The sequence below is a fragment of the Anopheles ziemanni genome, chromosome X (assembly GCF_943734765.1).
Source record: "Anopheles ziemanni chromosome X, idAnoZiCoDA_A2_x.2, whole genome shotgun sequence".
Lineage (NCBI taxonomy): Eukaryota > Metazoa > Arthropoda > Insecta > Diptera > Culicidae > Anopheles > Anopheles ziemanni.
In genome coordinates this window covers 15,554,279-15,689,535 of record NC_080707.1, presented here as the reverse complement: position 1 = coordinate 15,689,535, position 135,257 = coordinate 15,554,279, and the positions used below count along the sequence as shown (strand labels likewise).

The window sequence follows — 135,257 nt, the reverse complement described above, 5'->3', positions numbered from 1 at the left end:
TCTCTCAACTTCCTTCCACCCATTTCCTTGGAGCAGCTACAATTTGTACGGTGGTGCGCGTGTTTGGTGTTCCTACATTATTTATCAATGCCAATTCAATAATTGTCGACTAGAGCACCATGCACACACAAACACAACGTCACAAAGGGAAACTGTTTATATCTAATGGTTTGTTGTAATTGCTCCTCTTTTTATACCCCCCCCTCCCCCTCTTTTCCTTTCCCGCTTACATCTCTTTTTCTTCGTCCATCATTTCCTTTCACCGATCCCCCTTCATCTACAGTCCAGAGGAACAAATACACCCGCCGATATTCAATCGCCGTTTTGCTCTTCAGCTGCTCTAGCTCGCCTTCGCTGCGCCGCGCCATCCTCCACCCTAAAACCACACACAAATGCATGGGTGCGCAAAACAACAACAGAATGCACTGGAGGTTTTTTTTTAATTATCGATAGCAGCGTCTATATTTATTCCGTCTGAGTTAATTCACAAATTATTTTTTCTTCAGCAATTGAGTCCTATGGTTGGTTTTGGATAATGAAAAATCGCCGTTTTATGCTATTCGGTCGTGCGGTTGATAGATCGATTTTTTATGCGCTGTACCGCCAACACCCGGCAAACACAGCGATTGAATGCAAGTATATGGAGAATCCAGTGGAACTAAACAGCGGTAGCGAGGAAGGGAAAGTCAGGCAAGGAAAATCGCAGCGCGAGTTAGAGTGATGGGAGCAGAGGTGGTAGGCATAGGTAGGCAGTAGGAGATCGGCACGCATCCGAACAGTGCAGGACGCAGGAGACGCGCAGACGAATGGATCGCTGGAATTTAGGGAAACGTATTAGGGAAAGGTAATATAGCTGAATATTAGAGAACTAAAGATGATCCTCATGATCCGCATCAATAATTTAGTATATTTGGTCGTCCGAGAGCGAGCAAGAAAACGCATACAGTTTGCGATAAATTTAACTCACATGCGCGAGAAAGATGTGCTTAAAGCATCTTGCAACAAACAGAGAGATCCGCATGCGAAGGGAAAGGCAAAGATATGTTGTGTGTAAAAAAACTTAAACAATAGAAAACAAAAAAAAAAGATACACCACAGATAGATCTAGAAAAATTACTTTTGTTCAAATAGGTAAAACCAGAAAGTGGCAACAAAACAAAAACAGAAAGGTTTTTTTCCGAAGAGTAAAACACACAGAGCGACCGGTTCAACAACAACAGGCATTACTAATAACAATACTTATGAGCAAAAGGGCAAGTCAGAATAAATATCAAACTTACATATATGACATACATAAAACCTAAAAAAAACCAACGATATAGCTATATTATCTTTACTCATGTTCTTCCCGTGTTGGCCACCGTCTCCGCTTCTGTCTCCGCAACTGTTCCTGGCCGGTGTGGTTAGTTTTTCTCATTGCCCTCCTCATTTCCTTTCACAACATTTGTTTTAAAATTGTCCCCACATCAATTCTCGTAAACGAGCATATGTTGCTTTACAGTAGGTCCGTTTAGTCCGCTAACTTTAAACAGAACTGGATCGATGAAAGCGATATCGCTTCGTGTAATGCTGTAGTTCGAGATGCCACAACCGCTTCAGCCAGTAGGAACCTAATCCTCCGGGAAAAGACGTGGGCGTAACTTCTTCGTTTAATTGCGTCCAACCACTTTTTTTACCTACGATCGGATCGCTATACTTTTTCGCGTTCCCACCCAAATGATTCTTTGCACTTCGTTCGTTAGTTTCTCGAGGGGGATGCTTTTCTTTCGTTTCTACATCCAGTGCCTCTCTGTCTCCGGTTTGGGTTCGAGGTTAGCAATGAGGAGTAGCTATCACTATCATTAAAAGCATAGCAAAACGTGTCCAATTCTGGCAAACAAATAGACAAACAAATTACAATGAAAAACGAAGCAGTAAACTCAACTAAAAAAAACAGGCAGAAGCTAAAGAAGGGGCTAGAGCGCCACTACCGAGGATAAGATGATTAAAAGCAGAGAAAAGGAAAATAAAAATAAAAATAAATAAAATGCTGAAAACAACACAACCAAACCAAATTATACTAAACGTTTCTCTACTAGCTCTAAACATTATAGCGCTCACTCTGGTGCACGATTGTCGTTGATTGATGAAACAGGGATGATGCTTCTCTCGGGGCGCGTTTAAGGAGGACAATTGATCAATGAGCGGTAGCGATGAACATTACATGCTCTGCTTTAAACAAATGAAAAACGCAAAATGCAAGCAACCATAAGCAGCCCACTGGAAGGCTGCATCCAAGGGGTGTAAAGTAAGGAAGCATGGAACATTATACCTACTACACATCTCCACACAAAGCCCGTTAAATGAAGGAGAAGCAAGAGCTAAGAAAGCACAGTCTGCACGCGACCTACACCATTCGATGGAAAAGCGACATACCACCCCATTGCTGTATCTACTTGGAATGAAGAATCGTGGCTGGTTTGCAGCAGAGTTTATGTTGTTCTAGGCTGATAGGTTGGCACCAAAAAAACCGAAACCTGTCCGGCCAGCAAGCTTAATCAGGCGGTCGACAGGAGCAGCATCACCTTAGGGATCCTCTAGGATGCCTCCAGCAAAAAACAAAAAAGAAATGATAAGTTATAGGTTGCCGCAGCGCATTGCGTTTTGGAAATGCTAACCACTAGCACACAATAGCAAGGGGGATGTTTCTGTCCGACTCGCGGCGCTGTTGAGCTGTGCCGTAGTTGATGCTAGAGAAAACTACAGATAAAAACGAAAGCAGTGCGTCGTTGTGCGCGTTCAGGAACGGTAAAGGAAGGTGATTGCGCCACCAGGAAAAAGGGCTCGCAGAACAAATTCTGAAAATGGAAATGGATCGTGTTTTTTTTTCTATAAGTCAAATTGAATTTAAATTAAAATAAACAGAAGGAAACCCAAGTAAAATGGCTGCGTGTTCATGTGTTCAGTTTCCGTTTCTTTTTAGTTTCCTGGTAGCTTTTTGCATAAAATCATTCGTTTGATGGACAAATCTACTTGTAGGCGCTACGATTCACCCAAGAATTGATTTTGCTTAAATGATGTACAGAAATATTCTTCTACATTCGACGCACAAAATTAAAGATGCATTACCTTCAAGCAGTAAATGGAGTGCCTAAACTCTTCTGCCATAAAATTTGAATGGTACCGCGTATGGTACCAACTAACGATGTATTAACAGATTTCTATAAATATCACCGTTGCTTTGCTTTTTGAAGTAAGTCATTTTGCTCGAGCGAACATCCTCGAGGAAGGGTAGTGAAGTAGAAAAAGGATGAGTGGGTGGAAATGTGCTTCATAGTGTTGTCAGTCGTATCGAGGTCAATGTGACCATTGGCTGGTTATGAGGAGCATTACAACTGCCATGTGTGGTTTGCTGACAATAATTAGATAAATCGAAATAACAGAGTAACTATATTTGCAGAGCCAAACTCAAATGTGTTTACGGTTCTGCGCACCGCTTGGAAGAAGCTACACGGTTATTTCATGGCATTGTTTAGTTCGTTACGCTAAAGTTGGTTGCTAAAGATGGGACAATCTTGATTTTAAGAATCATATCGTTACGACTGTGGCGGTCTTTTCTTAATTTTCGACTTTTTTCGTAGGAAGTTGCTTTGCTCCTACTCTTTCTGTAAATGAAAAACATTTTCATGGTGATCGAAAGTAAACAAATCTATTGCGATTTACACGGTTTATTTATCAACCAGAATTGCTTAAACTCATCTCTGAAATTATTCACCTTTTTTTCTTCTGCTTTTAAATTAGCGTAGTACTACTTGTAAACTTAAATAGACTAAAATAGGTATATGTATAGAGTAGAAACGTATGTAGATGTTAAATGGTCTTACGACGGTCATCCATTATAAAACATCTTTTGCCTTCATATATTTCAGGGTTCTCCGGGATGCCGTTGTTGCCTTGTGTTCCCCTACCAAGGTATAGGCACTATACAGCGCAGTGCACTTAATATAGTACTTGTGCGTGGTGGAGTGGAGTCGATTGCTCGAGCTTGGCGTTTGGGAAGCAGGGGTTCGAAACGTTAATTTGTTTTGGAGTGAGTCTGATGGAAGCAAAGGCAGATCAGCGTACGTCTGCAGACCAGAAATCCGGTGCAAAATCTTTTGAAAGTGCCCTACCTTCTTATCTCTGTAGGGTCTGTTCATTTGAATTAGTTAAACCGATTGTGATGAATTTCAGAAGTTAAAATTTATGTATCGATTGTTTGGCAAGCTAAACAATTCTCCAGATTACTAAACTAATTCCATTTGGCATTGTGGATCCTAAATCCATTATATGTTTTTATTCTACACATGCATAGGAAAAAACACATCAATTTGTTATTTTCGAAATCTCCTCGTGATATACGTAAAAGTGGAAGTGTGCAACAAAGCAAATATTTTGTGGGTGGGTAAAACCAATTTGAATAATTTTAATGGAACAATCAGCCGTGTTTTGTAACCGTAGATAACAAAATCATATAAAATGTGAAGCTTGTCAAAGACATATCAAGAAGGGTGTGTTGCGCCGCGGTCTTTCTCATTTTGGTTCACAGTTTTGTTCACGTGGCAAGAGGCAAACTGTAAAAATGATTGTTGAATGGACCGACTACTTTGTTCCCTCAAGGAGGGGGCTTACATTAGATTGGAATGTAAAGTTTTGTTTAAGAAGGCAGGTTTTTTGACTACAAAAAAGTAGTTTGAGCTTGGGAACTTTGCCGACCCCTGCGCTGGAGCATTGACTGAGAAGGATCGGCGTGTGTGTGTGTGAACGAGCTTGTTTTCAGCAAGCACGTCGCTCTACGCCGCGCTCTCGAAGTTGGCGCAACGTTCGCTGGAGCGGCACGTCGGTTGGCTCATTTCCCGTTCCAGCGCCAACGCGAGCGGTACAGCGGTTGGCCAGCCCTCAGATCACAGGTGTGTGTACCACGATCGAATACGACGATCCGCGCGAAAAACCGCGAGTCTCGCTGTGTGTCTGCGTCCGTCGGTGTGTACTGCTCCGGTGTGGTTCACAGGTGTGCCGAAAAACGCGTACAATTTCGCGGTTTCTTTTTAACCTTTCTTGTCGGCACGGTAGGGCCGAGCCGCGAGTTGTGCGTCCAAATTCCGGTTCAACTTTCTCTCCCCCACCCCTCCCCTCCATCACCACCGTGCGTAGTTGCGTTTTGTGCGTGTGCTATCCTTACCAGAACAACCTAATAGGATGTCTACTGGAATTCGTTCATCCTAGTGAACTACCTTAATGAATTGAAATCATTCAATTGTTTCAAATCGGACACGTTTAAAGCCTGAAATTTGTGAAGTATTTTGTTTGAAATGATGAATCAGAACAAAACACCGGGTTCGGTGCAATGCGGATAAACAACGGTGCGTGCTTCGAGCAAGAGAGGCGGAGAGAAAGAGAGAAAGTACACGGACCTAAAACGTATAAAGGACGAAAGGACACCCCGGTTTCGCTGAGCGTTCTCAGTATCCATCTGTGACCGAATGTACTCCGGAGATAGTAGAGCTCGCGTGACCATGCGGAAAAGGAAACACACACACACGCACGTGCTAGGGGCAGACAGACGGAAACTTGCGCTCCGGTACTGCAGGGACTCTCGGCTGGCCGTGTGTCCTTGCGTCATTAGATTCGCAATACTATTCGGTGCATTGCGGCTACACTAGCACTATGGGCAAGGTTCCGGTGCCCCGGACGCACGAGACGTTGGGCCGTGCTAGTAGTGGACTTCTTGCAAGCACACGTGCACTCGTGGAACAGCCTCGGCAGAAGGACAAAGAAAGAAGAAAAGGAAGATCTTTGGCGCACGGTTCGCGATGACAGCTGATAATCGGATCGAAGTGGTCCGCCCTTATCGTGCCAACCACTGCGATAAGCAGACTTTCGGGTTCGTCGGCAAGGGATCAAGGGTGGTCAGCGGTAGTTTGGAAGGCTTGATGGTAGTTGTTTTTCGCAAGTTGAACAGCGAAACAAACATTTTTTAATTTGTTCATCGGTTCGGAACCACGAAGGAGGAAAATTAAACAAACAACTGAATGCAGAAGGGGAAATACTGTATCGCCACAATCGGCACCTCAATGAATAGCAGCCTAATGGTAGTCTCCCCGCCCCCTTACTCACTCATTTTCCGCTCACCTCCAAACCAAGTGTCGGCAGCATCCGGGATTGATCGGTTTTGACGTGCCTCGTGGTAAAAGCTTTCCACTCCATAACGCCATTAATGCATTGCTGAAGCACAAACACACCGAGATGGTTTGCCATTTTCCCTTCGTGCATGCACACGGGTCTGTTTGGCAGAGAGAGGGGCAGACAAAACACTGCAGCACGCCGTCCGGTGCAACGAGATTTCGCTTTCTTTTCAGCATTGCAAACACTTTACGCTTCCGGCCTTCGGACCACGGAGAAGACAAAGGGGCCAAACCAAACCCGGAAGGACATAGCTCAAACGCCCGTCAGTCCTTTCAATGTCGCCGAAGGGGTGCAGCTTTCACCAAACAATATTGGATACCTTACGCTTCGACCTACGGTACCACGCAGAAACTCTTCTGGGAAGCTGCAAACCTTTCTTGAAACCTCCCGAAAGTGAACCTTCGGGTGATTGTTCGTCCAGACCTCGGTGTGTTAAGTGGCTCTGAAGGATTTACAAGCGAATGAAGCGATAATGCTGCCGTGAACAAAACAAAAACTAAACTGACGAGCACAGTTAATTACACACGTTTTTCCCTTTTTAATGTTAATACACCTTGCGAAGAAAAGGAAAAAAAACAGCATACATAGCCATTATAACTCGCCATCAGGTTAAACATTCTTGCAGTTATGGGAGCCTCATAAACCTCTCGGTGTTCATCGACAGCAAAAGCACAGCGCGAGTGTGGATAAAACTCTACTCGAAGTTAATTTGGCAAACTAGGGGGGAATGGTAGTAAATGCGGAAGGTTTCTAATGGCTAGTGACCATCGTGACAAATTCAATTACTAGTAAAAAAAAGACGGCGTACACACGCTAGACAACAAGCGGTTCGCAGCAGAATTTCCTCCCGATTGAGTTTTTAAAGACGTCCTATCTTTCTTAGTAATAACGCCGTTTCTCTCTGTTTTCCCATAGCTCGCATGCGCTTCCTGTGAGACCCGCTGCTGGAACCGACCAGGGCTCCAATCAAATAGCCACCGCCTCCCTCACCCCCCGATCCCACACGCCCGCCCGTCCATCAACCTCGGCGCCATTGCAAAGGCAATGAACGAGTGGAACGAGCTGCTGAAGGCGGAACTGCTGCCGGAAGCGTCGGCCGGCTGCGGGACCAAGTGTATCTTGCGGGCCACCGTCTCCACCGGGTACTCCGCGCCGGGCACCATGGCGACGGCCGCGCAGACCGCCGGGTGCTTCCAGCGACATAAGGTAAGCGTGCGGCGCAGACCGACCGACCGACCGATTTGATTGAATCAGAACCCCGCGTGGAGGAATTAAATTCACCACATTAAGCTCGGGGTCACGTTTTCAAACACCACCCCGGGTCGTCCATCCAATCGCGCCTGCGCCATTCGGTTCGGTCACGCGGGTTTTGCGAGCGAGTTGGCGAAACCTACACGAGAGGCCTTCCGTGCTAGATAGACGTAGGTTGCATTCACCCAAGGTTCCCCGTGCGCAGATAAGGGCACGAACAAACCAAAAATGCCAATCTCTAAAGTATGTATCTTTACTTTTATTACACATCAACATGCAAAACCCATCTCTGATTCATCGGTCAGTTGAATTCGCGGTAGTTTCTCGTTCAGAATTTAATGAGTTCAACGTTTCGAGTGATTATCAATAGAAAGGTAGCTCGAGGTTGCAACAATCTGCGTTCTATCATGCTCTATGGTGTGTCCTTTTGTGTTTCCATTGACGCCGCTCGAATGTCCGGCTGCTGCTGCTGATTGCCTTCAATTGACCGGAGACCGAGGACGTCAAGCCACGGGTTGAGTTGGAGACACCATAGAGATGCCAGATTCATCTGACCTACGGAAGACACATCGACGTCCCTCACTGAAGCGTTTTGGTTAAACTTACATGCACAACATTTTCAAACCCTTCAAACTGTGCATTTACTAGGCACAATTTATTTCTCAGAATACAGTGACTCAGAAAAGAATCCGTGCAGCCATGATGTGAGAATTTCTTGAGTACATACGTTGGAACATTTGGTTAATTTCAATCTACTTGAACTTTGTTTAACGTACGCTTTGCCATATGGATTGTTATGCATTTATTGATCAGTAAGGCAGTCTTTTCCTGGTGTTTTAAATTTACCATCGTTTGAAGCCAACCTGCCATTTGTTTACTGCTTAACAATTAGAAAAAATATTCAATTAAATTAGTGCATTAGGTGAAAAGAGAAAAGTGTATTGCACAATGTTGTGAGTTCGCAATTCTCTAATACACCACCATCAAAAATGAGCTAACGTTCTTTGTTTAGCGATATAGCCAGATATTCTAAAAGTTCGTTTGTTTTTGACAGCTGTTGTATCTGCTGAGATATCGATCGATTCTTCACGTATCATGTTTTGGTGTCAGGATGATCACTCCTTTTTCTCGCTCGAGTCGAAAAGGCAGTCAAAGTTCCTAAGTTGTCCCAAAGACTTTTCACAAGAAAAGACAATAGAATAGTAAATTGTATTCATGCGTGTGGAAGGTTGTCCTTCATGCTGTTTATTAAACTGTGGTCTACTTGTCAAACAACAACAATGAGAAAATGGGGTTAAAAATCGAAACCCGTACCTGTACGGTCACTTCACCGAGTAACTGTACACAGCAAGCCGCATGGAACGCTGGATTTCAAGCCCAAGAAGATGCGCAAATGCGTGCGGGCAGGGATGTAAAAAAAAGAGTGTGGTTGCCAGTTCAGAGGAGTGCGCCGGTTTGTTTGTTTCGATTTCGCTGCCGCAATCACCCGCTGCCGTTCCCCCCCGTCGCGTAGATCTGTGTCGCCGGCTTTCAACCCTTCGAAGATGTACGCCCCAAACCGATGCAATGCGATGTTTGCATGCTCGAAGGGATACGGAACAAACCGTAACACCGTTGGCAAAGTTTATCTACGCCAATTAGGGAAGATCTTCCACTCTTTTTCTCGCGAGCTTTCTCCCCCCCCTCTTCTTCTTTGCCCGCTCAAGCCGGCTGCAGCGGAGCGCACGTGGCGCAAAAAAACAAACGCCGGCCACCAATTTGTAGCTTATTATTAGCTCTTTTCGCAAACGTGCACATGCACGTGCGTACATCCGATTTCCGGATGATTGTTTTTGGCCCGCGGAGAGGTACCATTTTCCTCGCCTCTCCTGCCCAACTCACTGTCGATCTCCTACAAACGCGGGGTGCCCTCCCCTTTCTGCTGGAAAAGAAAAGATTTTCAAAAGAAATTATGGTGGAGAAATCTGGCCCACGTGGTTGCGGTAGCGGTTGGCGGTAAAAAAACGCGCTGATTGTCTTTGCCATCAGCTTCGCGACAAAACATCGGCCCATTGATCAACGGTTCCAAACGACTGTTTTCCTTCGTAAATTGTGCCTCCTTCGTGTCAGGCCAAACACCTCTTAAAGGGCAATGGTAAAATGCGACAAAGCGAAAGGGAGGATACATTAACGGATACAAATGAGAACTGAACGATGGAAGGGTGCACGACTCGGAAACTCCAAGCAAAAACAAACGACAATTCCCCCCGGGGGGCGATTTTTGCGATTTCGATGAGTCGCATGAAAACATATATTAATGCAGTTGTCAGAATTTTCGAACCAGGCCACCGTCAACCTCGGAGGTTCGCTAAACTGCATCGGTCAGTTCGTTGCAGTTGTTTGATGTTTTACTGTGGGTTGGCTGTTGGCAAAACGGTTAGCAATGGGTTAAAAAGTAAACCGGTGGCATCGGAACATCAACATGTTTACGCTCGGAACCGGTCGATCCGCGTGCTGTGGTCAAGTGGCCAAGCTCAAAATGAGGAGGACGGGAATTGAAAATAGTATAAAAATCAGGTCAGCGGCCACTGGCCGGTGTAGGCATGCCTCGGTTGAAGGTACTTCGCTGGAGGACTTCACGGTGCCACAAGTTTCGCCCGGCAAGCATTCTCAATCTGTGCCCGGAAATTTTTGATTTCAAATCCTTAACACTAGAATCGAAACGTTGGTCCATTTTACCATTTTTGTGTTTTTCTTTCAAATATCGCGAAAACAGTTCAATGATGTTTCAAACAAAACCCTTCTAGGAATCCAAAACTGTATTCAAAAATATTTGTCTCACATTTTGACCACTCTTTTAAAAAAGACATTTTTCAAGATATTTTATCTTTTTGGATTGGTTAATGCACCAGTTTATAAGTACAGTTTAAAAAAAGAAAAGATCGAGTAAAACACTTCAGCATGGAAAAAAGGTTTGCACAGAATTGTGTAAGATAGGTTCGATTACATTACGTTAGACATTGGATACATTAGAAAAATAACTCGTAGTTTTACGATGTCACAAATGGATCCCACTTTTTGGCACACGACAAATATGTTTGTGTATCCTCTTCCAACCGCAATCTTTTACTTCGGGGTAACGGATTTTCATCTGAAAATATTAAAGTAAAACCCAAAATTGATAAAAATTCGGCCCCGTCAGAGTACTTCACAGCAGAAGATCAGAAACATATCGAAAAAAGGCGAAATTTGATGCGTGTCGGAAACGCCTGGTCAAAGACACAATCTCGAAGTAATGTCACCCTAGTGTTCGGCCCTACAGCAAATGTTGGCAGGTAGCGGGCTGTATCCGTGGTTGGCATGGTGTGAAAAACGTTTTCTTGCATTCACCTTCACTTACCTGGTGCCACTTTAAGCTTCTATCGTTCGCATCGAAAGCCATAAGTAGCGGAAAAAGTGCTGAGTAAAGTAGCTCCGTTTTTTGTTGCTGTTGTTGTTGTTGTTGTTAAAACGTTGCGGCAATCAGGGCAATCGGAGGTTTGGGTGTTCGGGCAGTTTGTCTGTTTATTATTACCTCTTTTTATTTCGTTTTACTCTAGCACACTTTTCACAAGCCCCAATTGCGGAAGCGCGCAACCTCTGATCGGCGATCCGCAACGTAATGAACGCCAGGCCACAGTCGGCGCTGGCGTTGGCTGACGTTCGCTTATTGTTGTCCCGATTCAGGTCAGGTCCCCATCCTGTCTATCGGGGCCTTCCATCTCGAGCACGTTGCGGTGTGTGAAGTGAGCATCTCGTTCCGGTACGAGCTCGGAATGGTTCACGCCTCGGAAGATGGCGCCTCAATTCACCAAAAAAACATTCTTGTACGCAGATTAACTCTGCGTGAATGTACACGTCACGACAGGATGATCCCCGCTAGTTGTTGTCAGATAGTTCTCAGCCGCGTTGGTATATCTGCAAGGCTTATAAACCTAGCATAAAAATGGTCATAGGATGTATGTGAGTTACAACTCTATTTACATCCAGCAACAGCTAGTCCTTGAGGTGTACAAGTCGTGCGGAATCGGCGTCCTTCGCCGCCTAGGGCAAGTTGTAGGAGAGGTGGTGTGGCAATAGAGGCAACACACGCCGTGCCGTGCGAAGTTCGTACCTATATGCCGAATCGGTTTTTTTGTTTATCGGCTCGGTCTGTTTCCACCAAGCACAGGTGTTGCCATCGGATGCGTTTTGCGACAGCCGGAGCCGGAGACCACCATCGCCGCCTCGCGCTGACACCGGGCAGGTAGAAACATTTCCACCCGGCGCTCGGAAGGCGGCATGGCTTCGTTGTATAACGATCGAGCCGTGGCCGGGGGTAATTGCAAATCTCTGCGTCATTCATGCCGATGTCGAAATGGTTCAGCACCTCGTTGCCTCAGCATCGCTTCCTACCCTTGCGATGGGGGCTGTTGTGGTCTGCCCTGTGTGTCGGGTGGGGGATGATGATTGGACTACCAGTTTCTGCTCGTTTCCTTTCCCCTCCTCTCTATAGGTCTCTCGCTCCGGCTTTGCTGGCCTGGCGTTGCCGTCCCACAACCCGCTCATATGTGCGAGATGAGATTGAGCAAAGAGACGAAGAAAAAAAAACCCATCGGGCAAAACAACGCCACCGTGTCGTCACCATTTTTGCGCAGAACTGTAATGCTTTTGCCCCACAATACACACCAACCCCCTTCTCCACACACCCCCCCCACTCGGCGCTCGGAGGATGAAGCAAGCCTTGTTGATCGCTACCGATAGTCGCTATATTTCGCGTCTCACTTTCAATCCTTCCCAAAAACGCCGGTGAGAATGAGAGTCGCGAGAGCGCGATCTTCGTAGCTCAGCCGCGGGTGAGATAAAAGACTCACCGCTACAGACCTCCCCATCCATCCCTCCAACAACCCCCCGCCGCACACGCCTGCGTTACATAACGCATCGTAAGATGCGCGACCTTAGCACCACTTCCAGACCATGCGCGCCTCTTGTGGTTGCCAACTGCTGAGGGACTGGGACTCGTTTCACGTTCCAACATCGGCGGTTTTTCCCGTCGCCCCGTCCCGACCACGGATCTCCCTCGCAGTCCCTCGGGCCTCAGGCGTCTACTGTTTTGGCTTTTTGGGGACAGTTTAACCTAATTTTGTCTTGTCGGCACAGATACATATCAACAAAACCAAATCACTATGGCATCGTACATTCCCTCGGATGTGACATTTGGCTAAGTCGTGAGTTGTGAAACGCCTCTGTAATTAAGGTTACACCAAACTCACTTTTACTTTATCGATATGCATGATCATACAACCTCGCCCGACTATGGACTGTACGCTCTTTATCCAAACAACTTAGGGCTCCCCCGACTAAGGTTAGGATAGCCATTAGAAGTCAGAGTTTAACTGTCAATTGCAATTCATTGATACTCAGGGTATTCTGCGGAAAAGCAATGACAAACTTTGTTATGATACCAGTTTTGAGGTCTCGTAAAATTATTTAATGTTCCAGAATTCCTCAAAATCCTCGACAATCTCAAGCTTGAAAGATGTGATATAGAATTCACAGGATAGTCATAAGAAGTCGCGGATTTGAGGTCTCTTATTATTTAATGTTCCAGAAATCCTCAAAATCCTCGACAATCGCAAGCTTAAAAGATGTGATATAGAATTCACAGGATAGTCATAAGAAGTCGCGAATTTGAGGTTTCGTAAAATTATTTAATGTGCCAAAATCCTCCAAATCCTCAACAATCACAAGCTTAAAAGATGTGACATACAACTCTGACAGTCCCTAGTATTATTTTGGAGAAATTTGGCAGGAATCTGTCGCTAAATCTGTTTATCCAACTCGAACCACCTTGGAGCAAGGAAGCCAGCCGCCCTAATGTGGCACGTTGTTTTGGAATCAGCTGATTCGGACTCGTTCGCTCGCACGATCGCACCCCCGCGCCTTCACATTCGTCCACTCCTCCCCCCAACATTTCCCTCGGCACCCCATCCCCTCCAGTGGTACTGGAAAAGGCGCACGGCCGGCTTTCGGATGGCGGTTGGGCCGGGCAAGTCGAGCAAGAGAAAAACAGTCACCGATCGGTGGTTGAACCGTGCCGACCTATCTGTGCCAGATATCATCGTGATTGCCCTCGCATCCGTGCCGTGTCGGTCCGCAATTCAATCGGCCGATCCTTGCAACAGGATTGTCGTGCGTGTGTGAAGTTTGGAGTCGAGACTCCAGCCAGCTTACTGATTTTGGTCCCGGCGAAAGAAAGTCACCCTATCAAATCCTTCCTTCTACAACCAAACGAAGCTACCGTTTGCGGTTTCCTAGTGTAAAAGAGGAGCAAGCGGACTTCCGTGTATATTCGTGTGTTTGTGTATATATGTGTGTGCATATGTTTGTGGCAGCCCCAGAGATAGGATATTTTGCAGTCAAACTCCACTAGCTTACTGTCCCTCCCGTTGGGGACAGCAAGCCAGTTGGCTTATTTCACTAGAGTCTAGGTTCATCAAGTTGCTACTAGAACATAGGACAGGCGTGCAAAACAGGACCGTCCCAATGACGACTTACTGCAAGGTAGGCTTAGCGCGTGCGGAATAAACACAGTGTATTACCCTCCAGAGCCTTACGCACGCGGATGTTACCATCTGCAAAGGGTGTCTTGGTTAAGAGCATGAAATTATGACGGGATGAAGAACCATTGCTTTATGATCAAGCTAATAATTTGACTGCCCTCATAGTCAAACTTACTGTACTGCTTCGATTAGTGGTTATATACGTATCACGTATAGCTTACATCGTAGCTATACATCGGGCTGATTGTGGAAAAAGTGCCGTCTCAATATGTTTCACCTCCCGATTCCATGCCTGGTACAAATTGTGGTATAAAAGAATGTAGGGGCATGTGGGGCAATATGCGCCCCTTAAACTAAAAACCTTTATTTCCCGAGGTCTATTCGAGAATTGTTTCCAAAATGTTCACATTTCGATTTTTTAATACTTTTTCTACCACAAAAAAATATCCAATCTTTTTCAGTATTCCTTAAATACAATATTTGACTACATGTTGTATACGTTCAAGAACTTCTATGCTTTTCATAGAATTCGCTTTGCTTTATCTTGTTTTATTTGTTTTAAATTTGGATGAAGAGTCATGAAATTCTTATAGGATCTATGAAAAATGATAACAAACATATTCCATTACTTCATATATTTGTAGATTGCATAATGCACCTTGCCCCACTTTCCCCTACGGTTGGTTTCACCAGGAATGTTCTCAATAGCTGGATGATTTACCGCCTGTTTAACGGTGGAAAATCTCGCGACTTCTAAGAGATTCTGAGGTGACAACAACGTTGTTGTCTCCGGTGCAGGATTCCTTACGTTGTGTAACAACGCCACTAGAATGTGCGACCTCGTGAATTACTTAACACAGGCTTGGGGATAAACGCTTAAACCCGCAGATAGTTTCTTTCCTCCGGCGGGATGTATCGGCATACGTAAGCTAGATGTTTGACCGAAGGTGAAAGATGGTGTATTTGTTGACAACAAATAGTGAGAGGGGGGGTGAGTGGAGGGAGAAACCGGTTTCAACATTTCGAGGGCAACAAACTCCGTCGTTCGCATCGCAACACGGAAGTGGGTCATAGGGAAATTTCTGTTTTGTGCAAACTGGAATGTTTTTCGATGTCGGACTGTCACATTAGAGTAAGACAGTGAAAGGACAGATACGAATGGTTCGCGGGAGTCCACTGATCTGCTCATCACAGCACAACCTGAGGTAGAGGCGCTCGGGGAAAACGGGGTCAGGTTTAGTGGAGTGACCGGATCGGTGATGTAAAACTGGCCTCGATTGTTTTGGTAGGCGGGGTTTTGTGTTTCACCTTGGCCCGCATTCGCGCCATGGCGAGGTATCGCAAGACTTACACCTCGATTACGTCGATGGTTGGATGAGGCAGCCCCACAGGCAGACAGTCGAGGTGTGGAAAGTAAAAGTACGTTCGGTGTTGCGCTTCGTTGCAGAACATCACCGGTGCCACCACGCTCGATGGTCTGAGCCGGAAGGATGGGCTGGAGAAGGCGAACGGCGAGGCGGTGCTAGGTTCGGGCGAGTTCGACAGCACCTCCTCCACGCTGGAGCTAGCGGGCGCAGGAGCGGGCCAGGATGTACAGCGGAAGCGGCGCGGCCGACGCAACAAGGTCGTCTGCTACGAGGAGGCACCCGAGCACCTGCAGTTCAACCCGTTCATACGCACCGGCTACCGGACGTACCTGTCGGTGCGGCTCTGCCTGGAGAGCATGTTCTGGTGGACGAACGAGACGGTCAACATCTGGAGCCACGTATTCGGGCTGTTCGTGTTCCTGCTGCTGGCGTACTACGACACCGCGATGCTGCAGATCCAGGCCACCACCGTCGACAAGGTGATCGTCGGCATGCTGCTGTGCGCCTTCCAGCTCTGCATGATCTTCTCCTCCATCTACCACACGTTCTCGTGCCACTCGGCCAGCAGCTACGACCGGCTGCTGGCGTTCGACCTGTTCGGCATCGCCCTGTCCCTGCTGGCCATCTTCATGAGCGGCATCTACTACGCGTTCTGGTGCAATCAGGTGAGTGAGCTACACCGAACTCTTTCGCAGTCGTGTGTTCACCTTCCAACTCCTTTTTGTTTTTGGCAGCCTCTTCGGTACTTCTACATGATCACCATCGGTGTCATCTTCACCGCAGCCATGATCCTGCAGGTGCCCCGACTAAAGGTTCCGTCGCACGTCAAGATGGTGGCGTTCGTTGCCTGGGCGGCGTACGGCATCGTGCCCACCCTGCACTGGTACTATGTGATGGGCGGCTCCGAGAGCACCATGGTGAAGGTAAGCTAACCTCCGGACAGAAGCACGGACCGTGTGTGCGAACGCTCCCCTACCCTTGAACTAGTCCGCGCCCTAATTTCCAACACCTGACCTAGACAACGTCAGGCGTGTGGTGAAGCAATATTCCGGCCCTGGCCATCACCAAATCAACATCGTCGCAAGCATAACGTTCCGCGCATTATCGGTGATGGCTTCATACATCGAATCATCCTACACATCCTCCTCACTCACACACACACACGCACAATAATTGTCATGTCAATGGCAGATGGCCAAGGTAACGGTAAACATTTTGAGACTTGAATTTCAATTGAAGCGATAGAGTGGCCTCTAGTTTTTGCACCACACGAAGAATCACGTTCGTACAGCCTGGATGTATGTTACCGGCCTGCATGCGCAACGATCAATATCTATATTGAGTGTAGACCTGTTCGCCATCGAAAGCTTCTAAGCAGAAACACTGCCATTACTACTCTGATAGCTTTAGAAACAAAGAATTCTGATTTTAACTACAAATGAGGTGTACAGTACCTCATGGTCAGATAGTCCTCATTTGTATTCCATGATAGAACTGTGCACGGTGTTTTCTATCCTAATCATTTCCTTTTTCCTCCACATGTCAGCTGTTTATCCCGCGCGTCCTAATGATGTACTTGCTCTCTGGTCTGGCATTCTTGATCTACGTCACCAAGATTCCGGAACGATGGTATGCTGGTCGGTTCGACTGCATCGGTCACTCGCACAACCTCTGGCACCTGATCGTGCTGGCGGCACTCTGCTATTGGCACAACAGCGGTAAGTGTACACCCGCCCTTTTACCTGCCCTCCTCTGCCACTCTATTTCGCTCTGCACGATCCCTTCCCTCGCTTCGAGAACTGCTGATATTGCCGACGGTTGTGGATGGATGGCGCAGGGTACCAGGCTCAGGCTAAACGGCTCAAGGCTGCAATGAAGCGTACCCAAAACCATTCAACACTCTTGCCGACCAGCCTCCTGCTGCTATGCTATTTATATTTTTATCTAGTAGCCTGCCACATTTAGACCATCAACACAGCACATGTAAACATTTATTCATGAGTATGGGAAGAAATTTAAATAGGTGGTAAAGGATTTGCACCTTGGTAGATATAGAAACTGTTTCACATGATAGTCAACTGTTGATGACGCTTGATACCTTGAAGTAGCGACCCGGACTGGATACTACAATTTCTCTTTCTATAACCACCTGTCAACATCGTGGTTCCTCCCCGTGCTCCTCAATCCACTCTCCAAAGAAATCCTAGGAAGGCAAAACCGACATACCCTAGTAACACCAAGCACCACACTGTCCATCTCTCTACCAAACCTTCGCTCTTCACAGGTGTTGCCTTTGCCGATTTCCTTGTCGACAATGGATGCGTTGACGATAGGGCTAAATGCTACGCCATGTTGGTATCCGATCCACCTGCCGACACGAACTAGAACAGCTTCTAGCTTCACACTCCTCCGGTCGGCAACCGACGGCAGCAGTTCTCGGTAGATTGATCGTTTGTTTCGTCCGTGGACCTCCCGCTCCCTTCGCCCGAACTCCTCCATTCCCCGTCACAAAGTACTTATTCCCCAGTAAAGCATCGCCCGTTGTTTTGTTACCACACACCTCCGAATACTCGCTGGAGGTGTGAAATACATTTGTCCATGTCGTGAAGTTACTGTCTAATCATTCGCTGTTCTCTAGAGATTTTGTAATCAGAATTAATTTTCATCCTTACCGGTTTGTTTACTACTATCAAGTATTATTCTCCGATGACATGTTCTTGCTACAACGTTCAGTGCTGCGATTGAACATTATTTCTGTTGCTTATCGTGCGAGGTTCTTTCTTGGTTTTCGTTAGGACTGCTTCAAATACTCATCTTAATATGCACTAAACAGTTATCATTCGTCCTGGCAAGAGAAGAATTTCAACTCGTTCATACTCCTTTGCCTAACGTTTCCGTGCGGCTCCATAAACCATAGTTCTCAATGGAGTTCCAAGATGTATCCTTTCGCTAAAAGATGGTGCACACTTGAACTCGACCGAACAAAAAAGCGTGAAGATTCTAATGCTTAACCTCACTGTGTCACCCGTACTGTTTGTGTGTGTGTGTGTCCACGACGTTAACGTTCCCGGTCCTTCAATTTCCTATCTTTTCCATCGGCACACTTCCATCACCATCACCAACCACCTGCTTCCTGCTGCCACACCCTCCCGTCCCTTTCTGTGAGGCGCATCGACCGATCAACATCGACAACCAACCGGCGGCTACTGCACACACCCACGCGCACAAACACACACACCGCCTATCCACCCGCCACACTGCGAGCAGGTATGAAGTACGTCGAGTTCCGGATGACGCACGGATGTTCGGCCGGCGTGCCACAGTACGCGTAGTCGCTGTCGACCTGAGATGGCCAACACGGGATGCGCTTGCGAGGAGTCAAAGACAGCCTACACCGTAGATAGATTTATTTTAGATACATGCCTGCCTGCCTGCCTGCCTGCCGACGATGCGAGAGTGTGATGGCCGAGACGTATGGCGCCGCACCTAGGGTGCTCTAGACGGTCCGCTCTAGGGTGATCACTCCTAGGTGCTACACGAGTGAAGGTGACGTCTCGTTGTAATGTCTTCCAATTTGTGCAGTACGAGAGACTCGGACCAAAAACTCGGTGTGCCACGTTAACCTGCAGCTTTCCTCCGGTCTTCCTCGGTGCTTTGTCGTGCTCGGGCTCTCCAATGGACCGATTGCACCAGATAAAACTCCGGCTGGATAGACACATAGGAAGGATTCTACTGCGCGGAATGGAAATTGGATGCTGGAATTTCGCGGCGAAGTGCAAGATAAGTTTGACGTTGGCGTCGCTCAGGCCATTTGTTAGGGGTTTGGGCTCCTCCGGAAGATCCAGATCCAACAGGCATTATTTTACGGAAGTGACGGTACCGCTGAGGATCGTAGTAAGGGCGGCAGTCGAACGTAGTACTTTAGGTTGGTAAGACGTGCTAGAATGCCGATGGAGGGCAGGATAGTTTGTTTTTTTTCTGGGAAAAAAGTCCTTTCCTCAGTTGCCAAGCACAGTGGAGGGAGGCGGGTGGAAGGAGAAAGACGGGTTAAGAAGGCTAAGAAGCTGAAATGAGACTTTGCTATCGAATAAGTTCCATTAGCAGGGATAGAGAGATCTGATGAATAGAAAATGACATAACAAAGTCCGAACGGGAAGCTACAAGGGCGAAGGAGTTTCGAATAGATTAAAACCAGACGGCAGACGGAGGAAGAGGAGAGCCAAATGTTGCTCAAACATATATTATATAGTGTAGGGTTAGAGGTTGCATAAATTACACGTTCGCACAAACGGAATGATGAAACATCTAAGGCGAAAGCAGTGATACTTGAAAATACAGCGGGAGAGAGAACAAACAGATGAAAAGAGAGCGACAATAACGAATAATCAATTGTGATGTGATGTGAGCAGATGATGGATTACAAAGTTGCGAATATAACGAAATGAACGAACAAAGGATGCAGCTCTCATTGGGAGTAGTAGTTTTTCTTATACGGTGTATTCTACATTGTTAATTTAATAGATATGCAAGAAACTAACTAGGCTATGCGCTGTTCATGTTGTTCACTGTTGGAAGAAGTAAGTATCGTGATTGTCGATTTGTTTTTCATTTGTTTTGCACTGGATTGCCTTTGTTGGGGGAAAGCATACTTGTCTTGCGAGGGAGACGAGGTCCAATGCATTGTATCGGGCGGAAGTGAAGCGTTAGGTTAATCCACTTCGATCGCCTTGCAGCAAATCACCATTTCAACGCACACAACGCCTCACCTGTGCCGTCCCTTTTCACGCCGATTACCTAACCGGGCCATCGAGCAGCTGCACAGTGGTGGATAAATGTGGACAAAATTCATTCCTATCGTTTCAGATCAGACCAGCTTCCAAAAGATAATCCCGAACAAAACACAAAAGATGGTGCCATTTTAAGTTTTTCAAACGAAGATGTTTATAAAATTTCAAGAGATCATGCACAACAGCGCAAAAGTATGAGATAACGAATAAAAATAGTGCTCGGTAATGAAACGTGTTTGCGTTTTGCTCGCCTTGAAATGAAATCCACCATGCGCCTCCATCGGCGAACTTCATCTCGATCTATTTTACAATACGCGGTGCTAGCGCCGTGAAATGATGATGGAGAGGGTGGAAAAACCAATACGTCATCGGTAGAATTTCGAGTAAATCCGGTTAAAAATAGATGCATGAAAAAATCGTATCATAATGGCCGCTGATTCGCATCCCACAAGTCCCACTGTGCGACGCATAATGAAAGCACAAGAATCCATAGGAAGGACACTTAAACCATGGCGTGGGAGTCGAATCGGATGTCGGTGTTTGCACCCTCCCCATTGTAGCGCGACGTGCAGGTTCAGCCCGCGCCAGTTAACCTGTGACAAATTTGTTCGACATTGCGACGCCCACCGAAAACCGATACTTTTTCCCGGATCGAAGGATCGAGAGTCAGCCACCGGAAAATGCCGTACACGCATTTTCCCGACCCGTGGGTGAGAGGAGCAACGTGACCGGTGTTTGCGGATCTCCGGCGTTCATGTTCTACTGTTGCGAAATTCATGTAGTGACGTATTTATAGTATTCAGTTGGTTTTGGCTTTTTTTACCAAACGTAAACATTTTTCTATTTTTCTTGTTGGTTTTTTTAATCCTTATTTGTTTCCATCGGCATAGAACTGTAGGAGCATTGAAAATGAATGTAATAATAACATTTCCATACCAGTTTTCAGTATGTTTATTTACATTTCCTCGAATAAATGGTTAAACAATGTCGATTTAGGTTTTCGTCAAAAAAGTAAACAAAACGTTCAGGTCAAAGGAAGGAACACATACCATAGAGCTGGTGGAGTAATCGAACACCGGTTCCCAGTTCGACCGTGGAGCCCTTTGGCCTGACCGAGATTGTGTTACCTAAGCGGCTTTTCCCGGGAAAGCGGCCCGTCCTTGGCCGATTCTGGCAAACTTTTCCGGGATTAGCGAGCTGGAACTGCTGCCATCCGCGATGTTTGCTAACCTTTCATTCCGTGGCCTAAAGTGGCCAAAGTTTTATTGTTTTTAAAACATGCAAAATGTCCTAGGACTGGCACACCAACACTAGTTTTGTTAAAGTAATTTATATTTACTTTACATTTGGAGCAGTGTAGCATATTGTGAAGTTTAGGTTCTCACGTTCTCACTAATATTTTTGAGTAAGTGAGCATGTTATTTTCAAGAATATAAAAAAAGAACAAAAAACTAATAAAAATACTGCTAACAAACTCATTACTTGTTGGGAGGTTCAGCTTCAACCTCGTCTAGTTTGCCATCCGTCAAATCCGTCCAATATACTGCTTTTCATGGGTGGGACAAAGGATTAGGATCCCCGTTGTCTGCACACCCGCACTGATGAGGTGCATCCAAGTAATACAATTTATACAGGGGGAAAGCAAATAAACCGAAATTGTGTGGCATCCACCGCCTTACCGATTTGTTCAGCACGGAAAGCGGATAATGGAACATTAAACGCAATTTTTACGTTCTGCTTACCGCCCGGGCCAGGGTAACTCGGCTGGCAACGGGGGGATGGGGGAGGGAAAGCGTGGAGGTGCTTAAAGTGGCACCCGCTGGTGGCGGCTTAGACCAGCCGGATTGATTAGCAGGCGTCACGGGCGTCGTACGTAAACCATCTCACTCCTTGCACTCCATCGGCCAAGTCGGTCGATTCCGGTAGCGGTAATTAGTTTGCTGTAAGTGCGATCAATTGCCTACTGCTCGAGGGTTGTGACACATACCAACGCGGGTGGGAAAGATGGAATGTGGGGGCAGGAAAAGCGACAACAATAGCAACAAATCCATCGGTACCTTCCGTTCGCCCTTTGGGCTGCGGAAGAATCCCTTGAAATGCACCACTCGTAAATGCGCACACCACCTCCAAGTCACCAAGTATGGTATGTAAATGCTTGTATGTAGTCCGTCGCCAATGGTCGTTTCCCCGTGGTGAGGTGGAGGCTGGTGGAAAATCGGTTCTCCTGCTAGGGTTCCCTCAATCACCGTAATTAATCCTAGCTCGGAACCTTACGAAGAACTGCAAACGCCGCCATGTTGGTTGTTCCAAGAAGGCAGGACTCGACCACGACATTTCACCCACTTTCTCGCACGTATGCGCGTATACGTACGCACACCGATAATTGTGCAGCGATTGTGCACGAGGGAGAAGGGGAAGGAGGAAAAATAAGGGCCCCAAACCGTAACGGGACTGCGAAGGCGAGGGTAAAGTACGCCGGCAGCAGGAGAGGCCAAGGGTGCGGGGTGACAAAGTGCTCAGAAGTGCCGCGTGTGCGCGAATAACGTGAACCTGCAAAAATACAAAACGAACAAGTAGTACATGAAATACAGCAACATAAACAGACACAGGGCGCTGCGCTGCGAAGCGAATGCTGAAGAGTCGCGGAACCAGTTCACGACCGGCCGACGCCGCATACGGTTCGGTGTTTCGAAGTCCGTCCCGGCCGTCGTGTGGACAGCATCCAGCGGTATTGGTTTCGGTTGTTATCGCGCACCACGATCGATGTGCGCGCGTTTGGATGTGACCGACAACAATAGAACCCGCGCGACAAAGCGGGTAGTAGAACCTTCGACATTGTGTTGGTCGGTCAATTGGATTGAATCGCGGAGCAGTGAACCTAAGCCGCAGCACGCCAGAGTCAGTGAAGCTGAGTGTAAGTGGAATTAACGTACAAGAGATAGGAGGGAGAGACAGAAAAAAGGGGAACAGAAGGGACGGAGTGAGTGCGTCAACGGAACGTGCAACCGATAGTATGTCGAGTGCTCCCAAGGGGTTGGTTTAGAGATAATACTGATCCTCGGTGGCCTACCATCGCCGCACTATCGGTCAGCTGCCAATGATGTACAACGCGCGAGCTCAACATTGTTGCGCACCAACAAGTACACCGAACCATACGGATTTAACAGCAGCTTTCCGGAAACCTTTGGTACAATAAGTTGGCGGCAGGAGGCACACGCCAGGAAGGAATACGCCATTTATTGGTATCGATCGTGGATCGAGGTCCTCCTCGAACAACCAGGTCATACCAAGTGGAGTGTTTAGCGTACCAACAATCAACATTTTTCATCCAGCAGATATTAAGGATAGGCGTTGGAGTGCGGCTAGACAGAAGGTCCTGGCATCGGTGCCGGAAGTCACACGGCGCCCATCCATCGAGCCTGCAGAAAGAAAGTAGTTATTCCGGTTTTCGGCCGCCGAGTGGTCGGGGCCAGCCTCATCAACATGCTCGACGCGCTCAAGTTCTTTCTCTTCGTCATCCTGCTGCTGGTGACGATCATGCTTAACCAGCATGTGACGTCCAAGCGATCCGCCGAGCTCGATCTCGACCTGCTCTGGCAAATACAGGACAGCAAGCCGGGTAAGTTCGATTTAGCCTCCATCCAACTTGAGGTGAATTATGCCAAACGTATGATGGTGAAGGCTTAGAATTGAGGCTGGATATCTTACTCATCCCCGGAACAATGTTCTACTGCGTTACAGATTACGTCATACCGAACCAAACGCTCCCATCGGGAGTCTACACGGCGCTGGAGCAGAGCATGGTCATCGGTTCCCTGCTGGAGGACTACAACGACGTCAATACGAGCTGGGTCGGCCGGACCGACTGGATATACCGGACGAATCTTTCGTGTGCGTATACAACTAGCCAATGGTGGGCTTATTCCGGCAGCTATTCCCTTTACGTTTGTTATTTTCCTTTCTTTTTACACAACTTGCGTTGCGGCTTAGGCCTAGCAAAAGATTACAACTACGTTCTGCTCACGTTCCACGGTGTGGACACGTTCGCCACCATACATCTGGGAGACCGGAAGCTCGGTACGACCGATAACATGTTCGTTCGGTATCGGTACGATATCAGGGACTTGGTAAGTTGAAGACTGGTATCTCCGGGGGAAAAGGTTCCGCTAAATCTGCGTCTCCTTCTGCTTGCTCCAGTGCGATGGCAGTACGCATGAGCTGAGGGTTGAGTTTAGGTCGCCGGTGGTTGAGGCAAGTGAGCGGGCAAAGTCGCGCGACGCAGCACTGCCACCGATCGTGCCGGAATGTCCACCGGGTGTGTACAACGGCCACTGTCATATGAATCTGATCCGCAAGATGCAAGCTAGCTTCGCGTGGGACTGGGGCCTAGCCGCACCGTCCATGGGTATCTGGAAACAGGTGCGCCTCGAGTATTACAGCTCCGCGCTGATCCGCGACCTAACGGTGGTGATTAGCGAGGCGGAAGACAACCTGTGGGCGATCGTGGTTGGCGTGTACCTCGAGACCGGCCTCGCCAGCCAGAAGATCGACGGGGTGCTCACGTTCAAAATCATGTACGTCTACGGCCACAAGCTCTCGAACGTTGCAGCGGCATCGGTGTAACACATTCGTATCCTCTTGTTTGCCGCTTTCTAGTGGAGTGCCGCTGGCGAACGACAACGAGCAGTCGCTGAGCGTCATGAAGACGACGGATGCGCAGGGCGAGCTGTACATCGAGCAGCGGCTGACGGTGCGCCGAAACGCGGTCGAACGCTGGTGGCCCAATGGGTACGGCAAACAGGTCCTCTACAGTCTGTACGTCAAATGGGCGGACGCGGCGGTCAACAGCGTCAAACTGCCTCATCCGGACACGTACATCTCGGAGAAGGTGATCCGCATCGGCTTCCGGACGGTACAGGTGAACCAGGAGCGTGCGACCGACGGCGGGCTGATGTTCTACTTTAAGGTCAACGATGTCCCGATCTTCGCTAAGGGTTCAAACTGGATTCCCTCGTCGGTGCTGCCTGAGCGCTCCTACGATGCGAACTACGGTAAGCTACGTCTTAGCACAAAGCAGCATCCACACCTTCTTGGTAGGATCAGGCTATCCGAGGCGATGTTCAAGATATCTATCCGATCATGGCACAAATCCGCTTAGTTAAAGTTCAGTTCATACTCATGCCCAAGAGCATTGGAATTGTTCAAGAATGGAAGCAAAGACTTTATGGAAGGCAAAGTACAGCCAACTAAAGTCATGGCCGAGTTAAAACTTTGAGAATAACTTCAAAGCAGCCGGCATAGAATGCTACAAGTGTACTTAGTTGAAGTTCAGTTCGTACGCAACTCTGGAATGTTTGGTATCATACTTATTCTAGAATGTGTGCTTCCATTCCGGACTTTGTGTAAGGCATGTGGTAAGCCAACTAGAGTCGTGACAGAGCTTTGAGAACTACTTTTAGGATGCCATAATTTGAATGATACAAGCGGAACTACTAGAGTAGTTCTACCATTTGTTGATATCTGATCCTATCCATTCCGGAACTCTATTCTCATATTTTCGACGCGACCAACTGTCTCACGGATAAGGTTTGCTAAATTTGCCAATCCTTGAAAGTGGTAACCCCCTTCCATACATTGGACAAGGGAGATACCGGCTAAATGAATAGGAGAGAGCCTTTTTTGGCTGTGCACTCCGGACAGTGGTTCCACGATTTCTGTCCTATGAAAGTTGTGCTAACCGCTGTATGCAAGAAAAAGAGACCTGACTGGTGTTTGATCCCACCACTTCGTGATTTGCTTAGAAATTTGTAACAAATATCTCAAGATAACTCCGCTATGCTCAAACCTATGTTGTGCTAAGCGGTGGGACTCATCATCATTATCGTGGTATTAAAAATGTTTTGCATTCACAGTGAAGTTCCTGCTGTATGCCGCCCGCGATGCACACATGAACATGCTGCGCGTGTGGGGCGGCGGACTGTACGAGAGCGACCACTTCTACCGGCTGGCGGACGAGCTGGGCCTGCTACTATGGCACGACCTGATGTTCGCCTGCTCGATGTATCCGACCGAGCCGGACTTTCTGCGCACGGTGCGCACCGAGGTGCGACAGAACGTGCGCCGCATCCAGTACCACCCGAGCGTGGCGGTGTGGGCTACGAACAACGAGAACGAGGTGGCCCTGCGCCAGAACTGGTACAAGACGCAGGCCAACTACAGCGTCTACTACGAGCAGTACGTCGAGCTGTACGTGCGCACGGTGCTGCCGGAGGTGGAGGCGATCGACAGGTGGCGTACGGTGCTCGTCTCCTCACCCTCCAACGGTGACCAATCGCTAAAGGAGGACTACATTGCGCAGAACCCGCAGGATCCGCTGTACGGCGATGGTAAAGGCCCCAACCGAAAGGTGAAGCCGATGAGAGGCTTTGTTTTCGATATGTTTGTCTTCGTTTCAGTGCATTACTACAACTACTTCCTGGACGGATGGGATGCGGCGCTATATCGTGGCGGGCGGTTCGTGTCGGAGTACGGGTACCAGTCGTTCCCGGCGTTCACCAGCTGGCCGGAGGCGCGCAGCTACAGCGCGACGGAGCTGGGCGAGTTGATCCGGCACCGGCAGCACAGCCCGCTCGGCAACGAGCCGATTCTGAAGATGATCGAGTACAACCTACCGGTGCCGTCCGACCCGGCCGCGACCAGTTACTGGCCGACACTGATTTACCTGAGCCAGCTGTCCCAGGCGATGATCGTGAAGGCGGAGACGGAGGTGTACCGGGCGCACCGCAACGACTACCACACCATGGGCGCCCTGTACTGGCAGCTGAACGACGTCTGGATCGCACCGTCCTGGTCGTCGATCGAGTATGGCGGCACGTTCAAGCTGCTGCACGTTTGGCTGCGTGCCATCTTCGCCCCGGAGCATCTGGTAGCGTTCGTAAACGCCAGGCGGGAGCTGGAGGTGTGGGCGATACGCGACACCCTCGATCCGTCCGCCGACGAGCTGTGGGACGTCGAGCTACGCCTGCACCGCTACGGTAGCTTCCAGCCGGTCGACAAGATCAAACACCAGGCCATCCGCGTGCCACCGAACTCGGTCGCAATCGTCGTCAAATGGGACGTCTATGGGTACCTCGCAAAGAAGGGGCTGCGGCCGGCCGACCATCTCCTGCTGCTCGTTGCCAGCCGCTCCGCCACTCCCGACGGCCAACCCCAGCAGCTGGCGGAAAACTTCGTCCTGCTCGACAAGCTGAAGAACGTCCGAAGCGCTATGACCGCGCCGACCCTCGTCACCGTGAGCGTCGTGTCGGCGGTCTGCAGCGATCGCAACAACCTCACCAGCGTCAGCCTGGAAGTGTCCGTCCGTGCACCGGCCCTCTTCGTCTACCTGCAGCTAACACCGGAAAACAGCACCCTCAAGCAGTGCCAGTTCTCCGCCAACGGCTTCCTGCAGTTTCAACCGCTGCGCACCGTCCAGCTGACCTGCGTCGATCCGGGGTGCCGCAGTAAGATCCTGGCACGCGACATTACCGTGCAGACGGTCAATGAGCTGCTCGCCCATTAGAGTGGCTTCGTCCGCCATACCATCAGCTTTTGATAAAAGGCCGAAGGGTTATATATAGGAGTGATGAAAACAAATTCCTGACACTAAAACGAAACCCTTTCGCCGCCAAACTGTAATATATCAACTACTAACCTCCCCCCCCGAAGAACTAGGACACATACATTTACGTACATAAAAAAGTAGGAAACGGATAATTTGTTAAATATATTAGCTACAGCTAAATCAACAATATTTACGTGTAATTCTGCGCGATCTTTCTGTTTTACTGTGTGTGTTTGTTTTTTTGTATAGTTTTAATTTTCTTATTGGTTCCACCCGTCCTTTTGACACTGACTGGATTCCTCTACGACTAATTATCATCTGTCTTGCGTTTCAATTCGACTTTCATTCACTCGTTTGCTTCTCGGGTCGCGACATCCTTCGGGATTGGTTCGTTTCGTACGCTCTCGCCATTTTCCGGTCATTGGTTTCTTTGCCTTGCTACTGCAATGGTTTTGTCTTTTCCCGTGCAATGCTCCTCCCGCGTCAGTATAGTTAGTCACTACCCAAGCACCGTTCGATTGTACCATAACGCTAGAAACTGCTGCCACTTGGTGGTGCTGGTGCCACGGTCCTCTATTACAAACAGGTTGGTTTGAACTTGGTTGTGTGGGGGGTTGGTGCGCTAATATGTATATAAATATTTATATATATAATCAAAAGTAATAAACAGAAACTACAACTAGGTACATACAGCTCGTATCAACATGTGTGCGAACACCAACCCCGTGGCGCACCGGCAGCCTGCGTGCAGCACCGCACACTAGAGTACACCTATATTTGAACCAAAAAAAAAAAACCACCAACACAATACACAGCCGGTACCGTACGCAAACAACTGAAGGAACATATAAAATATCTAATTTAATACGCGGGGATGAGTAAAAGTAACACTAGCATGGATAAGGACTAGCAAACATGTTTGTTTATATCTGTGTACGCGTGTGTGTGAGTGTGTTTGTTTTTTTGTTTAATAATCGATATTACGATGGCTATTTCTAGAACACAAATTTTGGTGCGCCTTGTAATGGTGAACAGCATTGCACATTGGAAGCATTGGCGTCTCGGAAGCTTGTACTATAAAACCAAAACCCACGCAAACAGAGAGCAATGGAGAAGCAGATGGGATAGGAGTGCCTCCCTACGTTTAACTCGTGCCCTAAACGCTCACCGGCACCGGGTCGTTTTCCGTTCCGGCGGTAGCCAATTCCTTTCTTTTTTCCCCCAGATCCCAATTATGCCTACAGCTGCTACGCAACAAACACATATTGGTGTTATCCTAGTTCTAGAGCCTGTAATTACAGTGTGACCGTTTTCCGAGTGTTACCCAACCCGGGTTGCTGCTGGTGGTGCCGTGGATTGGCAAGACTACAGCTACATTCACAGTGTAATATGTTAATAACTTAAATGTTCTCTTCCCATTCTCATGCTGGGCGATGAAGCGCGCGCCTAACTCCACTCTTTGGCGACCATCGTGTTGCCGTGTAATGAATCGCAGATAAATCCCAACGTCCCCATTAGCCCATTGATATACCGGAAGCAGCACCAGTTAGTCCGCTATCGCCGTGTACGGCAGGCTGCTGTGTTTCGGCTTCGTCTTGTTGATAAACACCTTGATGCAGCCATTGAAGTCAGCGCTTACCATCACGTACCCTCGGCATGCTTTTTTGCTCTGCTCGGCGAACGATTGATTTACCGAAATCTGCAAAGTTATGCATCCATTTAGTAACGTGATTTCTTTAGGGATAACACTTACACTCACATTGTCTGCACTCGTCGACTCGTCCGGATCCGGTTTGATGATGGCTTCCGGGTGTGGAGCGAATATTGCACAAGTGACCGTCGCGTTGTGCGCCTTGATACCTTCCCAGAAGTCACTCCGGTCGCGCCGCACCTGCACGTCGAGCAAAAAAGAGTCACAAAAAGGGGCCAAACATTAGCGTACCGAGCCGCCTCGCCAACGGGAACCTACCCCTACCGAGCTGAGTTTGGTGTACTCGTGGTGCGTCTTCCAAATGTAGATGCACTGATTCTCCGAGCCGGATATGATGTACTTGCCGTCGTGGCTGAACGATGCCTTGATCTGTGACGACGAGTTGAAGTAGCCCTTGTATTTGCAGCTCAAGTTAAGATCACGCAGGTCGTACAGTCGGATGCGACTGTCGTTGGATGTAACCAGGATTTTGTCCTCACCTAAAATAGGATAGGTAGCGCAGAGAGGTTAGCGGGTTGTATCAACCTTAATTTCTTTATAAAATTAATTAAAGTGTGTTTCAAACCGTTTAAGCAAGAAAATTTCTAGCAAAAATTAGATTTCAATTTGTCAAACTTCACAAAAGGTAATTCCTAACCTAAAAGTTCTTCCTAAAAGTACGTCAGTCACTGCACACGGTATGTAATTTATCTATAATTTATCATGAAATTATAATTCACAATAGTTGAATATTCAATTTTTAGTTATTTTTAGTAAGGTAGTAGGTATGTTAATTTTAGATTATTTTTCATTTCTTTATCGAGAGTAAAACAAAACATTCAATGTCGAACCCAGTAATATTTAAAAAACTAATATCTGCAATTGTAAGTGAAAAATGTATCGGAAATTAAATTACTGCTACCACTAAAATCTGTTTTCACTCTTCACAAAATTAATTTTGACGTTTTAAAGGGAAGAGACGGAAAGCGTAAGCTAAATACCTACCAGGCATCGGCTCGATACCACTAATCTTGCGCCCGATCGCGTTGCGGCCCCGAGTCGAGCGCACGTGTATCTGCGTATGGTACTTCAGCTGGTCGGTGTTGTAGAAAATGCAGCGACCGTCGTACGAGCCGACGACGGCAAACTTCCCGTTGGCGCAGAAGTTCGCCGCCGTGATGAGCTTCGTCTGGCCGTCCACCTCGTTCCACAGCGCCACCTTCTTCTCCGGTATGTTCCACAGGCGCAGCTTGCCGTCGAGGCTGCCGCTGAGGAAGTAGCGGTCGTCGCGCGGATGAAACGCGATCGCCGTCACGAAGTCGATGTGCTGGAAGCAGCAGAGGCACTCCCGGCGCGAGATATGCCACAGCCGCACCGTCTTGTCCATCGAGCTCGAGAGGATGAAGTAGTTCTTCGACCAGGACACGTCGAGCAGGTCGGACGTGTGGCCGGAGTACGTGCAGAACGAGTGCGGCATGAAGGGGCCGGGCGAGACGTCGTCCGGTGGTTCCGGCAGGGCCGCACCGTCCTCGGCGGCGTGCGCCGCGTTCAGCGTCGAGTTGAGCGACTCTTCCGACGGCGTCGGCGACGACTTTTGGTCCGCGGCATTGTATTTGGTTCGCAGCGCCTGAAAGAATGGGTACGCGTCCTTCAGCACCCAGATGCAGAGCACCCGGTCCTGGCCGGCGGTCGCTAGCAGGCGCCCGCAGCTGCTAAACTTCATGCACCACACGGCGACGGTGTGCACGCCGGTCAGATCCTGCACGTGCTGCAGCTTGGCAAAGTCGTACGGGCCCTTGTTTGTGCTGGACGCTTTGATCTTGATGTTCTGCTCCGGGTTGCTCACGTCCTGGATGTCGGCGACGTCCTCCTTGTGCCGGGCGTGCGACACCTCCGACGCGATGGACTTGGCCTTGCTGACCGTTTTCTTCGCCGTCGTGCGGAAGAAGCGCTTCAGCTTGGCGGCCGTGCGCCGCTTCAACCGCCCGCCCTCGAGTCCCTCGGCCTCCAGCTCCTCCTCGTAGCCGGGCTGCACCGAGTCCGAGTCGCCGGGCTGGCCCGGGCCCACCGACTCCTCGTCCGTCTCGGGGATGTGACTGGTCAGGCGCATGATGTGCAGCGAGAGCGGGTTAATGCACTGCGGCAGCTTCTCTTCCACCGCCGACAGCGGGAAGTTCTCGCCCGTGTCGAGGTTTTTCACCGGCACCTGCTCGAGGATCTCCATGTCCGTCAGCTGCTTGCCGGAGCTGGTGCGTGTGCGCACGTACATGTTCAACTGCTTCAGCATATCCTCGTCGCCGGCCGACTTTCGGCGTTCCTTCACGTGCAGCTGCTTCGCCATCAGGCTTGTGCGCATGCCACCCTCCAGGCTGTTCGTGCCCGTGATGGAGTAGTTCTTGCGATGGCTACCGAGGCTGCCCCTACCGGGACCAGCACCACCACCACCACCAGCTGCACCGGTTCCACCGATGCTACCACTGTTGCTGATGTTGCTCAGAAACTCCTTGTGGATTCGGTCGATCCGCGCAATCTCATCGCCCGACGGGCCCTCCGCCTTGTTGAACACCCCGTCCGTTGGCTTTACCACGTACTGGCCCTTGGTGACACGCGAGATGAGCCCCTGTGAGTTGTCGGTCCAGCTGGCGCGAGCCATCGCCGAGACGCTCTTCATGCTCCCGGTGGGGCTGAGCTGCGTTGTGGTGCACCGGGACAAGCCACCGGCCCCGCTACCACCGACGGACGTCACGGCTGTGGGCGTGCTGGCAAGGCGCGTCAACGACCCGGTACCGCCGTTTATTAGCATCGCACCCGAGCCACCGACGCTACCGGCCACCGCACTCGCCGCTTCCTCGAACGAGTTTTCGATTTCGCGCGTTATCGACTCGAGCGTAGCGGGGGACGGTAACGTTTTGCCACTGTAGCTGTCCGCACCGCCCGTCGTTGTGGTACCATCGGAGCCGCTACTGACGATACTGCCCCCGTTCGTGCCGCTGGCCGGGGCTTCACCCCTGGACGCCAGGTCGTCCGTCGACAGCTTTGCGATCATGGGTTGCGATTGAGCCGACTTCACCATCAGTACCTCGCTCGAGGAGCTATCCGTCGGCTGTTGGTCGCTGGTGCCCGCACCTCCACCCCCGCCGGGCTCGTTGGCCGTGCACTGGTCGGAGGAGCTGCTGGACAGTTTGCGCATTTTTTTCTTCCTACGCGGTGGAGCGACCGGGCGTGACTCCGCAAGCGGTATGGTGACGGTGGAGATGACCGCACTTAGCATCTCATTTGTCTTCGTCGACACCGTGGGTTCCTTTGTGCTCGAATCTGTACGACACGACACAACATAAAGTTAAGTTAGTTTAGTATGAGACTAATAGTTCAAATAATGCACACACGATGCTAAACTTATCTTTCTCCCAAGTATCTCCTCAAGGTATACACTTTCTTTGTTTTACATTCAATATCTTTTCCCATGGAGAAAAATGTTTTGTTTAATATTTCTTCCTTACGGGATTTGTTTAAGAAAAACAAAAACTTTAATAATTGTTCCAGTGCATCATAGTCTGTTTTGTAAAGTTTGGGTAATTTGGAATGAGATAACAATTCTCAAATAAAATACTGTATGTTATTTGAAACCACACGCGCACTATACTTCTCTGTCATTTTCTTTTGAGCTTTAAGTTAAAACTCTGTTCATGAAGTCAGATCGAACTAAAGTCTACCAAAAGTTATACGATGCACGTTAATCATATCTGTCTGTTAAGAATCTTCTCAAGCTATGGAATTTCTTTAGTTCACATCCAATCCAAAATTGGATACAAAATTCAATACAATTCCCACAAAGAAAAATCTTATGTTTCAAACTTTTCCTTTATGCGATTTGTTTCAAAAACACAATCACGTTAATAATTCTTACAATTCAACGTAGTCTGTTTTGTAAGGTATAGATAATTTCAGATGATATATATATATAGAATTATTTAGAAGGCATCGTCAAACTATACTATTTTTCGAATATAAACTTCGAGTCTATTTTATAGACTGAAATTGCGTACTGCCATTCTTAAAATACGGATCGTTTACTGGTTACCTATGGGAAAATATCAACGAAAAGTTTCAATTTATAGTACGCAGTCTTTGAAGCAGTAAATTAGATATTCGACTATAACCGTCATGGTAAGCTGAAAAAAAATTGAATTAAAAAAAGAAATGCGAAAAACAAACGCATCGTCCAGAAAATAGGTACGCCGCGTTTCAATATGATCGCACAGATATTGGAAAATATATAAACCAGTCCAATAACACTTACTACCGCTTTGAAATAAAAACTTCAATAAAACTAGCTGCCATTTTTTAACAGGGAAGCGCCTTTTGGGGCGCTTCCTTATTCCATTCGATTTCTTCGATCCCTTCGATTTCTTCGATTCCTTCGATTTTTTCGATTCCTTCGATTTGTTCGATTTACCTAATTTTACCCGGCTTGTGCCCGCGACAACTTCACCGCCTTGTGCTCCTTTTTTACTCGCTGGTTGCTGCTGCTGAAGAAGCGATTGTTGCTGCTTGCTAATCGCCTGTGGTTGCACCTGCTTTACCGCTGTAGAGTCCTTTCCGACGCTATGCCCTAGAACGAAAAGGAAGCGCATAGAAAAAGAAAGCCAGTCGTTATTCGGATCGATCAAATATAAAAGTAGTTTAGAATAACGTGCATACCACTGGCATCGATGCTGCCTCCAGCCATGATGCGTCCAACGATTCCAAGTGAGCAGATACTGTGAATGCTGGTGACATCACTCTCGATCACCCGGAAAGGATAGTTAGACCGGGGTGCCACATAGACACCTTCAACGGAGCTGTTCTGGAATGCAGCAACCAAGTGGAAGAGTTATTCGGAATAGCTTAAAACGCTTTGCATCAATTTGATTTCTTTTAGTTTAACTATTTGATAGCCACCCTATCTGCATATTTGTATATACCATGCAAAAGATTTGTCACTGAGGAAAGTAATAGGAACGAAAAAGAAACTAGTGAAATAAACTAAACATTCACAAGAACCTCATGTATACTATCGTTTAGACTACCTTACGAACAACGGTTAACAGGCTAAACATAATAAAAAAAATATTAAAAGCGTATTGAGCAAAAGGCAGATCGTCCCACCGATTTTAGTGATGATCAAGTTCATTCGCTAACGAAGATGCTATTTTGTAGTATGTTGTTGTTTAATCATTTCAGCGATACAAATAGGCTGAGATTTTCTCTTTTGATATGTTCCAAAGGTGGCTTGAGTATTATACCTGTGAATCGGGTGTCAGTATATTGCCCGGATTCTCGTCATCATCGTTTTGCATTGCTTGGCGAAACTCGTGAAATCGTTGACTACGAAGCTACAGTAAAGAAATAAAAAAATAAACGTATTGAACAATGACGAACAACTCTAGCGGCCAGAGAAAGTAGAAATGATTAGGTTGACCCTTTGCCATTGTCCCAATAGATGTGTATAGTGCCACAAAAAAAAGTGTGTGTAACGATTTCCGCTATTCATCCCGGTGTGCATTGATTGTTGTTAGGCCGATTGGAAGAGGTTGATGGTGCCGCAGGTTGATGGTGCTGTCATGGTGTTTCAGGCGCACCTTCTATTGGTAGTCGGCAAAAGGGCTAACGGAACGGAGCTTGCGGAACGGTTATAAAAACAAATATACATCTTTGTTGAACACTGCCTACAATAATTAGATGCGATAAATTCGCGACGCGCGGCTTTTGCGAGCGAATTCAAGACGAACTTATAAAAAAAAAATACAATAAATACATATTCAAGTAAGGAAACACATCCCAATAAGATACAAATTAACGCATGCAAATCTATACAGTGTCTTCCAATGCACTACTCACTGATTTTGGTTCCTTGAAGACGTGTTCTGCTACGGACGCTGCGAAACCCGCAGCAGCACCCAATTTGGGACTCTTTGAAGGTTCTTTTGAAGACACATGAGCGCCACTTTCGTCGGCCGGTTGTCCATGGTGGGAACGGTTTGGTTGCTCCAGGCTTAATGTGCTGAAAGCTGCATTTAGTTCAGTATCGTGCGATCTTCCGGGACGTCTCCTGTGCGATTGGAAATCAAAAACGCATTAGTGATTCAGTAAAAAAGTAGGCTGTTCGAGTGGTAGACAAATTCCTCCATGAGCGAACACGGACAATGATGGATAAAAGAACATTTAAAATATTCATATACTGAAGTACAGGATTCCTTACTTGCTACTGCTGCTGCTAATGGTCGTTTCGTCTAGCGTTTTAGCCACTAGACTGTCGTCCATAGCATCGTAAAACTCGTCCGAGCTCTCGCTACCGCTGGCCATGGTATGATCGGCGTTTTCACGGATTCGGTATTGCGCTTTACTGGATGACCTCGGTTCTGGTGCGCAAAGGTATGAGCAGTGAAATATTTTGTTGTTTTTTAAACGCAATTTTTATGAACTGGTGGATTTCCATCGGAACACCGTCAGAAATTTTCGTACTGAACCAATGACAACTTACTGACTCACCATTGACAGCAGCTGATGATGATCGATAGATGATGTTTCCACACAGCTGAACGCTTTTCTTAACTTTCGTAGCAGTGTTGCCAGCAAGGGTAGTTTTTCGCACAGTCTATGTGCGCCCGAAATCGAGCTGTTTGCTCGAATGCTTTTATTCGGACCTCGTGTGATTTTACTATTTCCAGATGTTGAGATCAATCAGTTTATTTCAAGAAAGGATCGTCATCTACTGCAATCTTATAAAAGAAGGAAGCTGCCAGAGGCCAAGAGTGCCGGCATTCGAGCCGACACTGTACTGATTTGAATGACCACCCGTGGGCCCCTCTCATACCGTACTCGTAGGTTGATTGCGTAGCCGAATTTTTAAAAACTCATGCAGGTAATCCATGAGGAGGTTCATGTTGTACATCCTGTTTAGTATATCCATAATCTTTAATTTAACGAGTCATTCAATACAAACGGTTCACACAACAGCATTTGTTTCACCCATTGCATACCTTTTAGATACATCCGCTCACAAATGGTGTAGCCACGACGGCACTTTCGGATGGGAGAAATTTGATGTGGGATTTTACCGATAAAAGGTACGGATGTATTATACCGTACGATGTCACCAGACTCAAAGTGACACAAAATTACGAGCTTTAAAAAGCAATTCTGCTTGAAAAGCTGCTCGAGTGCTCGAAAATCCTTCCAATTTTGTGTCAGTCGGCCTCGGCCCTTACAAAAATAAGCAGTTTTTTATTTGTGTTGAGGAGCTTTTGGGCGAAACCCGTTTGAAATGTCTAGTGAGGACTTGCGGTTACTCGCGCTTAAACACCTTCGTTAAAAGCCTCGGTGGAAACAAAGCTGCTCGATTTTAAGTACCTGACATCTGGGCTGCTCGAATCGCATTCGTCGTGTAATGTCTGTAACAACATTCTAGCGCTTTGGCAACACTGGCCGAGCCAAATGCCAAAAGCCAGAGGCATTCAGCAAGAAGCAGTCATCGTCGATGGTCGTCGTGAATTAGCAGTCACCGTTTTGCTGGAACAAAAGTCTTCATTTGCTTCGAATCAGGTAAGCAAGGCACGACACATTCACCAATTGTCGGATTGCAATCGTTTACGTTGGAAGGTAGCAATATTACAGTTTCTAGGGTTAGGTTTGCTAGCGTATGCCATTTTGTGATTTTTTCGACCGATCGATTCTGGTTTGTGGGTTGTGCATCTGCTCACAATTAAATGATACCAGCAGCAACACGGGAGTGAGTGAGAACCTTCCGCTTGATTAATTCGAGTGAGAGGGACAAACAGCAGTGCAAGGCCTTGTTCCGTTGCTGGTGGCAGATTGCTGGGGCTTTCATTTTGAACAACCATGGAGTTATTGTAAAATGCTGGGAAAAAAAATGAAATGTCTGAAGCAAAACTCTGAGGGAGTTGTTTTACTTCAGACATTTCATTTTAGCGTTTGTCAAATGTGTTACCTCCACCGAATTGCATAGTTGTTCACATCGGTGGGCGTTACTGTGTGCGTGAAGTCGGATCCTTTCACAGACAGAGACAGAAAGGGCCAGTGTCTCCGCAGCCTACTAGATGAGTATTGATTGACTCCGGAAACCGATGGAAGCGAAATTAGTTGAAATATTCGGATTTCATGCAATGTTTGCGGGCAGTGTATGCTTTACTGTGCTATTTTCTTCATGTTTTTTTGTCAATCGTTTTAATTGTGAATTCCATCTTTCGTTTAAAAAGCTACAAAAGCTACAGAATAAAACTAGCTACAGAATGAACACAGAAACAGAGTGCCCGGTTTGTACTCTTTTCTTGAGGACCGGGATAACTTTGGAGGAGCATTTAAACACTCACGAAAAGGAGCAACTCGTAAGACTGGTGGCAGCAACGGCAAATCGTCGACCGCCGCAACCAGCGTTGAACGCACCAGTACCGTTGAATGTAGCCGCTAACCAACCAGCATTGATCGCTCCCCTGTCAGCCGCCGCTGCAGCGCCAGCAATACCAGCAGCAGCAATCGAAGTATCTCCAAATGACGGGCCATTGATAATCTCGCAACCCACAAACCCAGCCAACTTATCATCAGGTGCTGCACGACCAGTCCCATACCAGCCTCGATATACCAACGAACTATACTCTGGACCGCCTCCTCCGTATAGTCGGGCCACCCAGATTAATTCCAATAATCTTATCACTCAAACGGTCAGTAGCGGACAGCTGCCGATACCGGCTAGTTGCGGACAGCTGCCAATACCGGCTAGTAGCGGACAGCTGCCATCTAGTAAAGAGACCGTTGAGACCGGACCTACAGCAGGGTCCAGCGAAGGCACCGTTGAGGCCGGACCGTCTGGGCTATCGCTGGCGGATTCCTACCTGGTTCATGAGGATGAAGTACTGGCCAGACTACTGGGCAGGGAATATGGTACGCCTTTTAAGCAGACATCCTATGGCTTCGAGATTAGTAACCACCATCGGGCGGTACAATACAAAACAATAGAACGAAGTCATATCCGTGGAACAACACAAACAACCACCACGGAGGAGGTATTGATGCGGTTGTCGCCGCCAAAAGCGGAGTCGATCATAACGGTGAGCAGCGGCAGCAGTAGCAGTGTGGAGTGTATTAGTTCACCACGCAAGCCCAGTGTGACCGTCCTTAGCAACGTGAAGGTAATTAAATTTGATTCATAAACTTCTTAACCCTAATGGAAAATACATAAATTTACAGCTGCGCAGCGCGACAGACGACCCCGAACCTACGACGCAGTTGGTACGACCGGTGCGACCCTCGGGTTTGCATCGCTACGATGGGAAGCGGGCACGCATCAACACCCCCGGGGAAGGCCACCCAGCGGTCAATTCGTTGGGGGTGGGGTTGGAGACGAGCGTTATTCGTAAAACTCCACACCCACCTGCATCCCCGGTGCGTCCGTCCTCCTCCAGGGAGCACACCACCAGCACCGCTACCGAGTCGCAGCACCGTAGACATCGACGTATCACCTTAACGGCACGCATGTCAACGGGAGGAAAGGTAGAATCGCATAAGAGGCACCAGGCGGTTGTCGCTACCAAGCAGCGCTGCAGTCCTGAAGTGGCCGAGGAGGAAATCGAACTCGAGCCGATCCTAGCACGTGAAGAGGACTTGCCAGATGAGGGGGACGAGGAGGAAGAAGACGACGACGATGAGGACGATGACGAGGAGGAGGTAGCAGAGGAAAGCGACTGGGAGGACGATCCGGGGCAGAATGGTGGGTCTGGCTCTGGTGGCGGTCAGCAGTCGGGGCATAGTAGTAGTGACAATAAGGAAAACGACCGGAAGTACCAAAATACACGCCAAGGAGGACGCCAAGGCGGCAACCGGAAAAGGAAGGAGGGCCATTCGTCCAACCGCTTTTCCGGTAATGAGATGAGCCGGTGCCGTCGCGGGAGGCGTGACATACCCCAGCAGCTGGTAAAGCTGGAGCCAAATCCGGAGAGTGAACCACCGGCAGTTTACCATGCGATCGTCGACCAGGAGCCGCCGCTGCTGCCGCGTGCATCCTTGGAGTGTTTCGAAATGGTCGACGCGACGGCGATGGTCGAGGTCGAGGTGGAAACGGAGGATCTCGTCGACCGGAAGCCAACGGAAAGTATGCTCTCGCAGGACGCGGTCCTGTACTCCGAAGATCGCACGATGTCTTCGTCCATTTCGTCGTTTGCCGAGCTTTGTGAGATGAACGCGATGCAAGCTGCGGCGACACCGGTAAAAATCGAAGGCATGTTGTTCCAAGCCCAGCAACAGCCAGCCACGATGGATGCGCAACCAGCTACTGTCATCCCCACAACTCCACCGCCTGTCGCTGGCGACGACGTTATCGTCGAGACGGACCCACGCACGCCACCGGCCTCCATCGAACAACATCGCGACGTGAAGGATTTCCTCGAAGTCGGTGGACCGTCGCTGTCGTCGACGTCGAAGTTTGCAGGTGCGGCTGGTGCTTTCGAACAACATTCTGGCGCTGGTGCAGCCGCTGGTGTCCATCGCCCGGCCTCGTACTATCGGCAGAGTTACGACGTGAAGGATTTCCTCGAAGCCGGTCCATCGTCGCGTGCTGCATCAGAGAGCGTCGTCGGGCCTATCGCATCGTCTGGCGCGTCGGACGGCGATCGCCGACAGCAGCAGCAGCACCCCTTCCAGCTCTACAGCCACGCCGACGTCGACTACGCCAGCGAATTCCATCGCGCACTATCCACCAACTCAGCTTTCACCAGCGGTGCTTCGTCGCCGGACGACAGCGAGGCGGTCCCGGGCGTGTGGGCTCACCGTTTCAGCCCCCAGTACAGCAGTGCTGTGCTTGCGGCCAATGGCGGGCTACTCGGCAGTGCCGACCGGAGCGCCAGTGCCAGTCCGATCGGTGCACACAATGGTGGTGCGGGTAATGGTGGGGGGCACGGCACAGCGGCATCATACGGCGAGGATAATTCCTCCATGGAGGAAGAAGAGGATACCGACATCACGGGCACAGACGACAAGCCGGCGGTGACCAACGCGGCCATCTCCACCAGCCGCCATTCGTCGTCGGCCATGTCGCTGGCCTCCTCGATCGTCTCGTGCAGCATGGAGCGGGCACCCTCCACGGAAAGCCTCAACATACGCACGGACGAAAAGATGCCAGCGAAGGGGGAAATTTCCGAGCAGGAGAGCAACGGAGATATGGAGTTGACTCCTTGGAAACGGGTAAGTAAAAACAGGCTTTTCTTAAAATCGAAGCAAACATTTCTTAAAGGTCTTACTTGTTTCTCCAGTTCCCCGAGAACCAACCTTGACCAGGCGCGAATTCTTTTTGACCGCTCTTTTGTGTTACCACGCTATATAATTTTCGTCCTTTTTGTAGATTTTTCTGATCTGTAAATGGCTACTTTTTGGTATATTAGTTAAGGTAGTCAATGCATTTTTGGTTTTCGATACACCCTCCAACTTAGGTAAAAGATGAAAAAAGGTCGGTCGAAAGGTTTTCCATCCCTTATATTTTCCAAACACAAACCATAAACGCCAACTTTAAAAATAACCGTTTACTAATTCCAAAAGGACGAAGTTACAGCATTTGTAAAAGAGTGGCCAGAAAGACTGCTTAATAGCATTCAAGCTAGATTCTAAGGCAATGTATTGTAGTGTTAAATTTAGGCCTTTAGGACTATTTTATCAATCCTATAATTCTGTATTTTGAATCCAACATACGAAAACGGAACCCTCGAGCCTAGCCTAATGTTTCTTCTTTCCTTTCTATTCCATCTGTGCAGCTGTGTGCCGTCAGCGAGAACATCCCTGTCTACCCGAGCTCTTACGACTACTCGACGGCCCAGGAGTGCTGGAATCTGAGCAACCGTTTGGGCACCCATAGCGCGGCAATTTCCCGGATGCCATTGTACGTAGTGGCACAGCTTTCATTCTAGTCACTTTCTAGTCAACTAGCAAACTGACACTTATGCGCGTATTACCAACTTGTGCGCATATTAGAAGCTTGTGCGTCTATTAGAAATTTGTGCGCGTATATATCAATTTAATTAATTTTCACTTTTGTAAATTTGTGCGCGTATTAGAAACATGTGCGTCTATTAGAAATTTGTGCGCGTATTAGAAACTTGTGCGCCTATTAGAAATTTGTACATCCATTAGAAATTTGTGCGCGTATTAGAAACTTGTACGCGTATATATCAATTTAATTAATTTTCACTTTTGTAAATTTGTGCGCGTATTAGAAACTTGTGCGTCTATTAGAAATTTGTGCGCGTATTAGAAACTTGTGCGCCTATTAGAAATTTGTACATCCATTAGAAATTTGTGCGCGTATTAGAAACTTGTACGCGTATATATCAATTTAATTAATTTTCACTTTTGTAAATTTGTGCGCGTATTAGAAACTTGTGCGCCTATTAGAAATTTGTGCGCGTATTAGAAACTTGTGCGCCTATTAGAAATTTGTACATCCATTAGAAATTTGTGCGCGTATTAGAAACTTGTACGCGTATATATCAATTTAATTAATTTTCACTTTTGTAAATTTGTGCGCGTATTAGAAACTTGTACGCGTATATATCAATTTAATGAATTTTCACTTTTGTAAATTTGTGCGCGTATTAGAAACTTGTGCGTCTATTAGAAATTTGTGCGCGTATTAGAAACTTGTGCGCCTATTAGAAATTTGTACATCCATTAGAAATTTGTGCGCGTATTAGAAACTTGTACGCGTATATATCAATTTAATTAATTTTCACTTTTGTAAATTTGTGCGCGTATTAGAAACTTGTGCGTCTATTAGAAATTTGTGCGCGTATTAGAAACTTGTGCGCCTATTAGAAATTTGTACATCCATTAGAAATTTGTGCGCGTATTAGAAACTTGTACGCGTATATATCAATTTAATGAATTTTCACTTTTGCAATTTTGTGGGCCTAGTAGAAACTTGTGCGCCTATTTAAAACTTATGCGCCTATTAGAAATTTGTGCGCGTATTAGAAACTTGTGCGCGTATTAGAAAAAAATCATTAAATTGATATATACGCAATTTAATTAATTTTCACGTTTGCAAATTTGTGCGCGTATTAGAAACTTGTGCGCCTAGTAGAAACTTGTGCGCCTATTAGAAATTTGTGCGTCTATTAGAAATTGGTGCGCGTATTAGAAACTTGTGCGCGTATTAGAAAAAAATAATTAAATTGATATATACGCAATTTAATGAATTTTCACTTTTGTAAATTTGTGCGCGTATTAGAAACTTGTGCGCCTAGTAGAAACTTGTGCGCCTATTAGAAATTTGTGCGCCTATTAGAAATTTGTGCGCGTATTAGAAACTTGTGCGCGTATTAGAAAAAAATCATTAAATTGATATATACGCAATTTAATTAATTTTCACTTTTGTAAATTTGTGCGCGTATTAGAAACTTGTGCGCCTAGTAGAAACTTGTGCGCCTATTAGAAATTTGTGCGCGTATTAGAAACTTGTGCGCGTATTAGAAAAAAATCATTAAATTGATATATACGCAATTTAATTAATTTTCACTTTTGTAAATTTGTGCGCGTATTAGAAACTTGTGCGCCTAGTAGAAACTTGTGCGCCTATTAGAAATTTGTGCGTCTATTAGAAATTTGTGCGCGTATTAGAAACTTGTGCGCGTATTAGAAAAAAATCATTAAATTGATATATACGCAATTTAATTAATTTTCACGTTTGCAAATTTGTGCGCGTATTAGAAACTTGTGCGCGTATATATCAATTTAATGAATTTTCACTTTTGCAAATTTGTGCGCGTATTAGAAACTTGTGCGCGTACATATCAATTTAATGAATTTTCACTTTTGCACTAATTTGCATTTTCGTACACCTTTCGGTAATACGGGCACGGTAGCGTACAGCTTTTCACCCACCATCAGAACAATCACCTGCGCGCATCTATCTTTTTAACTAACTTCACTGTCGTACACAATTCGCTATCGCACATCTTTCAATTGCACATTTAACTAATTTTCATTGTCAGGCAACAATTTAAAAATTATAAATTTTTCATTCTTCTTCGTTTATTGTGTGTTAGAATTTTGTTTTCTCTTAATTTTGGCTGACCACATTGCACATTATCCTGCTACAATCAGTACTTCATGCAAGCGTTGACCTCGCAGACAGATCTTCGCGGAGATCTGATGATGTTGAGATTTTTGTCTTGCAAAATGAAATGTAAGTCTGACAAAATTAATGAAACAAAAGGAGCTAATGGGTTCCGTGGCAGCCGAGCGGTTACGCCGGTTAGCAAAGCGGCCCATCGAGCAGTGGTGGGTTTAAACGGTGAGTGCGGACTTGAGTGGCCGCGGGAGGGCCCCTAACAGGGGCTTAGATCGCAAGTAGCAACGTTCTTGTGATGTAAACGCTGTATTTCAATCCTTCTCCTTTATGAACATGGGTTCTTTTCAGATCGTCGGTGATTGGGGAATTGGAAGGGCATTAATTGATTAAAACCTACTAACATCGATACGTCCGCCAGGGAAACTTATTGGTCGTGGGAATCAAACGATGAAAATTTAGCATTATTCGACGGTATTGCCGTTTTCCGCCGTTAGGACGGTTCTCATCATGATGTCCGTCACGTCATGGTTTGCGCAGCCCGTTCCTTCGTTCTTTTTGTTCCTTTTGTAGATAGTTTCTAACATTCATCCTACACACATCCCATTCGAACACTACCAACGGAAACGTCAGGAGCTTTGGTGGCCTTTGGATAGAAACGTACCGGAACGTGCGTTGTTTTAGTTTCACTGCTAACTAGAGGATTAGGTGCTTGTGTTGTTCACTGTTACTACTACTATTAACATAGGCTGTGCTGTTCACTAGTTGTATTCGTTTCGACAATGAATGACACTTCGTTCTATCCCACAGCCCGTTCTCATCAGGCTCACAGGCGTCCCTTACCAATTACCCGTCGCGGGGTAGTGTTCCCGTGGGGGGATACAAAAAAGAAGTCGTTGGTGACGAAGATGAAGACGACTATGATGAGGATGACGTACCAGGTGAAGATGAGGACGAGGAGGAAAGAGAGCGCAGTGGGTCTATGAAAAGCACTATACCGAAGGTGCCGTTCGGTGAGCTGGGTGCTAATCTCGAATTACAGCTCCATCAGGACCAGCAGCAGCACCAACAACAGGTAGTGGAACAATCCGCTATACTCGTGCCGTATGTGGAGGGTATGCGGGAGGAGAAATACTTGCCGAAAGGGACCGGAGCGTTAGATTTTGAGGAGTTTGCCCCCTCATCTCATCACTACGGCCCGACGAAGGCGCGAACCACCGGACCGTCCGGGTCGCGTGGGTCCAGCAAACCGTCCGGAAGTGGGATCCCCCGAACATATCGCTGCGTCAAGTGCATGGAGCCGTTCAGCTCGATCAAGCAACGGCGGGAGCATATGCGAAGCGTGCATCCGGAAGAAGCGCTACAGTTGCAAACGCAGCCGGGAGAGCTGCAGCATCATCAGCAGCAGCAGCAGCAGCTGGAACTGTCGCTGCCATCCGAGCTGCTAGGTTCGGGCCTTCTCACGGAGGATGTAAAGACAGGCGTTACCGGGGAGAAGCCTCCGCCCGAGCCGCTGGCCCCGGTGGTGATGGACTACCACTGGCTGCGGCAGGAGATACAGCGCAAGTATGAGCTCGGTGCGCAACCGTCGAACACGCTGGTGCTCATGACGCCCACCACGACGGTGGTGCGCAAGCGGTTATTCGTGTGCGCCGTCTGCCGGGCCGAGTTCGAGCGCTTCAACCAGTTCAACGCTCACCTGATGGTCCATCCGGCCGAGTGTATGGCGTGCGGGCGCCACTTCAAGCAGTGGCGCAACTTCGCCCTCCACCTTAAGCGCCACCTCGGCATCAAGGAGCACGGGTGCCGGGTGTGCGGGAAGCACTTTGTGATCAAGCAGAAGCTGATCGAGCACATGCGCGTCCACTCGGGGCACGCACCGATTCGCTGCAAGCTGTGCAACCGGCACTTCAAGCGCTTCTCCAACCTGGCGCAGCACAGCAACCGCTACCACCTCAACAAGGTGGCGGTGAAGCACGAGTACGTGTGCTCGCAGTGCGGCGACGTGTTTCCCACCCGTGCCAAGATGGAGTGGCACAAGGAGACGCACGAGCAGAAGCCGAAACCGTGTCCGTACTGCCGCGAGAAGTTCATCCACCAGAACAGCCTGACGCGCCACATCCGGCTGTCGCACACGCTGCAGTACGCGAAGCTGAAGAACAAAACGGAACCGTGCACCGTCTGCCAGCAGCCATACACCAAGGCGAGCATGCGGCGCCACATGGAGACGCACACCGAGGAGCGGCTGGTGTTCTCGTGCGGCATCTGCAACAAGCACTTCACCACCAACTGGAACCTGAAGCAGCACAAGTGGACGCACGCCAACCCGACCATGAAGCCGTTCCAGTGCACCCTCTGCCCGGCCGGCTTCGTGCGCGAGTCGGACTACCTCACGCACGTGAACGCGCACCGTTCGATACGGCCGTACACGTGCAACCACTGCGGGCGCCAGTTCATCCGCAAGTACAACTGGCTGCGGCACTCGCGCGAGCACGAGACGGACAAGAGCCACAAGTGTGACGAGTGTGGCCGCCAGTTCCACCGGAAGTACTACCTGACCGAGCACAAGCGCATGCACTCCGGCGAGCGGCCGTACGCGTGCAACATCTGCGGCAAGACGTCCTCCACCAAGACCAACCACAACAAGCACGTGCGTATCCATCACGCGCGCGATCCCCTGACGGCGGAAGGCTAAGGCGGACCATTAGTTTGCATTTCCCTTCGACTGTTTTATTAATTTATTTTACCATTTTTAAGTGTCTCGCACGGGAACGCGCATAGATCATCGTTTCTTGCGCGCAAACAGTTTTATCACCCGGATAACATCCGCCGGCGCGCGCATCTATCAACTTAACCTCGGACACCTTTCGGTGCACGATTTTATCACCGGATCGCACATCTATCAACTTAACAATTTTACTTTTCTCAATTTCGCACACACCTTGCGTTGTGCAGTTTTTATCACACGGACATTTAACGTCCGTGAGTGCGCATCTATCAACTTTACTATTTTAGCATTTACGTACGTCTTTCGTCGTACAATGTTATCACCATCATAACAACCGCCAGCGCGCTTCTCTCAGCTTACTTTTATCGTAGGCGAGGGCGGGCATCTGTTATATTTTTTTTATAACTATTTTACTTTTCGCATTTGTGTACGTCTTTTGTCGTACAATTGTATTTTTCTATTTTTATTTTTAGTCGCTGGCGACTTTTTTTTTACTCGAAACAAACCTTTGCTAAATTGAATAATGATTTTAAATGTTAAATTTTGCACTCCTCTTCGCCTAACTCTTATTGGAGTTTGGTTTTATGTCATTGTTTCTTCCACATTGCTAATGTGGTCTTGACTGGTGGTTTCCGTTAAGGATCACCACCTTCGTCGTTTGCATAGAGATTTGTAACAAGTATCCCAAACTTATGTGAGACTCATCATCCGTGCGCAGCGATAGGGTGCAATAGAGAGCCAATGGCCAACACCGCGGGGGTGGCGCGTTTTAGTGGCACACCTCGGGTGTGTGCACACTGTTTGGCGTCCAGCGGGCAATCGTTGTACAGTATTTGTTTAGTAAATTTCAACCTTGTCAATATCCCGTTGTCCAGGAGACGCATCTTAACTTCTAAGGATATGTTTTTGTTTTCGTTTTCGTTTCCCTCGTTTCGTTCCCGCAAACGTAAGATTAGGGGGAAGCAAAGCCGTACGAAGCTGGTTTACGTACGCCCGGTGTGTTCTTCGGCGTGGCGGAAGGATGGAGTGGCGCGCCGATTAGTTTAAATTTAATTCCCCCCAAAAAACAGCATACCAATCACGTCATGGTGTTTGCGGCAACCAGGCCGTTCGTTTCCGTAGACGCCCCGAGGCAGGCACGGCCACTGGGCTGAGCGATGCAAGGATGTTCTTTTTGTTCCTTTTTGTAGATAGTTTTTTTTTCTTATTTATCGAATACGTCTTATTCGCAACACCAGGACCGATGGAAAGACTCCCAGGCGGCTTGCGCTGGCTTTAGGATAGAAACGATGCGCCGGATTTTTTATCATTAATCATGGACAGGCACACGATCTAGAGGTACGAGGCAAAATGAGCGGCAAACAGCACAACCGGAAATCTCGGCGATCGACTGGCGCGGGGTGCGATGTGAAGCCAGAAAAAACAAACGAAATACACGAAACTAGAGCCTCGCGCGGAAGGTGATAAAAAGCCGCGTGACGTTCACCAAACCCTCCCTAAGGGAGGGTCAGATAGTAGGAATTAGTATTATAAGAAGCGGTGGTAGCGCCGCGGAACTGCTAGAGAGTTGCTCGACCGACTAGGAGCATCTCTGGCTGTCTGGACGGCCAGCGAGCGAGCTCAGTTTGCTGCCCCGTGTCACACCGTATGCGACTCGATTACTGCCGGCAAAGAAAGGCGCGCACACTTACCACCCCTTCCATACGCCGAACGCCAACAATCCACGCGGAAAGAATTCGCGGGAACGCTAGGTTTAAGCTAATATCAATTATATTCTACCGTATCTGTCGAGCAGAGGACATCAGAGAATGGGACTCCGTGCAAGTTGGCACGATGCAATCTTAATGTGAGAAGCAACTAACAAGGGTTTATTCTAACTGTGAGTGTAGGTTACGTGCACCCCGAGCGACGGAGGAGGAGGAGGACATCAAAAGTAGATTGCTGACAAAACCATATTGTGTACATACGTAGGATTTATCGCTAGGTTTAGAATATTTTCATACTACATACCGGTCGGTTTTTCGTGAGCAAGCCACCGTACAAATGGAACGTACGGTGACGCGCAGCAATCAGCTCCGGTTCGAACATCCCTGGTCTTGCGTTCGTTACTGACTGCCCATCGAACCCTTAAAACCGGAACGCTGGCCGGGGGTGTAGAACGTACACCACGCTAAAACATTTTTAAACTATTCTTGTGCAAAAACGGAAGTAATATTGTCTGATGCTGCGTTCTCGGCGTCGTTCGTTTGTCCAGCAATAGGCAACAAAGCAAATTGAAAAGCAAAAGACAAAACCATAAGCAACATAAAACGAGCGAGTGTGAAAGCAAAATAATGAGGAAATAATAAAATGAGCAATGCGAAAATCTACCTACGTAACACAAACTGTGTACAAGCAAATACACGAAATACTAGAAGTGATCGTTCCGCAACAGACAAGCAAAAAGACATCAAACAACAACAAAAAACCATTCAAGCAAAACACACAGAGAGTAGAGATAAATAATAAGATTAGGCTGGGACGTATATGAACTCTGAATAAAAACAAAGCGACGGTATGCTGCAATCTATTTGAAGAAAAACTTAACAAAACAAACTGTGTTTTCTTTTCATTTTCTTTCTGTGTTTTCTTTCAATTTCGATCTGGAATAACTCCGTTATTGCAAATGAGTTTTACGATCTCCAAACGGTTGCTTTTAAGATCATTTATTACTTTTTCCGATGCAGTTTCGAAAGAAAATTAACGTGGGTAAAGCATTCGTTTAACACGGACAAACACAATCATAACTTAACTATGAAATAATCGATCTCAAAGTTATATAACGACACGTAAAGCGAAGTGCGTGGATGTAAAAAAAATACTAATTAAAAAACCATCAATCGGCTATAGATAATTGTTATACAAAACAGGATATTTTACCTATACTTTTCATCTGGGTTTGAAAAGTAATAATCATATCACCATCTTTTGCTAACTATTGTAGGCATTTCAGTCGTTGGGAAATGGTTTTATTACGGTTTCTTGTTTTTATGCAAACCAATCAAAAGGGTTCTAATACAGTCAACTATTCGTGAAAAAGCTTCTCCTGGGAAGTTCGCAAAGATGGTTTCGCATGAAGTATGGTTTTGAAAATAAGGCTTTTGGCATTGAAAACTTAGGATAATATTGAGGAAAATTTTAGATTGCAGTGTAGTTGAAATTTTGAAATATAAAGTTGAATGTTGAGTGTAATGTATGTTTTTGGGACCTACAACTTGTAGCTGCTTGGGGCCTCTGGAACAATTAATCCGCCTCTGGTAATTAATCAGAGTTTAAGAATAACGAAAGAAAAAATGTTTTATATCAAATCAATTGGAAACAAGTATGTTGTTGCATGAAAACAACAAGTTTGTGGTACATCAAGTATAGGCCTAAAATAATGCGTTAAAAAACATAAACATTTTAATCTATCTGATATTGATCAATGCGTTTCTGACATATTCTGTTAGTACCACAAAATTTATCTAAATTCTATTTGTTGAATAAGAATTTTTTACCAACCAATTGATAAAACCAACCATCGATGACTCAGCAGAAAACTTATTGTTTGTAGGAAAAAAGTAGTAGTTAACAATGAATTTGTCGAAAAGTATTCCAAATTCGTTCTATTTTTTTGTCATATTTTACGCTATAGTATTGACCGCTTAGGGCTCCCATAATCCTCTCGTACAGTATCGCTTTGTTTCCTATTTTATCGTTTCTATTATCTCCAGCTTGCCCTTCCTTTGTACTCGAGTAGTTGTTGTACGTTCAGAGACGGGTCGCTAGAGCAGAGGCTAGCGTTGAAACATTCGCACGGCGTCAACGAGCGCCCGGGGGACGGATCGACGGGAGCGGGAGTAGAACAGTAGCTCGAGGGCGATGGCGCCGGCGCTTAGGGCGAGCCCGATCGCCAGCACGTAGAAGGCAAACTGCATGTCCAGCACGGTCAGCACCTTGAAGTCGGACTGTACCATGCGCTGGACGACGGGGCGGTCGCGTAGCGTCCACTCGTAGCGCATCTCCTCGATCCAGTGGTCGACCAGGCCGCCCCCGGCCAGCCGCAGCAGCACCCGGTTGAGGCGCTCGCCGAGGGCGGACCGGCGCGGCGTGACGTAGGCGAGGTTGTACGTGCGCGGACACTCCGGCACGAGGTGCAGCTGGCGCGTGGTCATGTAGATGGCGTTGTCGAGGGCGAGCGTGGAGCGGCGCGTGACGGTGGCGACGGTGCCGAGGCGGGCGACGCGCGTCAGCATCGACTCCGGCACGCGCAGGTACTGCATCCGGGCGCGCAGTGCCGTCATCAGCCGGCTGTAGTTGACCGGAAAGACGTCGTCGATGAAGCCCCGGTACTTGACCGGGATCGCCATCCCGCTCGCCTCCAGCTGCTGCAGCGTGCCGACGTCCGGGTAGTAGAGCGGGTTGACGAACACCGCCGACAGGCCCGACTGGTACAGCGACACGAAGATCAGGCTGACCAGCAGCAGGCCGGCGAGGAACAGCCGCTCGACGCCGGACCGGGTGAAGCGCTGGTACGGCGCGCTCAACAGCAGCACAAACGCGTCGATCAGCAGCTGCACGGCCTGCCGGCTGGCCGTCGCCCGGCGCATGCTCCGATCCAGGTTGAACAGCACGGCGAGCCGGTGCCGGCGTGACCACAGCGACTGGCGGCGTTGCGCGTACAGGGCGCGGATGGCCCGGCGCAGCAGGCCCCACACCAGCGCACACAGCACACCGAGCAAGCCGAGCAGCGCCCAGATGTCGCCCGGGAAGATGTACAGAGGCAGCAGCGCTTCCGGGATGCGGCTCGCCTTGCGCACCAGGCAGCAGACGGCGTCCGAGTACACGCTGGCGGTGAACTCCACGTCGCGCGTGAAGTAGTCCTTGATGAAGAAACCGGTGAACACGATGTCGACCTCGCGCCGCACCAGCCTTCCGAGCGCGCCGGAGAAACTCCCATTCGGCTGCCGGTCGCCGAACAGATCCTTGTCGGCCGGCACGTGCATGGCTGATGGTGAGAGACAACAAGGTCGTTGAACTTAGTACCTTTTTAACGTATTTGTTGTATTGTAAATAATGTTATAATAATTGTTATAAAATAATTTCATTTGAAATTAATCATTTATTCCAATTATATTGTAGTTGTTAAAATATTTCTGCTTCAAGACGTTGTTTATGTTGAGAATTTAGGCTTGGGTTGGCTATTTGGGCAAAGTTGCTGCAGATGGTTGGTACTTTAACTTTGCCCACAATCATGCAACACGGACAACATTACCAACAGCTTTTCCCATTACATAGCACTGACTTACTAGAATAGTAAGAAAATTGCACTGATTGCTATAACTTACTGCGTTGAACTCTCCTTGGCAACAGCCTACTGTGATTATCAACAATTACAAGCTGGCTAACATTGTTTTGTGGTTGGACAGTATCGATACCAATGGTTCAAAACATTTCCTACAGAACTGACATTAAATACAAATGTTTAATGAAGTACTTCCAATATTATTCTCAGCTGAAGTGAAAAAATTAACAATGAAAATAAGCTCGTACCAGCCACCTAGTCAGATGGATACTAATATTTACAATGAACTTGAAAAGCACACGATTGAACTACTTCTGAAACTAACGATCCGTTGAGAGAACAAATCATTTTAAGTGTTATCCAGGGTAAAACAGTTCCTTACATTGATACCAGGCCATAAAACAATGGCGAATTTAGGTTAGAATTGTAAGAAGATGTGAAAATAAGCAAACGTGAAGGTAAAACTGTCCAGAGAAGGGCATACATTCACAAAAACATAACAAACCACAATTGACTTCATCGGTTTCTCAAACTACTCGAGATCTATTACAAAGGACTAGGATCATATATTATAGTTGGGATTGGGTCTGCTGTGTTCACCGTTGGTCGTGAAAGTGTTGTTTATCTTTCGTCACGAGAGATGAAAAGTTGGTGCAGATTGAGAGATAGGCAAACTACTCCGAGGTAAAATCATACGGCAAGTGCTGTAAGCCTTTGTTTGTGTGGAATCGAACATGCGCTTACCGGTGAAGTTGAGCGCCTGCTGAAGCACGTCACGGGTCGTTATGTCTGCGCCGCGGTAGTCCACAGGTGTGGGACTGCTGGCCGAGGATCGCTGTTGACGCAACTCGTCCACGATCGGATTGCTGTACACCGATCGAAACACTTCGATCCGCAGTGGGTATCCGTGGAAATCGTTCGCCGGTACGCTGGGCAGCGGGTCTCCGGAGGCAATCGACACCAGTGCGCCATATCCAACGGTCGAAGTAGCCGGTGGTTGAAAGGGGTTGAAGGTGAGGAGTTCTCCGTCGCGTAGGCGAACGAACACTCGGAAGGCACCGCGCTCGGACCAGATCTGCCGGAGCCGGGCGAGCAGGGGCGGTCGATCGTCCGGCTGCAGCTGCTGGTCCACCGTGAGAAGGTACGTCCCGGACGGATCGAACAGGCACGCGTAGTAGGCCAGCAGGGCGTTGGCCTCGAGGTGACCGTAAATGATATACCCGCCATAGTCGTTCGCAGACCAGCGTGCGCGAAAGTGTTCGAGGTCGTCCACTGGATGGCATTCGTCCGGAGGGCCCGAGGGAGGGCAGAGTCCACCCGGGCTGGCACTGTACCAGCGGACCGTGCGGAGGCGCAGCGACTCCCTATCCAACCGACCTGGGCTGTGCTCGCCGTTCACCACGTCGATACGGTCGACGTGAGCGAAAATAGCGTCAATTCGTTCATCCCACCACAGGGAACTAGTTGGTTGTTGCTGCTGCTGTTCGATCCAAGTGTCTAGAAAGAGCATGCTCACCGGTTGATTGCAGGTGCGTACAACAGTGCCGTATTGTATCAGCAGCAGCTGGACCAACACCAGCTGCTCCGGACAAAGCAGCCGGCTGGCGGCCATCGCGTGGGGTGGACTGAACAATCCGAACCGAGCGCTTTCTAAACCCAGCACCAATCGACCTGACCTGCCTGCTCAATGTATGCAGAAAATAAATACTCATTAGCGTTAGGCCGCTCCCCGCAAACAACGTTGCGCCATAAAACATTCAGCATTAAAATCCCAAGTCCTAGAGTCGTCGGCCATCCGTTTTTCGATGAATTATTATTTATTCAGCAACACTATTACTCATTCGCTAACCGGGAGGGTCTGCAAATGTAAATAGTAGAGTCGGGCATTGCGTCCCCATTCGGCAACAGCTGGTCACAATTCTCACCGCCACGAGCAATAGGGAAGGTGAAAAAGACATCGAACATTCGCATGTGCATTCGCGGGAAGAAAGCACGTCGTCATGCAGCTAAATTGTAAGGCAGGGTTGTGCTCCACCAGGCTCTCAGCTACCAGCAACTGGGTTGGCCGGGGTCTCAGTGCCGGTGCCGCGGTGCCAGGCCCAGCGGCTCATGTCGCTCCGCTTCGGACCGAGCCGGGCTAGCGTCTGGTGGATGTCGAGCGACTCGCCGTCCGGGATGCCGTAGCCAGCGGTCAGTCCGTGCGGGTTGGAGGGCGTCCGGCAGTCGTGCTGGGCCTCCTTGCGCAGCACCCGATCGACCTCGACTGTCGAGAAGAAGGCAACCGATTGCGGCAGGTCCCGGAAGCCGACGCTGGAAAATAAAACAAAAACAATAATGTTAGGGTAGGTTCGTGATTCCTGCTTCGGTCGAAAGCATTTGCAAAAGTATTTCAAAATATATGAACTAAAGGAGCACGTTCATTAGCTTATGTAAATTTCACACCTTTACGTTATAATTTTACACAAAAAGCAGAATAAAACAAATTTAGTCTGAAACCGTGTAAGATTTCGTTATTAAAGTGTTAGTCGCAACATGCATTGAGAGTTTAACTACCGAATTAAATTGTTGTTAATGGCCATACTTTACCAACTCAAGGCTGTATATATTGTGTGTTCACTATCTAAATGAACAAATATCGACATTTTATACTGAATCAAGGAATGAAAAAATCACTGCGAGAAGAATTTTGCATTTGCTGTAGGAAACAAAACTATTTAAATATGTTAGAATTGAAATTATAAATACTCAAAATACATCAAAATTCTTTTAATAAGCCTAATGAATTGTTATAAATGGAGCTTTTTGTACCACTATTTTCAAAGGTTCATGGGACTTGTCTATGTTGTTTTAATATTTTTTAGTAATAGACAAGATGCGAGAGTCCTGACATACATAGAAACTTAGGTTGTATTTCTTCAATGGAACTACGAGAAATTATTGACTTTCGCATTAGGAGTCCATGTTGCCTCACATTACTTTAGTCTATAAATCGGATTAAATTTAGCAAATTCTCTGCAGTTGTAGTATTGTTTCTTTTACGGGTGATTGATAGAAATTGAAGTTGAAAACAACCATTGTGCCAGGCAAATTGACAGTGGAATTGTTTGAACAAAATATCAAACCAATCAGATTTTAAATTCTAAATGCTGCTAACTGCGAGCAGTGTCCTCGGTGTTATGCGACTCTGCCTACGTTTAAAGACATGGTTAAGGTTGGTAAAACGAAAACAAGTATTGTAAATAAGATAAGATATCTGCAACCAGCAAATTAAGTATCAACAAAAATACGTGACATGTCTTCGTGTTGTGTTGTTGTATAGTCTTATGTTGTTGTTAGTTTTCTTATGACAAACGCAAAGGGTATGTTGTAAGTTGAACTGGAAGAGAGAATTGGTTATTGGCGCGTGGCTTACCGATGCGCGCAGAAGGCACGGGTGAGCAGGTTCGTGACGTGCATGGCGAGGGCGGCATGGTGTGCGTACCGCTCCGGCACCAGGTAGCGCACCTCGTCGTGAAAGCTCATGCAGAAACGTAGCCGCGTGCGCCCGTCCGCCCCCATCAACCAGCGCATGCAGACGAGCATCAGGTGCAGGAAGTCGACGGCTCCGCTCTGCACCACCCAGTTGATGCGCGTCGGAAGAAACCGATCGTCGGCCGATCGACCGCCAGGTGGCTCGAGTGCGCGGCTTAGGCGGCCATCCAGAAATGGTGTTACCGGTGCTTCGCTTCCGGCGATCTGCTCCAACCGGTTGAACATGGCACTTTCCGTGCCGCCGACCCAGCGCGGTGGATGGAACAGTTCGCCGACGGGACGATTGTAGGCCCGAGCCAGCCGGAGCGCTTCGTACGGCGATGAGTGGGGCGGGGCATCGGGGTACTGCTCGCGTACCTCCTCCCGCATCCGGTACACCTTGCGGCCCTTGGTGAGGGCGAACATTTTGGTAGCTTTGGAGCGCGCCTCCGCCTCGCTGAAGGTCGGATTGAACTGCTTGAGGAGCCGCTCGGCGAACTGCACACCAGCACCGTAGATGCGCGCGTAGTTGATCACCTTGGCGTGGTCGCGCGAGATGCCGACGGCGGCCGCGGTCACGCTGTGCATGTCGGTGCGGGTGGCCTTGGTGCCGCTCAGCGTCATCCAACCGAACGGGGTCGCACCGTGCAGGTTCCCGGACAGCTCGCTCGCAACATCCGCATCGCCCAGCACGGATGCGATCCACAGCTCCTGGCTGTCTACATCCGCGCCGACGATGCGATACCCGGCCGGAGCCTGGACCATCGCGCGCAGCTCCGATCCGACGCGCTCCCGCTGCGCATTGCTGGCCGTCATCCACGTGGGTTCCATTGCGCGCCGGGTAAGCGTTCCGCACACGACCACCTGCGGCACGATCGCACCGTACGACGACTGTTTGCCGCCCTTCGCCAACCGTTCCCAAACCACCAGCTGACCCCGGATGCGATCGCGGTTGTTGCGCCAATAGGAGAGCATGCGGGCTATCTCGACGACCCGTTCGGCCGCTCGCCCATCACCCGCCAGTACGTTCTCCGAGAATTTGGCGAGGAAGTCCTTCGAGAGTGGATTGCCAACGCGATGGCCGGCACCGTCCTTGTGGGGGAGCTGGAAAAAATAGCAACAGCCGCCCAGCTCCACGTTGCACCATACACCCGACCCGAGCTCTGGCCTTGGCACCGATTTCGTTTTGCGCCGGTCGTAGTACTCTTTGCGGCTGATTGTCGCTTCGACGTTCTTCCATAGATGCTGCAGGGCTTCGGTGCTTTCGTTGTGTGACGCACCCGGATGGCGCGAATCCATCACGGGGCAGGCTGCGACGAGTTCCTCGAGCGGCACCCGGGGTTCCCCGGGTTCCTGCTCGGGATCGCGCTCGTACCGGTACGGCACCAGGAAACCCCACCCGTGCCCACGGATGTAGTGCAACGGATAGCCTTCCCAGCAAAGCGATAGCAGCTTCGGTGCAATTTGCAATCCGGTGCCGAGCTTGGCCGCCGGTCCTGGTTGCCACAGACTACCTTCGTCATTGACTACATCAGGCTTGGAGCAGAGCGCTCGGTACCAGGCTGGATAGCCGGGCAGCAACGGGCGCCTGGCCGGGAGTCTGCTGGCCGTTTCGTAGAGATGCGCAAACTTACTCGCCAGACGATCCTCCTCCTCAGTACATTCGTCTTCCTCCTCCTTCTTACACTCCGATTCGTTTTTGGTTGCTTTCTTACGCTTCGGCGCCGCCTTCAGCTTCAGCTGCTGCACGCTCCAGTCCTGGTCCCACAGCCATAGGTCGCGCCGGTAAGCGTCATCGTGCATTAGGGCGCATGCAGCGTCCGCCCGCTGTGAGAGTAGATGCTTCGCCTCCAGATCCAGATCCTCGTAGCTCAGGTCGGCCTCGGTGAGGTAGTGTGTCCAGTTGTCATTAACCGGCAGGTAGGCGCTGCCCATTTCGAGCATGCCGGCGAGCGTGGCCGGGTGGGGGAAGCGCTCGCGAAATAGTGGCCAGAGGCGTGCCAGCACGGCACGAGTTGCTCGCACATCGTCGGCGCAGTACGCCATGAGATTGTTAAAGTCGGCCGACACGTCCTCCAGGGTGCCGTCTACGAAAGTGTTCCGCCGGGACTTACCGGTGAGTGTAGCACCATCGCAGTAGAGCGCATAGACGTCGGCTAGGTTGTTCAGTGACGCTTGCTCAAGCCATTCCTCGCCGCTTTCTTCAAGCTTTTTCGACTTAAGCATCGCCCGCTGGTAGCTTGTAACACCGCTCACGCAGACGTGTAGCGACATCGTGTCCAAAAAGCGCAGCGGTGTCGGTTCCAGCCAATACTGCTCCCGTATTCTTGCTCGATCGTATGAAACATTGTGCCCGATCACGATTCGCGGCCGTAAGGCTGATGTGTCGCGTGATGAAGATTTTCGCGCATCCTGCACGGAATCGCTCTCGAGGGGAATCATATCGCTCAGCTGGTAAAGTGCACCATGCCCGTCGTTCGGCCGGGTTGCCTCTCCCGTCAGCTGCGGGCTGGTCCACGAATACCAGCTGCCGGAGGTACCGAACGCGGTAGCCATGGTCGGCGCCGGACCGGCTCGAACACACACCTCCACGTCGAACACCAGCGCCTGCTCGTCGGGGAAGGGTACGGACTTCGATTCGCCTGTTTGTGCATCGTACCGTGTCCAACCGGGCGCACGAGACCAGTTGGTCGGGGTATTTGGCACTTCCTCGGGGAGAGTTTCGATCGCACGAAGAAAAGGTTCACACTGTTCTTCGGCAATCGACCAAAAATGTTCCTCAATATTTGCACCACGCAGGGGTGGTAATGTAAGATCTACTTCCGGCAGCACTACGGGCCGGGAAACATCCAGCCCGTGGCGTAAAAGCTCATCGCGCAGTGATTTCACAGTTCCCGGGTATTCTGCCGGCGCCGGCGAGGTTGAGCCACATCCGAATATCTGACGATGCAGCGACCGGGACAGCATCTGCACGTTCATTTCATTCAACTTTGGCCCATCCCGCGGCCGCTGGTGTTCCAATGGCAGTGATCTTCGGCTGGTTTGCGCTTTGTTGTTGTTTTCATTGCATTCTGAGCCTCGCACCAACCGGCGAACGGTACTATGCGGTAGGATTTCATTCTCCGGCGACGCACCGGCGCTAAACCAACGGCACCAAAACGTAGGACGCATTATTTTCAAATACAACACACCCGATACCAACTTTTTACCGTAATGTTCACACTTTTAAACGTTTGTTTTAAATCTCTGTAGCATGATGTGCATTGTTTATTTGAGTGAATGTCAAACGAGGTGTTTTATCTACCATATTATGGAGGGTTCGCACGAGTACGCACCTTCGTTCAAGGGTATTAAAATATCTGTGTATGACACAGACATTTTACTTTCCTTTCATTTCCTAAAAAAAAACTCAGGCTTGTGAATTTCAGAAAATTATCGGTTTGTGCCAGTGTTCTGGCGTTTGCGATTTTTCCACAAAGTTTCACTGCTTTATGGAATTTCCACAAAAGTTGTTGATTTGAATTGAGCAAAACTAAATTACTTCAGCAATGCGTTTATATTAGATAAACTCGCTTCGATTTCCTTTCTTCAAATAAGTACCCGGTTGACGACAAATGTCAGTTCACCCTGATTTTGGGTCCCCGCATCCAAAAATCTGTACTTCTCCCCCCCTTAACTCTATGATTAGAAATAAGAATGTGTGCGTTGGTCGTTTTCTTAGGGAGAGAAAAGGTGCGAATGCGTCCTATGTATATTCTATCCTTTGCAACCATGCATCACAAAACTATCGCCAAATGCTTACTGTGTCGTTATACGCGTGTACGCACGTACTTACGTACGAAACCTATTTGAGATATGTGAGTGTGTGTGTTTTTGGAGAAACCACAGGATCGTGTATTTGCGCATTCTGGTCATACCAATCTCGAAGTGCAGACGCAAGTACATAAAGTGGTTTATAACGTTATTACGAACAGCAAGTGTTAATACGTATATTACGGTAAGTAAAAATGAGAACATCGTATGAAAATTATGAATAACATCAAAACTTGTTTGTTTCGTAGAAATGGAGTGGAACATGCCAAGCTCGAGAAAGCGGCGTCGTATGATGGACGAGCTAGACCGTGTATGCGAAGAAGAGTGGGAGCGATCAGCAACAGCAAGTGTTCAATGGCCAGACCTCTGCACGCGTAAGTAGAAAAAACAACGAGTGTGTTCAAGCATAAGTTTTGGCTCAGTTTTAGCTTTTCAAGTTTTAGGGTTTTGCAAAATGGTTTACACATTTATTGGATTACTTTGTTTTTAAGAATATTTTAATGCAGTGCTTTTGAGTGACGATGTAAAAATGTATTCCTTTATTATAATGTACAAACTCGTGTGTTAAGTGTTAATACTCTCTGGTTGTTGTTTTTTCCTGTATGGATTGTCTTGAATCTAGACTCTAGATGATAATCAATCCAATTCATCGCTTTGCAAAATCAGTTTGTGTTAAGTCATTCCCGTTTCTGTTTGTATATGGCTTCTTTCAGGGATGGTTTATTTGATAACAACTCCTACAAATTTCGCTTGTGGTATCTTTAACTTGCCGTTTTGTATTACTGTATGTGTATCTATAACTTTATTATTTACAGCCGAACGAATTTCCATCACGGGTGTTGCCAACTATGAGCTAGCGGTAGATACTAACTTTGGTGGCGGCAATATACATAATCCTAATGTAGTTAATCCTGATGTAAATAATCCCAATATTGTTATGCATGGTGTAGATATTCCTAATGTAGATATTTCGGATGTATATAATTCTTCTTTTTATTCTCATGGTTCAAATGATGATGCAAGCGAAAACATTGAGCAACAATCTAATGTCGCTTTCAATGATGATGGTGCGAATGTATTCACTACTGTATGGGATGAAAAATACAGTTTTATAGATAAAATTTCAGTAAAACAATGCTTCAGATATTTTGTTACCATTGCGAAACTTTCCCGTGCCAAAGGAAATTTGATGTTGGCTATTTTGAAAAAAAAATTTGGCTTAAATTTGCCAAGAGATATACGATCCTTCCTTGAAACACCTACAAATGTTAGTTTAGCAATTCAACCAATAACTGGAGGAAGAATGTGGTATCAAGGAATTGAAAGTGTACTTCGAAACTATTTTGTAGATTCAATCCCAGATAAGTCCCGATACTCATTGCAAGTATCTGTTGATGGGCTTCCATTATTTAAAAGTTCAGCAAAACAGTTTTGGCCGATTTTAATTAAAGTTGTTGAGCTACCAGATGCACCGATAATGCTCATTGGGTTATTTTTTGGGGATAAAAAACCTGAAAACATTGAAGAATTTCTGCGTCCCTTTGTGGATGATGCCAATCATTTGCAAGATAATGGTATCCTGTTCGGGGATCGCGTTATACAAATTAAAATTCGTGCTATTATAGCAGACTCGCCAGCACGTGCATATATTAAAGCTACCACAAACTTCAATGGTAAGCACGGTTGCATGAAATGCTTGGTAGTAGGTGAGCGAAATTATCCGGCTAAAAACATGATTTTTAATTCTGTTGATGCCGAACTTCGTAGCGATAGGTCGTTTAGAGAAAGAGATAATCCAGGACATCACCAACTCTGGCACACGCCTTTAGAAGATTTGAATCATTTTAATCTAATAGATGATGTTGTAGTTGGCGATCGCCTGCATTTAATAGATTTAGGAGTAACGAAAAAAATTTTGCGAGGTATAATAGAGAATAAGTTTGTAGGTTTTAAGCGGTGGACGAAGGACCAAACCAAAAGTGTATCTGATTTTTTTTCGAAAACTCGACTTCCCTTAGAGATAAACCGCCCTTTGAGACACTTAAAAGAGCTCCCTTTTTGGAAAGGAACTGAGTTCAGGACTTTTCTCCACTACATAAGTATCGTGGTTATGCATGATGTTATGAACACTGAAGAGTTCAACCATTTCTTGTGTTATTTTATTAGTATAACCACATTTTCTTCGAAAGTCCATCAATCCCTTTGGCCATTAGGAGAAAACTTAATGAGGGAATTTGTAAGAAATTTCGGACATTTTTATGGAAAAGGTAACCTAACCAGCAACGTGCATAACCTCCAACATATATATCAAGAGGTCCTTCAATTTGGTAGTTTAGATAATTTTTCATCATATTGTTTTGAAAATCATCTTCAATATATAAAGCAAAGTGTTCGATGTGGGTCAAAATGTATAGAGCAAGTTATAACGAGATCCCATGAAATGTCGTTAATAGACAGTTTAGTTAAAGCATATCCTGCAAAATATCCTAAGTTGATGCAAAACGGAAAGCAATTGTTTATATCATCCGACTTCGTGTTATTGCCAAATGTTGCCAATCAATGGTTCTTAACTCAACAAAACGGTATTGTGAAGTTTTTGGGCGCTAAGAAATGTCACACGGACTCTTTTATTTTATCTGGCATGCAGTTTGATAACGTTTCTGAATTGTTTCAGCATCGGATTTCTTCTACCGAGTTATACATATTCGAAGTTAATAAAACTGAATCATCCCATTACGTTGAAATACCTTTAAATTTAGTTAAATGTAAGTTGGTAGCAATATTCTTACCGACTCATTCACTTTACCATCCGAGCATGCAAACAAGACCATTAGAAACAGTAGCATTCTTCCCCTTATTACATACATTTCAAAATAACCAATAGAATTGATTCCTTACTAACCTGTTTTCCTACTAATTCCATTGTGCTAGTCTCAACAATATGTTTAGAAAGCTGAAGTCCACCTGCTTACTTATCTGATTGTAGGTAAAACTTTTATGAATGGCCAAATTTATGTCTTTTGACCTTAGATAACCTATTATTTTAATTTACAGCATAACGTACTGTTAGTGGTTTTCGATCCAATAAAGGAATTGAAAACTGAATGAACACCACTCCAAACCTGCACGAAATACGTCGCTTAGATGGACAACTTTCTGCGTATTGCTGCGATGTTTCCAGTGACCAGCATCCAAATCCAGCCTTGTCTAAATTTTCGTCTACTACTTACGTACTGGCAACCAACATTTTTGTAAGTACCGCGTGCTGGTCAAATGCATTTCGGATCCTTTACATATTGTTTGTATTTGCAGATTAACAGTTTATATTTGCAGAAGAATAGAATTTAATAATGTCCTTACAAAGGCAAGTGTAAAATGTAGAACACAATCCAGGTGCCATCAGGGTGATAATTTTTATACGAAACTGATGCACCCCTAATGGAAACACCGCTTCATACATCGTTCCTGATGAGAAGGACCATAGCCTTTAGCAACAATTGACGCTGACTTCGTACCATTGTGTTCGATGAACGATCAAATCGATCATCTAAAGCAAGTGAGTACCAATGTCCACCTACTAGTGCAACGCGGTTTGGCAATTCCGAGAGAAAAACGACAACCTTCGTTAGAGCAGCTTTGTTAGTCTGTAAAAAGTCGCATGTTTTGTGGTACGTCCATATATAGAATAGGATGATCAGGCTAACAAACTTCCAAGTAAAACTAGTGCTGTGGCTCGCTCGAGTTTGAAGATGATTTTTTGATTGATTAAGTCAACTATTTATCGACATTAGGTAATGTGCATTGTTATTGTCGGTCCAATTGTTGAGGTTTGTAGTCAAAAATTTTCATAGCTATTGATGGTTGTGTTGTTGATTAAACAAATCTGATTCTAATGTTTAAAAATTCGCGTCCAAATGGTTTTCGTAGATCGGCGAGCGTACCTTTATTATTAGGAGCACTTTTTAAATCTTTTTTTGAAATCATTCTTCCCTTCGTCTTGTTTCACAGCAATGAGAATCGTCTAAAAACTAATCCTTCAGTGCTACAACAGCTGGTGGAACGCTACGAGGCTTGCATGCAATAGTTGTTTGGTGAAAGTACAACGATTCGCTCGGAGGCTGAGCTTGAACTGTAAGAACCCGTAAGCAAACATCGAGCTACAGAGGAAGTTGACCATAGCCTTTGGCAATAACTGTTGCTGACTACGTACAACTGTTCTTGATGGAAGAGCTAATCTATAATCGGAAACAGGTGGGTAACAATGTACAAAAAGAAGTATCACAAAGTGTTAATAATCTATCATCTTTATCACTTTTCAGATATTTGTGAATGAAAGCTGGTCAGAAACAATCCGTTCTTGCCCGGCAGTGGAAGCTAAGCTATACAACATATTCAACATAGAATAGTGTCTCAAGAAATGGAAAGGCGAATAATAATACGTATGGTAAGGAAAAGAATAATTACGTAAACATTTCATAAAATTTGCTTTCATTAATTTATTAGGCCTAAATATCACGCAAATTAGAAGGAACTAAGACGTGCCACAATTAGAAGGAACTAAGACGTGAACTTATGCTAAAGTAATTATCAAGAGCGCTGCTTGTTTTGATCGGGTTTGACGGTGAATGGTTTTTTAACAACACTCTTTACCAAGTGCTTCGACAACAATCGCATCTTTGCATTCCGCAATTTAGAGTCAATCACTTTCCTTACGAATGTTGGATCAATTTTACATCCGCCGCCCTCTGCTACTTCTTGCATCATTCGAAGAATGTTCGTTTTATTGCCGAAACGCACTTTCTTCTTCGATTTTCCATACCCGGTCCAAGAACATTGAGTAAGAAACTCTTCCGTGAACAACAAATATGTTGTGTCATGAAGCTTCTGCTTTACGGACACATTACGTTTAATTATGCTGCTTACATACAGTTTGGCGTGGTAAAAATTATCTTCATTGCACAAAGCCTCTTCAAGCTCAAGCAATCCGAATTCTGTAGACACCTGGGTGTCTAACAAAGGTGGTCGAATTACTTCCATCTCCGGACAATCGCTGTGATGCTCAGCATAAACATTTTCATGCTTATGAGGCATGTTGTCAATAACACCCACAACAGCCAGCGTTAATTTGTAGATTTGTTTCCTATTTTCGTTCAGTTCCTGGATAATTTGCCGGTTTGACATGTTCTGGCCTTCCATTGTAATTCCGTCTGCGAAAAAAAACAACGCAAACGGTAATTACAAACATGGTTACGATATTTGAAAACAATTTTCAACATACGATTGTAACACTTTCGCTTTCTCAATTTCAGATGCGATTTGCGTGACGGTCCAAAAATGCTGATGGTGTGTTTGCTCCGGAAGACTTTTGTAAAATAATAAATTTCAGATTTTGCGTTTTAAAATGGTTTGTTTCTATTTAACGCATCTACCTGCCGGTAGGAATATATCACACACACACACTAATAGAATATGCTACACGCACACACCTACAAGCGAGCTAGTCTCACTCACACCACCAAGCAAACCAATGCAATGGTGTGCGGCAATACATGGGCGATCCGTCAAATTTTGACTTGCTGCGAGGCTGCTGGGACTCTTGCTGGAAGTACATGACAGCAGCAGAAAATTTGAATTTTCTGTCAACCGGGTAGCAAATTGAACTTTTTGTCTCGGAGAATTTTAGAAAATTGCTGTACATAAATATGAAAACTTCCATTGAAATATTTCATTGATATGCTTTGGCTATGTGTGGCACATATGCACTTCGAGGCCCTTTGGGTTGGTCAGTATAAATGTGTTTTACATCCTGGTTTAGATGTTTTTTTGTTACAGAATTGAATTCAAACGTTCTTTACGAATGCTTGTTTTAGTTATCATAAATAAGATGGCGCTATGTTTACCTGTCAAATTGCTCCACATAAACCAACCTTGGGAGTAACCTTGCTTTCTCAAAACAGAGCTGTCATGAAGCATAGCGCGGTCAATACCACGACCATTTTGCCGGTGTTGTTTGGGTTAGCGGATGTGCTTCGTCCGAAACTTCTATCAAATTCAATGCAGGGACGTTGCATGCAGCCATCAGGTAAGCGCTAAACATGGGCGATCGAAGCTCGAAGATTGTTCATGGAGGTTTTGTGTGTTTTCCGAACAGCCGCTAACCGTACCCAAGCGTGTATCGCAACGCTGATGATTCGGAGCATCAGGCGGTCAAGAAGAGGCAAGATTTCTACTCTCAGCAAGCCGGGATACTTCTAGCACTGCAGCACACAACTTTGATTTTTGATATTTGTTGCATTTAAACTTTGTATTCGGAAGCAGAAGCAAGCAGGTAAGAAATTTGTCGATGGTCGTTCTATTTTGCGCGTTTAGATGGCCTGGAAGTATAGCATTATAATCAATAGTATTCTTGTTCTACTCGTTCCAGCAAAGGAAATACTTTAGAGACAAACTGTTTAGCATAACAGTGCCTTTACGATTGTAAAAAATCAACAGGTAAGCAACGAGCAAACTGGTTATTCGACTTTTGAAATAACCTTACTTATGTGCAAATCATTGGACAAAAATAAGTTACCGTACAAGCTAGTTACGTGAGCTATGTTTCCGTTGAGCGAAAACATATCTTCAATATCAACAACGTGCCTAAAACAAATAACATCTAACCTAGGATGAAGTATAGTATACTACATTTTGAAGCCCCGATTGGTGGATTCTGTAGCGAGACATCGATGATAGAAGTGTTGATCCGTGCTTGTGCATTCCACCTTCCTACAAAGCAGTTGTGCCCCAAATATGTCCGTCCGCCCGTCTACATCATGTAGTCTAATTCGGACGAAAATCTTCGTCCCCGTTCAACAGAGTGTTACAGGGCACCCGCAATGTGACGCGTTCTATTACGTTTTAACTTGCTCAGAACTTCGAATTGTTGCGACTTGAGTGGGTACAGCTTCGAATTATCGCGTGAAGAGAGCAACCTAGCTTCGAATTTTACTTCGCTTTATCGAGTGTACCAAATCGTATTGTTTTTATTCGAAATGGTGAGAGTTTTCCAAGGGACTACTGATATACTTCGAATTATCGAGAGTTTCGAATTATCTAACGTTTGAATTATCGAGAGTCGACTGTATATATATGTATATACAGACAACGGTGACTTTTATATATTAGATTTCGGCTGCGGCATACTTCCACCAAGACAAAGTGCTTGGACAAAGCACTGCCCACCACGATTCAACAATCAGGTAAGACTGGTGTCATTGTTTCTTTGTACGATATTTTGTCGGACGTCAGGCCCGCCAATGTTTCTGTAATTTTTCAAATTCTAACAAGATTAAATGCGTTTTATTATTTTTCCTCTAAAAAGCATACTGGCAAGATGGGATGTATTGTAGTTTGGCATGCTAAAATTAACCTGAAAAAAATTGTAGGCGGAATCGGTTATAACCATGTTTGTTATAATATAATCATTTATTGAATTAACCATCGTGTAATGGCATTTTTAATTTATTTAAAACTTTATTTCCAGCTAAGATATGGAGGATGCAAAAACAGCGCAAGCTCGGGCCGAGCTCGAAGCATTAGCCTGCCAACCTGCCGTTACCCCGGAGGAACGTTTTCGTGTGTTAGATGCTTTGGATCGGTTTCTGCGACAAACGACGGAGCGTACAACTGATATTCGCAAAGCGCGTAGCATCATAGGAACGTGCCCGGACATGTGTCCGGAAAAAGAGCGTTATTTGCGCGAGTGGAAAATTATGGTTCCGTCGTACGAAAGGCAGCCGGGCAGCAACCATATCGACCACCAGAAGGCGATCAAGCAGTATTCGCGCAGCTCGGCCGATCAGGTATTGCCACTCCCGCACGAACTACGTACCGAGCAGGCTCTGGGAGGTACCATGTACTTTCTCTGGTCGCAGCACGCCGATCGCATAAACGCCGACCAAGGCGGTGGGGCTAACGTGAGCGATTGGTACCACTACATCTGGGATCGGACGCGCAGCATCCGGAAGGATATCACGCAGCAGGAACTTTGCTCGCCAACGGTGGTTGAGTTTGTGCAACAGTGCGCTCGGTTTCACATTCACTGCGCGGCCCGCTACGTGACCGAAGACCCGTCGGTGTTCGATCAGAAGATTAATACGGAAAATTTGACCAAGTGTCTGCAGACACTGAAGTACCTCTACTCGGACCTGCGCCAGCAGCAAATCCAGTGCCCGGACGAGCCGGAGTTTCGCGCCTACATGATGCTGCTCTACCTGAACGAGGGCAACTTCCAGTCCGAGCTGCGGGAGCTTTCGGCGACGATCATTCACTCCGAGCCGGTGCAGTTCGCGCTCTCGGTGCATCTAACACTCGTGCAGAACAACTACGTGCGCTTCTTCGCCATGGTGCGCAACACGAGCTACATGAACGCCTGCATTCTACTGCGCTACTTCACGCAGGTACGCCAGACGGCACTGGACGTGATACGAAAGTCGTACGCGTCTCGCTCGACGGCGAACTTTCCACTGGCCTACCTCGCGGGCTTGCTCGGCTTTGACCAGGCAGCTGACGCGCTGGAATTTTTCTCGCACTACGGCGTGACGGTGGACCAAACGGGGGAGCAGCCGGTGGTGCAGTTTGAGGCGAAGCAGCAGGCACTTTCCCCAGACGTCCCACATTCAAGCGGACGGTCGCAGATGGTGGAACGGAAACTAACCGGTACGGTTGGTGAGGCGATCTGCGGCAAGTCACTCGAGACTTGGGGCACCCAGTTTCCACCGGCACCGTGCGTGTCCAGTTTTGACCAGTTTGGGCTGCTCCGGCAGGAGTTGCTGCAAAAGGTTCTACATCCAGGCACGCTGGACCCGGAAGGAGCGATGCCTTGGGTAGCGATTCTTCCTCCCGAGGAGGATACCATGAATGAGATCGATCTCGGATCCGAAGACATCTTCGTTTTCAATGAAGAGGAGGAAGTTAAGCTTGACGACGATAAACCACTGCCTAGAGTACGTACGGGTGTAGAGTTCGATGATACGTTGACTATGAGCTCCTCAGTGCTTCTTATTGGCGACGAAGAGCCGGTTGATCGTAGTGATGCGGAAAAACAAACGGCGGCTGGAGCAGGTACGGTTACGGACAGTGCAACCACAATGACTTACCATATACCTCCGGTACCGGATATGGTTGTATCTGCAGGTCGCAAACGTACGCACTTTGGTGCTATTAAGTTTCCTTCGGCAGATACATTGGCGGTATCGCCGGGACCGTCAGAAATTGTTAATAATTCCGTTAATAATTCCGATGATGCTCGGGTGGTGCCGTTATCAGAGCCGCCGGCCAAACAAGTCGAACTGTTCGACTCAACCTTTTTCACCCCCCGGCCAGTACATGAGGTGCAAGGACAATGTACAACGAATGAGGATCCGGAGGGCATCGATTACGATGAGCATTTATTCGAGCTGGTCTCTGAAGCGGATGTAGATATGGAGTCGATTGTGAATGTTGAGCCCTTGGCTCAAGGCAGCATCTGTCAAGGGCAGTATGAACTGCATCCGACGGCGGAGCAGAATCACATGGAACAGGAAGAAACAGCTGTAGAACACACTGAGGCAAACTCATCGGAGATATTCCATCAGAGCATCGGCGGCCCGTTGTCACCGGTAGAAAAAGGTTGCGAAGCCGTAGGAGAAGCAAAACGTTCGAAAGTCGAGTCCATCAAAAGTGCAAGCGAGGCGGAAGAAGTAGAAGAAGATGCAGAGGAGCTGCCCGTCGAAACGGACCCAAGACCTAGCGAAGAAGCGAAAGGCGAAGAAGCGGATGATCGCAGCGCAGATTCAGATAAATCATCGGGTGAGGTCGAGCTTGGCCGGAAGTTCTACGAAGAAGTTAAAGACATGAAGGCAGAAAGTCACTGGATTCGAACGTTAAAGCGAAAGTACTTTGCTAAGTGGTCTCGGGCAGCACGTAACGCCAGAAGCTGGCGCAGGATGATGAACACGGTGCCGTCAGTACAACCGCTTGCCAGCTTGGTTAATTTCGATCGACTGGAGCCGTTTTTCCGGTCCCTCGACACAAGCACGAAAAGTTTTGTCGCCGTTCTGAACGAACCGGCAGTGCGTATCAATCTACTGCCGTTCGATGAGTTCCGTGCGAGCGACCTGATCCGGCCATTCGACATACTGCGCACTGCTGTGCAGACCACGTTCGCCTGGGACCTGCCGAAGCTGAGAGACATCGTGAAACCGATCTACTGGCGGCTCGTAATTTCCATCCCGTCCGAGCACGACGACCCGCAGTTGGTCGGCTTTCCCAGCTTCGTCGAGCGCTGGCTGCGCGAATGTACCGTCAAGCGGTTCAGTTGTCAGGAGCTGCCCGATCATAGCAATTTCTTCCTGGAGGCTCGCGAGGAGCCATTATTTGACTGTTGGGCGCCCCACACCGCAATCTGCATGCGCCTGGTGCGGGGCACACGGGGGCTTAACGAGAAAGGTGCTGCTGACGCGCGGGTATGCAGTCGTTACAATGGGTTGCTCCTGTTCCTGAACGACCAGACACCGATGTCGGTAGAGCGTGAGCGCCTGCGGGCGTTAATAAGTTCCGACGGGCCACCACCGGCGGCCATTGCTGTGATGTATTATTCGCGCTCCAAGAAACTACCACTGGATGCCGTCCAAGCGCAACTACTTGATGGCGTCGACCTGAGGGACGGTTCCATATCCGTTCGGGTCTTCTATTGGACCGACATCGCGACAAACCGAACAATCTGCGAAGCCCTTGCATACCTCGCCGACTCCCACTGTCGACTGTTGAACCACCAACATCCCGCCAAAATGCTCCGTATGCAACTGCTCGGTGATCTGCTAGACGGCTGCCTGGGCCGTACGCTGTGGTTCCGCTGGAATCAAGCAACCTGCGCCATGAACGAGCGGCTGCCGAAGGAATTTAGATGCTTGCGACTGACGGCGATCACACTCGACGCGAACGCGCTTGTCGATCTGTATAATGCGTGCCTGAAAAGGGTCCTGGAGCAGATAGGGAATCCTTTCGTTATGGATCGCGCCTGCGTGCACAGTGACTTTGACGCCGTGCGCCTGCGGTGGCGGACGGCGATGGACCCGGAGATGTTTCGCCAGCCACTTTCAGAGGGATACTTCGCACCGCAGTGGGACATCTTTCCGGCGGATCTGTTGTGCGAACTGGAGCAAAAGCTCATGCTATACCACCTCCCGCACCAGCTGCTGGCTGCGACGCAACGTGTTTACGGGATGCTAGCGTACAACAAAGTGTATGGCAACGTACCGCGCCCCCTCGACTTGGACGAGCTGCGGAGTTGCCTTCGGAACTACCTTCGCTGCTACAGCCATCTGCTAGATCCCGGTACGCTGTCGACGCTCGAGTGCAATATGCTGACCTCCCTGGTAAATCAGCTGGCGGGTGGCAGTGTGGTGGATGAAGCGCTGCTGGTGGTTGGACGCGGTCGGACAACGCGTAACGTCTTCTGGCCAACGGTGCTGCGCTTTCTCACCGAAACACTCCTCAAAACGCTCCTGCAATGTGACCGACGGATCTGGCGGGAGGTATACTACATACATGGCTGGTTTACGAGCTTCACCAACGAAGAATCATTCTGGAAGGATACGGAAGTGTTCATCAATTATAAGCCCAACTCCGTGCCGGGCTTTCCGTCGCCATAAACAGCAGGACCAAAACCCACTGGCACTCGGCATTATTATTAGTTCAGCATTTATTAGTTAACTTAAACCATTTCTCTAGGGTTCCGTTTTAACGACAGCGTATCATCGCCTTGAAAGCGTGCATGTTGGATTGTACATACTAGCTTTAAATATCTTTTCAATTTGGAAAATACAACATGATCGCCGACGGAAGGCGGGATGATATTTCAAGTGGTTTTCATTAAACTTTCCGTTGCACTACAATAATCTTACACCGATAGAATGGTTTGCTGGCGAACGTTTGTATACTGGTAATACTATTAGCACTTCACTGTCCCGCCTGTTAGCGCATTCAAATCTTTTTCTTTGAGTGTGAAATCGAATCGCACCAATACTGATTACCAGGTGACATTAACGATACAACGAATCTAAACAAAAAGTGAAATGGACAGTCCAATGTTCAATTAATGAACCGGCAAGGAGCTGCTGTGCAGGGAAAGGGTATATCTAAGTGACGGAAAATCCTTGACCTTCCACGTAATGTAGCCGTACAAAACCCAAGTTGAATTTGGCGTCACACCATTCGTGACGGTGCAGATGTTTGCAGCGCTTCCGGACAGTTCCGACGAGATCGGCGATCTGTTACCCACTTTGTTCGTTTGTAAGCTGCTGGCTGGCTAATTAGTTTTTGATTCATTCAGTTGTGTGAGCGTAGAAGAGCTGGAAAATTGCGCAGCCTCGGTATCGATTCGATTTGCGGCGGTAAACCGGTTAACAATTATTAGTTTCGGGTGCGGGTAGTGCGGTTTTCATTTTAATGGTATTTCAGCAACACTTTTAGCAAATGAATCGGGTGATTGGATTCGTCATTGAACCAAACGATACGCTGTCTCGGAATTGGAATCGACGACCACCAACACTGGCTATTAACTTGGTCACGGTACATGCTGGAGCTGCATACAGACGACACCGATTAACGCTTGAAGGGCTACACGATGCGGCTCAACTGCATGGGGTGAATATTTTTTGTAGTTTAGTTGATTGGAAAGCTAATTGTCTTCTGTTCTTTTAGCTTTGTGTGAGGCTGGCATCGAACTGGCATGGACAGCCGAAAGTAAAGATGCATACAAACATGCCTACAATCATTGCACAATTTGTTTTACAATCACTACAATCATCTGCTCAAAGCATTTGTTTGCATATCCATATTTCTTCACTCTCTTAGATGTTGTGCTTAGTTTTGCTTTCAAGAATAGTAAGATTACGTGTTGCTATACGATTTTTTTTTCTTTTTCCTACCTCTTGAATTCGACGTCAGCCATGTACGATTTAATTTGCAATCAACAACCATCAGAGGAACGAAGCAATGCGTGATTTATCTTCTGTTTTGGCATGAAATATTCTCACCCAGTGTCGATGATCAGCAAATCGTAATGCTGTTCACGTACGTCGTGTGGATTTCCCTCGCCCAAATGATGGTCGAGCGCGCCACATTCGTTTTCGTTTGTACGTACCCGTACCCACTTTACTTCTCCTTTTCTTTTATAATTTAAATGATTGCTCTGTAGTTTACACACAGAGATTCACTGACGAACTTTAATTTTCTGTTTTTAATTATTTGCTTTGCCCTCCCTACTTACAGGTTTTGTCTGCCGTCTCGGAAACATACTCGCACGCGCACTGATGACAGGCTAGGGGAGTATTTTCCCTTTCAAACCCGTTTGGTGTGCGGAAGCTAAAGGTGGGATAAAAAGGCGGATGTAAGAAAATGCACTGATCATCTCACGTGAACTTGGGTGTTTGGCCCAGTGCGGTGATGGAAAAATGGAACCTTCCCTGCACCGCCGGCAGCGTGTCACCACTTTCTCCCAACCCTACTGCAAGTCGACATCCCAACGGTACCCAACGATTCCAGATGTGCTGTGAAAATGGACGGGTGAGTTGTTTTTTGCACCTCTAAAGTCGAATGAGATGGGTTGAGCTGTTTTGCGAGTTTTTTCCGATTTGATTTGCACAAACTACAGTGCAAATACGCCGATGCCAAAGCCCTTTGAAGTAGCAGCACATATTTCATGCCATTTATTTTTTACTGCACTTCCTTTCCCTTTTCCGTTTTTCTTTTTGTTGTTGCAGTTATCTTTTCATGCTCGTTCATATTTTGAATGATTTTCTTCTGCGCTTTTCGACTCTCAGTATGCAGTTGCACGCTCCACTTTGCTCAGCGCAGCCCATCGAGACACTTTTCCTTCGGAAGCGAATGTGGCGGTGCTTCTGAAGATATAGAAGGCGGCTGTGTCTGAAGCAAATCAATGAAAAAACAATCGGCAACACTCAAGACAAAGAAAACCACATTCTATCCCTTCCTTTTCCACGCCACAGCAGCATGTCGATCGTTGCACGTTGCCGCTGAATGAGAATGTTGGCAGCGATTCCCCAACCGGTGGCCCCATCCAGCATTGATGCGGGCCGCTTTTTCCGGTCGCTTGACCAGTTTTCCATCGCTCATCGTCCATCGGGCGCGTTTGCGGTGGACGTTTCCGGTGGCGTTGCGGAAAATGCGGCGAGTAGAAAGTAGTGCAGCCCCATTACATTACCGCTACCAATGCTTCTCTCTATTTTGCTACTTGCTGGAAGAAAAGGCAGAACGGTGGCATCGAGATGTGTTGCAATTGCATTTTGGCGGGCAGTGATCGGCTTGCGCTTCCACTTTCCACACCGACGAAAAGGGGCTTTCCTTCTGCGCTGTAGTGCAGCAGGCGCACTCGTTATGGCTCGTTAAATGTTATTTCTTTCTTATGGTGTAAGTTCAACGTTCGCTGTTCTTGGGTAACTCTTGGGCAGCCTACTTCAAGGGTTTATTTTTTTTACGAAAACATTTGATCAATGTCGGTTGCTTCACTTAGTTCCGCATCACAAACAGACCCATTGAGGGTAGTAATTTCTCGAACCATAAAATGATACCAGTTAGACAATATATGTTTTTCCTTAGTTAATGACAAATTTTGTTTACCTTTTGGAAGCCTTTCTTATCCATGACGTTTACATTTGTTCAATTCCCGCCATAAAATTACCCCTTTCGTCATCAGCTACGAAATCTTCATCTGACGGTGTTTGCATATTGATTGCATTCGCCTACACATTGGTCTCTCCTGGAAGGGAAAGCAAAATATGACTTCGATTCGAGGGTCTAACATACATAATCCACTTAGAGAAGTTAAGAGAAGAAAAAAATACTCCGAAACGATGAGCTGCTCCAGTTGTTCGTTCGCTTTACTTTCCGTCCGTCAACAGATCGTGGAAAATTCCCTGCTGGGAATCCTGATCCTTACCGGGGGACCGGTTCTGAAGTCTGCTGTCATGTCTGCAAAACAAAAACCGCAGCGTCTTCGTCATCGCTTGTTGGCGGATTTTTGATGATAAGCATCTGATTCGCATACTCTCTCTCTCTCTCTTTCTTTCCCTCCCGCAACCGTGCGCCCGAGAGAAAGTGGTCGCACGATCGATCACATGCCAGTGGTCGGCAAGCACGGCCGTGTAGTTTATTGTGTATGGAACGGCGCAACCTTTCCATGCAAAATAATCAAAGCTCCTAAGCAAGTAAGTTCACCGGAGCCGGTCATTACACCGTCACGATTTCGTAACACCCGCACCGATCCATCCGTGATTAAGCTTTGTGGTTTCCACTCAGGATCAGGGAGGGAAAACCGACGATGGGCGATTTTCCACATTACCATTCAGCACATCTTCGTACCGTTTGCCCCACCGGTGATCCACCCGGGTTTTCATAGGATACCTACATCGATAAAAAAAAGACTGTCTGACTCAGTGGAGCACACGCGTCATTATTCGTCACGCGTCGCTTCCGTCGTCGGGCAGATTGTGTCGGAATTATGCGAGGCATCGGTGGTGCTCAAGAGAATCTCCCGTCCGGTTCAAGCCAGTGGGAGGCAAACTAAAACCATCGTAAGTGGAAGTATCGGATTTGGATTGATGCATACAACCCCTGTATATTATTTTAATGATAGCTCTTTCTAACTGTTCAATTATTTAAAGGATTGTGCCGCTATTTCCCTTCTTTTGCAAATTCAAGAGATTGTACTTTATAAAAAAGGCCTCTTATTATTTCTATCAGTCTCCTACCAGACTTAAACTTAAATTGTTTGTTTTTTTTTATTTGAAGTAATTATATCGATGATGGTGTATTTTTTGAATTTAGGAATAATAGTGTGTGTAGAATTTGTTTTGCCAGATTTTGGTCAATTAGTGTTCTACTGTTTGCTTGAATATTGTAGCCAGTTGGGTTAAAGTGTGCACTATCCTAATGACTTCTTTTTCATAATTTTTTTTTTAGTTGTTGGAAAAATAATTTAGTTTGGACTTTACTTTGAGACATACTTGTGTCAATTGTAAAGCTTGTTTAATATCCCAATCTCCCCATCCTGGTAGTAGTTGATCAGGTTGCGAACCACTGCGTAGTACGCCACCAAAACTCGCCAACAGCAACAAAAACTCGTACCCAAACGGTTCCATTCACCGCAAGAAGAGGACCCGGCCGTCAGCGGGTCGTGTTGTTTACCCTACCGCCGCCGCCGCCGACACGGCTGAGACACGGAGACCGTACCGGTGGTCCGTGTACGGGGCCTACCTGCCCCAGGCCACTCGGACCGCAGGTCGTAACGCGTGTAGCGTGAAGCGCACACCACGAGGCGGCTCAGTCGCGACGGAGCTTTCGCGTGAATCGCATCGACGTGCGCGCGTGATCACTGAACGTACTCTTGCAAGTTTCGTCGTGCTGCAGGCCGCGGGTTCGATCACCGTTAGGTTCGGCTCGGTTGCCGTAAGAGAGCTTTTTCGCCGCGGTTTTTAGCAGTCGAACGGTGGGACGTCGTTGTGGTGTTTAGCGCGGGATACATACGGCTGACAGCCAATCCACTTGGGAACCCCTGTCCGAGCGGTCGCCGGTGCATGGGGTTTATCTTTCTGTTTAATGGGCAAGTGATCGACGGGAGTGCCTAGATTTTAATTCCCAGTTCGACAGCTCGTGGCCTGATTTCTCGCGGGTGAAAGGTGTCAAAAACGTGCCCTCTGCCGAGCGCCGGGTTGTGTTTGGGTTCGCGCGTGTCGAGCCTTTGTATCTTCAACTCAAATACGCCCTGCAATCAAACCACCCTGTCGCCAATCGTACCTATCGAGGAACGATCTTTTCAAACAGTCTATCTGCAAGCAACGAGTGTCAGCAAATTCCGGACGTTGAAGCCGATAGCAAATCGCCACTAAAAACCGGTGAGTAAGGATAACACATAACCACAACAAACATGTGCTGGGTAGGGTATGTTTAGTGCTAACAGGTTGGAAAACTGACGCCATTTTTTATGTTTGAAAGGTTCGTTTGGTCAAATACAACGTCTCAAGTTTTTAAACGTTATCCACTGCACCATCTTGCATTTTTTCCCATCTTGCTTGGAGAAATATAATTACGACCGGGGAGAAAAAACTTCCTGTCATTTTGCCGGGCGGCCCTCAAACCACGAAAAACATCGAACCGGCAAACAACGAACGGGGTGGTTTCGTTGTTCAACCACGTGTGCGTGTGGGTGGGTACCACCCACCAATCCAACACGCACGTGAAGTCACGTGCACCGGACAAATGAGCCAAACCGTGGGGAGGGAGTTACGAGGGGAGGTATTAAAGGTATGTAAATTCGTACGGCTGTGTGTTAATACCACATGTTTGACACATGCTCCCGAGGAAACCCCTCCCGGTTTGAGGAGGGTAGAAACGCTAGAAAACACACATGGATGGTGCAGTGCGTGGGAGTGAACCGCCCGGTGTATGGGTGGGTGTAACCGTGGGAAATTGGGCGATGGTAGTTGAGCCTTTTTCTTGTAACATTACTCATTCTCCAGGATGGGGTTTAACGATGATTCCATGGCCTCCCCCTAACAACGGACTTTCCAATTTTATGTGTGAGAAGGTGTTCTGAGAAGGAACTTTCCCGAAGAGACAAGAAGAAACTGCTTATTAACTTCTACTTAAACTTAAACACATCACGTGAAAAACTTTGGGATGTGTTAGTAGTGCCTAAGCGTTGGCGGGGGTGGAAGATCGAACATCCTGTCTTACTTGTAGGAGTTTTTCCGTATGGGAAATGGATGCTTCGTTGGACAGCTGTCATCAAGGCTAGTAACTTTTCTTTCTTTATCCTTTTTTTCTGTTCACCCATCTCGATAACTGTTAATTATTAAAAAATATTGAATAGTTCCCTTGATCGATGCTGAGAGCAGATCAGAGATTCTCAGTAACATTAACTACTTCATATATTTAGTATCAACACTTACTTTGCCGACAACGGTGCATAGCTAATTATAAGGAATTTCTCTTTTTTGGAAAAGTTATTTTGAATCCATCATAGCTTTTTATCCTTTCAGAGATATTTTACTGTGATAATTTTGACTCTACGACTAATGCCTGGTTGGAATGGTGTTTGAATATATCTTAAACAGAAAAAGTTATATAAAAATTGACGGACTCGGCATAATACCGCACCCAGTTCCCAGAAATGGTGATCTTTTGGAAAAATTTGAAAATTTTTGCAAGTAAGTCTGCAAACTTACCAAAATAATAACTCACACCCTTTGTTCCATTTTTTAATTGCAACAACCGGTTGTATAGTTGTTAAAAACAAATATGCACTCGTGCAACCATTTGGTTGTTCGAAACCAAATTAAAACCGAAATGAATATCAAGTTACTAGATCATGTAGCTTTAGTAGCTTAAAATTTACACTTTCTATGTGATCTTAGACCGTATTGACACATGTTTGTTTTCGTTCTCCTAGTTTAATTCGGAGTTTAAAAACAAACATAAAGTTGAGCCAATTTTTTCATCAATTTTAAAGAAGGCTTTTACATAAATTCTAAGGGATTACACTTGCAATGTTTCGAGCTGCTGAGAGCTTCCAAAGTTGAGAGTGGAAAAGGGAATCTCGAATCTTCCCCCCCCCCCATGTGAATCACGCAAACGCCTGGGAATCTCTGGCGTAGACGGATCCGCCGGCTAGCAATTGCGTGTCGGTCGCATGAGTCAGACTCCCTTGTGGGGGAGGGATGCGGAGGAGGTATATTGCTGCAAGTGATCGGGTAATTTCCACAGTCGCTTGCAAACGCTTGCTGGAGTTTGGAAATTGCCTTTTGCTAAACGGTGAAACTGCACTTTCCGCTGACGAATGGTTGCGGGAACGGGAAAGCGGGGGGTGGTGGCAGTTCCGGCCCGGTGGAGGGGGATGGTGGGGAAGGTGTAGTGTGAGAGCGCGTGCACAACGCATCGAGAAGTGTCTTCGAAAGCGTTCGAACGCCTCTTCGACGGGGTCTCTCGTTTGGAGGAGGCTCAGCTTCATTTTCCCTGGCCGGTTCGGTTCGGCTGCGGAAAAACCAAATAAACAACAAACCCCCCTCCCACTCCCCTTGAGAAGCAGGGCTCGCTGCGCTCATAATCAAAGCTGCTCCGTGCTAATGGAAGTTAAGTGTATGTACAAAAGATATAATAAAGAGGGGAAGGAAAACAGGCCCCGGCCAGCGAGGAAAACTTTCAAATCAAACAGCGGTATCAAGAGGCATCGTGAAACTAGTTCCTGCTGCGCCTCATGCAGCTCATTCCGGCTTGTATGTCCGACCCGGCGTCGGATCCTCACCCAACCAATACCGTCAATTACTCCGTTGGACGCAGTACGTCACCGCGGATAAATGCACGATTGGTTGAATCGTTTTCCAAAACGCTCGAAACAACACCTCAGAGCGTAATGGCTTCTGCTCCACAATGGTGGATTTTTCCGCGAACCCCTCCCCCCCAAAAGAAAGGACCCACTTTCGATTCCACCGGCCGGGACTTAATGATGATGACTAAACTCCGTGACCTGAAAAGAGAAAAACGTACACACAGCTTGAAAGCAACCATTTCTCCGCGACTTACCGCCATCCGGACGCAGGGAGTGCATGCATGAGTCTCGGACATTATGCTGCCGTGTAATGCATCACCATATGCTCCTCCGTCATTTAAGAGATGGTATTCGTTCATTACGGTCAAGGGCTCCGACGCTAATTTAGTCGCAGGTCGCTCGCAAACAGACAGATGCATCGGAAGAGTGCCACGAAGAATGCAAACACCGGATCTTATCGGAAGGGTCGAGCAATTATTAGCAAACCGCATAAGGTAACGTGAGGCGATATGCACCCTTTAAATGAAAAACATCAATTTCTCGCCCTCCGGCCCCAAATTTAACTCAAAGGATCTTTTATTTTACTTCTACAATCAACAAAATTTAAAAATTTTCTAGAGCCAAGATTTTTAAGAGCACTATTTTCCACGCGTAATTTAAAATTGTTGAGCAAAATGGTTCAAATTGTGGGACAGAACACATTACCTCCGTGACATTTTTATTAGACCTGTCTGTAGAGATTTGATTATTTTTGAGTTATACAAGGGTAACTATTTTAAATCATTATTTTAACATTTGTTTACAGATGTAAATTCATTTTGTTGCAATCAAGTTTTGATCGTATGATTTTATATCAAACGTAGAATATTTATCCTTAGTGAGTTACTGCTGCAGAATATGTACAATTTTGAATGCATTTAAATTGAAAAGTAACGTGTTATATGTTTGAAAAATTTGAGTGTTCAGCCTGACATTTGTACCGGTGCATATCACTCCCGAATGAGGATGTTTTAGATTTTGTCTCCACAATCCGATTGCAAGGATTGTGAATCTAATTATTTTTATTGTTCTTCGAATATTCTTCTTCTAAGATTTAAATTTTAATGATACCTTAAACAAAATCTTACATTGGTTCAGATCTAATTTGATTTATACTGTTTTCCTTGCTAATTTTATTGTAGAGCTATGAAATAAAAACACGGTGTTTAAGAAACGCCAGCAGAAATAATGAACATGTTCTAGTAGCTCATATAGTAGCAAATTTCATAATTCAACTAAAACCATGCCGGTGCTTTTAGCCCCAGTTTTCGCTATATTGCGCAGTCCAGCCTGTGACGCTTCTTCTTATGGTGCAAACCGGTCCAACTCGTATTTTTATGGCGAATCGCCGAGAATGTCTGCAAATAATTTAAAAAAATAACGAATCTACCAAGAAAAAGGCAAGCTGCTTGCAAAAAGCCGTTGGACTTCGCTTAGGACGGCGTGGATGAGCGTCTTCACCTCGTCAGCTTTCTGACCCCGTTTCCCATAAGGCCGCACGGGGTTGGCCATTCGGCCGAGGGTGGGTGGGTTGTTGGGTGTATACGTAGCGGGGGACGAGGAGAGGTATTTTAAAGAGGGGGGATGTCTGCGCGCTGTCATCGTGGGGCGGCGGTGTCGCCCATGCGGTTGTGTGGGCCATTGTTTCGTTTCGTAACCGTTTTGCCTTGGACCGGTATCGAATGTGCGAACCGTGGAGAGATACGCACGCACACACGTACGCACACTCACAATCGACGGTCATCACCGTGGCCATTACGTCGCGGTGATCAGTGTTATCGCCGTCATACCTGGCGCGCATCAAATGTGACACAGAAAGCATCAATGAGGCAGCACGCCCCTGGACCCTGTTAGAGACTCGACCCGGGCAGCGAGTTGCATCACTCCCGGATGGATAAATGGCTATCGGCTGGATACGATCTCTAGCAACATCGACATTCGATTTGCCATTTTGATCCCAATATCTCACAACGCCAAAGTACTCCATTGCGGCGAATAACCTATAGTGGTCAATTGAATCTATTCCTGAACCTGAACACAAACAGAGAACGCTTGGCTTTACGTAAGCGAAATCGCACAGCTCATTAGAGTTGCAATATAGAGGCACCATCATTTACTTTGACGATCCCTAGGCGTACTGGTAAAGTTCTAATTACGGCTCCTATCTCTGGTGCAACGTTTGGCTTTAGCGATGGCTTACTAGATGCTTCCCTTACTTCACTTACGTTTGGCTTAGAACTCTGTGACGAGTTGTATCCATTCCAGACTTTAGCCTTCACTAAGTAGTACAATGTTTTTTTTAGGAATATCGAGTGAGCCATAATTGTTCATGTTGACATTTCAAATGTTCCAATAACATGGAAATGGCGAAAGCCCCGACTATTGTTTTACTACTTGGCACTTTGGACCAGCTGTTTCTGAGACTCAGAATTACACGTCCATTCATCATATGAGCAGGGGATGCCCTCGTGTTGTTCTGCGCACTTTAAAACACAAAATGTGTTTAACACACACTCCAAAACAAGTCGCCATACAGTGAACATTAACGCCTCGCCTCGTGGACAGATGTTTTCCACCGGTAAACACGGTGTTTTACTGTGCTCCATCCTCCAAACAAGTTGGCGAAAAATGGTTACCTATGCGACTCCAAATCACCACAAGATAAATGAGGAGGGAAGGGGACAAGCGAATGTAAAAAGATCGAAAAAATACTGCTAAATGCCAAGAGTGAGTCCTCGTGAGTATTTCCCGTGCCGGATGTACTGAAAGTACTCGAGTTCTCTGGAGCCGGTGTCGCTCGGTTTGTTCGGGTTCCCCAATATGGCGAAGGTAACACACGAATGTAGGTTAAGGTTAGGGGTATTTTTTTGTTTTGTTATCTCTTGCATGCTGTTTCACGGCGGGGACAAATGGACTTTGTTATTACATTTCATACCGCTACACGCTCGTTCGTAGGTCATCAAAAATTTCTCTGCAAATTAGTGGACACACTAAGTATAGACGCACATAGGTAGCTATCGGATATGTTTTGCGGTATCGATCGATGTGATACCGAAAAGTGTACATTTTTGGTTCACTTTATCCACTAGGCAATGAACATTTAAAAAAAACGAGTGTAGTTTGTTATTTTAGTCGTCTTGCCACGAAATCGCAAGAAAAACACGTTCGATGGATTTTACAGATTTATCACAGCCGTCTACGCAGTTTCATCTGTTCACCTAATGTACCAATTAAACAGTCATAAAAACCAATTAAGCAGTAAGCAGTAGTAAAATGATTACTTGAATTCGATGAGTGATGAATTTTAGTTCCATGGATACGTACCTTACAGTTGTTTGACAGCTGGAAAACTGTTTGTGCCTTATTGACCAATAAATTGATATCGATCGAAATGGAACAAAGCGCAAGCAATGTAAAATTCAAGCATTCAACTTGTCGACTTTGGTCCCGGTAAGGGCCATAAGTCGTCGTATCCCACTTTGAAGTATGCAGTGTATGAGCGTAACAACCATTAAAACAACCAGTTACAGAATAATGCACATGTAAATGAGAAATCAATATGCGCTATGTGTAAAAATGTCGGGTTAGAAGCAGTATTAAGCGGTAACATTCGATTGTCCTCTATCAATAAATTTCACATACTTTGTTATGTTGGCATTTGAAAAAAGAAAACTTTTCGTGATTTAGAAAAAAAGAAAAAAAGAGCTGGTAAAAGCATAAATTTAGTTATTTTGAGCGAGAAATGCGAGAGAAAATCTGTCCGTGTAGACGATAGGCTCAAGTCGTTCTTAATGGTTTCGCAAGATCCCTATAAAGACTGTTCAAAACTGCAAAATAATTTTATAAACTTAACTTCTATTTAAAACATGTTTAAGTTCATGAAAGTTGCTAATACTTTCTTTTAAACCTTTGAAAAACAATGTGTAAGACATAGGTTGGACGTTTTTTGAGAAAGGATTTCTCAAATGTTAATGAAAAGTCGTTACAAAAAGTTAGCAGAAATAATCTATTGGTCGATACTGACACAGAAACTCGTAACAAACTATCTAATGTTATTAAAAACAATGGGACCTTTAGAATACATCTGTTTTTAGTATTGATTATAGCAAATTTGGCACCTTTTTACCAAAACATTATCGATAGTGAGCAAATTTACCAATATTTTCAGTGAAAATCGTAAAAATTGATAGATGGTCTCATAGAAACAGGACAAAGTGTAGTTGATAAACAGCAGTTCGATTTTGTTTTTAAAACGAACCCCATCCACTTGGGCGACTTTTGTGCAAAACGGGTACCTTTGGGGGGCATCAGTGCCATGTTGGGCACGCGTCTCCAACCAACCTGGTCCGCTCACGTAATCGACTTGGTTATGTTGTTGCAAACATGCAAATGCCATGAATGACTAGTGCCGTTTCGAGTGTTTTTTCTCCACTACCTACTTAAAGCTCTAATTTCTCGACAGTTGGGACCTTTTTCGAAGCAAGCTTGTCCTGTTCGTTAACAGGTTTTGGTTATGGTTTTTGTTTCATTTGTTTGGATTTTTCAAGTTCAACATCAAGAGTGTGGTGAGTTGGTTTCGGAAAATGAAGCGAATGAGTTACAAGTGGAATCCTTCCAATGGGGGACTTTCTTGACGTGTGTTCGATTCAGTCATCCGTTAAACAACTTTCAGTCACACCCGTCCATATTTTACCGACTTTTATCGAGTATGGTTTGCATTGGGGCAGGGTTTCCCCATAAAGGCACGTTGATCGTTTCTCGCTACGGTGGCCCTCATGCAGGGCGCACTGTAACTTTGAATGGAAGTTCTTTCTCTCTCACCGAGCCGGGTTACATCTTGCCCTCGATGGTGTATCGATTTGAATAAAAATCAATTTCAAATTACCCCTTACCCAACCCGCGCAAGGAGAAAGCGAAAAAAGGACAAGACACAATTTTAATCAGATTGGCAGCTGGACGCTAAATCGCCGATGATTGCTACCTTTCCCTTTCGCATAATGAACCCCTTCGGCTGGTGGGTGATTGACTGTTTTGCGCATATGATACATTTTTGTGCGTTTCTAGATTTTTTACTGCCGGCCCTCCACTCCCGGTTTGCCCCTCCCGTCGCTCCATCTTCTCTCTATTTTCCACACACCGTTCCCTTTCCAGCGGTCACACGAGTGGAGTCGGTGTGAAATTAAAGTTTGCCAACTTTGTAGCCGGTTCTGGCCATGGGGCATCGAGACGGCTTCCCTCGTGCCCCCCACACTAGCTACCCCTCTTTCATTCGAACGACAGTTAGGACAGATGGGTTTTCCTTTTCCTTCTTCTAACGATTGTGCGCCTCAGTCGACTTGGAAATGGTGGCCTTTTCGTTTAGTTTTCTGAAGCGTTTTAACATCTTGATAGAAAACGGTAGGTGGTAGGTCCAAACTGGCGAGCTGCTTAGGTTTCCCTTTCCTTCTATTTACCCCACCCTCCCAATGGTCATTTCGCAAGGAACTTTAGTTGAAGTCGACGTAACACACTGTGGTTGCGAAGTTTGCGAATCCCAACGGTTAACCGTCACCTTTTCGCGATCCGCTTGATTAAGCGACTGCTGCGCCATGTTCTCTCCTTGAAATAGAGGTTTCTCAAACACGACACGACGAAATATCAACCGAAAATCTAAACAGAAGTTAGTAGAATGTTTTTCACCTTTTCATCTGTAGCTGCGCTGGTATTCTGTTGAATAGACTTGCTTTACCTCGTTCCTCTAACTTCCGTATAATGTGTTGCAAGTTTCTAGGGAAGGCAGAAGCCACAGCAGAACCTGCAACATAATATAACCAGAACATGCAACAAACTTTCTAGGTGGTTCGCACAACAACACTCGATTGACCAAACTTCAGTCCTGTTGACACGATGCAGGACACGTTTTCGACAAACGTGAGAGCCGTTAAGTTGCAATGCCACCAAAGTTGCCCGAAGTTTACCGGCCCGAGTGGTAAGGAAACATTTCAAATCCCTTGCTTTCTGTTCGCATTGGGGAGAAGGGTTCGCGGCAGAGAAGTTAAGAGAAAAGAAACCTTGTGGTGGTTTTGGTAACAAACAAATCAGCTCTACTACTTTCTTACGTGAACATGCAAGTATTAGGAAAGTGTTCTCGCAAGCGTTTACTAAAAGTTACCTAAAGCAATAAAGTAAACAACTCCAGAGCTTTAGGTAACTTCCAGAACAGCTTTAGGTAACATTTTGAAACGATTGCGAAAACAATTTCTCACATCAACGACTTATTCTTTGAAGCTTGAGAAAAGTTTCTACTTTTCTGAGAGAAGAAAATAGTTGTTATGGAATTTTAATTAGGTTGTAATTTATTTGAGGTTGAAATGAATATTTTTTATGTTTTCACGATTAAATATTCGCTTTTAAATTTGCTCATGACGTATTTTAACTCATCTTTGTTTCTTTATTCCCCTCAGCGGCCATGCTACTGTCCGGATCGCTGCTGTCGCTGCCCCGGCGTCGCAACTGGCCGGCGATGGCACGCTTCCTGTTCGTCCTGCTGGGCGCCATCCTGAGCGGCACGCTGCTCACGACGGCCCGGGCCAAACCGACGCTCTCGTTCCAGCTGTCCCAGATTCCTGGCTTCACGCACATCGTCGAGCGACGGCTGATGGACGCGATGAAGAGCTACAGGTAGGTCGGCCCGCCCCAGGCCGTAGAAGGAAGAGAAATCGGTTCGAAACCTCAGCCCGGATGCCGGATGCCGGATGCTGAGTCAGATGGTCTTCTTCCCTTCGCACATGTCACAAACACCCGCATAGAAATCCAATGTCTGGAAGAAAGCTTTCATGCTGAGTCGACTGTAGGGGATTTTGGTGCCATATGGATCTTGTCAGGCAGTTGTCATGTATTTGCCAGTTTAAAACATCTTATATTTTTTGGTAATACTCACCCATTAATAATTCGAATTGCTGAGATCTTTGCTCAAAATCCGTTTATTTTAGATTAACTTTGGTAGCCTGATGGTGACCGACATATTTATCAAATCGTTATCCGGTTTTTTTTGACTAATCTTTTAAACTCTGAGGGTCCTTTTTTGTCTCTTTTTTTAACTTAGTGTGGTCTTTGATTATGCTGTTTTGATTTAGGCTTATCTGTATACATCCACTGGTTGACAACAATCACTTTGTCCCTTCTTTTCTTTACTTCATGTAGTATTTGATTATAATGTTTTGTTTTATACTTAATTGTACGCATTCACTGGTTGGTAACAATAACGGTTGCTCACAGTAAACGATTGCGAAATCTTCCGCTATCTAACTTTGTGTGTTTTGTGATGTCCGAAGAAAACTTCAGTACAAATGTTTGCTCGTTCTGATTTTGCTTGCATACGTTTGTTCATTCATGTTCGTATTTTGACTTCTCTAGGTTTGTCATTTATTACTGTTCAACCCTTTGCGATACAGTTAGAGGATTTGTAAACAAATATTCTACTATTCTGTCGTTCCGTCGGGAAGGGGTAAACTGTTGTCAAATATGACATAGTTATCATTAGAGAGCTGGTCATTTTTCTGTGTGCAATTTTGAAACGTTTAAAAAAATCAATGGGGTTAGGAAGGTAGGAATTTAAACGACAACCTTTGCTTTTTGCCTTGCCCTGTACGACCGTTGTCCCTAAATGATTTATATTATCAGACGCGTGAGATGAAATTGGTGCCAAAATGGGGTGGTCCAATTTAAAAGCAATCAGTAAAACAAACCAAGTTCACCGATAACGATGAGATTGAAATAGTTACTAGCCCCAAAAACATCGAGTTGGGTTCATGGTTCGGTGAACAAATCGGTAATCTGCACCGAAATGGTTCTCGAGCCACAAATCATTTTTAAGCGTTGAACAAAATCGTGTAGTTGTTGTCATTTATGGCCGTTTACGCTTAGTGATTTGTTTTTCAACCAACAGCTGATAGTAATCCAGGTGGTCTACAACGCCCCGGTCCACCGTATTTATCTGATCTGCTCGCAGTGTGCATTTTTTAATTTAAGGGCACATTTCTGCAGAGGGAAATGAACGCGTCTAAACAATTGTTAATAGCTGGAGGTGGCATTGAACTAACCGCAACTGCTGCAGCCTGCCGAGGATCGGTTAAGCTTTCTGGGAGCGGGTTAATGCTTCGTCCATTTCCATCTTTCCTCTGCGCTGGGGGTAATTAAGCTAATGGTTTTGAATCGGTGGCAGTTTTCCCTCGGCCAGCGGCCAATTTCTGGCCAAGATTTGCATACTCGCGCCTTCCCCCGGTCGGTGGGTCGGCAGTTCCACATAATGTTTTCTTTTCGGTCGACGGTGGCTGAGACTGATGCGCCAGCCGAACTTTCACTTCACAGGCCCGCGAACGGGTGCGAGTTCCGTGGCGTGACTAGCTGGGCCGGCACGACGCACGATTCGAGTCACGATTAATGACCCCGTCCCTCCCCGTGTTTGTTTTGCTGCGAGCGAACTGTTTTCCCTCCCTTTCGGCGGCTTTCCTTTTCTTTCGCCGAAGGGTTTGGAACCGGTTCTGCTTAATCGGTGGCGGTGCGGAAAAGCGGGTGCGAAATGGTTCTGCAGATTTACGGAAAAGGTCGTAAGGAATCATTGCCGAATCAAAAAAAAAAAAAGAACCCCCAAGAAGGTACACCAAAAACAAAAAGGGGCTGTAGGCAACGTCCACTCCCAGACGGCATACAAAAAAGGGTATTTCATGTCGGACGTGATCGACATTTAAAGTTTTTGTGGCCCATCACTCGGATGGAGACGTAGATAACAAAAACAAAGTCACAGTCATCATGGTTACAAAAAAATACGCCAATCGATTTTTAATTCGCCACCGTGAGTTTTGACTTTCGATGGTTGCGTTTCAGATAAATCTGGCTATTTGTCGATTATTAAAAAAAATAGATCAATCAGAGCGTGAAGGTTAAATCAGTCGGCAGTGACGGAGACCGAAACCAACTGCTCATAATTGACCGCAGTTTGCTAATACATTGGTAAAAGGAAATAAAAAAAATCAATCCGCAAGCATACTATTAGTTTTCTCACAAGGTTAACTTAAATTAGAATGTTAACAAACGTGTTTCAAGGTGGTACACATTTATTCGAAAGCTGTTCATCAGTTCAATAATAGTTTTTTTTTAAATCCATCACCCATCACAACGAACAAACCGATTCATACTGGACGGTGTAACTTCGAAATAGCTTTCAGGGAGGTGTATTCACTTTGTATAAGGTTGCCGAACAAATGCATCCGGTTTTGGACAGATTTGGTAATCTGCTTTGAATAGTTAATGCTATAGGACAGGGGTCGGCACACATTTATATTTGCGAGCTAAATACCATAAACTATGTTTTGATGATTTTCAAGCTGAAGATTCCTAATATTCTCAGTCAGGAATGAATATGTACAAGAGATGTAGAATAAATTATTTGTTTTGACTATAGCTTTTGTAGTTTTACTTATTTATACCTATGTTATCTCATATCATTCTGATACAATACATTGTAATCAAAAGTTATTGCGTTTTTTCATACAAACATCATTTCTCTTTCTTCTTGCATAAAGAGTGGTTTTATCTACCAGCAACTTATTCAAATAGAAATGCTAGGGATGAAACAAAAACTTATTTCTATACTCGTTTTTTTTTTTATATTAATGTTGTCGATCGTTTTGTTTTTAAGTTTGTAAACTATACCAACATTTTCTGGCGGGCCGGACGTTGCCGACCCCTGCTGTAGGTGAGGGTGATGAATAATTAATCAATAGAGGTAACCAATAAGATAAAGATGGCTTTGTGAGAATAAATATCTACTCACATCTAAGAAATGAACTCCTTTTCTAGACAAAACAAATATTCTCGTGCATAAATGAATATATAATGCACACATCTCTTTTATTTGGTGTACACAGTTGCAATAATAATTAAATTATCCTCCAAAAGAAACTAAAGCTGGGCATCAAATCGTCGACAGTGCTTCTGAACGCACCTTCAAAAGCTACTTGAATCGGAATCGACAACTAATGCTCACCTCTCGTTCTGCACTATCTCTTTTCCAGTGAACGTCGGTTGGACGTGGAAAGCTTGCGGATGATCTATTTCCACGATCAGACGGTGGCTGTGGTGGAGCTGGGACCAGCGAAACGTCTCATCGGTTGCGAGCTGATCGAGATTTAGTAAGCATCGGAACGGCACGCGAACAGTGAAAGGCGGTTTACGTCTCGTTTCGGAGTTCTGCCTATCTGTCAAGCTGACGCATTCATTCAACATTTGCAATTTCCACGAGTTGGATGGCTTCTGTAATCAATGTTTTCTTTTTATAGCAATGATGCCGACGGTGTGGAGCTGCTGCGCAACCTGTCGACCATTAACCGGCCGCTGGAGATTTCCTTCCGTGACATGGTCAAACTGATGGAACAGTGCGAGCAGGTCGATCGGCTGAACGAGCGAAACAACTACCGGGCGACCGAGGCACCGGAGGGCTCGGGTGTCGGCCCGATCGCGTACCGGATCTCCTCAGATTCGGGAGAACCGAATGGCAGCTATCAAGCGGACCAGCCGGCCGGAGCGGATGACACAGGATCCACAGGCAGCGGAGCCAGTGGCTTTCTGGCCATGATTATGAAGAATCGCAGCAGCAAGCGGGGCATCTTCTACTCGAGCTCCTTCTCGCTGCTGAGCGGCATCATACCCGGCACCAAGTGGTGCGGCACGGGCGATATCGCGGAAAGCTACCACGACCTCGGGGACGACGCCACGATGGACCGGTGCTGCCGCACGCACGATCTCTGCCCGATGAAGGTCCGGGCGTACCAGAAGCGCTACAACCTGAGCAACAACTCCATCTACACGAAGTAAGTCCCGGCAGGAGAATCAAACAACCGCGCCTCCCACCTCGCTAATCACTGACTCCTATGTTTTAGGTCTCATTGCAAGTGCGATGACATGCTGTACGAATGCCTCAAGGCAACCAACACCTCCGCAGCTCAAGTGATGGGTATGCTTTTCTATACACAAAGTGCATGGCAGGAAGAAAGCTAAAACCTTGCTTATTTTTTCAGGCTCGATCTACTTTAACCTGGTTCAGGTGCCCTGCCTCGAAGACACACCAAACGGAGCCCAGTTCCGCAAGGCTCGCGAAGGATTCTAAACCTTGCTAGTGCTTGTAAGATGTATCATATTCTACTCAAAGATAGTAGTAACTTACAGAAACAGATGTGAATATTGTGCTGCGGGCGAGGAATAACATCAAGCGAGGAATTATAGCAAACGGAAACGTGTCACAATGGTCAACAGTCAGTTCACAAAGTTTGCGGTGTAGATATTTGAAAAGGCCAAGTTAGGGTACTCTCGCATCATGATACACATCTTGTCGATACCAATCAACTTGTATCTTCTGCGGGGTTATGGATGTACAGTGGAACGGTTGCAAAAGCAACACCTCGATCACGAATGCCTTCTATTGCTTTTACGTGAATTGTTCATATAATTTCGGTTAGGAAATAACGTTGTCATAATTATCGTTACTATTACGTTTATGTTTGGACCTATTATTTATTTCTCAACCATATGGTACGGTAGAATGTTGATTTATAAGTGCGGGATGCCCGCAGAATAGATGCTCAAGTGAGCGAACGGTCGAGTGTTCTTCTCCTTCCTCCTGCGATATAACGGTGCTATGTCGCAGGATTCACTGATACGGAACAGTACCGGTTGCCAATGCTGTTGGGCGGTCTTAGGGAGCAACAGTATAGTGTTCTAGCATAAATTCCCGCCGCTGCACGGACCGGAACGATAGCCTCTGTTACGTTGCGGGTATTGTGGAATTTGTTGTGGCAATTCGTCCAATCGTGAGGAAGGCCTGAGACCAGCTGGAAGAACTGATTACGTCAAGCACGCCCGCGTATGGTTTAGGCCGTGCCATTATTATTATTTGTTGCGGTTTGCGTCGAACGCTGAGTCACAAAAAGGGAACGGGAAACGGTCAAGAGTATAAAACAAAAAATGATGTCAAAAACACCGTAAACAATATTCTGTATTAAATATTAACTAAGCATGAATAAAACTGTGTGTATTTGGAAAATTTATTTCACGGTTTTATGGATTCTTATCTTTATGTTATGCCATTTGTTTCTGTAGGGAACCACATGGTTCGCATCGTTCACAAGAAAAGTTCGTTTAAGTTAAACTATTCATTTTACATATAATGTTTTAGTGAACTGAATAATTAGTTGCAAATAACTGATAACTTTAACAGAGTTTCAAAATTGCTATAATCTATATCTGATACGCCTAAATGTATGCAATATAGGTTACGCAGTTTATTTTGAGCAACGTTAATTAATCGACGCTTTCCAGAGACTTTCCGAACCGATATGTGCACTAAAAAACAATCTATGCGCCACGCAATACTTAAACTAATTTCCATTGTCAATAAAAATCAACTAGCACTTTAAAAAGTAAAATTCAATACGAGGGATAATGTGTTGTGAATTGGCTACGAACAGATACATCGTAGGCAGGTAGTTGGAAATTCCAACCCGACTAGTTGTAAACGTGACCAGGCATCGAGCACAAGCATCAGCTGCCCGCGGGGCCACCCTAAGGGCCCTGGGATGCTCAGTTGACGTTGAAGCATCGTCCATGAGCCAGTCAACAACGAGCCGCATTCCCCGTTGTATCGCGCTGGCCCTTTTCGGTACCCTGCCGTAGTTTCGCACGTCTTTTCCCGAGCCGCGAGCGTGTGTGCTTTGTGAGTGTGTAGGTGTATGTGGACGGTAGTGTGTCCTGCTTGTGGACACAGGTCAGTTCCTGCGGGACGTGCGGCGTCTGGGCCGCCGATGCCCGAATTTAATCATGTTCCCAAACGACGACGGTTCCCAGCCGTAGAGTGTGTAGCGTTCCGGCCCGCTCGGCCCTTGGCTCGTGGTGTACGGGTCCATTCATCCAAATCCCGGGAATCGGCATACGAACACTTATGCACGCCAGCCTACTGGCAACGGTACGGAAGGCCCTTCAAGCGCCCGGATCAAGTGCAATCAAGTGTAGGGCACAAAAATCCGGAGAAGCGCGAGCAAGCAAGGAACGAAGGTGAACGGCCGAAGGGCGCTTTAACGAAAACAACACTCAACTGTCACCCAACAACAGCGATCAAACAATATTCATCTCGTCAAGAAGCAATAGCGGGTGCCCGAAAACATACCAAGCGTTCCAAGTTCTTGGACGGACGGGTAAGTAGTTACCATATTTTCCAATTGTTTGCTGTTCGAAAAACAAAACGTAAAATCAACCCTTTCCTTTCCAACCGGCGACCCGCGTCGATATATCCGATGCAAGAAGTACCATATTTTATGAATTTGCACTTTTACACACTCCGGACATTGCATTCACTTGCATTGCATTGATGTTTTGTTGTCTGTCTGCGCTGCGTTTCCCTCCCTTTCCCGGTCTGAGTAAACTGACGGCAGCAATACAGCAACACAAAAACGAAAAAGCTAAAAAAACCGGTGCACCCGGCGGGAGATGAGCAGCATCCCATTGCTCGGTTGACAGTGCGCGTCTTTTGATCCGATTGATGTCAACCGCAGGACCAAATCGTATCCGCAAACGCACGGCGACTTGCCAGCTTTTAATTCAAATTGTACGTAGTGTGGTGGGCAGCCGGGTGCATTCCATTCGGGACGCAAACACACACACACACCGCACGGGTATTTCTTGCCCATGCTGGCACAGCTGGAAGCGCCATCTTCTCCGATGTCAACGCGTATGTTGATGGCTATTGCTTGCCAAACCTGAACCAACTCTCGCCCTGGAACGGGCCCATCCCGCACCGGAACGAATAAAGATCCCCCCTACCCCTAAACCGCGCCCGGTGTCTTCGGTCCGTCCCCGGAGAAGGTGAATGACCCGTTGGGAGGAAGACGTCACCACTCTATCCCGGCGCTGCTAATTGATCCCGGGCGCCCCGATGCCAAAACTCCCAGCCTCAAGTGGGGTTGATGTTGGTGCGTATTTTGAGCGATAATATTGCGCACTTCGGTTTTCCTCCCTCTCCTTCTGTGTTTTCCTTTTTAGTTCGTTTGCTGATTTCGCTTGGGGTTTCGAAGTCTCCTGGCGAGAGCTGCGGTTCGCCGAGCAGTGCGGGTGGTGTGCGGCCTACCGTGTATACGGGTTTCCCTGCCAAATTTCCATAATGATGACAACAACAACACCCCCCTTGCAAACTCCTGCGAAGGGGGGTTTGGAACGAAGCGGGAAGCGTGCGCTTGCGTGCGTGTGCGATGGCTGTACTGTTTTGTGGGCATGAAAAGCCCCAAGTCAAACCAAAATATAAAAAAAAACACACTCACAAAACGAAGAAAACGCATAACCACACACCACGGCTAACAAAAGCATTGGAACATAAGTTCTGCAGATGATGAGACTCGGCACATCCAACGCAAGCACACATGGCTGGCTGGTATGCGCCGCGGCCCGGATTTCGGCTTTGGGAACCCAGTTTCCGGCTTGTTTCGCGCAAAAGGAACATTTGTTCGCTGGGTGGCGGGCTGTTGGCTGATGATCTTGGTTTGTTTCTCGCTGTTTTGGAGCTTCACCTTTATCGTTTTCCCACCGGCTGCGCTTGCCATTTGCGTGAGTTTTCTTGTGGCCGTTTCGTTTGTCCTAAGCATGTCGCCAAGTCTGATCGCTGATCTTGTCTCTTTCTTTGTCTTTGAGAGCAACCGAGGCACAAACCTGTCACTGCTCTGGTCTCCCGTGAAATGTCGTCGAAATGTGTACATATGCAAAGCACATTTCTTCCTAACTCCGGCCGTCGGCAGCCGGTCAGCGAACGGAAGGGTTACACTTGACATCGTTTTGGCTTCAAGCCGGCAAGAGGATGATGGGCCACCAGCTCGGTTTGTTCGGGCTCAATTGGTGTGCCGGGTAGTAACCCAATAAACTGTAGCAAACGAGCGAGCGTGATTGATTAGAAACGAGAACGGGTAAAGCAAACCATCAAAACGCCATCGAATGAAAAACACCGCCCAAAACCTACATTCAACATCGATGGCGATTGATTCGATTGGTTTGATCACACATTTTATGAAACAATTATCCTGATAAAGGTTTGAACGAAGATCATGTTTGTTAACCACATCTTGCCAAACTCAGCATACAATCTTTTCGACGCGCTGCTGCACGTCATCTGGTGCTGTAAATAACCCGTCCACAACATTACCACAGAATTTTTATTTAAAGTGTCCGTTTTTGATTGATCTTGATAACATATGTTTCGTTGTACGATGGCGATTTGTTCTCGGTACGTCATAAGCCAACTTTAGCAATCATGTTTCGCTAAGCTTGAAGCTGCTTGTCGTTTTTGTTTGCTGGCGAAAGTGTTAAGGTCTTGGGGCCCACGGTGAGTATGTGGCTGTCTGTTTGCGATTTTTTTCGAGGTGTTCGACCTTATCAGCGATTGGAATGTTTTTGTCATGTGCAATCTACCATCTACCGTCCAGAGAGCGGGCATCATCGCACAAGTGACGCAAAATTTTTAGACCGATCGGCAGCAGAAAAAGGGGGGATTTTTCCGTTTGCCATTTTAATCATCGCTAATGGGTGTAGGGAAACCAGGGACGGTCACCGCCCCAAATGTCCCATCGGAAAAATGTCATCTGCTGCGCCAGCAAATGCACTCTCAGATAGCATTAAAATGCATTTACATTCACGATGAGAAATGGATGGGGGTATCATACCCGACGTACAAAGAGATGCCGCTGCCTTTCCGAAAAAAACTGCACCAGATGCTGGTAGGGAGGAGGACCCAAGGGAAGCGACACATGCCGTCCTGGCTTTCGGTGGAATCGCGACTTGGAGAGCAGAGAAAACACTTTCAGGAGGAGAAAAACGAAGGAATCGGAAACTTCACCTTCAGAATGATGGTCTTGGGATGGAAAGCGTTTGGTCGTGTTCTTGGAAGCACATTTCCATCCAGCACTCGACTAACGGTTGTGCACTGTGTGTGTGTGTGTGTTTAAATGTTATTTTTTGCAAACCGAATCTGCCAACCCCCGCGCGCATATTGTCGCCGGTTTCTGGGTGGTCGCTTTTCCGCACCAACCCCGGCGTAAACAAGTGATGGTTGCTTCTCTCCCTCCCCCTCTGTCCCCGATTGGGGCCGGAGTTTTGCGTTTGCGAAACCCTACACGCGAACCCGTTAGGAATGTTTTTATTAGACTTTTTTTTTGTTTTATTCCCTGTCATTTTTTCCAACATGTTCCCAGTTGCGAAACCGCAACGATAAAACCGGGGTAGGCCTGGTTAGGAAACGTCGTCGCTACCCTCCCTCCCCCCATTTCCTCCCACCTGCCAGGTGATGCGATAAGAGAATCGGGTTTAAGAATAACCGCGTCCTCCAAAAACCCCCGAACCGAATCGGTTGGGAAATGTGATCGAACGATAAGGGAAGGATGTTTTGCAAAGTGCGGGAAAACAAGCAAGAAAACGCATGTTCATGCGAACAACTGTTTCCGGCGACCGGCAGCCACAGGTTCTGTGAGTTGAAACATAATTCCATATCGTTCCGCAGATGGTTCGTATAACAAGGTGACTAAAAACATGCCACTAACCAGCAAGGTTGTAGAAATTATTATTTAACTCTACTTCTGATAACCATTTCGTGACTAATTTTAACTCCTTGCTCAATAATGAACTAGAGGTAAACATGAGGTGAATTTGCTTTACGACCGTTAAAAAAACATGCTGTCCAACGAATGCTTGTCGCGCAGGTCTGCAGAGGTTCTCAAACGCTGCATACTATAGGGATTTTTATGAAATGTTACTGGTAGTTTAACTGCTTTCAATTAATTTTCTGTTTGACGGGGCAACGCCCGTCATAGGCTTATAAATAAAAATATAGATGAGGGTGGTTTGGAGACAATTTTAACATAAATAATATTTTCCCGTTTGACTTGAAATCCAAGTAACTTTCGGTATTTTTCAAGCTTTCTAGTTGAAGATTTCACACATTAAAATCAAATCAGCCCAAGACATCCCGTTTGACGCAATAGGAAATAATGTATAATACTTTTTTTTAAAATAAATTGAATTATCACCAAGTTAGAGACCCTAAGAACCAAATTGGAGTCAAGAAACTGAAATGGGCAAACTGTAAACGGAAAAACGTACACAGCTCGTACAAAGGATATTCGTTTTGAGTTTGAAGTAGGAACTGAGGTATACATTAAATGTCCAAGTTGCATTATATTGAGAAGTAAACTTACATTTAAATCCTATGTTACAATCGGGAAATTGAAGCAAAATAATAGAAATAATCGTGTGGCTTGCCTTTGAAGCTCTTGAAGATTGAGAATCGCTGACTTTAGAGAGTATTCCACGGCAACCGTCCGTTGGTAACCGTATTGGAATCAAACTTCCCATTAGTTACTCGCTTTAACTAATTTATTCTTCTCTGTTTTCTCTCGCATATCTAGGAAAGTATGGAAGTAGGGGAGAATGGTTGAACTTGACCCATCCTCGGACCCGTTCCCGCCGTGGTGCGTGGGTGTTTGACTACTCCGAGCGCAAATCGAGTCCGACGGATGCACGCAGTTTCATTTATTTAATGGTTTATTTGGACGTCGTCGCATTATTGGTCCATTGCGGCGAATGCGGCGGAACGATGGCAGACAGGAGAAGATTATCAGTTTAGTCCGTCGTGGGTGGTGAGGGGGAGTGGGGTGGGGGCCGCCACACCGAGGTGCAATTCCACTTGACGGCGCGATTTAATATACGCTTTGCAAATCTATGCAAATTCGCCGGCCCCGGAACACCATCTTGGAAGCGCACGAGCGCACGTTCCTGTCAGCGGCGCATCTTCGATGGAAAGTTGCTGGAAATCTAATGAGCCAACGCCTTCCCTTTGGCGGGAGAGGGAAGCGGACCCCACCTTACCCTCCCCATCGGCGCAGGAGTTGACTTGCTTCGGTGTCGATCGTTTGCAAGGCTCATCGCGGTTTACATCGGTGGAGGAACGGTCAAGATCTTCCGTTTCTTTGTTGCGAGCGCGCGTCAAATGTCATCGGTTGGCAGCGGGACTGTGGACCGAAATAGCGCCGCCGCCGTGCGGGAATAGCAGGAAGCGGATGGTGGGCGTCGTGTGACGCAAGTGGCGGGCACATCGTTCGTTTCCCCGCCCGCCCACGCGTCCACCGCGAGGGGGGACCTTGGGGCGCTTCCGATGATTTGTGTTCAGCATCTGTTTTCTGCATCGGGACACATACATGCGCGCGTGCCATTCGCGCTGTGCTTTTCCATACGCCGTGGCGGAAAACAAATAAGAAACACACAGCAATGGAGCGCTGGGCAAACGCGACCTCCAGCCAGCACACCACCCATCGGTGGGGGACGGTTTTCCACGTCGCTGTGGGCGGGTGCTGATGAATTATACATCGAATGTTACCGTCCAGCAGTCGAGGCTCTGGTATCCTTGCCGCGGTGGCGTAGTTCGTGGCCCTTCGTGCACGACGTCAGCGACGACGTCAGCCCGCCCCATCCTTCCATTCTACTTCCCGACCAAAAATGGTAATAAACGACCGGAACGGGTATCGGGTTTCGTCGCCACGGTGTATCTGCGTATACGTATGGCCACCTTGTTGCGCCAGGCATATGTTCGCCAAAATCGGGACAAATGGGCAAAACAGGATCCTTGCTTTTTGACACTCCCGGGCTCCCGGGGACGGAGGAGTCTTTCATTTCCTTCCCCTCCCCCGGTCGTGTCGTTTCTCACTCGGATGTAAGGTTAAACCAGCACCACTATCGAAAACTAGTCCGACACACAGGATGTAAAGAATAGGACACCGAGGTTGAAACTACACCGTCCGGTAGGATGTTGAAGCTGCTTCAGAACTCGACATTCAAGAACGACATCCGTTCTACACTTTCGACCTGTTTGCTTTCTTTACTGTTTGGCTAAGATAGTTCCAGCGAACACATTTTGTTGAACAATAGCTTCTAGCCAACATGGTCTGGAAGTAAACCTAAACTATGGGTCTAGAATAGAATATCTAAAAAAACAAACATTCCGTGAAAACGCTACGCAAAGTTTGCAACAACTAAACAACAAACTGGTTAACGGAAAAGAAACCCAAAGTTGATTGAAAATGCTGGAAAGGCATGATGCAGGTGGAATCGGAAGTGACGTTATCTAACGTAATCAAGTAAAGGTGACGATGACTCATCTATTTGGATGATCGGGGTCGCAAAACATGTACAGTTATTTGATAAAGTATCCGTGGAGTCAGCAAATTCCTCATGAAGGCTTGCTTTCGTAATGAATACATGAAAGCATGTTGAAGATACATTTCTATTCCGTGCAATGAGTACTTGTACTTTGTAAGTAAATTATTAATTTCTAATCAACAGTAGAACTTTCTTAATTTCTACTCAAAATATTAAACACCGTAAACTTTCTCTCAATTAAAACATTAAAAAAAAATTAAAACATCTCAATTAAAAAATTAAAGTTAACAAACAAAGCAATTGTATTCACACTAGTGTTGGGCAGTTCAAATTCAGCTTTATGAATTCGAATGAAAATATTAACTTAAAATAAGAGGTACATGACTCTTGAAAAATGGAAAACAAATCCTAATTCTCGGAAAAAACGAGTCGTTTCAAAGTTTCATTAATCTGACCAACGATTCATGTAGAACAGTAAGTGTGGGAGGATTTGTAGCATTTAAAACGGTCAAGAAAATTGAGTTGGTACTGATTTATTTTTATGTCTAAAGCTATACAAATCCTCATATACAAGATTTATGACATAAGGTTTACTAGTTTACATAAGGTTACGACATTGCTTACCAAATGTTTATGATTGATTACTAAAAGAGAATGCTCGAATCACTTATCTGAACCATATATACACTAAAATCATTACATTGATCGTGTTGCAGTTGGTTTTTTGATTGTCAATGAATTTATTCTAAATTTTGCTCTTTAAATGACAATATTCATTTTTCGTGAGGGGAAACTCATAAAGCTCGGAAGAATTAACTAAACTAAACTTCTAACTGTGGCAAGTTGACAGCGCCCTGCCGTTGCAATCAACGTTTCCGTTCGTAAAATTTCTTTTTAATGGCGTTATGTTGGCATACTCTTGGATGACCTTCAGCAACGAACGCTTCCAACCGCAATGCAAAATGGAGCTGCTTCAATGCGGGCCCTTTTTGATTTGATTCGGTAAGCGTGTACGATATGAAAGTGTCCCCGTTAGTCGTGGCAGGAAGAACCGTTTCGGCTTTCGGGTGACGTTCGGTAAAATGGCCACCTTTCCACCCAGCCTACTACTTTCTCTCTCTCGCTCTGTTTCCTCTTTTCGAACGGTTCTCCCGTTTAATTTTACTTGTTTCAATCCGTTATCACCACCTAATTGGACACGACCGATACCCTTTCACCTTATCTCGCGGGCGCTTCTCCGAATGTCCGTGCCGGGCGTGTACCAGCATTTGGCTCGGTTTGTGCTTGTGTTGTGGCCTGTCCCCGCCGCCGAGGGCCCCCCCCTTCTCCGCCGGTTGTCGAGGGGCAGCATCCAGATGGTTGGCCACAGTTGGTTGGGATTGCTGTAACCCATCAATTAGCATTGCGCCTCTTCTCGGAAAACTCGGCCCCGGTTCCGGTTAAAACACCTCCCCACCCCTTCCCGCCGTTTGATGGCCGTATGTGAAGGAGGTGCCGGTTCGCCCGCACTTAAAATGCCATCAATCGCCATCGCGTCTCGTTCGGGGCGACACAATGTTAATGGAATTGCCCGTCGGAAGAGTAAATTACACGACGTTTGCATCCCGCCCACCGTCAATGGGCGTGGGTGGTTTAAGGGTGAGGGGAGACGGGGGGGATTGCATCCGCCCTCTAGCTCTCCTCCCGAACTTCCTTCCCCCCCAAAGGGCCCGGGCAAGCTAATAGCGAAATATTGTTGGGTTGTTTTGGTCAAAAAGACCACCGGCCACCATGGGCTTTCCATCAAATGGTGTGCACAATAAGTGGAGGTAGTTAACAAACAAAAAGAAAACAGTGAAAAGTGACACGAGATGAGTTTAGGCAACATTATCGGGCGAAAAACAAAACCGCCGTATCAGTTCGATAGAAGAAGAAACGTGAATGATGGACCTAATTGCGTTTCGCGATAGGAAAAGGGAAAACCGAAAATTACATTAGAAAAAAATTATTTTCCACTTTCCACCGATGCCATCGGGCTCGCGTCCCTCTCCGCCCGTTGTCCTTCGGGTGCCCGCGGCGGGGATTAGTGCGTCTCATCCGCGGACCGCAGCTTCCCCGTCCTCACCCTGTGCGATCGGCAGGCCAATAATCAACGAAATCCATCAGGGCACGTACTTATCACCCAGTTTAGTCTAGTCCACGGATCCGACCGGGTCGCGCGCCTACGAGCACTGACGTGTGTGTGTGTGTTTTTTTTCTTCTGTTCTATTTCGGTACTGGTTCATAAAGCTGGTTTAAAATTTCCTTCATCAGTGTCCGCGTGTTTGTTTGGATTTTTGTCTCTGTTTTTAAACGCTCCGTAAGCCGCCGCTTTCCTCCGCCACCTTTTGGGCCGTTGATAATCCGGCCGGTTCTTTGGAGGGTCGGCTTGTGCAACGTGGCAATCGCTGCGTGTCCGGCGATAAGCGTGATCTTGATCTTCCGGGAACTCGTTGACATACAAACACGCGAACAAAATCGAACCTGCTGCCGGCAAATGATCGATTTGTCGAGCTGGTAAGCCACGGCTTTGTCAACCGCTCAACGGACGACGACCCTTCCATATGGACACTTGTTAGGTAAAATATGGCCTCCTATTTTGAACCGACTTGTATTACTAACTGCAAGTTGGTGGTTGGTGGTTTGGGTGTGAGATGAACGATGTTTATTTAAGTATCATTTAATTTGTTTAAAAGATTTCACCCTGTTGTAATTATGAAAAGTATTCAACTCTGTTCCTGGATTTAGTTGCAAACGAAATACCCATTTTCACTTTGAAAAGTGCGGATGATGGATCACTCTTACTGTTGTTTTGTTGAACAAATTTCAGTGTTTTGTTTTTTTTTTGAAAGCTGAGCTTACGTTTTCGTGATTTTAATAAGCAAACCATTTGTACATGGATATTAAATTTTATTTTTGCCAAGCACTAATGAGACACAAAAGAGATTGCACACAATTGAAAAGAATTGACAGATAAATTGAACACAGTTCAATCACACGTCCGATGAAATTGAGGTAGAGAGCATTGACTTTGCAACTATGCAGGAATTCGGATGATAAACATACTTTTTCAAATCAAATATGGTTGATAAATTATTCTGTGTGTTACATATAGGCAATTTTTTAGCAAAATAGGGAAAATATAATTACGTCGGGCGTGAAACGGCATTTAAACCATGCAGAAAATTACTCTTGAAACCTAACCCCAATCTTTCAACCAATTGCCTTCGTGTAGCTGTGAACTGTTTTCCATTTCGATAGAAGTAACGAGTCTTTCGAGCAAGTTTGTTAAAAACAACTAAATGCTCGTGGATTTATAGTACTCTCCATTTAATTACTTTAGTTATTTTTTTTAAAAGTTGGTTTGTTTTGTTTAGTTAGTTTGTCAAGAGTTTTGCCAATTCTTCACTAACAGATACGCATACGTACATCTATGGGTTTTTGATATGGTTCCGCTGAACTATCTATGACTACGCCAGTGCATTCTTTCCGGCTGCTCCGGTGCCATCGTCTGGTAGCATTCGACGAACGCCACTTCGCCCTCTTCCGGTATTCGCTTTGTTGCATCTCGGTTACGAGTGTTTCATTTGGTTTTGCTTCGGTTTGCTATCGGTGAAGTGGTACAAACAAAAAAAGAGGGCAAACAGCTGCGCCCGGTTGCATTATGCACTCGACCCTCGTCTCGCAGCCCGATATTGTAGCAGCCCGAACGTAACATCTCTCCGTGTATCGTTTTCGCCACGTTTCCATCGTCCCTTTTTTCCCGTTTCGTGGCTTCGTTGATTCTTTTTTTGTTGTTTTGCTTACGTTTCGTACTTCTTGCGCTAGACCCTGGTGCTGGTGCAAGTGCATCGTCATTAATTCTGCGGGCGGCGAACGGAAGGAATTCGAAGTGCTGATTAGTGGCGAACGAACCATACGTCCGTTACATCACTCGTTCCCGATGACCCTTTGGGTGGCTGCGCTTCCGGGTTCAATAAACAGTATACTGTGCTTGCTATTCGTTTTTTCCGCCGGGTTCTTAAATAGTTCATTAATACGTACAGCTCAAATGCGCTTCTCCATATTTTTAATCCATTCCCAAAAGGTTATGTTTTCATAAACCGCACCGCAGATTCACTCTGGCAAGCACTCGGCGATATTTTCAATCAGATGATTAAATTAATTATCCTGTGGCGTAACCTAAAATATCCTAGTGTGAATGTATCGCCGAAAACAAAACGGTTTAGTATATAAGGTTAGGAGTATAATGTCTCTCAAAAGGGGTTGGGCAAGTCTCAAAGGGCCCAAAACAGTAGAACACCCCTTATACCTTACTGAATGATTTTGTTATTCATGGTGTTAATTATTTATATTCTTCGTCTTCATTATCTCGATACAGGAAAGGGCAGCGTTTGCGATTTCCTTTCCGGTAGAGATACTCTAAAAGCTGAAAATTTAATAATTACCTGATAACGTTGCTTTATACCGATGAGATCTTTTCAGAAACTGAAATTTCTCTAGAATAGTTGAGGATTCAATTATCCGACTTTCATTTTAGCCTTTGAGAACGTAGAGATAAAATTTCCTTCTACCTAGTTTTTCGTTGCCGTTGTGACTGTTAATCGCTGTTTTGATTTTTTTTATTCTTCGATATCCGGTTACGATGTCAGAGATCGCCCTTATGTTTCCCATATTGTTGGTGCATTTATTATTCATTTATCCTCTGTTATCTTAATCTCTTTTTAAGCACTAGCTTTTGCTTGTGTATTGAGTTTTAATATTATTATCTTTCATCGCTTTATTAATTTGGTTTTGTTTTCAACCTGCTGATCTTTTTTTTTCATTGTGGATGGATAGTGGTTTCACTCGTCCCCGGAATATTCCAGGTTCTAGATTTTGGCAATGGATTATTGAATCGGCAATACAGTTTTACATTGTTTTACTTCGATGTAGTACTGTTATACCTTGACGCGGAAAGGAGCTAAGGCTTGAAATCCGTTAAACATTTACATTTCATAAGAAAACACCTCCCACAAAATTACATCTAGAGATTTTTTTAAATTATGTAACGTGTTGCCGTCAGTTGTAGCTAAGGTATTTTTTGCATTACGATTGATCCATGGTTATTTTATTCTTTTATTTTCATTCCCTTGTAAATGTTATGTTGTACGTTGCTAGTCTTGAGAAGTGGAATGGTTTACTTTGAGGATGAGCAGAGGGTCCCCTTCACATGTGGTTTCTATGGCGTATGTTCTACCGCCGGATGACTCATTACATTACAACTTTGCTGTGGGATTGAGTTTCTTTGGGACGATACAGTTAAATGGGTTTTTGTCGATTAAAATTTAATGTGTCAAACAGGGTATTAATGCTTCTCTCCGGTTTGGTTTCTTTTTCATTTTAGATACAATCGAAGTAGCTGATCGCAGCGCGTAGCGTAATTTCAAATCCGAACGCCCAGTTAGCTGAGTTTGTTTACCGACGTCGCGCGTAATTTATTACCGTTGGCTCTTTTCGTCACGTCCGCGCGCGACCAACTCTTGTACCAATGGCCAAGCAGGAAAGCACCATCATCAAGAAGTCGACGAAGACGGCCGCGACGCAGACCGAGCCGGCGGTGACGGCGGCCACGAGTTGATGCTGAAACCTCCTCGATAGAAAATGCCGCAGACACCGACGACGACGACGACAACGACGACGACGACGGCAGGGAAAAGGAAAAGTTAGCGGCCAGCAAGTGACGCCGCAAACGAACAGCAGCCATAAGTGCTAAACACTTCTAACGGTCCGTTCTATTTTTCCCCGATTTCGGCGGCCCTCAAACCCCGCTTGCCCAGACCACCGAGATACGAGGATCGACACTCCGAGCGGCACAGATACGCCACGAGTGTCTTCAGCGGCTGTACAAAGTTGGCGCTCTGCGCGAGTTTTGCGTTAGAACAGCTGCAGCGTGCCGTCTTTTTTTTTGCGCAAGGTATTTGCGAGTGGGCTGAGCTCGAATGGTAAGGAAAGAAGTTCGATAAGCGAGCTCGAGAGGCGGAAGCTTGGAAACTGAAACAGAAGCTGAACTTCATACCCTGCTGTGTGGTACACTACTTACTGACCTCAAACGGTGACAACACACAACTTTGAGTCACGCGGTGGTGGAACGGGAGCGCCGGCTTATGCCGATGCCGTGGAAGAGGCTGACGGATGGATTGAGCGATGGACCCGGCACCTGACCCTGGTGGCTATCGAAGCGTCACATTCTTTTGCTAGCCCAGAAGCCGCTGCAACGGGACTGTTCCATGCAGTATCGTCTTATCCCAGCTCCCGCTGTCCCTGTTCTACCATCTAGAGAAGATCCGTTTTACCTCTAGCTGCACAACATTCGTCGTTTCTTTCAACGGGGGGGAGAACGTCGTACACAGTTCCTAAGTGGTTCCAAAAAAAAGACATTGCGAAAAAACCCAACCGAACATTGTCAGCCGATTTGAAAGATTATTTTCCAAACGAGTAAGGTGCAGAAGCTCGTAGGTGACATACAGGAAAACATATCGATACGCGGAGGTATCGTTTTATGAGCGTTACAAGAGTGTAACGAGCAGTGAAGGTAATTCTTTCCCCTCAGGTGAGCTCGTATTAAGCTTAATTAATAACCCTATCTGTTTATTTTCAGTGCAAAGACTGTCTGTAGAATCAAAGACGCGCTCACGCTTCGAAGAAAGCTGTTGCAAACCGAACCAGAGACAAAAACCACCGACTGAATTCCGTCGTTAGTAGCTTAGAAAGTCAAGTAAGACGTGGCGCTTTACTTAGCGTAAACTCATATCGAAGCGGAAGCGGTCGATATCGACCTAAACCGAACACAAACAGCACGCCAAAAAAAAAAACTTAAGTAAGAACGAAGTTGGCCCGGAACAACGGAAGCTAACCTGATAGTGCAAATTTTGCCTCGCTTTACCTTCGGCCTCGTACGATGCGACTAATGCTGCGTAATCGCAAACTGTTGCTGGCGGCCGGCGCCTCCCTGACGGTGCTGGTGCTGCTGTGGAAGTGGTCCGACGTACAGGTCGCCTGTTGGGGCGGAGTGCCCGGCCCGGGTGCCATGGTGCGCGACGAACAGGTACGGACTATACGGTTGCATCTGCTCATCTCGGTTTAGAATCGTGGGTGTGACTGTGTTTCGTGTTGTTCTTTGCAGAGTCAGGATGGTGGAGGCAACTATAAGTACCATCGGAACATGCCGCTGATTTTCATTGGCGGCGTACCACGGTCCGGAACTACGCTCATGCGTGCCATGCTAGACGCCCATCCGGAAGTACGGTAAGCGCATGCATGATAGTTTTTTTTATTATATCACTTGCCGTGTGAAATAATTCGAGGAGTCTTTTAAGTTATACAGTTTCTAGCTGAAGGATTTTTATCTCCAAAAATTTCAAAACTTAGTTAACTCAAAAGAGTGTGATTGTTTTCACATTCTCCGACACTAAACGCAAACAAACGTTTTAACAATCTATTCTTTTCCGTAGGTGTGGTCAGGAAACTCGCGTCATACCGCGCATTCTGCAGCTGCGCTCGCACTGGATGAAGTCGGAAAAGGAATCGGTGCGGCTGGTCGAGGCCGGCATCACCAAGGAGGTGCTGAACGGGGCGATCGCACAGTTCTGCCTCGAGATCATCGCCAAGCACGGCGACCCGGCGCCCCGGCTGTGCAACAAGGACCCGCTCACGCTCAAGATGGGCTCGTACGTGATCGAGCTGTTCCCGGAGGCGAAGTTCCTGTTCATGGTGCGGGACGGGCGCGCCACGGTGCACTCGATCATTTCGCGCAAGGTCACCATCACCGGCTTCGACCTGACCAGCTACCGGCAGTGCATGAGCAAGTGGAACCAGGCCATTCAGACGATGCACGAGCAGTGCAAGGAGATTGGCAGCGACCGGTGCATGATGGTGTACTACGAGCAGCTCGTGCTACATCCCGAGCAGTGGATGCGCAAGATCCTGAACTTCCTCGATATCCCCTGGAACGACTCGGTGCTGCATCACGAGGAGTTTATCAACAAGGAGAACGGTGTGGCGCTTTCCAAGTAAGCCAATTTCATGCACCATTGCTGTACAAGAGTTTTTCTTTATATCTATGATACACATTCTATCATATAAGCAAGGGATTCTCATTTATAAACACCATTGCTTTTCTTTGCTCTTCCGCAAATGATTTAAATTCTTAAACTTTCCATCCACATTGCCTTAATTGGAAAGAGTGCTAGTCTTCGATGTTTAAAGGAAAATGTGTGCTATACTACAAATCAAATGTCAAAAGACAAATTGTTTAAATTTTTAAACTTTGTGTCAGTAATGATCGGATTAAAAACAATAGTAGCCGCCAATGTTTTGAGGTACAAAACTTTGTGCTACACTTCATTTCACCATCAAAAGCCTTCTACTAGGGAAATAATTAAACGGAACCATTTTTGGAGAAAACCTTTCACACATCTCAGTTAGTAGGGTATTGATCGGTTGCTTTTCAGTCTTAAAAAGTGTGAAAAACCCATAAATAAGGGCCACTGAGTAGGTGATAAGTAGAAGTTTTGAACATTCTAACTGATCGTAGAACAGTGAAAAAAAATAGTGTTTAATGTTTGATGTTTTCTCCATCAGCTTTGTGTACACAAACAGATAATACTCTGGTGCTATTTCATAGTATTTAAATTATTTCGAAACTTTGTCATAAGTTAAATTTTAAAACCAAAAACTTTCTAGTCAAGTGCCTATAGAACCACTAAAATGATTTTCTTTCTTTCAAAATATCGCGCAGAGTGGAACGATCGTCGGATCAGGTCATCAAGCCGGTCAACCTGGAGGCACTGGCTAAATGGGTCGGTAAAATACCGAACGATGTGGTGCGTGACATGGCGGACGTCGCACCGATGCTGTCCGTCCTCGGTTACGATCCGTACGCCAACCCACCCGACTACGGAAAACCGGACACGTACGTCCAGGAGAACACCCACAAGGTAAGCACGAGATCGTTCGAAGCTAAGTCGGGTACGCTAACCGTTTTGGTGTTTAAACAGGTGAAATCAAACTCGGAGCTTTGGGAGCACCGAGCGAAGGAGCTGCTGAACCGGGACGCGGACCGGTTCGCTGACAACGCACCACCGAAGGCAAAGGATGCCGATGAAGATGACTACGGTGGTGGAGGCGGTGGTGGCAGCAAAGCGGATCACAAAACGTGATGATAAGGCCTCGGCAAAGGCCTTCCCCGGGACGGAATGGGGGACAGATTGGCTAACGCCAGTGGTAAAGCAGCGTGCGTGTATGTGCGCTGTACGTACAATTTATGGTTTTAAGGACAAATCGTTTCGTTCGCTGAGAGAAATAAGCATACAATAGTCGGTATCAGCATCGTTCCGGCCAGCTTTGGCTGCAATGGCGTGTGTACATATAAGTAGCGAAGTAGACAACATTAAACAGGGCAAGTTAGGCGAAACGTTTGAAACCGAGCGATGCTTGCTTCCAATCTTCGAAATGCTGTAGAAAGAGAGTAGACAAACAAGGGGAAAGACAAGACAAATGATCATGACGACGCTTTGTACAGCGAATGTGGTGCAATGTGATGTGTTGCTTGTTTGTGTCGGCAAACACACAGAGGGTACAGTTTCGAGTCGCTTTACCGATTAGTTTCGCTTTAAGAGTACCGATTTCCAGCTTCACCGCGGTATGGGCGAAGTTCTCTTCTGCAACGCTTAACCATCGTATATATATATATATCGATCTATATAGTAAGTAAAATAATCTTCTGCACCGTTTGGTGCCACACACCTCTCTCAGCACCTGTACGATTCCGAGCTGGAGCAGACGCCACCAGCTTTTTGCTCACAAGGACTGGTTGTATTCGAAATGTCTACCAAATGTCTCGAGTGCCAATCGAACTCGAGTGGCTCGGACAGATGCATCAGCTTTTGTGTCGGTAGAAAAGATTAAAAACAAGAAGCTAGCAATTGAATTAGTTGTAATTAACACACAAAAAAAGATGGCCAACATGGATTGCGAAAGTTCAAGTAGAGTAAACAAAAGCACACTACAAGAAAATAGGAGAAACGATGCAGGTGGGATGCCATTGCGTTCAGTTTTGTTTGTTTTGTTAGCACTCTCGGATATTGTGCAACGTTCCGTGGATCAAGCGTGGCTTGTGTAGTGTGATCCGTAGAAAAAGAATTCCTAATTAGCGTACGTGGGTCAGCTTTGTTTTTGAAGGGAGAGATTAATGCAGCCACCCATGCAAGCCCCAGCTCTTGCACTCCAGCTCGGCAATAGGCAAAAGTGCAAGGAGTATAAATTCGCAATATAGTAACCGTACAACGCAAAAACAATAACAATTTACATTATTCGACACGCACAACAGGTATACATACAAATATCCTATTATACACCGATATACATGTATAGGAAGCTAGGGTTATACAAGTAGAAACAGTTTTCCAGAACAGGTTGAGCCAAGGAAAGTTAAAGACAGCATGTAATCGACCACAGCCATGTCACTGGCCATGTCAACGAAGTCAATGGAATAGACTGGGGAAGCACAAAACAAACACACATCTATAAATAACAAGTTACAGAAGCGCGGCGCTAAGAGACAAACAATCATTTGAAACAATCCGGGTACGGAGGGGGGACATCGAGCTCTTTTTTGAATATAAATCCGTCAAAAGCCGTCGAGGCAACGTAGAGGAAAGCGGGTCGCTTGTTACCCGAACGGCGGCATATAGCAGATACTTACATACGTACACGGAGTTCAGGTGCATCTTAAAGGAGTAAAGCAACGCACGATGGGCTCGTGGTAGTGATCGACGTTCGGACAGCCGGAAGGACGCACACTTTCGCTGGCGTTGTTTATGTGTTTTTTTTCTTCTGCCCGCTTGCTTGGTAGGAGACAGCCTACCGAAGAAAAAACACAGAAATATGATAGTGTACATAGTCCATGTGAAACATGTTTATTTTAATTTCCAAAAAATCCCGAATCGGAGCTGCAAGCGGCGAGCATTTTCGCGGCCAGCCCGCCCAGGGATCTTGCTAGTTAAAAAAAACCCGTCGGGAGCGTCTTGGCGGCAATATGGGGAAATATGCAATCATAACGAGTATTTTACGACTGGTACACGGAAAGGCGAAAAGGAAAACCCGGGCATGAAGAGAGTCTGTGTATGTACAGCGTTAGAAGCGATGAAATGGAGGACGACAAAGGAATTAAATAAAATGTATGAATGTTATTATTAAAAAGTAAAACCGGTGTCCTTCCTTTGGGTGGAATTTAGTGGAACAAAACGAGCAGAAACAATTGTTGATAACGATTATGGGTCTAATTTTTATTTCCAATTATTGTCCCTTTGGTACTTTTGGAATGAGTCTGTATAATTTTCATAATTTGTATGTTACAGTGTTTTTGGCACGGTCGACGGAAGGCGGAACCGATGTGTCGTTTGTTATATTTTTGTTCGTACAGAGTTTGTCCAATACTTTCCAATATTTGTTTAGTTTTTAGCATTCAGAAGCGGCAAAAGGTAGGTAGACATAGCAACAGCAATCCCTATGGAAACGATGGGAGTCTCCGGAAGGGGAAATAAACAAGCAAGCAAATCCATACACCATGAACCATCTTTTCCTACGGCTCGCATCATTATCCTGTGAAGTGTAGAAAAATTATTGTCTAGTTTCATTCCGTCCTTCCCTTCCGGTCTGATCCTATCCAGCGTTCCAGGAGTTTTCTTTCATTTACTCACTGTCCGTCTTTTATACCTACGCCAAAACAATCACTTTTCAACTTTCAACCGATCAATCAGGCTTTGATTATGTGTTTTTTTGTGGCTTCGTTTAACCAAACAAGCTTATTTAAATTTTCTCTATTCTGCCAATTATTGCTCAAATTTTAATTAACGTTGCTTTGCTTTTCCTTCTTCTCATATTCATAAGCATCACATATTTATTCGCTTTATGATAAAAAACATTTGTAATGGCAACGTAAAATGGAAAAGGTATGTAAAAGATGGAAAAAACGCTTCCAACCACGTTATTATTGCGAAATACGATTACGATTTTCGTCTCGTTTTATTGGTCCGCACGCACCGGTGCGCATAAAGCATACAAACAATAGATCTATACATAGAGGAAAAAAAAAACATTTTAAAAACAGAAACAGACATTTTGTGATGCATATTTTAAGAACTGCGTTTACCCTTGTTGCATGAAAGCCGAGGTTTGGACTTTCGCGTTTTCTTTTCGCTTAAAGTTTGCCTACCGTACGCGACGGTTGCAGGGGCGAGATATATACTTATATAGTGCATACACGTACATTAAACACACACTGGACAGACACGGTGACTAAGGGAACGATTTCATGTTTAAAACGACTATACTTCAAAACAGCTGCGGGGTAGCACCACTTGGATACTATTGTAAATTGCCTACAATCTACGAGAAATCTTGATTAACCACCTGCTTTCGGCATCTCCTTACACCGCTTATCCCTGTCCGCTCGCCCCAGACGCCGCGTTGCTTGCGTGCGCTAAGCCCTTCTTTTCTCCTATCTGCCGCAATTTGATTGCTTCGAATAATATTATTTTGGAATTTCTTTTTCGACGCTTTCGACTCAATAACGGAACTAAACAAGACGCTGAGATAATGCAGGTATGCACAGCCGAACGATTGATAGCGCGTAATGCTCCGGCTTCCGGCTTCCGGAATTGAGTCAAACGGTCACCGCAAACTGCATCGATTTCCGATATGTGTACCAATGTGTGTATGTGTGTATTGTGTGTGCTCCATCCGTCGGGCCTTGTCTGTACGCCAACTTTTTCCACCACTCCTCACCCTCGGCAAGTGGTCATCGTTCTTATCTTAGTAAAAGTGCATTCGCTTTCCGGGTGTTTCGTTGTTGTTTCGCTAAAGACGGCGCGTAACGTTTGCCGTGTGTGTTGCATGTGTTTGTGACTATGTGTGTGTGTGCGTGTGTCTCACGGGTTACGGCATCCAGATGCGAAAAGCGAAATAGACGCGACCGGGGCCCCCCGACCGAGGATTACTTGTACTTCGCCAGGAACTTCTCGTGGAACGACTTGAACAGTCCGAGCATCTCCTTCAGCTTTTCCGGCTGGGGCAGAATGGTGGTGCGGAAGTGGTACGTTCCTGGGCGCTGTCCGAAGCCGGAGCCGGGCACGATGCAGATACCTAGAGTGGGATGAGACGGAATCGGTTAGCGTTACCGAGAAGAAATGTTTCGCTGGGAGAAAGTGTCTCTTACCGGTTTCCTCGAGCAGCTGGAATGCGTAGAAAGTGTCGGCCGGCTTACCGTCCGCCTTGGCCGCCTCGAGCGCCTTCGGGGGCAGCCGGATCTGGGGGAACGCGTACATGGCACCCTGCACCGGATTGCATGAGAAGCCCTCGATCGAGTTGAAGGTGCGGGCGACCAGCTCGGCCCGGTCACGGAGCGACTCGAGCACGGCCGCCTTCTCCTTCGCGAACAGTTCGTACGAGGGTTCGCCGGGCCGGGGCGGGTTGACCACGCAGTCGAGCACGGCCTGGCCGGCGGTGGTCGGGCAGAGCTGGGCCGAGATGCACTTCAGCAGCATCGCCCGCACGTCCGGGCACAGGTTGACGATCTCGGCGTACCCGCCGCGAATGCCGCACTCGCCCATGTAACCCTTCGAGCAGGACATGAAGCTGCACAGCTCCATCTTGCTGTACGGCTCGCCCATCTCCATCATGACGCGCTTGAACGAGTGGAACTTCGAACCAGCCTCGTACACGTTGTCCTGGTACACCTCGTCGGCGAACAGCACCAGCCGCTCGCGCTGCGCAAACTTGATGATCTGCTCGATGTTGTCGCGCGACAGCACCTGGCCGGTCGGGTTGCCCGGGTTGATCACAACCAGAATGCGCGGGGCCGACGTCTTGCGCGCCTCCGCCAGCGAGCGCTCCAGCTCACCAATGTCCAGGCCCCACTTGTTCGCCTCGTCCAGGTAGTAGCCGATCTGCTCCATGTCAAACTCGGCGATCGTCGCCGAGTAGAGCGGGTACTGCGGGATCGGGATCATCACGCCCGGCTTCTTGCCGTCGATCGGGCAGCGCAGCAGCGCCATCAGCACCTTGATGCCGCCGGACGCGCCCGCCGACAGGATGATGTTGTTCCAGTCGGCCGGGATGCCACCGTCGCGCCGCTCGATGTACTCGGCCGCGTGCCGCCGGATCACCTCGATTCCGGCCGAGTCGGAGTACGAGCCCACCGAGCCACCCTTGCAGCCGTCAAGGATACCTTGCGCACGCTGCTTCGCATCCTCCGGGATGTTCGGGTCCTTGAACAGCGGCGGATAGGACACCAGTCCGAGCACCTGCAACCACATGAAGGGAATGCTATTACTATTTTGTTCATCTTCTTAAACGTTCACCGATGCCTCTCGGTTCTTATAGATACAAATAGTAACCATTTGGTAGGAAGGTGAAAATAAATTGTGTGTGTGTGTGTGGCACCCGGTGCAAATGAAGGTGCGATAATCCAGCATCGATAATAATAATGGATGCTGGATGAAACAAAGGCTCCACAGACAAAAGGACTTGACAGATCGAAGAGCGATAGATGTTAGTACCGGTACGAACTTTACCACGTGCGGAACGATCTGAACAAATGAAGAGATAGTTAAGTTAAATAAAGAAATATAGCAAGTGAAAAAAAGAAACCAACTTAGGTACAACAGTATGAATTAATTGTACTATCATATTATTCGTAATCCAACAGTTGGAGGCCTCTTTAGAACGAACGTAAACATTATTTAATCATCTAAAAAATGAGTACTTCTTTTACGTTTTAGCTTCCCCTCCCGAGGTTACTTTTGCGGAGCTTAGAATCCTCTCTAGAATGTCTATATTCGTCTATATTCCTCGTAGAATCATCTTACCGGAAAAAGACCTTTGCTGATCTTTCTGAAAAGAAGAGTGCGATTAAATTGAGTCCATACCGTCTTCACAAGCGAAAGGTCAAAGGGAACAGTATCGAATACATCGTTCACCGTACAAAACCATCCGGCAACTCCGTGCAATTAAAAGCAATTCGCCAATCGACGCCACCATATCACGCCATCCATCCGGAAGCGTAAACAATTCCATTAGAGACTCTAGCAGCATAATATTCCGATAGGCGAGTCACTCGTGATGGCGTGATGGCAGCACCAACCATGCCAAACCCATACCAACGAACCGAAAGGGCCGGACGCGGCTTGGTTGATGAACGACGCCATTGGAAACCTAAGTCATTTTTATCCATTAACGATGTCCAGATGTTGAGTACGGTTGGGGAATCACAAGGTTAAACCCCAGGCGGGCCCAGTAACAGCTATAAATGGGCTCCAAATGTGTGTCTTTAAAATTTGCTATATGGAGTGTCACGCTGTGGACGTGATGCGACCGGAGAGCGACGTTATCGCCGTCCGGGGCAGTTCGCCTGACTTACATTTCATTTTCTAATTAGCTCTTAGGCTGTTGCAATAAAACAACAAAAAAATGGTTGCCCTCGGGTTTGCCCGGCAGTAGAGGCAGTCGGGTAGGAGCATACAGTTACTCCCAAAAGAGACGGTACAGAATCAAATTCGCCGGTTGACCCCGAATATGTTGCGAACATTGCAAAGGGAAGTTGTAGAGGCACAGTATACCTATCAAATAATCCTTACACTTATCATCTTCACACATTGATAAGAACTTATATGCTACTTCGAAGTATAAAAATCTGCAGTATCGCAATTGATCTTCTGAGTTTAATTCCTACTGTTTTCCTAGCTGTTATACAATCTAATTAATATGATTCATCGATTAGTTATGACATTTTTTTTCAATGTTTCTTTACAATATTATCTGAATCAATATTAAACTCTGAACAACGATTTATTCACAGCATTTTTTACAGTTGCTCGTAATTTACAAGGGTATTTTGACAAAAAAAAAGTTTCAAGTACGCTTTGACATGCTTATTAAAAATATCAGTGCCCATAAAAATAAAATTAAAACATAACTCATTAAAAATATCAGTGCCTACTTGACCAGCTGGCAGTTTAACTTATGGATTCTGATGGTGCACGAACACTTTTCAGACCACCGCGTGTTGTGGTGTTTAATTTGTTTGTGGCTCAACACTACGAAATAAACATCTTACTTCGGTTTTTTTGATAGGATTTATGTTCCTTGAGAATGCTCCTGCAATTTTCGGGACACGAATCGAGTTGGTCAAGATATTTGGGGTCAAGTGGGAAACTTAACTGTGTACCTTCACTTTGGGGAGTAACTGTATAAAAAAACCGCGACCCTTGTATCTATTGCGTGATTCCTCTTGCTTTGGGACGGACGGTAGCTGTTGCTACAAGGTGGAACACCGATAGCAAATCACGAGTGGCATCAGGTCGGTTGCGGTGTCATTGCCTTATCGTTCCCGGGCGGTTTGGCGTACGACTCAATATCGGCCTATCGTGGCGATGAGTCTCCGAGCGGCTCGTGCCGTTAAAACAAGGAATTTGCGTCTCGCCTCTTCTCGCACTTCATCGCTAATTTGAGTGGCATTATGTTTATGGACCATTTTACACCCTAGCAACCAGACATAACCAACAAGTTGTGTGGGTAGGTGTTCGTTCCCAAAATGGGCATTCTAATCACCGACCGTCGCTGGGACAATCCGTCGATATTGTTTGAGATGGTGCGAATTGGACAGTTGCCAAGATGATAAGCTTCTCCTGGAGAGATTCAGGAAAAAAAACAAGTGAAAATGGCCCGCGGGGGACAGATAATGACCCCCAAGGAATACACTCTTCCGTACCCACGCACATTCAAAATAGACATGCCAGACTGCGCTACCAAGGGCCTGTTGTTCGGCTCTGTATCTTTTCAGTAATTTCAACCATCTCTTTGTACACAGCGCGGAACAACGCTTCGAACGCGTAAACAACAACGGCTCGAAACGAGCGCTTGCCGATACTAAGAGACAAACAGAAATGAAAAACAAAACAACACGAATGTGGTCGCCAGAGCGTTCTATCGTACAGCAATGCAATCGGCTCGATCTCGAGATCGGTTCGGGACACCTTTGTTGGTTTGTCTACTGCAATCTCATTTACATTCTGATGACGCTGCAAATGGAACAAAATTCATATTGAAAAACCAAGGGGGTATCATCATTTTCCTTATCAACTCCCACTTGAACAGCTTGTTGAAGAATCTGTTTCTTCGAGGTGTTAATTTAGTACTAATGCCTTCACCTTTGGACAATACGGATTAAGCATAATGGGAATAGGTTAAATTCTCTTAGGATTTTCTTGCACATTCTATTTCCCAAAACCGCTTTCCTCTTGAAATAATGGTAGTTTATTTACGGCACATAAACAGTGAAACCATTATTTATCTAAACTGTGTTCTGTAGTACTGTTTGTTTCTCCCTCTATTGTTCTGATGAGTTTGTTTTAAGTCGGATTAATATTTGTGTTTTGTCTACAACTATAGTTTTAACAGATGGCTTCTACCAACTACAGTATTTTACAGTTTCCAATGGTTTTCATTCACAGAAAACATCTGCGCCACGGGCTCGGAAATTCGGTCAGAAGGTAGAAAATCATTGCCATTTAATACACAACAGGCAGGCTAGCGAAATTAATGTGTGAGAAAGAAAGAGTCAAAAATAGTATTTCAGTTTATGTTTCCGCAGGGGCACAACAAAGCAGCTCAGGCACGCGCGCTCGGCTACGCTCTAGGAATGTGCGTTTTTCTTGAGTCTTGGGCACAGTGGCCTGTATAGATGGATTTATACCTCCCATCCCTCCTTCCGGTCCGGAATGTTCGAGGTTTGCAACAAGAACACCCCGCCAGGACGGGGAAAATTGTTCTTTGCTTCGCCGCAGAGCAGAAGGTGCGTTATTGACACTGCGGCCATTTAGCGACATCTTGTGATAACGACGGCTCGGTATGCTTTCATCCCGCAATCGCAGTCACTTCCCCATCCGTAACATAACAGTCTCACGTGCAGGTCCACCCTACCTTTTCCGCGCGTGGCTGTGCGGAACAACTGCACTGGAAGGTACAAGGTAAATATGTGCCCCGGAGCGGAGCCGAGAAAACGTGAGCCGCCGGTTAGCACCGCATCACACAGCGGAGATAATTGTGGGCCGATTTCCTGTGCGACAGATTGTAACTAGACTAAGATAAACGGTTCACTACCAATCAACAACATGCTGTTCAATGTCTCAAAACAAAAATATTACCTTCGATAAACATGGTACGGCTTAACAACTGATAACGTCAATGAAAAATGCTAGCTATCAGCCGTCGATCTGTAAATAGGTGATAGGTTCTAATTAAAAGGAGACAATAAAACCACTCACGTTATTTGATATGAGTAGTCCAAAGGGAAAAGCATTAACAACTCTATGCTATAATGTTGTACTGATCTATAAAGCAGGCCGTTTTATCGTTCTATTTTTGTAACAAGAACGCCATTTATATACTGGTCATCTAACGTTCGATACTGTCAACTCCGCAGCAAACCCCACGCCCAAAAGGTCAGCGTGGTTGACCATCGAGCGCAAAACAATTCCTCGCGTGCCAATCGAAATCAATTCACGAACATAATTGGAGCACTTTTCCACCATGCAAGGCATATCCTCTCAAGTTGGTTGAAGTAACTTCTTCGCCTTTTATCAAACAATTACGCAATGACGTCGAACAAACGAAACCTTTAAGCTTTTAAAACGGAGGCAACTTTTTCTTCATTGCATTGCAGAGAGTAGGATTTTCTTCCGTTTCACGAAACCGAAAGAGAATTAGATGAACGTGGGTATGGAGCATCCACTGGTCGACCGGTTCCTGTTCCATCATCCGCCAAAAACCGGTTCTTCCACTTCGCAAATTTTGAACATTTCAATGCAAAATGCGAGACACGTGTTTGGAAGAACGCAACGAGCGTTCTAGTTTTCAGTGCGGCCAACGTGTAATAACTTCCTTTCTGCGACTCGGTTTTGCGTGATTACGTAACACGCCAGCACTCCAAAGGATCCCGCAGGTCAACGCCTTAACTGATGGGTTGCGGCATGTATGAAGGTGTGCACATTCAAATGTCACACCACTCGAACCCTCTCGGTTCTATTTTATTGCTTCGTTCGACGTTAAACGTTCGACATCTTATCCACCGGCAAAGGAACCGGAGTGAACGATAGCGTTCGACCGTACGCCCCAAAGGAGCTTTACGTTGATTACGGTGGTGTTGGTGTTGATAAGTGTGCTGCCCTCTTCCTTCAAGCGCCCCACCGGCGACTTCGGACTTTCGTTCTTGCACGCCCCACGTGGTAGGAAGGATATAGGACGCAGTTTACGTCACGTGGCAGCCGTTAGCTACCCGGCACTCCTGGCCGCACGGTTCCCCTCCCCCTTCGCGTCATGCGCACATCCAACTGTAAGGCACACACACGCACATACACAGTGAAATGTACAAACACTCACCTGGCGGATGAAGGTAATCGGTGGTTGGCCCATGGCGTGGCAGTCACCGATGTTGGCGCGGATTACTTCCTTGAACGGTTTCTTCGCACCCTGCACCGGTCGGTCGGTGGAAAGGAACCGTTTGTTGATGTCATCCATTGCCGCGTTGGGTGGGTTGCAATGGAGTGGAATAGAAATGAAGACGCAAAACACAAACATCGTCAGTTCATTTGGGAATTAGAATGTGGAGCACAATGGGGCCACAACAGGCCACCTCGCGGTTGCCTACCTGCTCCAGCTCCTTCTCGATCACACCGGCGCGGGCGACCAGCGGGCCACGGACCGCATACTCCATGGTTTTGATCGCCGGGTTGATGTTGTCGATTGACACGCATCGCTGCTGCTGCTGAACGCACGCCATCGTCACAATCGAGCGCCGGCTTTGCTGCTGCTGCTGTTGGGTCTGATTGATAGCGGACACGGTCGCTGGATGATGCTGGTGTGCTGATGAGGCCGCGCGTCCAATGCACACACTTCCCGGGCGCAGTAGTTGAAGGCCCCGAGAGCTCGCGGCACCACTCCTTTGACAGAGCGTCAGTGTTAGACTGAGCGTCATGGCTGGCGCGTTCGTTGGACTGGTCCCCTTTCGACAAACACTACACACCGGACGGACGGAGGCGAGGCGGGCGAAAACGGGCTGCTGCAGGGAGCAAACACACACACACACACACGAGCGCGTGTGATTGGGGCTGCCCTCGGCGAAGGGATCGACGCTTGAAAAAAGGGAGTTGTGTAGACGCGCTCGCGCTCTCGCGAAGTAAATCTCTTCCGACGAGCAATATCCGACTTATACGTTGGGCCCGGCTTGGCAGCGCCTTCTCGCCGCGATTCCTCTCCGCGGTTCGCGGCTTTTGTGTGCGGAATAAATAATTATTTATTTTTCGCGTCCGTTCAGTTGAACCGATGAAGCGCGCAAGATGAACGCCGAGAAAGAAAGCAAACGAGAAAGAAAGAAACGCGCTTGGGTTAGCATACATGAATTTTGGCACCCGAGCGAGGACACGTTTGCGGAAAACTATATTGAAAATCTATAAAAATAAAACATGTTAAAATATTTACATCCATGCGGCGAGGATGCGCTACCAATAGAGTGGAACCAATGTAATAAAAATACGTTGGATTTGCTTGGCCGCTAACTAATTATTTGGTGAATAAAAACCAATGAGTTACATCGGTAGTTATTCTGTTCTGCCCATGAACAACAAAACTAACATTTGTTTCATTTTTCAGAAAAGGCAGAACGTCTTCGGTGAGGATTTTTCCAAAAATTTGAGTAGTTGTGGAAATTTGACGACATCACAGCGAGAGTTAAGATGAGCTTAATGAACATTTAAAAAGGGTTTGCAATGTTTGCAACAGCCTCACAGATGTTTTACCATTTATGAACTAGGCATTAGTGAATAGATTAAAGTATCACAACTTCCGATACAATTGATAGCTACAATTTATTCCCTTGCGATGACAATTCAATCGGGAACCATGTTACAACATCGTCATGCTCTACTTTTTGGTTGCGTACGGAAACTTAAAGAAGTGTTTTGGGAGTATGAAGCGTGTTAAAGTAAATGAGTTCAATTGTTACTGTACAAGGGTTGTTCATTTTTAGTGGTTACAGCCAAACCCAGTAAGTACCGACCACTTTCCTCTGCTACAAACAGAGTTGGTCAGGAGTTGTTCCACCATACTACAAACACATGCTAGTCGTGGAACATAAGGTGACCCGACAGGACAAGGATCCCTTTTTATCAATTAAGCATACCAGCCACTCGAAGAATGAATTTTGGTAGTAATGCAAAACAGGACTATCAGACCATTAACATTTTTTGTGTAAAACAACCTCAACATAAGATCAATCGGAAAATGTAACGTTGCCCACGATACACGAGAAAAGCAGGCTAAAATTGGATTTCAAAATTAAAACAAAAATTTGCCGTCAAATTCTAGTGCAGCGAAAGCTTGGAAAAATAAATGTTGTTGTGGTACAATGATGTTGATTGGTACAATTACTAATATCATACAATTTGGGATAGTTTAGAGTCGTCTACAATTAAAGCATTCCTATACGTACGCAGTGTACGACAATTTAGATTATACATGATGAATAAATTAAATGTTCAACCAAATATTATGCTCTAGAAAATATCATTCAAATCGACAAATTAATTTGTGAAGTCTACAGGTCACAATCAGACAACCAATCCATTATACCGTTATCTATACAACCAGTGGCTGTTGTTTAACTACTGAACAATTGGTTGCCTTATGTGTTACCTATTTTTCACTGTACACTCGGAAGCAAAAACCTCTGCTGTGCATATAATTTACGTCGTTTCATCATACCCGACGCTGATTTCGATGCGGCATCTAAACCGACCCAACGAAACGAGTTCGCGAATTGCGGAGGCAATAACAGCGCTTATCGCTACCAGCTGACAGTGATGATCAGGACGAGCAGAAGGGTGCAATGTTCAAACTGCGTCGAGTGCCAAGGGAGTGGAGACGAGAACGCATCCAGCCCCGGCAAGGGATTCATCATCCAAAGTGTGCCAGGGGCAACTTTCAACGGCACATTTTTTCATGCATCCCGCAAGCCGCACTAGAACGCGCCACGATGTCCGCCGCTGATAATAAAAACGGTCAGCATCAACGCCTGCTTGATAGTTGTCTCCGTCGTGCATGACCTTTTGTCCGCTACCCCCGGGCCGTCTACCTATCTCTATCGTGCTTATCACTTATGTACGGTTGAAGTGATATGTTTGATGGAAGGTTTTACTTCTTCTCGTCCGAACTCAAGATAACAACCTGGAGTGGAGCGAAAGATATTGCTTTTCGAAAGTTTTATACACGTTTAATCTAGCTCGACTTATTTTTTCATTTAAATTGCTCACCACTCCTTAAGGAAGCATTATCTTCAATAATTCCATAATAATACGAAGAGTTTCGTAGTATATTAGATGCTGTAGAGAATATCTATATATCTTTTTCGAGCTATTTTATGAGCATTTAGATTTGAAAACAACTACATTCCATAACTAGCATAAACGTTAAGCCATTTAGAGCGCACCAAGAGTACAAACATCTTAACTTGCTCTGTTCAATCCTGGTGTGAGTGATACACATGTAACAGAAACATTTGTAATAAAGTGATAATTGTGTTAAGAAGGTTTTCAAAGGATTGTTAGATCTGCCTGACACGAAGCAACGGAGATGTTAATTTAAGGTGACAAATGAAAAATAAGTCGACTTTATAAAAAAAAACATCATTTCCTGTTTGCTTTCGTGCGTGGGCGTAAATAAGTTTGTCTTCCTACTATAGACCTGAGGGAGGCGAAAAGCGATCGATTATGCGACGTGCTTGAACCGGAGCAACGATGACTTAAATTAATAATTCTGCCCTATACATCCCTCAGCTAGATGCACGGAGCGATCATCTATTTCTACCCTAGATCTACTAAAGCACTGGTCCAAAGGGGGCGAATATCATCAACTGCAACATCAAACATCTGTTCAAACGTCGCGTCCACCGCTGGCCGGTGTCATGCGGGAGTTATTTTTAAAATGTGTTGCTCACTCCGATCTTGGCGGGCCTTGTCGGCTTTGCCGGTATATTCGCTTGGCAAAGATTGGTGAATCTGACGCCCCGCTGTCCCTTTCTTATAATGGTGGTTGTTGCTGCGCAGCACTTCGAGCGCGTGGGACGCATTGAGCGTTACAGCGGTATGACATATACAATGCGTGGTCGATTGGACGCTGTCCGGGATAATACTCTCTATGCGCGTCCACTCTTACGAAGCCGTTACCCATCTTCGGTAGCCGTCGAGAGTTTCTATCTACAATAGTGAGACAAAATGTAATCTTATTTGGTAACATCTTCAGGAAGGTTCGAAAAATACAACACGAAACATTGTGTCTATCCGGCGTATCCTTCTACCTTCTCCCATCCCGCGGAGCGAGGTAAACCTAGTTCTGTGCCAAGGGTGCCGTGATGTACCACCAGCTCGGGCACGTCGATAGTTTGCTAGTGTTGCCAATGTCTTATGAGCACTACTACGTGAGTGTGTGGTGTGCAATTCCGTTATGCAATCTGCTCGGTTACAATTTCAGGGGTCGATTGATAGGCCCATAGGGCTGCGAGGATGCAGTGGGACAACAAGTTAATGCCAGTAATTCACCTTTAATCTCCTCTGTCACTGACCTTGTTCGCTAAAATGGTCCCTAAAATTTGCAATATTTAATTAAATAAGCTGCAACTTAAAAATCTGCAAAGCCAATTGATTATAATACGGTTGCCTATTGTGCGACGTGTTCCAAGATTCAGCAACGCATGCTGCCAGGACAATTTTACCAGGGATACCATTTTAAAACCCCTTACCCTGTTCGCGTCCAATGTCTGCCGGCGTTGGAAGTGATCGACTTTCCGAATTTAACACCCGGTTCAACGTTGTTGAGATCAGGTGATTTGGCAGACAGCATGGAATTCTGGTGATGGTGCTACCTGGCCAGCCAATGCAGATAGAGGTCGGTGTTGCGGCTCGATATTTGCTGCCGTTCGCATATTTTTGTTTTCGACAATCTGGCAGGTATGATTTCGATGAGAAGAAGCTTGCTTGGAACCACGCAAAATAATTCGGTTCACTTCGTCATATTGTCATATAACGCACTTTTGGCGAAAGGTGCCATAGTAACGGACACGCTGCATGTTTGATTGTGGATGAGCAATGGATACATACCTGATTCTGTTGTTGGTGTGGCCTACACAAAAAGTCCTGCACGTCCAGAACCGCCGGTCTGGAGATGAAACGCTCAGGACGCACAAAAAGTGCGAGGAAGATAAGGAACAACTGTTTACCGCGAACTAAATCCGAGGACCACTTCAGTTAATCTCGCGAGTTGGCAATAGACTGGCTCACCACAAACCGCGAAGGTAGCAGGTTTCGCTTGAAGGTATATGCACCATTACTTTGTAACGGGGTACGCATCGAGGCACCATGGCGGGCGGGAGCAAGCGCCGTAGATGGTCGCGAAAGCATTTGACATTTGCTGATACACTTGGCCTACTGCGATGGGAAAGAGAGGTGCTTGTGTTTACCAAAAAATTGTACAAACTCCTGCTGTTTGCAAAGGATGGTTAGCTCTGCAGAAGCAGAAAGACGACCACAGTAACTTGACAGCAAGGTCTATACAAGAGCGAAAGCCCCATGACGTGCATGACAGCTAGGGCTTCATGAAATATTTCTGACTTTGCCCAAACGTCCACATCTGGATGAAGCGATGAACAAATCGATTGTATGTCAAACTAATGAGTTCATTTTGATTGCTTTACCAGTTAAAAATGGAAATTTATAAAGTGTTGGGCTAGCTTTTTACTGCAGTGTTGGGCCAATCCGTTCTTGGTTTATGATACTTATAAAAAATAGCATGACATCAATCATGGTCGTTAAGGCTGATTCGCACGTCGGCAAGTGGCAAGTGCAAGTGGCAAGTTGCCGCGTACCTACCCTGTGCGAATCAGGACCAAGCAAGTGGCAAGTGGCAAGTAGCTACTTGCCAGTGGAATAGAACCGAGTCTATTTTTCAGGCAAGTAGGTGGATGTATTGGTTGACAACTCGTGTAAATACAAGATGTCAAACAAAAACTGTTTCATTTTCGTGATTTGTTTAGGACAATTTTCGACTAATGTTCGAGAAATATTATTTGATCGTATCGTTGATCAATATTTTTATTTATTGATGATGAAATAATGGTAAAATAAAATTTAATCGTTATTGTGTACTTGTGTGAGTGATCTAGTTACCGGCAAGTACTTGCCTGCAGTGCGAACGGCTACTTGCCACTTGCCTGCTTACTTGCCACTTGCACTTGCCGACGTGCGAATCAGCCTTTAAGAAAAGTGAAGAGGTCCGTGACAGCCGAGCGGTTACGCCGCTTAGAAAATCGTCCCACGAGCGCCAAGCCGCTCTCTCGAAGGCGTTTATTTTCATTTTCATTCATATCAAATGAAATAAATTGAACCTTTGGCGTAATATGTATGAAAACTGACAGCTCGATTCGTTCGGATTGATACGATCGAAGTCCGTGCTGAGGCTGATTAAGTTTGAATTTTATAAAATAAGTCTACGAATCCCTCATACTGTATTTCTTGGTTTATTGGCTAGAACAGTGTTGGACTAATTTTAAATAACTAAAAAATATTTTATTATTAATTTATCTGTCAGTTGCGTCTGTCATTCTGTCAGACTGATCTTTAAATTAATTTGCTGTCAGCTGGGATGCGTAAGCTGGTATGCGTGTCGGAACGCCATCTTTAATGGCTACTTGTTGAACGCCATCTTTACCTAACTAAGAACCGTTTTACACTACGAGTAGCGTAGGACGAGGTAAGTGCTGTGATTTAAAATAAAATAATGCAAAGAAAGCGTGCTCTTGGCGTGGTGCGGCATTTGAAAGTGTGCAATAAGTGATAATTTGAATAAAGCCATAGTTTTCTAAATACATTATCTATTGGCGAAATACAAACCCGAACTGAATGTGCGATGTGACGAAGTGCGTTGAATTCGATCGTGCAAGCGAATGTTACAATATCGTGTGGTCAATCAATCAAATATAAAAAAAAATAGTGTATGCCTTATTTCAAACGAAACACCAGTAGGAAAAATTGGTGGGCTCCTTGTCATCGGCATGCAATCAAAATTCAACAATAAAATAAAACTACAACCAACCACCTGCGTGCGTAGATCAGCGGAATGTGATGCCTTACTGTTTGAAGGGCTGAGAAAAACATTGTGTTAATCGAAATCAATTACCTTTCGTGAAATTCGCGGAATTTCCTTTACCATTGCGGTATTCATGGCCTACTTGTCGATGAGCATTTGCACGGCATTTATCTAATTCTATTGAAGTCTTTCCGTTTTTCAGATACCTGGTCCATGGCGCTGCAACACAATCCTCCGGTACGCTACATGGCCGTTGTGTGGGAGGCATTTTATCCAGAATTTTCCCTCTGGTTCCCATACGCGCCGATGGTGTCTCGCTTTGTGGAACGCGCCGCCAGAAGCCAACTCTCACGCGTCGAGCTAGCCGACAGTGATCCGGATCTCTACGGTCGCCATGTCAGCCTGGTTGATTTGAAAGAGTATAGCCCCACGGGGACTAGGGACGTACGCCGCTCCATTTACCAGCAAAAGGATTCGATCGAATCGTCACAGTTCCAGATGCCTTTCACTGGATGGGTTTGCTTGCCCTATAACGTGCAGCAGTTCGTCGACCATGCCTACAATAATGGCAAGAAATCCATCGATCTGTCGAAGACCAGCGAGAGGGTGGAAATTTACATTTCATTTCCATCGCCTTTGCTGTATCATACTGCGTCGGGTACGGTATACCCTTTTCGCCGAGTCGCCGATTCGTTCCATTACACGACCACCCTTTGGCCACGCTTATCGACACCGGCGCAATCGTCATCATCCATATCCCCATCTTCGACGACTACCTCGCTGAGTAATTATTCAACCGAGTCGAACGTAGCAGAGCTGCAACAATCTACGAGGAGCCTGGAGAAACAAGACGCTAGGGGACAACAGTGCCACCAAGCGACGGCCAACAATAGCCTGCAGCTTCAAGCGCTACAAGAGCAACGTCACGTGTCCGGCTCGGGCTCGGTCGTGAAAACAATCTCCAATTTTTTCTTATATCGTCAGCAGCATCATACGCACGAGCAGCCAACAGCCAATGTAGGGCAGGTCGAGTTGCCGGCTCCCGAAGCGTTTGGTGCTCCCGTACGTCAGCTCTTCGAAGATCGGCTGCATCTGCGCCATATGAAGGTACAGGTTATCAACCTACACGACATTAAAGAGTTCGATGCACTTGGTGCCGGATGGGTGGCGCCACTGGATGGTCCACAGCCGGGCCCTTCCACGCTGAATCGCAATGCCACTTCCGTTTCGTTGCCATCGCACGCCGCACTGCAGGATATGTTCAATCAGCTTGGCAAATACATCAAACCGATCGACGTGGTGCCGGCATGGAAGCAACCGTGCCCGGTATGTCAGTTGCATATGGTCGATGACGGGGAAAATCCGCCCAAGTCACTGACCCGCTGCCAGCATGTGGTGCACCTGATGTGCTTTATAAAGCTGATAAAACAATTCACGGATAAAAAGACGCTTGTGTCGGTAAGTTTGTGCCGACATTATTACTGCTTGTTACTCACTCCGATAATCCGATGCATTGTTGTGTTATTCTTCTCCCCTACCAGTACTATCATATCCGGTGTCCATCGTGCCATGTCACTTACGGGACAAGATTGGGCAATCAGCCGGAAGGTTCGATGGAATGGAGCATCCAGCCGTATGAGCTTGTCGGACACGACGGTGCACCCACAGTTGTCATCACCTACAAGTAAGCCATCACTCGGTGCAGAGCTGTAACGTGCAACTAAGCTAATTTATCCATCCGTGTTCCGTAACAGCTTCCAGTCGGCGGTGCAGAGTACTCACCATCCACGCCCGGGTAAACAGTACTTTGCCGTCGGATTTCCTCGCCAGTGCTTCCTGCCGTACGACTACCACGGCCGACTGATACTCTCGTTCCTGATTGAGGCATTCCGGCGCCGGCTGCTATTTACAATCGACCGGTCGACGACGACCGGTTTCGAGGACGTGGTGCAGTTTTGCGTCGATCAAAAGACGCGATCGAATCAGTTTCCCGATCCCACCTTTTTCCAGCGATGCCTGCAGCAGCTCGTCGATCTCGGCGTTGCAGATTAGTGGACGTAAGTTTCTGCCTTTTTGTCAAACCGATACGATATTGCGGGGAATGATTTGTCGGTGCTGGTTCACCCAAATTCGGACGGTCACTGACTATCGTTGAATTGATCGAAAAAGAGCCATTGACACTTGATGCCATCGAGTCTATCGAGATGCCTGCTGTTCGTTCTGCAATTAACTCCTCCCACCCCCACCCCTCTGTGATGGCGTCTCAGGATCGCTTCTGAATCTCTAGATACTCCGAATCTCTAAATACTCCCCCATCAATTGACTCCCTTATGTTATGCGTCTCAAGACAGTTTTATTTGTCGCTTCCTTATGTTAACTACAATCAAGTGATGTATACAAGACGCGGTAAAGAAACACGTGATACGAACTGAGGCAAACTGCCGTCTTCCAGCTACGGGGTCTTAGGGAAAACTTTCTCCGACCCCTACTCGTCACTTCCCACTTTGTGGAAGCCATGCCGTTGCAAAGTGATACAAAAGTATGATGCAAATAGTTTGCACTAAAGAACAGCACCGAAAATGGGCACGCTTTTCGCGAAGCCTTGACTACACACGAACCTACATAATGTTGTTGACGGTGCTCTTTGCGACCCGTTGTGGGGTTGGGTGCGGAATAGCTCTCAAAACCATGACTGAGGACATGATGTGGCCTAGCGCATTTGTGTACCATGTATGAAGTAATCGATACTTGTTCAAGTAGCACATTATTATGTTCCTTTGTTAATATTTTTCATCTCGAACTAGTTTCGTTATTAGAGTTTAAGATAGATTTACGTCTAGTTGATAACCAATAACCAGTGCCACGTATTTTATTGAGATTTGAGCCTAAAGCACGTTGCTGTCAGCAGCCTCCGGTTTCGGTGCGGTAAAACTTGTTTCCAGAGGGCGCTTTGGACCATTCGGCAGTAAGCCTCGGAAGCATTCCGTCAGTTGATCAGTACTGCCTTCCGATAATTCCCATTTCATACAAACTATTTATTTAAACATCCAGATCGGTGTGGAAAGTCTTCCAAGTATTTCGCTAGCGCTACCATTCGCATACTTTTCACTCACGTGCGCGACTGGTGGTGCAAGTATATTTTATGTTAGAACGAGATTAATGTTTCCATTAATAGTGTTAAGTATTTTTAACAACCCCTTTTTTGCTGCCTACTAGCCTACGGCCAATTGTGATTTGTTTTAGAATTGTGATTCGTGCTGGCGAACGGTTTATGCTTTCGTACGCGCAAGCGTATCGTCAATACCAACCAACGTGGATTCGAGAACTATGTTCGGATGGTAGTACAACGTCGTGAAAATTGAGGAAATAAAGTCCAATAGTTATAGATGCAAGTAACATGAGCAGCTGCTAGGGAACGATAACAAATCACTCAAAAATCAACATTGCATCCTTAGGCGATGCGGTGCGAAGTTGTTGTGACTGGGGCTGGGTTGGTGTGATACTCACCTAAGGCGCGTGATGAGCGTATTTTGCGTACGCTCGTACAGGGTATATTTCTAAGCGGCCATCGTCTCGGTCAACGATTCCCGTAACCGATCCGTGCAGTAGGAAGTAAGCAATACAAATACAACTATTAAAAAGGAAAACAAACAAATCCCTGCATCCTTTCTAAAACATGATCCGAATCGAAATCGGGTTGCGGTGGATAATGTCGCTCGGTAAATATGACTTTAAACAATCTATGTTGACGTAGGCATCTTGCATGAATTCAGCCCAGCGTTTGATATTAAATTTATTTGCTTATTCTCGTCTATGCTAGTATCTGGTCAGCACAAATAGTAAGCATACATAGATAACTTATACCCCCGTAAGATACAGTTGAGAGTAGATAAAGCAAGGTGAAGCAAAACGCCCCCCTTAAGCGGAAAACATTCACCACAAGAAAACACAGAGCACAACACAAGGTAGACCTTTTCAACATTTATTTCAATATGAAATACACACAATCGTGAGTTGATTTAGCTGGAACAGTGACATACTGAATATGTTTTGGTAAACTTACGTGTTTTGCCTTACATTTACAGCAGTGGATTCTACCCTACATAAGCCGGAGCATATTGCCTCCTGATGAGTATGTTTTTTAATGTTGTCTCGAGAGCCAGAATGCAAGGATTATTATGAATCCATTTCGAATCAGCATTCTTTAAGTATCACGTTTAGTATTTGATGAATATCTGCTTGTTGGAATACTTATTTAAACATTTGTTATAGCTTAAACTATTGTGACGAAACGTTACATGATTTCAGGCGTAATTTGCTTTTCACTGTTTGTTCCAGGACCCGTGAAATGTATTAATAGACGCGTATATGCATGTACTCCGCGTAAAAGGATGTATTAGACACGCTAATGTACATATTCTATAGCTAAATATGTTTTCAAATAACTTAATTTAGCTAAAAATATGCCACAAATTCCCGTAGTTGATAACCCCGTACAGAATAAATGCTGCAGTTGCATTCTTCGTCAGACGCATGTAGAATGGCGCTGTGACACCCGCCCCGGACAAGACGGGATGAACCGCAGATGTCATGCAGGATTAATGGCCGAAGAGCAAACACTCACTCGGCATTGGCCAACGGTAAGCCTGGCGCGACACATGACAAGCTGTCGCTCACGGTGGAGGCGGTGGAGGAGTAGTTCAGGTGCGTTTCTAATTGGAACACGAGCAGACAAGCCTGGGTGGCTGAAATAAAATAGGTATACAAGACTCACGGCGGTAGATAAAAGTCGTGGAGCTGGCCCGTACGGCGGTAAGTACGAACGGAGCAGCTTCAGCAACCGGGAGCAACCTGTGCCTACAGCTATCTTATTCTCCGGCGCAGGCGTAACGGGTGCACGTTGCACTGAAGCGAACTAACAGGTGAGTAAACGCTAGTCTGTTGCTGTTTTCTACTAAATTAAATCATAATGTAATGATTGTTTCGAAAATCTCTTATTTTTGTGAGTTCTTTCAAGTTAAAGATTAATCTCTTAGTCTGGTGATGTGCTTAGAGAGGTGTTTAGGAATGGCAGGTCTTTGAGAATTACGTTCAAGCCTCTCGCAGGGATGCACTGGTCGTCAGAAGGGCAGCCGTAGCTGTTTCTCGGTTCACATGGAACTTGCATCCATTAATGGAGCATATGCCAAACACCTCCCAATGAACGGCCTGGTATTGAAATGAGGTGCATCGGGCGTTCGGAAGCAGAATGTTCTCCGAGGAACGCTTGGGTGGCCCCTTGGGCAGAGCGCGATCCCGCCCGACCGTGTAGCACTTATTATTTCCTTGTCCATTAAGTGGACGCGTTGCTGCAACGGATGCATGTGTTCTTTTTTCCCCTTTCCGTTCGAGGTGTGGGCCCTTTTGCCTTCATGAGTTGCGCTGCGGAGGAAAGCCATGCGCAGGCGGACGCTGTAAAAGGGAAGTGGATAGAAAAGTGCACCACTAACGGGTTTGCGGGTGGGGTTCAACGCGCGATCGAGAGGGAAGGAGGGGTGGGGTGGCGTCTGTAGCGTCTATTTGTGCGGCCCGGCGAAGACGCCCTGGAATTTGCGGCAGATGATCGAGAGCGATATAAAAGTCAAACAAATGTGCGGAGCCCGAGAGAAAGAGAGGACGAGGGCCCTTCGAAGACGATGCCGGAGGGGGAAGAGGAAATGCTGGTCGGGAGGAAATGGAAATGGTAAGGGCAAACGAGAGCTAAATACGCGCCTTGCGTCTGTGTGTGGAAAATGATCGCGGGAGAAACGTGCCTTTTTTGTCTCAGCCCGCGCCGTCGCCGTCGTTGTCGTCGTCGTCGTCGTTGTCGTTGTTGTCGACTTCCAGCTTGGTTAGCTCGGTGGCACGCCACCCTCTATCAGTCGTTTGACAGCGGGTTTCCACAACTGAGCGAAAGCAACGCGCCCAAACGGTGTGTAAACCGCGGGCATCAGTTACGTGTATGTGTCGTGCAAGTGTTTTCTAGATTTGTTTGTTTGTTTGTTGACTTTGCCGTAAGGACTTTGGAACGTCGGCAGTCCCGCTTGGGATCCCCTCTGGGACTTGAACCGCAACACGGATGGGATGCCGGGCGAAGCAAAGGGTGAAGAAAGCGCAACGGAACGATCAGTGTCGAAGTGTTGACAGTCAGTCTAGCTAGAAGAAGTAATTAACGATGTCGATAAGACTGTAAGACTCTGGTTGAGTCCCAGAGTCTACCAACGTCAGGAAATACCTCCGGCCAGGTGTTTGTTTTGATGTGATATTTTCAAGATTCCTCGATGCAGAATTTGGAGAAACGTTCAGTAGATCCTCTCCTCCAGACGTAACAAAGCCAACCACGATCAATGTCGATGTTAAAAGTCGAATTTCAACCCGCTTTGTGTCGCTGCCAAGTATTAACTCCAGGTAAGCCCTCCGAAGCAAGCTCCCCGCCCGACCGTATGATACATTGTTCCACGCGAGGTAAGCCGATATCATCGGGCTCAGAGCGCCCTTGTGGTTGAGGTTTCGAGGGCTTGCCTGTAGACTCATCCGTAAGCCAACCTAGTCCTAGCCAGCCAGTCACCTACGGTGGATATGGACAGCTGAGGAGTATCCCCTAATCGGATCATGTATTAGACTTACTAACACGGCAGCGTCCATAGTAGGAACGGTACCAGATCCAAAAGGTAGGCTTCCACGAAGTACCACAAGTGGGAGCGGGAACACGAACGCACACACGGTTACTGCCCGGAAGTACGGAAGGGAGGGCTTGGAGGGTTGGAGGGAGCACCACCCGAGGTGGGGGGAGATTAAATTACTCGACCCGAAGCCTCCCGCTCGCCTCCAGGTGTAAGTGATCCGACGGTTTTGACGTCGGTTGGACCACTCGGAGGTGTGCTGTGTAGCATCATCTGGCGTCGACGCACCAAACGGACGCATTAGCGAACCGGAAAGACTGAAGGGTGTCGGCTGCTCCGAATGGTTGTTCTTTGTCGTATGACCTCGCACACCTAGCCTTTTCGCAGTCTATGAGGCGCGTGAAGGTACCGCCAATCAGCGCCTTGGCCTTGCCTATCAGCGGCCGACAAAGCTCTACTGTATTGCGTGTGCGAATTCAGTTCAGCTTCGTCCATCCTGTCATGTCGACTGGCACGGGGAAGAGGTAGGCACGCTGGAGTGGCGACGGTTATGCATCGGCAGGTCAACGCTATGTCGTTCACACCATTATCTTTTGCGTTGCGCATTTAAATGGTTGAGCATCGTCCGATTTTCTCACGCATTTCTTCAGAAGAATGAAGCAAATTCTCGGTGTGTATACACTGTGACATCCCACACATGGGCAGGGAATATCAGAGTACAGAGAAGAAGCGCTTATAGTGCTTGACTTCAACACATATGGAACTATTAGAAATAACCTTCGAAATATAATTATAACATACTATTTCGAAAAGGTCAAAACTCTGATAATTCATCCGCATCAGTTTGACTTATACCAATATTGATAAGAACCATCAGATGTTTGACAGCTATTATGAGGTAACAACCAGCATAAGGGTGGGCGTAGTTTTAGTTGTCTACCCGTTTTCGTAACTGATGGTGGTGGCCTTCAAATTGGTGCATATGTGACGAGGATGGTGTATACATGGCAACTGTAGCAATGCCAACGCAATCTTCTGAAATGGAAGAGGAGTTTTGACATTTTCATTGTACATTACAGTGGTATTTTCCTAAGTACATGATTTCATTATTCTGTTATTAGCAATTTTATTTGTGAAAAATAGATCCAGAACCCTTGTATTCTGGATAGTCAGACTGTTTCCAGTTAGAACTATCTTCTAGAACACGTGAGCCTAGGGGATGCGTCTGGAAAACACTTTGCGTCTGGTTCCCATATGAGGTTAATCAATCTGCTTTTCAGCCTTGAGTGTTGACAACTTTGAAGATCCAACAAAAAATCACTTTCCTTCATCGCGCGTTTGCGCCGTGGCACCAAAAACCAGCATCGTCGCCTTCACACGGAACGGATACCCCAGGCATCAGTACGCTCCTTTCGGTCTGGCTCGCGAATGTCATTCTGGTCGGTGTAACACAAATGCATAATTCATCGTACCGCCTCATAGTGCACCGACGTGACGCGGGGCGCGCGCAGGGTAATGGGGAGGGGCCGGCATTCAGGTTCTTGCACTTCGGCTGGCCTGAGATGGGCATTGGGCCGGTGTCTTCCTTTTGCGAACCGTGCCGTGCCATCGGGCCGAGCGCCAAACATGGTAAGGCTCTTGCAAAACTTTTGCTCAGCCGCCAGTTGCCATATGCAGTCTGGGGGGATACACAGGCTCGCGGCGATGGACCGCCCGATAAGAGGGGTGGGAGGAAAGGGAAAAAAGAAATCCGAAGGCTACAGGTCTGTATAAGCTGTTAAAGGCTGCACTGCCGGCGCGAAGGTAGTGGCTGTATGGAAGCTGCGATAAAAAGCGAAATAAACAAATCCTCGCTTATGTCACTTGGAGCCATATGGTAGTTTTATCGCTTGGAAGTTTGAAGAATTTAACCCGCAACCGCCGAGACTGCAGCCCGACTTCTCGGAACGTTGAGAATGTTTCTCTGCATCGTTCCCTTACATTAATCCGTGGAAGGTATGTGGTGGTATCTTTGGTTTTTCATTCGACACCGCGATAAAGCGAGTTTGACAGACAGTCGGATCATAGCGGAAGATTTCATGTGTCCTCGAACATGAGTCACGCGGTTGTTCTCTTACCCCCAAAATATCCCATTTATCTTCTGACATTATGAATTCCTACCTTAAGCCCTAATGGGGGCCCTTTGTCATGCCGGGCTCTATCCAATAGCTCAAGTCAGTTTTGTCCTACCGAAACCTGCCGTTAGTTGGAGTTCTAACCCACGCCACCGCCACTGGTGAACTTCGGCGTGGGTCGGGCTCGCACCGGCGATGGAGTGGAGCTATCTCGGAACTCGTTTCTAGCTTTCCCTCCCATTTATAGCGAAGTATCAAACTACTTACAGAACGATCCCCCAATGAAGACGGAAGATGCTCAAAGTAGTATTTGAAGGTTATAGACAGTCAATGTTTAGAATCATGGAGTGGATTTTTATGGATGTCTCAACCGCCAACTCACTGAAAACAAATACACGCCCAGAATTGGATCTAGTTCCGTCATTCGTTTGAACTACGCTTGGAAGAAATGGGATCATCATTCTTGAAGAGGTTATCGTCTGGTGTGGCGAGAACTGGTTTTCGACTCACCGCTATAAAACTCATAAGAGAAACGACAATAGCGGCCGGAGTGATTGGTGATATAAACAAACACCGGTTAGAAGTGGTACACTGCTGTCGTAGGCCGAGATTTCGGTTCTTAACTCCCGCGCTGACACATTTACGCCATTCTTCGGTTGCGTCACTCTCGGCATGGATCAGATGTCCGTATCAGCTATCGGGCAGTTGGCCTGATAAAGTTGCGTGACGTCGTCCTAGTGTTCACCTTAATTGTGACCAAACGTTTACAGCATCAGGTATCCGTATACTTTGTTCTCGCTTATGAGGCGCATTTTAGTTATCTTACATCCTTCTTTTTCTTGTCTCGAGTAATGGGTGACTCGTCGACTATGTGTCTAAAACGCCAGTGACAGTGAACTCCTCTAAGCAAACGGGATGAACAATCAACTCGAATAATCGGCCTATTCTGTCGATGACATTTCGCGGTAGGAAAACATTGTAGCCCCTCGGAGGAACAATCAGCTAAGTAGGGTTAGTTACTGATCAGGCATGCGCACGTATGCAAACAGTGGCCTCTTTGTGCCTGGATCGAAATGGTGAAGGATCGAACTTAAAACAAAAAAAAAAAAAAAAACAGCGACAACACGCAAAACCACTCCCTCAGCACATCAAAGGGGCTAATGGTTTTGTGGTTTGCCGCGTAATGCTCGCGCTGTTTGATTCGCGATTCTGACCCTCAACAACCCTTCCCCCTCGCAGGCGGACAACTTCTTCCCCCTTCCCTCCTCAGAGGGCGAAACCTGAAAACGTTGTGCACTGAGTCATTTGATTTCGCCTGGGACGAAGATCGACTTTCTTGCACCTCTGTTGTGCATCCAATAGTACGAACCTCGAGGGTGGGGTTTGGAAAAACCGGAAGCAGACACTGTTGAGAGACAATGCTGTACCATTTGTCAGTCCTCCAGTTGCACGCGGGTTTGAATTCCGTTTTGTTTCACACTCGCCGAGAGGAACAATGTTGCCGAATGCATGTCGGGTGCACTATAAATAACAAAATAACAAAAATAACAAATGTCGGGTGCACTTCTTGCCTAACTTGAGTGTAATTTACAGTTCTCATTACTTCCATTTCAATTTATGCTTGTTACCAGAGTGTTCAATTAAAACTTTCTGTTTAAACAGTTTGTTTGTGTTTCAAAAATATAATTATTGTTGTTTCACATAACAAGACATTATATTCCTGAACTGAAGAGATTTTCAGAGATTTTAAGCGTTCCTATGCCATTCCATTTTTGTAACTAGTTAGGCCAAAAAACTCTAGTTTTATGTAAACAAACATAAACGGTGATTTAACATAATTTTAAAGCACTTAAAGTTGTGAGATCATGAGTTCGAAATGCTTAGCCATTATATATAACCTTTACCTTAATGAAAGTTTGTTTGCAGTCCACTGTGGCCGCCAAGGCTCTTATGTTCTTCCACCTTTCTACTACCTGTGTTCCTATATTTATTGTAATTGCTGAAGTGTAAGGAGCGTACCACCTTCCAAAACTAATTTCCATTCATCAAGTGTTCCCTTCCTCTTGAAGTTGTCTATTATCACTTTCATCGTTGATTTCAAAGAAGACTTTCATATCGTCAGCGTTTATTAGAAGTTCAGTTTTACTTTCGCTAGTTTTACTTCCTGTTAGATAATATGTCGTACGTGGAATACGAAAAAAAACGAGGGTTAACATTTACAACTGGTGTTGTAGTGTTGTGGAAAACTTCCTTCAAGGACCTGACCGCAAAGAGTAGCCCTCTGTCTACTTTGCAGTGACCCGATGCAACGTCACCTCAGCTTCCACTGAAACAACAACCAGTTCCTCCCGGGACCAGAGTGCGGTCTCTAGCTCACCTTGACCCTTTCTCGCCGTTGCGTTTTGCACCAAATGTCTAGCGCGCGCGTGTGTGTGTGTGTGTGTGTGCATTCAACGTACTGTACGGTGTGTTGATCCAGCTTATCCCGGGGATGTTGGGCTAATCGGCATACACCTCTTGCGCAAACCGCGATCACACAGGAGAGAGCGGGAGGGAGTCCGGAGTGATGCATGATGCATAAACTGTGACAACTTCTCTTCCGTCCAAAGCGGGGCGCGGGGGGGTTGTGGGAGGCAGTGACAATGGACCCCCCCCCCCCCGCCTTTCCCGTTTTGCGGTATTG

At 46.5% G+C, this 135,257-nt stretch overlaps 11 protein-coding genes across 11 annotated transcripts; 7 read left to right on the top strand and 4 right to left on the bottom strand.

Annotated features, from left to right (window-relative positions):
- The first annotated feature begins 7,165 nt into the window (after positions 1 to 7,165).
- On the top strand, positions 7,166 to 17,767 carry LOC131291169 (progestin and adipoQ receptor family member 3). The gene is made up of 5 exons (XM_058320359.1): positions 7,166 to 7,410; positions 15,463 to 16,047; positions 16,117 to 16,305; positions 16,929 to 17,100; positions 17,667 to 17,767. The coding sequence occupies exons 1-5, from the start codon at positions 7,249 to 7,251 to the stop codon at positions 17,765 to 17,767; spliced, it is 1,209 nt and encodes a 402-aa protein (XP_058176342.1). The 5' UTR covers positions 7,166 to 7,248.
- Positions 17,768 to 23,652: 5,885 nt separating this feature from the next.
- On the top strand, positions 23,653 to 27,730 carry LOC131291168 (beta-mannosidase). The gene is made up of 7 exons (XM_058320358.1): positions 23,653 to 23,788; positions 23,911 to 24,060; positions 24,160 to 24,296; positions 24,367 to 24,743; positions 24,826 to 25,220; positions 26,082 to 26,555; positions 26,625 to 27,730. Exons 1-7 carry the CDS (start codon positions 23,653 to 23,655, stop codon positions 27,728 to 27,730), a joined length of 2,775 nt encoding a protein of 924 aa, XP_058176341.1.
- Positions 27,731 to 28,959: 1,229 nt separating this feature from the next.
- On the bottom strand, positions 28,960 to 35,956 carry LOC131291445 (uncharacterized). The gene is made up of 9 exons (XM_058320656.1): positions 35,704 to 35,956; positions 35,343 to 35,553; positions 34,748 to 34,837; positions 34,164 to 34,308; positions 33,919 to 34,074; positions 30,468 to 32,777; positions 29,748 to 29,962; positions 29,532 to 29,663; positions 28,960 to 29,471 (listed from the first exon to the last, which is right to left on the bottom strand). Exons 1-9 carry the CDS (start codon positions 35,805 to 35,807, stop codon positions 29,319 to 29,321), a joined length of 3,516 nt encoding a protein of 1,171 aa, XP_058176639.1. The 5' UTR covers positions 35,808 to 35,956; the 3' UTR covers positions 28,960 to 29,318.
- A 14,159-nt stretch (positions 35,957 to 50,115) lies between these two features.
- On the bottom strand, positions 50,116 to 53,235 carry LOC131291166 (uncharacterized). The gene is made up of 2 exons (XM_058320357.1): positions 52,368 to 53,235; positions 50,116 to 51,326 (listed from the first exon to the last, which is right to left on the bottom strand). The coding sequence occupies exons 1-2, from the start codon at positions 53,233 to 53,235 to the stop codon at positions 50,116 to 50,118; spliced, it is 2,079 nt and encodes a 692-aa protein (XP_058176340.1).
- A 430-nt stretch (positions 53,236 to 53,665) lies between these two features.
- LOC131291165 (DNA polymerase subunit gamma-1, mitochondrial) lies at positions 53,666 to 58,304 on the bottom strand. The gene is made up of 2 exons (XM_058320356.1): positions 55,036 to 58,304; positions 53,666 to 53,933 (listed from the first exon to the last, which is right to left on the bottom strand). Exons 1-2 carry the CDS (start codon positions 58,302 to 58,304, stop codon positions 53,666 to 53,668), a joined length of 3,537 nt encoding a protein of 1,178 aa, XP_058176339.1.
- An 892-nt stretch (positions 58,305 to 59,196) lies between these two features.
- On the top strand, positions 59,197 to 61,830 carry LOC131291164 (uncharacterized). Its single transcript, XM_058320355.1, has 2 exons — positions 59,197 to 59,233; positions 60,965 to 61,830. The coding sequence occupies exons 1-2, from the start codon at positions 59,197 to 59,199 to the stop codon at positions 61,828 to 61,830; spliced, it is 903 nt and encodes a 300-aa protein (XP_058176338.1).
- A 4,643-nt stretch (positions 61,831 to 66,473) lies between these two features.
- LOC131291163 (uncharacterized) lies at positions 66,474 to 70,630 on the top strand. Its single transcript, XM_058320354.1, has one exon. It carries the CDS (start codon positions 66,476 to 66,478, stop codon positions 70,616 to 70,618), a length of 4,143 nt encoding a protein of 1,380 aa, XP_058176337.1. The 5' UTR covers positions 66,474 to 66,475; the 3' UTR covers positions 70,619 to 70,630.
- A 14,367-nt stretch (positions 70,631 to 84,997) lies between these two features.
- Positions 84,998 to 89,497, top strand: LOC131290741 (uncharacterized). Its single transcript, XM_058319910.1, has 6 exons — positions 84,998 to 85,011; positions 88,407 to 88,523; positions 88,671 to 88,836; positions 88,906 to 89,201; positions 89,271 to 89,344; positions 89,409 to 89,497. Exons 1-6 carry the CDS (start codon positions 84,998 to 85,000, stop codon positions 89,495 to 89,497), a joined length of 756 nt encoding a protein of 251 aa, XP_058175893.1.
- A 14,520-nt stretch (positions 89,498 to 104,017) lies between these two features.
- LOC131290711 (protein-tyrosine sulfotransferase) lies at positions 104,018 to 107,272 on the top strand. The gene is made up of 6 exons (XM_058319876.1): positions 104,018 to 104,161; positions 104,228 to 104,674; positions 104,753 to 104,874; positions 105,081 to 105,638; positions 106,367 to 106,565; positions 106,626 to 107,272. Exons 2-6 carry the CDS (start codon positions 104,528 to 104,530, stop codon positions 106,785 to 106,787), a joined length of 1,188 nt encoding a protein of 395 aa, XP_058175859.1. The 5' UTR covers positions 104,018 to 104,161; positions 104,228 to 104,527; the 3' UTR covers positions 106,788 to 107,272.
- Positions 107,273 to 110,588: 3,316 nt separating this feature from the next.
- On the bottom strand, positions 110,589 to 117,748 carry LOC131291441 (alanine aminotransferase 1). The gene is made up of 4 exons (XM_058320652.1): positions 117,335 to 117,748; positions 117,067 to 117,156; positions 110,846 to 111,932; positions 110,589 to 110,772 (listed from the first exon to the last, which is right to left on the bottom strand). The coding sequence occupies exons 1-4, from the start codon at positions 117,659 to 117,661 to the stop codon at positions 110,624 to 110,626; spliced, it is 1,653 nt and encodes a 550-aa protein (XP_058176635.1). The 5' UTR covers positions 117,662 to 117,748; the 3' UTR covers positions 110,589 to 110,623.
- Positions 117,749 to 124,039: 6,291 nt separating this feature from the next.
- LOC131291162 (protein deltex-like) lies at positions 124,040 to 126,020 on the top strand. Its single transcript, XM_058320353.1, has 3 exons — positions 124,040 to 125,271; positions 125,361 to 125,503; positions 125,574 to 126,020. The coding sequence occupies exons 1-3, from the start codon at positions 124,066 to 124,068 to the stop codon at positions 125,869 to 125,871; spliced, it is 1,647 nt and encodes a 548-aa protein (XP_058176336.1). The 5' UTR covers positions 124,040 to 124,065; the 3' UTR covers positions 125,872 to 126,020.
- Positions 126,021 to 135,257: the final 9,237 nt, after the last annotated feature.

What these genes read in the sequence shown, in the direction of transcription:
- LOC131291163 (XM_058320354.1), top strand. Translation starts at nt 66,476, where the DNA reads ATGGAGGATGCAAAAACAGCGCAAGCTCGGGCCGAGCTCGAAGCATTA.
- LOC131291166 (XM_058320357.1), bottom strand. Translation starts at nt 53,235, where the DNA reads ATGGCCGCCAGCCGGCTGCTTTGTCCGGAGCAGCTGGTGTTGGTCCAG. An exon ending in GCAGGCGCTCAACTTCACCG is followed by an intron (nt 51,327 to 52,367) that starts GTAAGCGCATGT and finishes TCTCACCATCAG; the next exon opens with CCATGCACGTGCCGGCCGAC.
- LOC131291162 (XM_058320353.1), top strand. Translation starts at nt 124,066, where the DNA reads ATGGCCGTTGTGTGGGAGGCATTTTATCCAGAATTTTCCCTCTGGTTC. An exon ending in TCACGGATAAAAAGACGCTT is followed by an intron (nt 125,272 to 125,360) that starts GTGTCGGTAAGT and finishes CTCCCCTACCAG; the next exon opens with TACTATCATATCCGGTGTCC. An exon ending in ACAGTTGTCATCACCTACAA is followed by an intron (nt 125,504 to 125,573) that starts GTAAGCCATCAC and finishes GTTCCGTAACAG; the next exon opens with CTTCCAGTCGGCGGTGCAGA.
- LOC131290741 (XM_058319910.1), top strand. An exon ending in AGGCACCGGAGGGCTCGGGT is followed by an intron (nt 88,837 to 88,905) that starts GTCGGCCCGATC and finishes CAAGCGGACCAG; the next exon opens with CCGGCCGGAGCGGATGACAC. An exon ending in CTCCGCAGCTCAAGTGATGG is followed by an intron (nt 89,345 to 89,408) that starts GTATGCTTTTCT and finishes TTATTTTTTCAG; the next exon opens with GCTCGATCTACTTTAACCTG.
- LOC131291445 (XM_058320656.1), bottom strand. Translation starts at nt 35,807, where the DNA reads ATGGCCAGCGGTAGCGAGAGCTCGGACGAGTTTTACGATGCTATGGAC. An exon ending in AGTACACCAAACTCAGCTCG is followed by an intron (nt 29,664 to 29,747) that starts GTAGGGGTAGGT and finishes CTCGACGTGCAG; the next exon opens with GTGCGGCGCGACCGGAGTGA. An exon ending in AGTCGACGAGTGCAGACAAT is followed by an intron (nt 29,472 to 29,531) that starts GTGAGTGTAAGT and finishes ATAACTTTGCAG; the next exon opens with ATTTCGGTAAATCAATCGTT.
- LOC131291169 (XM_058320359.1), top strand. Translation starts at nt 7,249, where the DNA reads ATGAACGAGTGGAACGAGCTGCTGAAGGCGGAACTGCTGCCGGAAGCG. An exon ending in GGTGCTTCCAGCGACATAAG is followed by an intron (nt 7,411 to 15,462) that starts GTAAGCGTGCGG and finishes GCTTCGTTGCAG; the next exon opens with AACATCACCGGTGCCACCAC. An exon ending in ACGCGTTCTGGTGCAATCAG is followed by an intron (nt 16,048 to 16,116) that starts GTGAGTGAGCTA and finishes TGTTTTTGGCAG; the next exon opens with CCTCTTCGGTACTTCTACAT.
- LOC131291165 (XM_058320356.1), bottom strand. Translation starts at nt 58,304, where the DNA reads ATGCGTCCTACGTTTTGGTGCCGTTGGTTTAGCGCCGGTGCGTCGCCG. An exon ending in CGTGCCTTCTGCGCGCATCG is followed by an intron (nt 53,934 to 55,035) that starts GTAAGCCACGCG and finishes TTTATTTTCCAG; the next exon opens with CGTCGGCTTCCGGGACCTGC.
- LOC131291441 (XM_058320652.1), bottom strand. Translation starts at nt 117,661, where the DNA reads ATGACGCTCAGTCTAACACTGACGCTCTGTCAAAGGAGTGGTGCCGCG. An exon ending in TCGAGAAGGAGCTGGAGCAG is followed by an intron (nt 117,157 to 117,334) that starts GTAGGCAACCGC and finishes CGACCGGTGCAG; the next exon opens with GGTGCGAAGAAACCGTTCAA. An exon ending in CGATTACCTTCATCCGCCAG is followed by an intron (nt 111,933 to 117,066) that starts GTGAGTGTTTGT and finishes ATGTGGTTGCAG; the next exon opens with GTGCTCGGACTGGTGTCCTA.
- LOC131291168 (XM_058320358.1), top strand. Translation starts at nt 23,653, where the DNA reads ATGCTCGACGCGCTCAAGTTCTTTCTCTTCGTCATCCTGCTGCTGGTG. An exon ending in CTCCTACGATGCGAACTACG is followed by an intron (nt 25,221 to 26,081) that starts GTAAGCTACGTC and finishes TTGCATTCACAG; the next exon opens with TGAAGTTCCTGCTGTATGCC. An exon ending in GGATCCGCTGTACGGCGATG is followed by an intron (nt 26,556 to 26,624) that starts GTAAAGGCCCCA and finishes TCTTCGTTTCAG; the next exon opens with TGCATTACTACAACTACTTC.
- LOC131291164 (XM_058320355.1), top strand. Translation starts at nt 59,197, where the DNA reads ATGGAGTGGAACATGCCAAGCTCGAGAAAGCGGCGTC. An exon ending in AAGCTCGAGAAAGCGGCGTC is followed by an intron (nt 59,234 to 60,964) that starts GTATGATGGACG and finishes GACTTCCCTTAG; the next exon opens with AGATAAACCGCCCTTTGAGA.
- LOC131290711 (XM_058319876.1), top strand. Translation starts at nt 104,528, where the DNA reads ATGCGACTAATGCTGCGTAATCGCAAACTGTTGCTGGCGGCCGGCGCC. An exon ending in CCATGGTGCGCGACGAACAG is followed by an intron (nt 104,675 to 104,752) that starts GTACGGACTATA and finishes TGTTCTTTGCAG; the next exon opens with AGTCAGGATGGTGGAGGCAA. An exon ending in AACGGTGTGGCGCTTTCCAA is followed by an intron (nt 105,639 to 106,366) that starts GTAAGCCAATTT and finishes AATATCGCGCAG; the next exon opens with AGTGGAACGATCGTCGGATC.